Source organism: Thermobia domestica, chromosome 7 (assembly GCF_964235325.1).
Source record: "Thermobia domestica chromosome 7, izTheDome1.hap1.1, whole genome shotgun sequence".
In the NCBI taxonomy this organism is placed as follows: domain Eukaryota; kingdom Metazoa; phylum Arthropoda; class Insecta; order Zygentoma; family Lepismatidae; genus Thermobia; species Thermobia domestica.
The window spans coordinates 153,443,096-153,587,274 of record NC_137460.1 but is presented as its reverse complement, the minus strand read 5'-3'; the positions used below and the strand labels follow the sequence as shown (position 1 = coordinate 153,587,274).

The following is a 144,179-nucleotide window of genomic DNA, read 5'->3' as shown; positions in this document are numbered from 1 at the left end:
TTTTGTACCGTTTTGTACGCCTATTTTCACTTTAGTGCGACAACAAAAATGGGTCAAAATGGCCTACAAGTATAGCGGATTAACTTAATGCTGTTCCGTTACCATCGAATGTCGAGGTCGTTTCCTTCACATTTTTGTTCGTGATTTGTGTCGCTTTGTGCATCAGTGGAAGTTGGTCAAAATGGTCCTTGAAAGTTGAATGAATATGTCTTTCTCTGACATATTTGTAGTTCTTCTTTGATCCACTTTCGATGGCGCACAAAACGTGAAAATATGCGCAGAAACGGTACAAAACATGCACTAAACATTGCGAAAGAAGCGACCTCGAAATTCGATACTGGTGGGACAGTGGCTCATTTTTCTTCCCACATTGAATGCTCATTTTGACCCATTGCCATTGACTCACAAAACGTGGAAATAGGCTTACAAAACGGTAAAAAAATACGGACGAAACCATGTGAAGGAAACGACCTCGAAATCGTTCCTGACGGAACAGCATTAACTTGTTCCGCCATATTTGTTGGATGACATCGACCCATTTCCAGTGACGCACAAAACTTGGAAATAGGCACACAAAACGACACAAAAATGGTACTAAACGTTGCGAAACAAACGACCTCGAAATTCGATAGTGGCGCAACAGTGGGTAATTTTCGTCCCACCTTGGAGGCCCATTTTGACTCTCTTCCAATAACTCACAAAACGGCACAAAACAAGCATGAAAGGATGTGAAATTAACGATCACGAAACTCGAAAGTGGCGGAACTCTTGGTCATTTTCGTCCCATCTTGAAAGCTTATTTTGACCCTCTTCCGGTAACGCACAAAACATGGGAATAGGCGCACGAAACGGCAGAAAGCACGCACAAAACGATGCGATAAAATGCACCACAAAATTCGTTGGTGGCAGAACAGTGGATCATTATTGTTCCACCATGGTGGCCCATTTTGATCCACTTCAGATGACACACGAAACGTGGAAATAGGCGCACAAAACAGCACAAAACACGCACAAAACGATGCGAAGGAAACGACCTCGAAATTCGTTGGTGGAGGAAGAGCATTAACTTGTTTCGTTACATTCGTAGGCCCATTTTGACCCACTTCCAGTAACGCACAAAACGTACAAAACAGGCACTAAACGATGCGAAAAAACGACCTCGAAAATCGATAGTGGCGGAACAGTAAGTCATTTAAATCCTACTTTGAAAGCTCGGTTAACTCAATTCCGGTGACGCACAAGATGAGGAAATATGCACATAAAACTTAAAAAAAAATAGACACTAAACGATACGAAAGAAACGACCTAGAAATTCGATAGTGTCGGAACGGTGGGTCATTTTCCTCACACTTTGGAGGCCTATTTTCACACACGGTAACGCACAAAACGTCGAAATAGAGGCACGAAACGGTACAAAACAGGTACAACTCGATGCGTAAGGAACGACCTCGAAATTCGGTAGTGGCGGAGCAGTGCTGCCGTGTCATGACAAAACGCTGTAACTTTGGCGAAGAAGTTTTGCGAAAATGAGCCTTAAAGTTTTCATCCGAAAATGTGATCTGTATCGTGTAGAACCAGTGTAACTAGGCAATAATGGTCAACCAATCAATTTTCACCAAATTTAATCACACAACATGCATTTACGTAACATTACATGTAACCACGTGTTTCCAAAGTCAAGATACACTATTTCTACACGATACAGATCACATTTTCGGATGAAAACTTTAAGGCTCATTTTCGCAAAACTTCTTCGCCAAAGTTACAGCGTTTTGTCACGACACGGCAGAGTGGGTCATTTTCGTCCCACCTTCGAGGCCCATTTTGACACTTCCAGTAATGCATAAAACATGAAAATACGCCCTGAAAACGGCAAGAAACTGGTACTAAACTATGCGAAAGAAGCGACCTCAAAATTCGTTGGTGGCGGAACAGTGGGTTATTTTCGTCCCACCTTGGAGACCCATTTTAACCCACTTCCCATGACACACAAAACGTGGAAGTACGCGCACAAAACAGTACAAAACGATGTGAAGGAAACGACCTCGAAATTCGTTGGTAGCGGAACAGCAATAACTTATTCCGCCATATTTGTAGACCCATTTTGACCCACTATTGACGCACAAAAAGTGAGAATAGGCGTACAAAATAGCACAAAACAATGCAAAAGGAACCATCTCGAAATTCGCTGGTGGCGGAACAAGTTAATGACGCCGGTTCTCACGGCATTTGACGCTGTCTCGTTATAAAAATCTACAGTGTTTTCTCTATCGAGACGAGACGAGATGCACTAAAAGTACCCCCCGAGATAAACTAAAAGTACGAGACAAAATGAAACCCTGTCGTGAGCACCATTAAAAGTATTCCACATTGCTGGTTACATTTATCATGGCTTTCCCTTTCCAGTATAATCAGATCATGATTTCAAAACGAGTTAAAACGAGCTGAACGAGGGAGCTATTTGTCAAACTCGGCTCCACATTAATTTATGGAGGTAAAAATAAACAGAATGTCCTTGCATTTTTTAAAAATCTATTTTATGGAAGGGGGACTTTCTACGTATGGGAAATTGATAGTGGGTTGATTTGTAAAAAATAATCGAAAACGATCGATATTAGTTGAGAAACAAAGTGAGAAACCAAAAATACAGTGCTTCGCATTATATATCCATTGCTTTCTATTATAATAATTGCTGAAGCGTGTGTTTAGCGTTCAGAGCTCAAGGAAATCAAGTTGTGAGAAAAAGAGACATAAAATTTGTGCTGTAAGCTTTATTATATGGAAATTTTAAGTTTGTACGGCACACTTAATTATATGGAAAATTTTATACTTTTTTTTTCCTTTACGTTGGTCTACTTTACCTTGATTTTGGATTTTCAAATTTTATTCTTTTTTCCACTAAAAAGTGTCTACAATGCCGGCAAAAAATCTTTACATTGTGAAATAAATCAGAAATCATTACAAATTCATAATATTAAAGTATTTTATTGTGGCTAATACTTTACAATTAGTATTTTGTCATATCGCCTTTACATTTTGTCACCATCTGCAGTCGTTTAGGCATTGATTCAGCCAGACTGGCGAAGTATGTAGAGTCCATGGTTATCCACAGTGTTTTGATCGTTTCCCTTAGATCCTTGATGTTGTTTGGTCGTGTCTCTTGAATCTTGTTTTTCATGACGTTCCAGGCGTTTTCGATTGGATTAATGTCAGGAGAATTACCTGGCCACTCTAACAGAGGAATATTATGGTCACTGAGAAACTTTTGCACGGCCTTGGACATGTGGGCCGGGGCCCCATCATGCATAAAATAATTACACTCATGAATGTCCCAAAAAGGAACTAAATGTTCTTCCAAAACATTAATATAATTGCTTGCTTTCATGATTTCATTCTTGGGAAGAAAGTACAATCCTCCTCTGTCCTTGTTACCACTGAATGCCCCCCACACCATCACACTATCAGGGTATTTAACGGTCTTAACTGTAAATTTCGGGTCATACCGTGAAGCAGTACTCGGACGGCGCACCATCTTAGATCCATCCCGGATCAACCTAAAAGTGCTCTCATCACTAAACATCACTTTTTTCCAGTCTTCAGGTGTCCAATCTTGATATTTCTTACAGAAGTCGAGCCTTTTTCTCTTCATTGCTGCTGTGATAAGGGTTTTCTTCGCAGCACGGCGTCTTGACAAGCCCAGATCCTTTTGCAGACGGTGACGAACTGTCCTAGTTGCGACATTCTGGAGGAGCTCAGGATACTTGTTTTTCAATTCTACAGCTGTTATGAAGGGATTTGAGATTACCTCACGCTTTAGAAATTATCAGTCCTTGGTGAAGTCTTTCTAGGTGCACCGGAGCCGGACTTCCTACATGGTACAGTTTCAGGAGGAAATGACGCCGCTGAACGCTTTAGCTGGTAAACTGTCTCTCTTGACACTCCAAGATCCCTGGATACAGCGATTACCGAATCACCTTTTTCCAGAAGAGTTAAGGCCCGGAATTTCTCTGCCATTGTCAGCTTTTTATGACCGATTGTGTGTAATCAGAACAAAGTTATAAGACCACTTACTTTCAAGAACTTAAACAAAAAATCTAGCTGCACAGAGCAAAGAAAGAACTATCTCGCCGTACAACGCTACGAGGCACACTGAGCTTCTGATGGGTGAGGGAAGATTGCAAGTGGCGCGCTAATCGCTGACGTCATCAGGCTCCTCTCATATTTTTATTTCGGGAACGGCGCTTGACCCCGTTAAATGGATTTTGCGTGTAAGTTTTTTTAGCCACACAATGTAAAGATTTTTAGCCGGCACTGTATAATTCAACAAAGAAATAATTATCAATGATAATTATAATAACTATCTATATAATTGAATTCATTGTAATTTGGTCCATGACAAACACTTCACCATTACGTACTAGCTGTTATGCCCGTTCATCGCACGGATCAGATAAAATATCAATGTAAACAAATTGAACAACGGGAGATCAATTAAGAAACATTTCTAAAATTGGATATATTTTGTGTGAATATATATCCAACAATGTACTCCCATGCGCAAAAAATATTGCGCGTATACTGTAACTCACAATTTTTCGCAATTATTCCATTTTCCATATGCTTATTTGTAAAATTCAGTTATTAGTACGTGGAAATAATAGAAAGCAATCCATCTAAGGAGATATTTCCAAAAAATATAATAAAATAATACAAATATAAGCAAAAACCAAATTATGTTCGGTTTTGTGTATACTGGCAATAATGTTTTCGAGGGAATTTTTGGAGTAGCACAGCACGATTGCAGAGGGAATAACAAGATTAGTATGAGAAGAGCTGAATCAAGGAACTGGAAATTGGAGTAAAATATTGCATTTATTGGCTTAAATCTAGGGTGTAAATTGTCTGCCAAAAAGAAATTAGCTTCTGTAATCAAGATGTTATACGGAAATATATAAACAAAGAGAAAACCTGTTGTCTTAAGTTTGGAAGTGACATGCTCTATAGCAATGAGCATTTATTTCTTAAGAAAAAGATAGGCAACAAAAGAAAATCTGTGTGGGCAAGTGGGTAGAGAGACGGACTAGTAATTTTTATACTGTTTTGACACCAGATCGAATCCCATCCGGTCCTGTTCAATTTTTTTTCTTTACAAAACATTGTAGAAAGTGTATAATTTTTATGTTAATAAGAAACGAAATAATATAATAATGAAATAACTTTTTGTTTTTCTGATGACGTATTTATTCAGAATTAGCTTACTATTTATTACTAATAGCGATTGTTTTTAGTTTATGGTATGGTATGCTTAACCGTTCCCTCTCCGTTTTTACACAGCTTCAACTCATTGCGAATGTCTGTGAGTCAGGAACAGGAAAAAACAAAACAAGAGCAACCTGCAGCTTTACACACAGCGTGAGGAACACAGTCACAGCGATAGCTCGTTGTCATGAAGAAAAAAACTGTTCTAGTGTTTCTGTGTGTGTGTTTCTTTTTAAAGTATTGACTCTCTCTCTCTCTCCTTTTGTTTCATATCCACAAGTGCAACAAATGCAAGTCTGTGTGAAAAAAAATCAAGAGTGCTTTCTTTAAACAAAACTAAATTTTACAGCTCTCTTTGTGAGGAACGCGAATGCTTCCAAAAGATGCCATGAATATTAACTATAATCGTACCGAATTATACAGTAGCGTGAAAAACTGATAATAAAATGATGTAACATGCATAAGCTTTTTTTTCTAGAGTAACCACACATTAAACATAACAAATTAAATTTTTGGGATTACAAATTATCACATTACGTGTCGGTGTAGGCCTATTCGTTTTCACATTCGAGCGACGAAAGAAGAAAGTGTGGTGATAGTTATAAAAACCGAATACCAGATTTCAATAAATTCAAGTTACGTCTCCTACATATCGAAAAAAATGATTTTTCCATGTCTGTCCATCTATTTGTCTCTCGGTTCGTCACGCTTTTACACGCACTTAAATAGAGGCCATACTGTTCAACGTGTCTGCACCGAATTCTAGACATAACGCTTTAATAGCATAATATCTTTCGAATTTTATGTCCTTCAACACCTAAAAGCAAGGGTAATTTACTGAAGGATTAAAATTTAAAATAATTCAATTTTCTCAAATAAAAAAAAGCTGTGACGATTTTATTTACTTTTGATAAATATATATTTTATTAACAAATCTCCACCACATATGAATAATTTTTCTGAAAAAATATATATGGTGTAATTTACTGTACGGTATGCGTTCTTTTTGCACAATTTTCTCAACCACATTTCATAAATAAACGTATCATTAATTACCTAACAATATGACAACTCGTTCGAAGGAGTAGCTTAATCTTAGGGTGAGCTTTCCCCCGATGGTTTTCCCATTAACGCCTCAGGCAATTTTGTTCATATTTCGTAAAGAAATATTTCATTAATAAACTAACATAGAGCATAAATAGTTTATTCCGATAACATACAGAAGAAGTGGTTTTCTCAAGGGTTGATTTTTTTTGGACAATTGTCTCAGTATTTTCTGTAATAATCTTACAATATGGTATAACTCGCTTGTTCCGAAAAGAAAAATCCAAAAGAGATAGTTTACTTTGACAGTGAAATTTTTCCCGACGATTTGCTTAAAAATTACTCGATGTACTGTCAAAATTACAGATAGAAGAGTTTACCTTTGGGGGTAAGCTTTTCCCGCTGACCTTCCTAAAAACAACTCAGGAGATGTTTGTTGTTCATATTTTATAAATACGTGTTACATAAATAACCTAGCTATATGGTATAATTCCCTCATCCGGAAAATCTAGAAATGGTATATTACTTTTGACAGTAAGTTTTACCCTGCGATTTTCTCAAGAACAACTCAGGCGATTGTGTTCGTATTTCATAAATAAATGTTTTATGAAAACACTAACAATATAGCATAGCTCGTTTGTACTGAAAAGATCCACAAGGGATAATTTATTCTTGGGGGTGACTTTTTGCATAATTTTCTCAGAAATTACTCAGACGCTTTTGCTTATAGTTCACATACAATTATATCCTTTACAATTCTAATATATGGATCAAGTTATTTCTAACGGAAATATGACCAATGGGTACTTTACTTTTGGGCCTGAAGTTTCTTCTAGCAAAGTTTTCCAAAACATTATTTTATTCGCAATTTCCCAAATAAATGTTTCAATAACAGTTGCAGCCTAACATAAGTCAGTGTAAAAAATTCGAGCGAGAATGTACAGTGCGTTTACTCCGTACCCTTTCTTAAATATATTTTTAAATGTTACACCTAATCACAATTTTCCGAACAAAATCGAAACTTCTTTTTAAATGTGCCTTGTTATGGTAAAATGGTTCAAGTGCATTGGTTCTGGATTAGATTTCCAGTGAGAGCTAGTGTATCTTCATCCAAGAGATTTGACACGTCGGTGCAAAGAAGAAAGTGTTTAAATAAGCCTAATCAAGCTAATCAACAAAAGAAATAATACAATGTTACGAAATTATCGTAGAAACGTTGTTAATATTAGGTAGGTTCGACTGGAATGTCCAAACAATTGTCAATTCCAAAGGTCTTTGTTTTCGTCCGGCGGGTTTCACGTTAATCAGTAGGTCCACGTCTCATATAGCCTCGCTGCTGAAAGGGACGATAAACTCAAAATCACATCACACATCTTTGTTTTCGCCTTTGTTTTAGCTCATAAATGTCTCTGTTCATAAGCTCCTTAGTGGTTAGCGTACTCGCCTTTGGCGTGGAAGACCCGGCTTCGATTCCCGGCGAGAACTCACGTGGTTCGGAGTCCACGTTAATTAGTAGGCCGACGTCTCATATAGCTTCGTTGCTGAACGAGACGTTAAACTCAAACTCAATGTCTTTGTTCATAAATGTCCTTGTCTATGGTTTTGCATATACGTGGCATGGACATTAAATTTTGATTTCTACGCCATATGTATCTAATTACATACACACCTATAGAACGAACACAACAAACTTGGAATATCTACATTGTTTGCGTATGGAAAATAATCACGCTCTACTGTACAGGACAGCCGTGTGTATGGAATTCCATACACATGGCAATCGACGTATTAAGAAATGTATAATAATAAGAATTATTATTATTATTATTATTATTATTATTAATAATAATAATAATAATAATAATAATAATAATAATAATAATAATAATAATAATAAACAGAAAACGATACGATCACTTACATAATTTATAAATATAAGTTAACATTTAATAAGCATATAGCTGCAATGGAATTAAGTTGTTTCTCTCTCTCTCCCTGAACGCTACAGCCCTTGTTGTTCTAAGGCTTAGAAGAGAACTTGTGGCACCCACGATTTAGGGCGGAGTGTGGTCACAACTTGGTATCCCTTTGTTGTTAGTCCTAGCTTTCTAGACGGATGCAGTTATTACCGGTAGAATATACAAGCAAATAGACTTTTGTATTACTATTAAAGTAAATAATTACACTCATTCCTTCAATGTGATACTTGTGGTTGCTTAACCGTATACAGACAGCTGATCCATGGAAAAATCGTTAATAATAATAATAATAATAATAATAATAATAATAATAATAATAATAATAATAATAATAATAATAATAATAATAATAATAATAATAATAATAATAATAAAATAACAGTAACTCGACAAATATTCTTGCAAATAATAGGAAAAAGTTTGCGTCACACTGTTCACTTTGCTGGACACACCAGTGTGGCGCGTTATACCGATTGTGGCACACTGGAATATAGGGTACGTTTATATATATATATATATATATTTCCAACTATTCCAACTGCTTCAATTGAAATGGATCTATAATAATAAGAGAATGAATTTAGTCTTCTTACCCTTCAATTTAGAAATAAGGTTCGCGAGAATTTCATAAAAGAATAATATACTCAGAATTGTATATAGTAGTCTGTTTTATTCGAAATTACATACTTCCTGCAACTGTTGTTTGATTGAAATGATTTGAAATGAAATTTTTAAGTTTTACGTCCGGCGATTATGCCGGATAGGCTAAAGGAGACAGTGATGATAAGAAATGAATGAAATGGTGGAATGAAAAAAGTGGGATAAAACGGGAGAACCTCGAGAAAACCCACGCACACAGTGTTTGTCCAGCACAAGGTTCACTTGGCGCGAGCATAGATCGAACCAAGGACTCCATGCACCAAAGGTGAACGCTCTACCACTGAAACACCGTGGTCTCTGAAATTACTTATGGAACTACCGAGAACTATGCTGTAATATTTGAATATGCTCCAAGTTTACAATAATTAGTTTAGTTAAATTCATTATTAACAAATAAATAATTGCATTCATTATTAATAGGCAAATGCTGCTGATGCAAAGACTTAAATCTAGCGATACCGCGAGCGTAAGTATTAAACAGAGGGATTTTAAAGAGCCCCCTGAGCTGGGGGCCCTGGGCTCCATTGGCTCCGCCCTTAATCCGCTAATGCCTATAGATTATAAATTAAAGGGGACGGGCCGGGTCCGTTCTAAAAATTCCGGCCTGTGCAGACCTCTAGCTCCTGTGTATATGCTATCTGAAAATACAGTAGAGTTTCGCTTATCCGACATAAAACAGGCAGGCAGAACGCCGGATAATATGGATGTGTTAAGGAAAGACCTATAAAAAGTCAAACTATGATATAATTTTACACATTACGCATCTAATTATCATCTTTGCAAGAAACAAATATGATGCATTGACTCAGTGACGTATCCAGCGTGAGGTCCTGGAAGCTGTCCCTTACCAAACCTCAAGCACTTTTTAATAAACCTACTTTTTCCCTTTTGAGGTTTTTTTATGTCATATTACTTTGAGTCAGTGTCCAAACTGTGGAGAATGCGTTGTTGTTATAATTCTAACAAGTAACACTTCCCAAGTGTAACACTCCGATTTTTATAAAATTTGGCAGGTAGATACTATACATAAAATAAATAAATAAGTGCTTTTTTATTTTTATTTTTTGCTGAAAAGCGGTTTTAGGGGGCAAAAGCCCTCACCCAAAATTTGAAAGTTGACGCTCGAAAGGCAAAAACAAGTGGACCAAAGTGAACGAAATTGTGAACAGATATTGCGGACATAAAATTAGGGAATACGTGTTTTGTATTTTCCTGGAAAAAACGGTTAGGTGGGGCACAGATCCCTCCAAACCTTTGATTATGAAATATCAAAAGTGCTAATAACAGTATGTCAGAAGTGCCTAAATTTACATGAAGAATTGGAACAAAACTTTGTGTTAGGACAATAAGCAAAAAATAAACAAATTCGGCTTTTTTATTTCCTGCGAAAAAACGGTTTTAGAGGACAAAAGGTCCCCCCCATGAATTTTGAAATTTGACGCAAGAAAGGCAAGAAAAAATGTACCGAACTGAATGAAATTGTTCACAAATGTTGTAGAGGTAAGATGAGGAAATACGTGCTTCGTATTTTCCTGAAAAGAGAAAAAACCTTTTGAGTGGACCGAGGCGTTGAGTGTCGGAAGGAGAGGACCGAAGCGAATGAAATTGTCTGTAGATATTGGATATGACAAATAAAGCCTCTCGTGTTTCACAAGTGTCTCCATCAGATTTCTTCAAATTTGGCAGATCAACAACAAGCACAAACAGTATAGCGTATTTTGTAGTATCTCACGAGGCAACTTTAACCCTTACAATGTTTTTCCGCATAAACAAAAACATGTGCCGATTAATTTCCTGTTTGCTGTTGATTTGCCAAAATTGATAGGGACGTCTTTAAAACACGAAAGTCCTTATTTTACATACAGTCTATACAATATCTACACACAATTTCATTTGCTTCGGTCCATTCCTTCCTGCACTTTTACGGTAATATTAACTTTTTTTTGGAGGGGCTCTAGGCCCCAACACTGTTTTTTCATACAAAATAAAATGCATTTCATTTATTGTTTTGCAAATTGTCCCTATACGAAGTTTCGTTGCAATTCTCCATGCTCTTTAGGAACTTCTAACGTATACATACTTATTTGCACTTTTGATATTTCCTAATCAACAGCTTAGAAGGTCCGTGCCTCACTCAATCGCTTTTTTCCAGGAAAATACGAAACACAATTACCTCAATTTACGTCTAGAATATCTGTGCACGATTTCAAAATTTTGGGTGGGGAATTCTAACCCCTGAAACCAATTTTTCACAGAAAATAAACCTTTTTTTTTTTTTTTTGTATTGTCCCTACACAATGTGTCGTTCCAATTCTTCATGTCCTTTAAGCACTTCTGACATACTGTTATTAGCACTTTTGATATTTCACGATCAAAGTTTTGGAGTGGTCTGTGTCCCACCGAAACGTTTTTCTTTTTTTCAGGAAAATACGGAACCCATATTCCCTCATTTTTCGTCTACAATATCTGTGCACAATTTCATTCATTTCGGTTCACTTCTTCTTGCCTTTCGGGCGTCAACTTTCATCATTTTGGATGGGGGATTTTGTCCCCTAAAACAGGCATTCGTTTAGTTTTTGCGTATTGTCCATACACAAAGTGTCATCGGAATTCTTCGTTCTTTACACATACAAGACATATTGTTACTAGCACTTTTGATATTTCATGATCAAAGGTTTGGAGGGGTCTGCGTCCCACCTAACCGTTTTTTCCAGGAAAATACAAAACACGTATTCCTTCATTTTACGTCTGTCATATCTGTGTACAATTTCGTACACTTTGGTCCACTTGTTTTTCTCTTTCGGGCGTCAACTTTCAAAATTTTGGGTGAGTGCTTTTGCCCCCGTAAAACAGTTTTTCCGCAGAAAATAAAAAACATGTATTCGTTTATTTTATGTGTAGTATCTGCCTGTCAAATTTTATCAAAATCGGAGTGTTACACTTGGGAAGTGTTACTTGTAAGAATATACCGTAATGCCATTGATACCAGGTGGAATTAAAGAACACTTTAAATGGGATTACAATATCGTTTCCGGTCTGTTTATAACATTACTGTATTAGAACGATACACTCATTGCCATTTGCTATTTTTGTTATGTGATATACGTAGCAGACAGTTTTCCTTACATGTCTCTAGAAAATATTTTTTGATTTCGTGTGAGTTAGAATTAAGTTTGACCGGTTCATAAATGACAAGTAAGAAACGTTTCAGAGAAATACAGAACTGTTGCATTATTATTATTATTATTATTATTATTATTATTATTATTATTATTATTATTATTATTATTATTATTATTATTATTATTATTATTGATATTTTTGAAACATTAGAATTACGTGCTTACGAGGATTCGTGTCGGGTCCCCTCCGAAAAGAAAAGCTGGATATGTGCCTGCACTGAATGATAGACGTATGAGTCAAGGTATAGACGAGCGTGCTAGGCGATCGAGTCCGGAGCATCAAAAACAGACTAAGACCACAACTTGCAGTTCTTCTTGCCGATTGATGCTGCTTTTTACCTGCTATGATATGTCGGATAATAATGTGAAATAAACGAAGGTCAAGACCATGGCGTATTGGTGTTTCATGCACCTAAACCTGTAAAATATTTGTGCCGAAAACATCTTTCACTCACTAGCTAAATTTGAGGGTATGATCGCTCATCTTGCCTTATAAAGTATAGTCTTATAAAGAATATATATAGCACTAGCAGCGTTCACCCCGCTTCGCTGCGGTCACCCCGGAACGCAATAAACCTTGTTAATTAGATAATTTTTACTTTTTCGCTTTCAAGTGATATGATAAAAACCATAGTAGATTCCAGTAAATGTAAACATTATATCGCCTGTCATTTATGTTAACCCGCCGAGTCACATGGTCATGCGGGTTGCATATAAATACGTTTATTTTTACCTATGATGAACTAATAACAAAGGATTTGTACGTATGGACACTTGAATGGTCAATTATCTCAAGACACTGGTAATTAAAAATTAAAGTGATATGATAAAAACCATCTAGGGTCCAAATCCTAATAACCCCCCAAAAATGAAAGAAATTGGTTCAGCCGTATTAGCGTGATGAGTTCACAAAGGATTTGTGCGTTCTCTTTTATATATATAGATAATAAAAACCTTAAGACCAAATTCAATGATTTTCTATAGTTTTCTTTTTTAATAACGGGAAACTTGTTTATTTCATCACGATAAATCACGTTTGATACTAAGATGTCTGTTTCTGACTATATATATTTTTCATACTTTATTGGAGACAATTTTTTTCAAGAAAAGAGGATGATAAAGGAAGCTATACAACACCATAAACTGAAAGCAATCGGTATTACTAATAGTACACTAATTCTAAATAAATACGTCATCAGAGGAAACAAAAAGTTATTTCCTAATTGTATTGTTTCAGTTTTATTAACATAAAAATTATACACTTTCTACAATGTTTTGTAAAGAAAAAAAATTGAACAGGACCGGATGGGATTCGATCTGGTGTCAAAACAGTATAAGAATTACTAGTCCGTCACTCTACCCACTTGACCACACAGATTTTCTTTCGTTGTCTATCTTTTTCTTAAAAAATAAATGCTCATGGCTATAGAGCATGTCACTTCCAAACTTAAGACAACAGTTTTTCTCTTTGTTTATATATTTCCGTATAACATCTTGATTACAGAAGCTAATTTATATTTGGCAGACAATTTACACCCTAGATTTAAGCCAATAAATGCAATATTTTACTCCAGTTTCCTGTTCCTTGATTCAACTCTCCCCCTGTTCTGTTACCAATTCTGTAATTCCCTCTACAATTGTGCTGTGCTACTCCAAAAATTCCCTCGAAAACATTATTGCCAGTATACACAAAACCGAACATAATTTTGTTTTTTTCTTATATTTTTATTATTTTATTATATTTTTTGGAAATATCTCCTTAGATGGATTGCTTTCTATTATCTCCACTTACTAATAACTAAATTTTACCCATAAACATATGGAAAATGAAATAATTGCGAAAAATCGTGAGTTACAGTATACGCGCAATTTTTTTGCGCATGGGAGTACATGTTTCATTGGGAAGGCCGATAGGGGCTGAATTTGAACGTAAACACTAACGGGAGTGTCACTATACATCTGAGCAACCCCGATAACTATGGATTCGACACAAATATAAGTCATTTTCTACTACTTTTACATGTCCCGGTAAACGCCTCCTGAGACCCCCTTGGTTCAAATTGTGAAAAAGTCGCCTCTGGCCCCCAGCCGATAACACGAAAACTATAAATGTGACACTAACATCTGCCATTTTCTACTACTTTTTACATATCTCGGTAAAAGCTCCTATGATCCTCTGGTTCCAATTTTGAAAAAACAATGCCTCTGGTCCGCAGCTGATGGGGGCTGTATTTGGAAGTCAACGCCTGTGGAAGTACCACCATTCACCTCAGCGACAGCAAAAACTATGGATTTTATACTAATATCGGTCATTTTCCATTATTTTTACATGCCTCGCAATTCTCCAACCCCGGTGACTCCCGGCCCGCATACAATGGTGGCTAAATTTGAAAATCATCGCTAATGAAACTATCACCATTGATCTTAGCGACCGCGAAAACAATGAATTTGACACTAATATCGGTCATTGTGGATTATTTTTACATGACTCGTGATCTCCTTTATAATGATCCCGTGCCTTAGCTGGTGGGAGCTAAATGTGAAAGTAAACGCGGTTTTGAGTTTCACCATTGAGCTCAGCGACTCCGAGAACTATTGATTTGACATTAATATCGGCCATTTTCGATTATTTTTACATGTCTCGGAATTCCCCTCTCTGGTGACCCAAGGCCCACGTACAACGGTGGATGAATTTGAAAGTCATCGCTAATGTTAATGTCACCATTGATCTCAGCGACCGCGAAAACTATGGATTTGACACTAATATCGGTCATTGTGGATTACTTTTACATTTTAGTATCTTCCTGTTGACCCCCGGTCCGCAGACGAATAGGATGAATTTGGAAGTTAATGCGATCAGAGTTTCACCATTGATCTCAGCGACAGCGAAAACTATGAAATCGACACTAATATCGGTTATTTTTTTACTACTTTTACATGTCCTGGTAAACGCCCCCCTGAGACCCCTGGTTCGAATTTTGTCAAAAACGCTTCGCCTTGGTGTGGGACCTGGCCCAAGGTATCCGTGACCAAACTTTGGTAACTCTCGATCAATTTGGTCGGTCCCCAGGCCGGTCCCGGTAAACGTCCCTCTGAGACCCCCCAGTTAAAAATTTTTAAAAAAATCTTGGTCTTGATCTGTGGCCTAGACCAAGCTACCCGTGACCAAATTTTGAAAACTTTCGGTCCACTCGTCTGGTCCACAGGCCGCATAAAGATAAACAGACAGACACAAACAAACTCTTTATTTTATTTATATTAGACAGGTCAGATCCACCGTTATAGTAATAGAGCGGTGCTTGAGCGATTGATTGTAGAAATTTAAACTCCGATGAGTGATAATTTCATAGGCTTGTTTTATTAGAAAGTTTAAACTCTTTAGTCAGTAGAGAAGAGGGCGTGAATCATGAGTCAGAGTTGATGACAATGGGTTTTGGTGGGTATGTGGGTCACAGCGGGTGAGAGTGATTCATGGTGGTGGTGGGTCAGAGTGGGTCACGGTGGTCCGTGGGTCAATTGGTATAATTTGTTGCTGTATAATTTTCCTCTACAGGAATTGAATTTTATATCTCAATGTGCAGCTAATTTTAGTGGAAAATTTTCCATCTAACATCACTATACATAACATCCAAAACTGTCCGGCTTATGAAAGTTTTTCCACTTGTTTCTACATCGCAATGAAAATTTTCCGATCCACGAAAATTCCTTTCACTTTTTTCTACAGAGCAATGTTGTTTCACTTCTTGTTTCAAAATGATGAAAGTTTTTCGACTCATAAATAGTTCTTCAATTTTTCCATAGAAGACAGAAAATATTTCGATTCATGAAAAATTGTTTCACTTGTTCCTACATAGTACTGAAAATTGTCTGAGCCATGAAAATTTTCAGATTCTTTAAACGATCTTTAACTTTTTAACAATTTGTTTAGAACGGAAAATTTTCCGGAAAAATATAGAAGAAAACTTTCCACCTCACATCACGGCTAAACAACGATGTGGGAATATAGGAGACGGGGGCAAATGTCCGCAGAGGGTAAAAGTCCGCGGAGGGAATTTTGTCAAGATGATATGAGTTGGCAACGTTATCGTGTCACTGGAAAGATGTCATGGTCGTTAGTCATCGTCAAATGCACGGAACTCCTCAGCACGGAAATTATCTAAAATAATGAGGTAAGATATTTTTGATAGTTTTGCTACTAATTTCAATATCAGTGGAAAACAGTGATATGTTTGTTATTAATTGCTACCAGAAAATTGCGAAAATTACGACGGTTTGATCATTAGTAGCCAATTTGAAGTGAGACATATTGTGTTGAAAATTCCGTGGGTAGAAGACAGAAAAAAAATGAGAATGTCGTAATCCGTTTTTGGGGCAAAAGTCCGAAGCTTATTTTCAAGAAAGATATGGACTAGAAGCGCTTCTAGAAGATGATGTTTCTCGTAAAGAAGCTGGTGTTTCTAGAAAAGGTGGTCGTATAGAGTTATATAATTGTCCTTTTTCTGAAGAGGTTTACAAAGATCCTCCCTATGAAGATTGTATACAGCGTAGCAAATGCAACAAGTGGTGGCACGAAAAATGTACCTTTTATGAAGGAGAGGGTACTTTTGTGTGTGATTTGTGTTAGAATATATTGGTAATTCCAAATATCTAAAATTTTCACAGTCCTAATTTGAAAGCAAATCTTTACATGAATAATCCAAGAACTTATTTTCAAAAGAAATATCTCGTTGGTCACTCAGTGAGCATGTTGCTGTTTTCTGGTTTATTTGTCAAAGGCTTCTAGATATGCATTGAGGCCCGAAGTAGAACAAACACTTCCTTTTGAAAATAAACTTCTTAAGTTTGCAAGCACGAGACATTAAGAAGTTTATGATCACAGCATGTTATGTGTTGTTTTCAAAAATTTATAGCTCCAAAATTATACCTTTGTAGAAATAAAAACAATAGCACATACCTCTATGTTCTAAGCGTTAAAATTCTTATTTTTAAAATTTAAACACAAACACAATTTATATTTAATACAAACCATATAACTGTGAAATAAAAAGTTTATCAACGTAAACTTCTCTTCTGTATATTCGTCCTTTTACCTCTTAACTGAAGAACTTTTACCCCCTATGTGGGGTAAAAGACATGCATTGAGTTTGTTATATCGCCGTCTAGAACATACATTATGAAATCCAGTTGTCATCTATTCAGTCTGTTTTAAAAGCAAAAGAATAAGGTTTGTTAACTGGTATGTATCATCTCAATATTCTTTTTGGTATAGCAGCAATAGCATGCTGAACATTAAGTGCAGACTTTTGCCCCGCTTTACTCTAAGTGGAGCATGTTTTTATGAATCGGAAAATTTTCATCACTGATTACAGGTGTCAATATTTCCTCCACCCATCTCTCACGTGCTGGAAATTTGAGAGTAAGTTATATTCTTTGTGGTGACATTAGGTGACTACGCAAACATAGTCATCCAGCTTTGAACATGAGAGAGCCCTTTACATGTGGCTTATCCAGAGTGATGCTCTTAATACAGTCATGAGTTTCTACCCGCGAAACACAAAACTAACATCTAGTAGGGATATCCGTTTGTTCGATATGGGCGCTATTTTCATGGGCCCAGTATTCGCAGAATTCATACTGCACCAGATTTTGTTGAATGTTTGTGAGAACAAATTGTGCATACATTGGTGCTGTCGTGTCAGTTTGGACATATTTGCTTTCTTTCTTTGTCACAAGCAATCTGTTGATAGGCCATACATCCTTACCACGATGGTTCTTGTTTAAGTCACTTGTATTTCACCTCTCTCCTTATATGCTGAAGATATTAGTATTTCACTCATTTCTGTTCATCTTCTCGACGCCAAGCGTCTCTTGAGATCAACTGGAAATAATGATAATTTTTCAATAGTAGAGCGTCTCTTAAGATCAACTGGAAATAATGATAATTTTTCAAATAGTAGAGCGTCTCTTAAGATCAACTGGAAATAATGATAATTTTTCAAATAGTAGAGCGTCTCTTAAGATCAACTGGAAATAATGATAATTTTTCAAATAGTAGAGCGTCTCTTAAGATCAACTGGAAATAATGATAATTTTTCAAATAGTAGAGCGTCTCTTAAGATCAACTGAAAATAATGATAATTTTTCAAATAGTAGAGCGTCTCTTAAGATCAACTGGAAATAATGATAATTTTTCAAATACACGTGTAGTAGAGCGTCTTTTAAGATCAACTGGAAATAATGATAATTTTTCAAATAGTAGAGCGTCTCTTAAGATCAGCTGGAAATAATGATACTTTTTCAATAGTAGAGCGTCTCTTAAGATCAACTGGAAATAATGATAATTTTTCAAATAGTAGAGCGTCTCTTAAGATCAGCTGGAAATAATTATACTTTTTCAATAGTAGAGCGTCTCTTAAGATCAACTGGAAATAATGATAATTTTTCAAATAGTAGAGCGTCTCTTAAGATCAGCTGGAAATAATGATACTTTTTCAATAGTAGAGCGTCTCTTAAGATCCACTGGAAATAATGATACTTTTTCAATAGTAGAGCGTCTCTTAAGATCAACTGGAAATAATGATAATTTTTCAAATAGTAGAGCGTCTCTTATGATCAACTGAAAACAATGATAATTTTTCAAACAGTAGAGCGTCTCTTAAGATTAACTGGAAATAATGATAATTTTTCAAATAGTAGAGCGTCTCTTAAGATCAGCTGGAAATAATGATAATTTTTCAAATAGTAGAGCGTCTCTTTAGATCAACTGGAAATAATGATACTTTTTCAATAGTAGAGCGTCTCTTAAGATCAACTGGAAATAATAATAATTTTTCAATAGTAGAGACACTTTTAACTAGGCGATGATTGAGGAGGAGATTCAGATTTTTCTGTGACATACTAGATTTGCTGCAGAGGAAAGGAATTTTTCTCCATCGCGAGTGTTCAGAAATTTGCGAAGAACTATTCTATTTGTTCATTAGGGGCTGCGATGGCTGCGATGGCGATGGTTCATTAGGGGCTGCGATGGCGATTAGAGGCTGCGATGCCGATGGTTCATTAAGGGCGTTCACTTCTGATGTGTGGTGTCCCTGATTCGATCTTTGCTCGCGCCAAGTGAACTTTGTGGTGGGCAAACACCATGTACGTGGGCTTTCTCGTTTCCTCCCACTTTCTTCATTCCATCATTTCTTTCATTTCTCATCATCACAGTCTCCTTTAGCCTAGCCGGCATAGCCATGGGACGTAAAACTTAAAGATTTCATTTCATTTCATTTCTATTTGTTCATTATTAAAACCTATTATTCTCATTACACTCGTAAACTCAGGCGTCCTAAGGGATAAATCGGGATGTCGCTTCATAAGCTCATAATAAAATTATTTCCCAGAACTGTGTTTTTCTTTGTTGAATCTGAGGTTAATTTGTAGTTCTACAGCTAAGTGAAACACAATTTAAGAAATTATATCCAAAACAATGACATTAATTGATCCAGCTACATGCTACACATAGAGCTACAACTCTTCTTCTACCTATCAAAAATCATTTCCAATCTACCTAATATAGATGAAGCACAAAATTCCACCCCTTAATTTCGTTTTGAAATTCTGTTTTGCAGAGCACTTTTAGGGATACCAAATCTACTCGCAGCAATTTTCAAACGCACTAGGTTTCTCAGTAACATCACATTCAATTACTATTTTCTTGTTCTTTTCTGTCCAAGATACGCGAATTTTTTGCTTTATTTTATTGAAAATTTGGGCATATTTTCAAAGTAGCCACTGTTACGTGTAACCAAGAAAGGAAGTCTGCCCGGAATACTCCGTCCCATGATAGTAAAGAACTGCAACAACTTATCTGGTGTTTCCCTTAAATAACCGTCGGGGCTAGACCTGTACAATTCGGAAATAACATGCCTCACACGCAAACACAGTCAAATATATAAGTGACATATCATACAAGATTTGTTCAAACTCCAATCAATATCGTTGACTTCTATTTATATTTCTTTTATTTACCATAATAAGAGAAATCTCCTTCAGAAAATTACTTCTGCTGGAATATCGAGTGTAGAAAAACACAAAGACTAGCAGAACGTTCACACTTGTTATCAGACAAACTCCTACTACTTGCACGTCCACTGAAGAAGAAAGTGTTTTGCTTCTCTGCTAATAACAATTGCTCTAACTCATACGACTAGTTCGAAACTAACATCGTCCAATGCTATCCGATGTCCGGGGCTACCCCATTTTCCCCTAAGCCATATTCTGGGTCTCGGTCATACTTGTGTAAAGAGTTCGTATGACTAACAACCCTTTGTCAATTGGATTATGTTTAGAAATATTCTATAGGAGTTTTATCTCGTTTTATTTCAATTGCAGACTGTAAAAGTTCTTTAACTACATCTTATTTCTGTTCGACTAATGTAGCTCCAATGAAAAGAGAGAAGTTATAAATTCTACAGACTTACAGAACAAAGCAAATAAGTTGTTACAAATTACAACCATTATCAAGTAAACCTCTTCAATAAAATGGGAGGATCAGTAAAAATCACCCTCGAACTTAGATCATCACTCTCGGAGAATCCGATCATGGAGGGTAAACACCATTTCGGATCTGGAACGAGACCATAAAATAAAATTAAACGTCCTTAATTCTTCATTAAAGGTTACTATCTTAATAACGAATACACTTATGCCAAAATAAATCTCACTAAAGCGTTTTTCTGTCAAATTATAGCCTTTGTTGACATATCACATGACCACCGTCCCATTCGAAATTCTCGATCCAGGTTCAAGATGGTCCCCATTTGGTACGTCCCTTTCGGGGAAGGACTGAGCAGATATTAATAGATTGATTGTTTCATTTTAGAGATTACGTGTCTTCTAGTAATTTGCTACTTACTTCACGAGTCGTTTAAAGTGTTAGAAGTAGAAAGCTCTAATTTCGTATGGGAAGGAATGGTATAGGACAAGAGTATTTTGAAAAACAAATATCGATAATATTACTTGTTATTTTAAAAAATCGTAAACACAAAGCATAAGAGAAAGTTAACACATGCGCAAAACTTTTAAACTGAGTTCAAAAATTCTGTTTTTCAGTTTGACTTCTATATCTATTATGTTGGCGCGAACGAAATGTCCACATTGACTTCTCATGGGAAACTTATCTGAACAGCATAACACGGGGACACTATGGCCATGCGTCTACGATCACAAACTTAGTATATGTCAGCAAATAGGCTGAGATACCTAGACAGCCGGGAGATAGTTTGCTATTGAGAAGCGTAGTATGAAAGTTCACCACCGAAAACATAGAATTACGAGTGATCTTTCTTTATGAATTCAATTCGTGGGCACTGACCAACATCATGTTTGGATGAGGTGCTCGGCAACACCATGGAAACAAGCCTTCGGAAAAGTGCTCGTGTCTTTGCAGACGAGTTAGGTATACTACTACACTGTAGTTCGACGGCTCCGTGCAAATAGTAAGATGAAAAAGTTGGACTCATGCCTGCGACATGGGTTGACACTAATCAACATGAACCGTCGGTAGGTATGCAGTTCTCTGAGTGTATAGAATAACTGCATGAGTTGCAATATGAAACCTTTCTTTACCCGCCGTATTTCCCTAATATCTCTTCTGCTGACTATCTTGATCACTTTTTGGGATGGAAGAACTTCCTTGACGATTGAGCGGTGCAACGTGCAGTTGAGTCCAATTTTGGCTGAGTGATACTATGAGTTTCGCACACAGTAATATTCATTTTTTGACCTTTGTAAGTAGGACCTGGGGCGTATATTTGGTTCGCATCAACCTAATATAGGATGAATCCGAGGTGTCCGATGTAAATTTCATCAGGATCTGGTGATACTTATCGTATCTAGACCATGAAACTCATCAAAGGCCTACACTATTAATACCAAAATTGTATGTCTGTTCAGGTACTATAATTCCGTAAGATGTAGCCCGATTTTTTTAATGTTCAAATATGTTACGTAAGTTCACTTATTATACAGGTAAGTCCTACACGTAAATTTGGGAGGTTTATGGAGGGGGAAGTAGAACAGGGGTTTAAGGGTTTCTGATATTTCCTAGTGGATTAATAGTGATGTGCTAATGTGAAATAAAAGCAAGAATAGAAATGACGAAAACAGTATTTAGAAGAACAAAAATATATTTTGTGGTCCTTTGAATGTAGGCCTACAGTTAGCGTTAAGAATAGACAAAATATTTCATGAGGAGTATTTTAGTCTATGGGGCACAAATATAAACTAAACACTGCTGGAAATCGACAAAAAAAAAAAAAAAAAACTTAAAGCTTTTGAAAGGTAGATGTGGGAATGGAATGGAAAGAATAAGTTGGCTCAAACGGAAAATCGTGAATAAGTTCTGGAAATAGTAGGGAAGAAAGAATATTATGAGAAAGAATAAGAATATTACAAGAAATAATTGGTTGGAAGGTGACTGAGAAGCAGTCGTATCCTGAGGAACGTGATAGAAAGAAAAATAATTTTTGGTTTGTGTTTTTTACTTCCTTATGCAACACTTAGGTTATAAAGGATAGACCCTATTTTTAACATGAGCACGCAATCTCGGCTTGAATGCGATGGTTCCCAGAATATCGTGCATGATCAATCCTCACAGTATGGACGATCTTCACCGTAGTATTTATCCTACAAGAAAGTTGGATTACAGAAGAACGCCACCGGTTCTGAGGAGGAGCGAAATCAGCTTAAATTGATAGACAATACAGTGTTAAGCTGTGGCACCTCGAAGCGAAGAAGTTAGCTGATGACCGTGGAAACTTCTCAGTTTGCGCCAAAAAATCTTCCAGTATACTTTTAATGATGTTGATATCCGAAGTTGGTTATAACAGACCAGACAAAGGGAAAACCGGAGTATTCGCGAACACGGAGGTAATGCAGAACACCGAAGCTTACACCCAGGGGAGCTTGTTAGAAAACAGACGATTTTGCTGCACGCTAGCGGAGAGACGTGGAAAAGCGTAGCATAAATTTGGTGGCAGTCAGTTCAATGGATTGCGAGGAAGACGTTTTGTTGTTTTTGTCGATTCACTGATAACGTTGATTCAACAATATGTGCACGGCAGGCCCGTGCTGGCCCACCGGGACGTGTCCCGGTGCGCCTTCCGAAATATTACAGTATAAATGAAGTTTTAGTAATACATTCTTACAGTTTTATTGGTAAAGAACCCGTGAAAGGTGCAGTGCGCCCTTTACATTAAGCGCCCTTGCGAGACTATATCAAAGATGAACGATTTTATCTACTCTTCTGTATAGCACAGTTCTGTACAATAAATACATACAGTTACTGTTGGTAAAGAACCCGTGAAAGGTACAGTGATCCCTTTACATAAGGCGCAATACGAAACATCACATTATAGATATGCTGTATACCAGCTTTGTATAATAAATTCAAATACTGACTAGTAGTACAGAACCTGTGAAGAACACAAGGCGCCCTTTACATAAGATGCCCTGCGAAATATCACTTATATTTTTTATTGTGTTCTTCTGTATTGCAGTTTGTATTATAAATTCATACAGTTGTTATTGGCAGAAAACAGGTAAAGAGTATATTCTAATCACTTATAAAAATATTATAAAGTTATATAGCTATAAAAGGAAACAATGTGATTCATCAAGAATAGTTCGGATAGTCAAACGTACGATGCATTTATGTAATACTACGCTGACACTAGTCTCTAATTTACGACTTTCACGGCATCGAAGCTTTCATAGTCTTAATATGCATCCATATATCCGAACATATTCATTTTTCCTGAATGTTTTAAAGCAGTGTTTGGATAATCAGTAACTATTATATTTCTGAAATATAGCTATATTACTTTCCGTAAAATGTGGTTTTCCTGTCACCACTGCACGGCGCGTCCTCAGGTTGTGGATTGAGGAGAAGGCCTCTGGGATATAGAGGTTAGCTGCGAATATACTGAAAAAGCAGTCGCGGACAGACAAGGGCTGATCCTCCAACTTGGGAATTTGGTGTGGGGCTAACAACATCCTGTGAAAAAAAATGTTTAGATAAGTTCGCAGAATCTCGGATCAGAACTGATAACTTGGCACGAACTTAGCAAAGTAAAATCGACATAAGATTTGGAACATGGAATATAAGATGTTTCTATAGGGCAGACGCGTTAAAATTTTTAAAGAATGATTTTAGAAATAGAGGATGGACCTAGTGGGATATCAGGAAGTTAGATAAGAAGGAAATGGAGGAGTCAAGTCGGGAAATTTTACATTCTTTTACGGGGAACTAATTAAAAATTACTAACTAGGAACAGGGCTTTTTATAAACGAATACGTAATATCAGCAATTGCATGGGTTGAATTTGTTAATGATAGATTTTCTTTTACTTCTCTTAAGGGTCTGTGGTGTAATATTATTGTTTTAAATGCACATGCCCCAACAGAAAACAAGGATGGCGATAAAAAAAAATACAGTTTTTACGAAAGAATAGAACGGGTATTTATCATTACCTGCAATACCATATGAAAATTCTGTTAGGCGGTTTCAATGTGAAGGTAGGACGAGAGGATATTTTCAAACCGATTATAGGGAATAAATGTTTGCATAAGGAAGGTTGTGACAACGGCGTTAGACTCGTGAACTGTGCAATATCCAGAAACTATATCGTGAAGATTACAAAATTCGAACATCGCTACATTCATAAATATACTTGGACTTCATCAGATGGAAAAACACATATTCAAACTGATCATGATTTAGTAGACAGAAAAGAACAGTCTAGCGCAACTGATGTTCCGTCGTTCAGAGGAGTTGATTGTGATAGTAAGAGAGAGAATATCGTTGAATAAAGGAAATATTCAATATCTGAAAACGGAGCGGTTTATTTATTTATTTTTTTTTTTAATAGAAAAGAGTCAGGTGAGAGGGGAGCCAGATTGAAGTGTCGAATAGATTCTAGGTTTTAGAAGGTTCGGAGTGCACTAGTGTTTAGGATACTTGGTTGAAATTTTAGTAAAAGAAATATTGGGCCACCCTAAATACGTAGGAACAAACCATGGTTCAACCAGGAATGCACTAAAGTAGCAGAGAAGAGAAAACAGAAGAAACAGTTTTGGCTACAAAATCCGAACGAAATAACTACATAAAATTTCATTGTCATCTGGCAGAAAACTTCCAAAACTTTTAGAACAAAGAAACGCGACTTTTGAAAGTTACAATTAATTAACCTGAAGATAATAGTAAAAACAAAAACATTTGGGACATGTATAAATGCATCAACGAACTTAAGAAAGGCTATCAACCTCGTGCTTGTATATTAAAGAAAGTTAACGGAACAGTTCTCACTGATCAGGATAGCATCTTAAATAGAAGGATAGCTTTCTTTGACGATTTGCTTAACACATAGCCAAAAACTAATGCGCGTGGAGAAAGTGAAATGCATACAGTATAACCGTATATTCGAGAACCTAACCAGACAGAAATAGAAATCGCTATTAAAAAATTAAAGAAACACACATCTCCGGGTGTAGACGAAATTCTGGTTGACTTAATTTTAGCTGAAGGTGAAAAATTGTAGAGCAAGACACACAAACTCATTCTCCTTATCTGGAACAAGGAGGAATTACCACAAGAGTGAAAAGAATCAATCGTTGTTCCAGTTCAGAAGAAAAGCAACAAAACAGATTTAATGATTATTGAGACATTTCTCTTCTGTCAAGATCCAATAAATTATCTTAAACATTCTATTAGCAAGATTGACTCCATACGCAGATAAAATTATTGGAGATTATCAGAGTGGATGTAGGTAAAATCGATCAACTATCGACCAGATATGTACCATTTGACTAATACTTGAAGAAAAATGAAAATACAATATCCTGGCACATCAATTATTGATTTTAGACTCGAGTAGGAGGGAAACATTGTACAACATGCTTACAGAATTTGCAATACCGAAAAAGGTAGACTAATTAAGATATGTTTAAATGAATCCCAAAATAAGGTTCGAGTAGAGAAATTCTTGTTCACGAGCTTTCACGTTGAGAATGGCCTGAAACAAGGAGATGCGTTTTCGCCATTATTATTTAATTTTGTTCTGGAGAATACTATAAGGAAAATCAAAGACAGCATCAGGTACTAGAGCTGAATTATATTTGCCAGGTTATGGAGTATGCTGATGATGTAAATTTAATGGGGAATGATAGAACAATAGAAAGAAATGCAGAAATCTTAATTAACACTTGCAGGAATATAGCTTTAAAAGTAAATGCAGAGAAAACTAAATAAATGGATGTACCAAAACTATAATCACTAAAAAATTTGATGTCAACTGAAACCATGGATTTTGTGTTATTATTCAGTTAAAAATCTTTTGTTGTCGCTAATTCTGTTTGTAGCTCAAAACATAAAACGATAATCATGCCTATTGCACTGTATGGTTGCGAAACATGGTCACTGACTCTGAGGGAAAATCGCAGACTAAAGGTATACCTATTTGAAAACACGATTCTTAAACCAATATTCGAACTAAACGAGGAACGGGAATGGGGAAAGGCGGAAACTTCATAAGGAGGAACTGTATAATTTTATAACGTTTACCAAACATTGTTAAGTGTCATCAAGTTTAGGAGGCTCAAATGGGCAGGTTATGTAGCCAGAATGTAAGAAATTAGAAACGATTTCAAAGTTGTAACTGGAAACCCAAATAGGAAAACGACCATTAGGAAGATCGAGGCGCAGATGAGAGAACAATATTAAAATGGTTCTCGCAGAAATCGAAATATAAAGTACAAACTGGGTCCAGTTGACTAAGGACAGAAATCAATGAAGAGCTTTTGTAAACGCGGCACTGAACCTCCTGAGTCCATAGGCCATAGAGCTATATTAAGTATTTGGTACATTTAGCTTCTTTTTATTTGACAGAAATGTTATTACAGGAAATAAAAAGTTTTTCTGTAGTAAAGAGGATTTCGATTCGAGGTTAGCTATTTACGTTAATACTAAAACAAATTTGGTGGTGATTTTGATATAAAATGGCACCCATACTTTGTTTTTAACTCTCTCTCTCTCTCTTTGTCTCTTTCGCTCTCTCTCTCTCTCTCTCTCTCTCTCTCTATATATATATATATATATATATATATATATATATATATATATATACCGTATATTCCGTTTGTATGGGCGCCCTTTTAGAAGACTTGTCCACCGCCCTCATTAGTATCCCAGCACGGCCCTGGTGCACGGTATGTTGGCTCTTATCTATATTGTTACAGATAAGGCTATATATTCCCCTATATTTGAGCATTAGGCCTTTGTAATCTTACTAGCCTGTATACAGTCAACAGTTAGTTTCAACCATAACAATAAAATGGCGTCTCATGGAGAAATGCCAGACAGAATGTTTGCCATTACCCTGGAGGTTCGGGATTATCCCATGGTGTGAAATAAATTACAAAAAAAATTTTAATAGTTTTCTTTTTATTGAGAAGTAAGTAATAGGTTAATGAAATTGGTTTGGGAAATAGACCATATCTTGGCAATAACCGTTATTAGCTTTATTAATTAGAATAGCTTGCTATATTTATTATTTGCTATATTTATTAGTTATGTCTGTAATTATAATTCTTATTAAAGATTTAAATATTAAATTACGGTATATTTTTAGTTAGTTTAATGCATTTCGCTTGTTTCGTAAAGGAAAGTTTAAAGTAAACAGTATGTTGGGGATTACCCCGAACACTGGGGCAGTCCCGAACATAGGTGCATTTTTAAAACATCTCACTGTTTTGTTGAAAAATGTTACTTTTGATTTTCTTCTGCACTTCAGTAAACAGGAAAAACTCCAAGCTTTCTATACATAAGAAATCTTAATTTTATCTACATAAACAGAAGAGTTATTTATAATCAAAGCTTAAGTGTTCGTGAATACCCTGGTCTCCCCTATGTGCAAGTTTTTGTCTCGCTAAAGACATTCTTGCTAGGAGGCTTTATTAGCCCATTTCATATCACGACAGCGATAAGTAATTTCCAGTTTGTAATAAGCTTTTTGATTATTGGCGCTTATCGCTTATAGATGTATATATATGTGTGTCGCTTTTTGATTATTGCTGCATATCGCTTATAGATGTGTGTCTTACTCATATATGCAACTCTACAAAGAACGAAACTAGTCCCTTTGCAATTGTAGACGAAATCATTTCTTCTTTATGGGGGCCGCGGTGGCTCAGTGGTAGAGCGTTCACCTCTGGTGCCCCAGCCCCCGCCAAGTGAACCTTGTGGTGGACAAACACCGCGTGTGTGGGTTTTCTCGGGGTTCTCCCGTTTCCTCCCACTTTCTTCATTCCACTATTTCATTCATTACTCATCATCACCGTCTCCTTTAGCCTAACTGGCATAACCACGTAAAACTCAAAGATTTCATTTTTTTTTTCATTTCTTCTTTTCTGATTTATCGACACAGTACAGCTATTGGAAATTGGTACTTAGCAAGGGCGCCCATCAGTTGGAGCAAGGTGGGACGCTGGTCTCCCTAGAGGAAATTGTACTTCAGAATATCAAAAACCCAATAGAATTTTTAAAATAGTTACAGCAAAATTTGAAACTATATTTGAAATGTCGCTTTTTCTTGACCCCTTGGAAACCATAACATGGAGGCCCTTGGTACTTAGCCTTTTTTTCCCTTCACAATACCCTGTCCCGAACCTCTTCGGGGTCCTGACCCCAAAATTGAGAAGCCCCGCTATACGTTATGTTTGTCCTCAGATGCTATTTTGTATGAATTGGGATGTTTCAAAACAATGCCTTGTCTTGTCTTCTTCACCATTAACGGTGGTTTAATAGGTGCATCAGCTTTATTAGCCAAGTATGCTATAAATGTGTGTAACTTGAATTACTTATTCGAAAATTGAATTATTTGGATTTAAAATTATATAGAAGTTTAAAAATGGCGGATTCCGCCATTTACATTTTTTGGCCGACTTTCAGGTCGAATTGCCCGTCATATATAGTAAAGGAAATATAGTAGAGTAAACATTGTAATTGTGCAAATTTAAGATCAGGAAAAACAGTTTGTCAAAGTCAGGTAAAGAAATGTATAGTCACAATAGGGTGTATTAATAGTCAAAATCGTGAAGGAGTTCCAACGGGAAGAGAGCCATTTACCCTTGTAACTAATTCCAAAACAATGATGGACACGCGAATTCTGAAATCACAATGTATATTAGAGAAAAAGAGTCATTCAAAACTTTCTTCTCTGATTTTCATTGGTTCCTCACTTTGCAAGTAACTAAACTGATTAATTACTTCATTATATTTTGAGTGAATAAATCTGTATTTTATTTTTATATAAAATTCACTTTTAGAAGCAACTACAAGTTACCATTTAATTTATGTATAGGAAAGTTTTTCAAGATGCCCTTGCCATCTTGCAGTTTGCCCTTGAAAAGAGAGAAGAAAAGTTGTTGTTGCTTGTTATTTCTTACGCTCTGGCAATAACTCGTTCCATTTACATATCGCTAAGAAATTCTGTTGCAACACAATTGCCCCATTAATAATATAAAATCCCATTTGGCTTTTATTAGTAGCATATCATAAAGTAGGAATTACACTTAATTCATGTTCGCAAATTACGATATTTCTATGATGTGGTCTATATTAATAACTCAAAATACCGGGGGCGAAGGAGACTACAATTAATGGATGATATAAAAACAGAAATATCATACGTGAAGACGAAGAGGTTAGTGGAGTACCGTGGAGCATGGAAGCTTCTCAGCTGCGACAAGTGACCTGTCAATAATGGCAGAATGCCTATGATGATGATGATGATTTTGTCGTCCCATTTTTAGTTGTTAAAATTATGGTCACCCTAAGTTTGGTTGCACATTTCTCAGTGACAAATTTCTGAAGGTTGTCTATCGAAGTCTGTTGTTGCCAGTAATATTAATGAGTGCGTGAAAGGATTGCGACAGATTAATGTGTGACATACCGTGAGATTCAGGTATTCTTGAACATTGATATAAAAGCTTTACGTATGATTTTTTATGGTCACCGTAATACACGGAAACTTTTAAGCCGTTTGATCCATCACAACTTGAACAAAGCTCAAAAACAGACTCGTGTCAATTGGTATAAAGAAATATTTTAAAAATTCAACGGAGATAAATCAAATTTGATGTACTACATCGTTACAGGGCGAAACTTGGATCTATCCATACAAACCCGAAATTAAACAACAATCCACTGTTTGGGTGTTCCAAAGCGAGCCGAAACCAACTAAAGTAGTTCGTTCGAGAAGTGCTGTCAAGCAAATGATTTCTTGTTTCTTCGGTTATACCGGACTTGTGGCAGCCATAGTTTTAAAAGACCTAAGGACTCTAAATGCTGAATTATATATAACAATTTGTTTTCCAGATATCATGCATAAATTGCGTAAATCAAGTCCAAATTTTAGCACCATTCTTCACCTCAGCAACGCCAGTTCCCACTCAATACACCAAACTGTTGACTTTTTATCCACTAACTAACTCTATGGCTATGGCCTATGGAACCCGGAGGTTCAATACCGCGTTCATAAAAGCTCTCCACTGACTTCTGTTCTTATCCAACTGGATCCAGTTCTTACTTTGTATTCCTATTTCTGCGAGATCCATCTTCATATTACTCTCCAATCTGCGGCTAGATCTTCCTATTGGTCGTTTTCCGATTGGATTTCCAGTTAAAATTTTAAAAAGTGTTCCTACTTCCTTTGATTGTGGGTACATGATCTGGTCATCTGAGCCTCCTAGGCTTGATGACTCTAACAATGTTTAGTAAACGGTATAAATTATGCAATTCCTTATTATGAAGTTTTCACCATTCCCCATTCTCTTTCCTATTGAATCCGAATATTTGCCTTACGATTCTGTTCTCAAATACTTTGTTTACGTTTTCTCCCAAATTAAGCGACCATATTTCGCAACCACACGGCATAACAGCCATAATTATCGTTTCATATATTTTAAAATTCAAATTCCTCGGCAGATTTTGCAAAAAGAAAAGATTTTGAACTGAATGAAAACACGAATTCCCAGCTTTCAGTCAACATTTAATTTCTTTGTGGATATGTTTTGGTCTGTTAATGTTGATCCTACATATTTAAAAGTATACTTTGTTAAAAATATTCTTTGATATTTTGACGTATTCATAATTTGCAGTATTACGATGCCGGTGAATTTCTATCTAGATTAATTTTCTTTGCATTTACTTCTAAACCCATATCAATAAAATCTCTGCATTTCTTTCTATTGATCTTCTATCATCCCCTATTAAATTTACACCATAACCTACTGAATACCGTTCAGTTCTAGGTCCTGGTTGCTATCTTTGATTTTCCTTACAGAGTACTCAGAACAGTGGCGTCAGAAGTATTTTTCAGCTGGGGGGGGCAAACTGCTGTCTTAAAAATAGACGTGGGAATGTAACATAGGTAAGATGTGTATAATGTAACATTAATTTGATTTAATTGGTTAATAATAATAATAATAATAATAATAATAATAATAATAATAATAATAATAATAATAATAATAATAATAATAATATAATGAAGCTGTAAACAATTTCGTGAGAGTGGAATTCCCATCTATGAGAGGCATCTTAGTTTACATCTTTAGATTAATCCTGTGTCAGTTTTGTGCTGGATTTTGGTCTGGTGAAGAAATTTTCAACCACTGAAATCAGAATTAAAAACATATACAATTGTAAAATTTGTACAGCTCACAATGACTATTTGTAAGTACAATTTTTACCATTTTATATACTGGTACATATTTTTAACTGTATTGGACATGGTCACACGGACACTATTAAAGAATCTTAAAGCTACTTAAATCACTTGGAAATGAGGAAATTAAAATTATATTTTTAAAAATCCAGCTCTAGTGTTGCAGTACACTGTAATAATAGAAATTGCTATTTAGAACTACAAACTTTGTAGCACTTTGTAGTAGAAAGTAACTTGAACATTATAATCAAGTAAAAAATAAGATAATATATTTTTCTACTTACTTGACTAAGTGCCAGAAACGGAAAAAGGGAATTTTCACTAAAGACTTCATAAAATTTATATAGAAAATTCAATTTATATAGAAAATTCAATCCAGAATTATTTGTATTTTTTACTACACTTACTTCAGTATATCCAGTTTGTTATTACATTCACCTCTCTTCCTAACCTCATTATATTCACTTCACTTCACACTAATAAAGTACGACACAATTAATAAGGAATAATTCAAGTTTATATTGAATTTTATGTGATATTTTATAATTTAAATAATTGGTTATACAACGCATAACATTTTCACTTACGCAATTCTACATTTATTTCTTTTCAAAATTGACCAAAAGTATCTTTTCTTTCCCTTGCTTTTGATATGAATTCTCTTGCAATGGTGTTTAAGTCTGGTCAATACAAATATGCAACAACAGCAGATGAGCCAATCTTTCCTGCGTCATGGACATTCTCAAATATGTCTTTAGACAACACAAATAGCTGAATGATCTTTCGCAAATGCTCAAGAAGCTGGCATAGTGAGAACGCAAGTCCTTAGACGAACAACTTGGTCGAGAAGACTGCGAACAGTTGGGGTTTCAGCACTAAATAGTTTTTAATATTCTGGTAGTCGTCAGCGACTCAGTCGTCATCAAAATAGGTGGAAGCAGCCTGAGCTGAGCTCATAATCTATCCAGGTTAAAATCGGGCGCATGAACTCCCAATTCCTGCTTCAAATAATCTCTGGGGAGAGGCCTACCAGCACATATAGCTCCTTCACAAAGTATCTTCTAGAGTTTTATGAGTTGTTTGAGGTCTGGCTGATTGAAACGACGCTGCACTTCATTCAACAAATAGTCAATGATTTCGAAGTACATTTTTGGAAGATCTGATACAGATTCTAGGGTAGGTGCTACAGAAGGATTATCAGTCTGCTGCAACCTAATTGGTGTTCTGTTTGATCGTGATGAAGTGGGAAATTTTAAGTGTAGTCTGTCTGCATTTCCCTTTGCTTTCTTATAGATGTTTTCAAATAAACTGTCCGTTCGTAGGTTTCTCAGAGTATCCTCTAGATAGAATTGGTGCTGCTCTTTTAGCTCCAGAAGCAGAAACTTTAGAATTTTGAAGCACTTTCGCTAGTTGTCCGCAAGGTACAAAAGCACGTATACTGAGTATCAGAAAAATATTCCGAATTAGTTCATTCTTTTCAAATACCCTTTTAGAATTACTTTCTGATCATCATTTGGACCACTTGTATTACTGGTGATTTTTTTCAACGTGATTTGAATTCGTTTGTAGTAGATTACAGATCTGATTACAGATTATCGTCTAACACAGCAGCGAGTAGGACAAAAAGGCAGGAAATGTTTAGGATTACTTTCGTTGATAGTTTTACAGGGTTCAAGAACAATGTCGGCGTATGTTGTCTATCGTTTTGCAGAATCCAGGTTGATGTTTCAAACGTCTTTCACTATGGCCCGTACGTCACACAAAGATTCGCATTTTCGTACTACTATGGAAGATCTAATGCATGATTATTGCAATGAATGTATACAGCTTTCGGATGTTGAGTCGAAATTATCTTCTGCACACCATTCACTCGTCCTGACATAATAGCTGCACCATCATTATACTATTCGCGTATATTTTCTGCATTCAGGTTAAGTTTCGTTAGAATAGCTTTGATCTTGAATTCTGTTTGTGCCATGTAGGGTGATCATTCCTATAAATATTTTGTTGGGTTTGATGAATCAGAGTCAATACAGCGATCACAGAGACAATAGTTCTTTCTTTGAAATATCAGTCGTGGAATCGGCTATGATTGCATAAAATGGAGACTTTTTAACTTCTGCTACCAAGTCTCTCTATATTGCATGTCCCATAATCTTTAAAATTTCATTCCTTCAATCTACACTAAGCCAGTTATCTCGTCGATTAATCCATTGATTGAGAACAGGCACATACATTTTTCTTTCAGCCAGGAGTTACATCAAATCATCGGTTTGGGTACAAAACCTCGCGGCCAGAACCTCGCGGACCAAAACCTCGCCTGGCCAAAACCTCGCCTCCCAAAACCTCGCGGCCCAAAATCTCGCCAGGCCGAAACCTCGCCTGGCCAAAACCTCGCCGCCCAAAACCTCGCGGGACAAAATCTCGCCGGGCCAAAACCCCGCCTGGCCAAAACCTCGCCGCCCAAAACGTCGCGGGCCAAAACCTCGCCTGGCCAAAACCTCGCCACCCAAAACCTCGCCACCCAAAACCTCGCGGGCCAAAATCTCGCCGGGCCAAAACCTCGCGTCCCAAAATATCGCCATATCCAAAATCTCGCCTGACCAAAATGTAAATGTTCCAACAGATGATTAGGATGACGGTATAAAAGACGCTGTTTCAGAAGAAGTATCACGTGTATTTGACCAAGTCCCGCAATACCATATGAAAATTCTATTTCTGTATTAGAGGATTTCAATGTGAAGGTAGGGCGACAGGATGTTTTTAAACTGGTTATAGGAAAAGAAAGTCTGCATAAGGAAAGTAAAGACAACTAACGAGGTTAGTTTCGTGAACTTTGGAACATCCAAAAACTTAAAATTTTAACAAAAATCTAATAATATTTATGAAAATATGAAACAATATATGAGTTTTTACGACGTCCCTTGATTATGTCCTATAGGTTAAAGGAGACGTAGATGAGCAGGATGAAGGAAATGATCGAATAAAGAAAGTGGGAGGAAACGGGAATAACCCGAGAAAGCCCACGCACACGATGTTTTGTATATTATTATTATTATTATTATTATTATTATTATTATTATTATTATTATTATTATTATTATTATTATTATTATTATTATTATTATTATTATTATTTGTAATGTGGAATTGCATATTAGGAAACACATTGGGTACATTTTAAAGAAAAGTTTCATTCGCGGCGAGGTTTTGGCACGGCGAGATTTTGGGCGGCGATGTTTCGGCCGCGAGATTTTGTCCGTATACCCAAATCATCCGTACTATGCAAATGTCCACTGATTGCTTGACCACTGCGAGCTATCTAAGACTACTATTTATTATAAGCAGTGACTGTCTTCCTTATTCTTGTTTACGAACTTGGTCTGAAAGAAGATTTGAAACAGGTGTTCTGTTTCTCTACTCATATCTTAATCCTTTCACTACCACTGGGACATACCTGTCCCACGATACATTCTCAGAGGACCCATGGTAATTTACCGCATGTTACTGCTATGAATCGATGTTCCACTAGTAAAGAGAAGCCTGCTAGTGATTCACAGAATTGTTATGAACATTATCAAATAGACAGTAATGGAAGTGAACGTGAACAATGAAATTGAGGAACAATGTGCTAGTGATAAAGCAGTGGTTGCATGTACTGTCATTTGGAAAAGAATGCCGAAATGAAAATATTTGTAATCATAAACACGTCCCAATTGTTTTTTTTTTAAATATACGTATCATAATTGAAAATACAAGATGATAATTCATGTGGGTGCACCGACATTGCGCAAATTTTCCCACGCTTATCTGTTGACACAGATAAAGCCTTAATGAGCAGGCAACAAAATTGGAAATTGCGAAAAAAATCTTGTGCAACGTTGCCATCATTACCATAAGTATATCGACTAATAAAAACAGTCACCAAAATGCAAGTCGTTTTAACAAAAAAAAAAAAAAATACAAAGTAATGGATAACAATAGCATTTTCAGTCATCTATATTATATGTGTGCAATGGCGTCGTTAGAGAGGGTGACTGGGGAATGTGTCCCAGTCATTCATTTTCCGTATCATATCTAACTGTAAGATTAAAACTGTAAGAATATAGTTATTGAAAGCAAATAGTTTTGAAATACTGTAAGGAAAACAAACATATATAAAATAAACAATATATATAAATATTTCTAGAAGTTCTCTTGAAATATCGTGAACAGACTTTCGACCAATCAGAAATAAAGATTTGTCTATATCTTCCAGTTTTGGCCAATCAGAAACAAGCACTTGTATACATATTTCAGGTGTGTCTACCACATATCTTAATAACTATCCTTTCACCTTTCTATAAATGATACTTAGATTTGCATTTGCGTCTTAGTTGTTCTTAGGTGCTGTGAGAAACATTTGTTATATATTACCTAGGTATTATCGTATAAATTGTTACAAGAATGAGTGGTCAGTGTATTAGAGATAAATAGGGCCCCTTGGCAAGAAAGCTCGCCCCCTTGAGTGATGCAGCAACTTATATCTACGTGTACCTCCTACATGCAGTTAGAATTCTAAAGCAGCATGTCGAATGTTGTGTCTCGCCGCGGTTTTCAACGAACTTAAAGAGTTCTGGTTTGGCCAATGGCCACCAATTAATATTGCTACCAAAGTGTTTACCATCCTCTTAGGTATTGATTAAGACCAATATCGTCTCTCTATGAATTACCGTTCCCATGATATTGGCCAAAAATGGCCGATTTCCAGAGATTTAAGGAGCATTATTTGAGGAACCGTAAGTCATAGAGAGGTCATATTGGTGTTGGTCAATATCTAAAAGGGTGGTAAATATTTTGGTAGCAAATAGTAACCGGTGGCCACTGTGCAACTGGCCATCAATTAATATCAGTACGAAAATGTTTAATGTTCTATTAGGGATTAACACTGATATCATCTCTCTATGACTTACCGTTCCCGTGATACTGACTAAAAAAGTTCGAATTTCTAGATATTTAAGCAGTCATATCTCGAGAACTATAAGTCATAAAGAGATGATATTTTGTTAATTTTTGCGAGAAAGAGAAGAGGGTGCGGATAAAAAGATTTACCTTTACATCTAGGAACAATTACAGCTATCCTTCCCGCTAGATCTCTCCATTCTTTTAAAGTTCGTTCTGGCAATGCTCTTAGAGCATTTTCAACTGTTTTATCCTGAAGATATTTACCGGACAGTGTACATTAGAAAGGTTTTGGACCTGAAATTGGTTTGTGGGCCTGAAAAGGGCCTCAGTTCTTTAATTACTGTGTATTTGCTTCACTCCCAGAGAGATAACAAAGCGTTTCCGTTAGCCGACTGTCGGCAAAGCGTGTTCAACGTATATGGCCAGAGCAAATGTTGAAAACATTCTCAAGATGGGTGCTGGTCCCTCCTTTGTTTGGACACGAATGAGGTTCGTGAACTGTACGTTTTGCTGTTTTAATGCATCTCTGATGTTATCTATGTTGGTTGTGGTTGGAACACCTTCTTCAGGAAAGCAATGCATCTCAGCAATTCTTCTCTGCAAAGCTTATTCTTCTCCGTTGTGCACTCTCCCAAATGTCACCAGCAACTCTATGTCAGACCTCCTCAGGTTCTGTTAAAACCCCGAACGAATTGCGGATATAATAAACCAATAATAGAACAAGCCAATGAGGAACGAGAATCACAACGAGCCAATCAGGATCGAGAATTAATCGCAAGTTTTAGTGAGGAGGGTAATATAAACAGGAAGCAATAAACTGGAGAAACATAAGTGAAACTTTCAGAATGGAGTTTACATTGACGAAAACAGAAAAAGGTGTACCTTGTGTATTAATGGGAGGCTTTAAGTATCGTTTCTTTCGCCAAGGAAAAAAAGGCTCAAATTGGAGGTAAGTTAATGTAGTACATAATTTTTGCATGTATATAAGCCTATAGCTTGCTAAGTTATGCAAAGCCTACATTAGTATTTTCAGTAGTCAGCTTGACCTATATTTTAGTAAGTTCTGTAAGCCTATATTAGTATTTATGCTAGTCAATAGGATCCATATATACTTTGTTAAAAGATGTAACACACTATTAGTATTAATGTCGGGAAGTTGGACCTATATTTTGTTAAGTGATGTAACCTATATTAATATTTATGCCATTCAGTTGCTTCTATACTTTGTTAAGTAATGGAAAGTTACATTAATATCCATGTCAGTCAGTTGGGTCTATATTTTGTTAAAATATGTGTCTAGTCCCTATTTTAATATTTATGCCAGGCAATTTGTCCTATACTTTCGTAAGTGAATAAGTAAGCCTGCATTAGTATTTATGTCAGTCAATTGGACCTATACTTTGTTAAAAGGTGATGGAAGATATAACATTTTTGCCAGTGAAATAGTGAATACATTTTTCTTTAAATAGTAAGTTTAGAACACGTGATACGATTTAATTATTATTTCCTTTCTTTCAGATGTACTAAGAAAAGCTGTAATGCTAGTATAACAATGGATGAAAATACAAGTGAAGTTTTAGAAAGGAAAGATATTCATAATCATTGTGAAGATGAAGATGGTGTTCAACGGCATTTTCTTAGAGAGAATTGTAAGCGACGAGCCACTGAACAATTGAACGAGAAGCCAAATAAAATTATAAGGCAGGAAGTTTCAAAATTGGAACATCATGACACACTTGATCATAAAGAAATTAAAAGATGCCGAGACGTTATTTATAAAAATCGAAGAAAGGTGACTCCTCGTCTACCCAGAAACACCGTAGAGGCTATACAGCAAATGGTTCAGAAGCAGGATGATATAGCAATTGACGGAGAAAGATTCATCTTTGTTGATGATGAAGCTAATATAATTCTTTTCACGTGTAAGAAAAATATCGAGTAAGTATAATTTCATTTATAACCATTAACTTTGAAATGAGTTTCATTTACAGCATCAAGAAGTAGAATAGGAAGTAGTTGCTTGAACAGAAAAGTTCCTTTTTCCGTCTTATTTCCAAATTATAGTAAAATAGTTTTTTTTTTTTTTTTTTTGATTCTCACAAAATATATCGTAACATAGCATTTCACCTAACGATATGACACTACAGTCTTGTTTACTATTTTCTTTTCTGACACTAATCTTATTTTCTTTTCAGTTTTCTGTGTGAGTTCAGCGGGTTAGAAGTATTTGCAGATGGAACTTTCACTTATGCTCCTAAGCATTTCACACAGTTATATACAATACATGCATATAAAAATGGATATTATCTACCTCTATGTTTTGCATTTTTGCCGAAGAAAGACAAGAATACGTATGTGGCCATGTGGAAGATGATAAGAAACTTAGACAGTAGATTCGACTTGAAAATCATTTACGTTGATTTTGAAACAGCTGCTCACGAAGCCATCAAGAATGTGTTTCCAAATTGTGACATTCGTGGCTGCAGATTCCATTTGGGACAAACATGGTGGCGGAGGATTCAAGCCGACAATGATCTGCGACAAGCATATATGGATCCAAAATCTGAACTAGGTATTATTGATATTATTATGGTCTATTATTCTTTATTATTAATTTAATAATACCATGTGGACTTTGTTTTGTTATATATTAATACAGAATACAGTTGAAAATAGAATCTTATTCTGTTTGACTGAAGAATCTTAATTCAGTCACCATTCTTAAAAGCAAATAAACTGCTGTTCTAATAATGTACGAAATGAAGAAATTATAAAGCCAACAGTAAGATCCATCAATTTCACTACTTTCCCAATGCTTGCTTATTCTAACAAATTATTATTATTATTATTATTATTATTATTATTATTATTATTATTATTATTATTATTATTATTATTATTATTATTATTATTATTATTATTATTGCTTTTCTTACAGGTTCATGGATAAAGGCATTTTTTGGGTTGCCATATTTACATCCAACAGAAGTATCAGATGCCTTTACTCAACTAATATCAATGACGCCGGATGATACAGGGCATAAATTTTCCGATTACGTCCTAGAAAACTACATAGAAGACGGTTGCAAGTAAGTAGCTTCCTTTTGAATTTCATCTATAGTAGCACATGCTTCAATAACTCTTAATACTGCAAAAACTGTTGTCCTAGTTTGAACACAACATTAATGGTTGTGCTGATATGGTATTTTCTCTCAATGCAACTTAATTATAGTGAAATTTTCTTCTGTCTTCATGTAAGACGTAGATTAAAATGCAGGTTTTGATAGTTGTAAACAAATTACGGACCAAGACTATAAATATTTCTTGAATCTAGTGTTATAAATGTTTTAGTGTTTTATATAAATTGTCAATAATTGTGTGCATGAACTAAGGATCTTTTTATTTTATTAATTTTAGGTATCCACCTGTCATGTGGGCGTCTATACCATCCACGATGCGTCGGACGACAAATGGACCAGAAGCTTTTCACAGACATTATAATAGTCAATTTTACTTCCCTGCTCCTGATATTCATACGGTGATTTCTGCTTTGTTAGAGATCCAAACGGAAACTGCCATGAAAATAACGTCCATATTAAAAGGAATTTCAAAGGCCCAAAGACCAGCAGAAGTCAAAAGGAGCGAGTTTGTCATGAGGAAGTATGCTGAGTTCAGGAATTCGCAGAGAAACTATGAGAAGGCACGTATGACATTTTTAAAAGCTGTAGGATTTAAATTTCAAGCATTCAAACTGTAAAATGAAATTTTCTGTAAATAAGTATGTTGCTTTGTAAATATTAGAATGCAATAAAATATATCTCATAAAGGAATAGCTTTATACATTTCATTTCGATGCAAAATTTCACACAATTCCTTAAATCCTGTTGTTGGCAACGTCGCGGCGGAAATTTGCGCAATTTCAGCACTTTCTGCTCCTCGTTAATAAGACATAAATTACTTAGATTATCAACGATCTAATCTTTAGAAAAATTTGCGCAATGTCGTTGCACCGATTCATGTCACTACCACTGGGACATATAGGTTCCACGTAAAAATATCAGTGGGATACATAATGTCACACCCTTCCCACGTCGAAAAACGAAACGGCGAAAAATGTTTTATATATATATATATATATATATATATATATATATATATATATATATATATATATATATATATATATATGTTTGAAAACAACTTAGAGTAGCCATAATAATGTTTCTCACTCCGAAAAAATGGTAGTGAAAGGGTTAAACGAACGGAATGACAATGGTGTTCACATTTTTCATGTGCTCTGAATTATTAATCCTACCTTATACATTTTCCTCCTCACTATAAAACTTACTGCACTCTGCATATTGTTTGTAAAAACATTAATTTAACTTTATGGAAAATGTATTTAGTTTCTAAATGTCCTGTAACTCATTTAAACTGTTATATTTTTTAAATTTTAAAATCTCGCTCGACGATTCGTTTCATATTGCAGACTTACGACTACTTAAACAACAATGTTTTTTAAAGAATTTACAGTGTTTTGAGAATGTACACCAATGGAAATAAAGAGAATTTTCAATTCTTTTTCCTAACTCTTTCTGTCTAACATGTGAGCAGAAAAAGCGCCCGTTCCCTTGTTTCAAAGAGAAAGATGAATCTGGAATAGAGAATTTTTTCACATTATCATAAAAAGCAAAATTTAGTTCTTACAATCAGTGTTGTGTGATGTTTTTACAGTCTAAAAGTGAGGGGGCAAAACGAGTATCTTGCCCCCTCTGAAAATTTCAGGAGGGGCAACTGCCCTCCTTGCTCCCCCGGTTCCGGCGCCCCTGACTCAGAACAGAATTGAATGATAGTGACAACAATGCATCTCCTTGTTTTAGACCATTCTCGACGTGAAAGCTCGTGGACAATTATTTTCCTATTTGGACTTTACTTTGGGATTCACATAAACAATCTTAACAAATCTAACTAGCTTTTCAGGTTTTCTAATTTCTCTAAGAATGTTGTACAATGTTTACCTCCTAACTGAGTCATAGGCCTGTCTAAAATCAATAAACATGTGCCGGAGTATTATCCAGCAAAAAGTCGAATTAATGATTCATTGTCCGTGCTCACCTGATTTCACACCTAATGACTTCTTTTTGTTCTAATACATGAAAACTAAGATGCGTGGTGAGCTGTTTGTGTCGCCTGAAGCAGCTGTTGATGCATTCCGAACAGTCGGTCTAAGGAAACGGCTTCAGAATGAAAACATAAAATAAAATAAATAGGGTTTGAGCGATTGCAAAAGTGTATCGATCTGAAAGATGAATACTTTAAAAAAACAATAATACCTTTCCAGAATTTTAAATGTCTTTTTCATATGAATTGCAGAAATTTTCCAACAATTTTGCGCATTCTATTAAGTGTTCTAAGAATATATTCAATTCCACCCTAATTTCTCTACTAAAATTGGAAGTGTTGCAAATTCGCTACAACTTCAAGTTACAATATATCAGCATTGAGGTAAAATGGTAAGAAATAGCGAGAAGCAGTCTTTGGGATCGTATAGGTGTCCCAAGAATAGGTTCTGTGATTTCCCTTAAATCCGTATTTTAAAACTGGAAGTGATTTAAATAAGTCAATATTTGTTGCCATAGAGCGAAACGGTAATAGGTGTCGAGAAGCGGGTTTCTGCAGTCAAATAAGTATCCCAAGAATACGTAATATGTTCTATCCTCACCCTAATCTATCTACTAAAACTGGAAGTAGTATAACTTTACTATCATTTTCCGTTTTTCACCATTAATTTTCATAGTGCAGAAACTGCAAGAAATAGGGAAAAATGCCTTTTTTTGATATAGCTTCAATGTGTTCCAAGAATAAGATCTCCATCACTGACCTTATCCCTGTATTACAGCTGAAAATTATAGATTTATTACGTTCGTTTCACTGCTGAGTTCGCATAGGTTAGAAGTTTACATCAGTTTTACAATTCCAAACGAAATTCCCTTCTTTCACATACATTTTTGAAAGATACACAAATAGTCTTATGCTGGATAGCGAATTTCATTTTCACTCAAACTAGTTTAGCACTTCAAAAACAAAAGTAACTTTGAGGCTTTTTAAAAAATAGGTGATTGCACAGCTATTCAGACTATTGCAGCAGCCGCACCTGAGATACCTGACATTAAAAAAAAAAAATCAAACTCTTCAATTATATGCACTTAGTAATTTCATAAGTCAACAGCATTGTAATCTTATCATCTGCTAATTGAAAGTTAGATTTCCTCTGCTACAAATAAAGAAAATAACAGCGTTGGTATAAGTATGTTATCATGAGTGCAAGAAAGAAAGAAAAAACAATTGGCAATGAGCTGTACCCATAGAACTGGATGATTTCTTTGCTGAGTCTTCTACATTGTCTATAGTGGCATTGCCTATAAGTGCAAAGAAGGTTGTAGGTATTTGTTTTTGTATATGACTGTACTCACGTTCATTTGTGACTATATTCTAATAGCTATTGCTATACAGATCTATTGTATATTCTAGTGTCTATACATCTTATGAGTTATGATCTTGCTTTCGGTACATTTCATTTAGAACTCTTCCATGATTATTTCTTACAGAATGTCAGTCTCATTACACAAGGATCATTCTCTCTGCAATCAAAATACATGATTTGTAATATATGTGTAAAATGTAAATGACTCTCTAATCAGAATCATTTCGTACCATTCGTGTTAAAAGTGGATTGGAGTCACAGTAATATCTTGTGATACTACTCTGCTAATGTTCATATAGTGCATGAAACCAAGATTTATAACACCGTTGTATGATATGTTTTCGTTTAATTTATTTACAGACGAGGAGTTGGTTTAATTTAATATCCATTTTCAGAACCGACATTTATATGCGATTAAGATGTAGAGTTATAGTTTCATGTGAAACTCAAATGTGTGCCTTCACCGACAATTGAATCAAGATTTCCATTTCAAAGGTATTTTTCTTCTTCCTTTTTTGACCCTATTGATCTTTAAGAAAACAATGCAAATATTAATACATTAATTACATTAAGCATTTCTATTAAGCATAAAAATAGTAGAAACTAACACAAATTCATTAAATTCGTTGCATCTTATATACTAGACCTATATTGTAATTCTCATTTACTAAAGTAGAAGGAAGTAGGACTCATACTGTTCAATAATGAATGTATCAGAAGGAAAGTTGTACTTTTGAATCATGTATCCATTTCAGAAGGGAATGTAGCACATAAACAAGAGAAGCATTGTGTATATAACCATACATACTATATTTAATTTATAACCTTCTTATACCTATGTCGTGAGCTGCAGCAAAAATCCCCAGCTCTTTGATGCTATGGTATCAATTATTTCACATTATACTTAGTTTCAATACATTTTAGTCGCAGTATAAACTTTTCAATGTGTAATTTTGTCTTTTATGATACACTTTCCTACATTACAGTTTATATAAAAAATATTTCTGCTTAGCTACCACAGTCGTGTGTCATGTCTTCAGTTGGCGAACTTTCGTTCCTTAGAACCGGCTAGACCAATATTGGCATCAAGGTAATTAGATGACTAGTTACGACGGTCACCTACAATACTGTCGCCGAACTCAACGCAAAATTTACTAAGGCTGGGACTGTGGGAGATTAATTCCGTGTGGATAGCCTACGGAATGCTATCGTCATGGAAGCGTCAACAGATTTGCTTGCAAAACTTGAGGAGCTCCCCATTCGAAGCGATGCAGATTTTTAGTATATAGTTATCATTTTTAGTACGAGAGCTCAATGGTTCGTTCCTAGTCATGAGTTTATGATACACAACATCATGTCCGTGAGTTTTCACGGAGTCTACCTTTTCTCCCATATTTTGGATTATTTGTTATAAGAATTTGTTCAATTGAATCTTCTAGTAGGAAAATGCGCTCCCCATACGACCAGAGTAACCCACTATGCTCTAGTTGGTACGTCTTCTACCTTGCCTATTAGATCTCCAGACCTAAGCTCTATCGAGCATGGTGGAACGACACCTGAGCACCAGCAGTGCTTCTGCAACGATTATCGTCTAGTCATCGAACGTGAGAGACAATACCTAGACAGATAATCAGAATCTATGGACCAGCTACCTTCCCGAACAGTTTTTCGTGTGGACACTTGTGGGTAGTTTTACATGCTATTTAAGATATATATACACTGCATGTATGTATACTGCATGTTTTCGAATATTCTATATATAAAGTTCGTACATACTCAGTACTTCAAGGGATTACCCCTTAGCCTTATTACCAGGTTGAGTTCCGGTGTCCTGACAAAATTTTTCGAAACGCAAAATTGTCTCGTAATTTGTGAATTTGTGTTTACGTTCTCCTTAAATTTTAAACTTTTAATTGTCAAGAAATCGATTGCTATCGTCATAAAAATGTCATACCAATTTGCATTTCTCGTATGTTGCGAAATTAGTGCTGCGGTGAAAATAATAACTAAGCAAGACTTACTTAGTATGACACTGTTCTGTTATGAATAAAAATTAGTTTTATTATTTCACGTAACTGCAAGATCCCGAAGATAATGTGTGTTCTCACAGAAAATCTAAGGACTAAATAAAATCCTTTTATTATATCATGTAGTTGTAGTTGAGAAGTCTCCCGTATTATTCAAACCGAAACTGTCCCATACTTTTTTTAAAAAATATAGAACCCTCTCTCTGTAAGGAGTTCTACGGATGCCTCGTATTACTATAATATACCGTCGCCTTTTCTTGCGCCAAATTGGGACCAGATCCGGGAATTACTATTGGATGATTTAAAAGCGTTTCCGCCAGTGTAATTTATTATTATTATTATTATTATTATTATTATTATTATTATTATTATTATTATTATTTTATTGTTGTTGTTGTTGTTATTCGAAATGAATTACCCACTTCAAACACAAAGATGCCTTTGGAAAATTAACTGAGTCGGTTTTCTGATCACTCGGTTACATGTGAGACGATTTATGATTCGCCACGAAACAGAATGCAAATTAGAAAATAACTTTCATCATATTTACATTGAGGTTTGAAGTCTTACAACTTAATACTGAGAAGTCCTGATAGCGTATATTATTTATTTATTTATTTTAGTTTCAATTAACATTATCCTAATCGTTTCTAGAATTAACTTCATCATAAATATTGCTAATTATTGATCCAGTATATAAGCTAATTAACATATGCTTTCTTGGAATTATGATTGATAAATTAGAACTACATCCTGATTGCAACTACGATAAAAGTTATTTCTAAAACGTTGATCACTTAGAGGTTATCACCATTTCTTTTTCCGAATATGTATGTGTTGGCCATGTTCCCATTAAGCGTGCCATTAAAAAAATGAAATAAAGGGAGAAAACGGATTCTCCATAAACTTTACTTTCATTCATGCTAAAGAGTCCATATCAAAGTACAGGACGCTACATCACCCGTTATATTCACTTCCCTTGCTGGTGCCTTCAGATAAATGAAAAGATAAACAACCCATGTTTTTATTTATAATATAGTAAGTATCTGTCAGTTGTCCACTTTTGTTCTGTTAAAGTAAACGTTATTATGTAAAGTAGAAGGGAGCATGCTCTCTTCCAGATAGTTTTGACTGTGGGACAAAATTAAAACGTGAGAGGACTGCACTTGGACATTATTTCCCAAATAGCATACCGTGCACTAAAGTGATATGAAACCGAAATACTGTTTCATATTAAATCTGGAGGGATGGTTAGGTTGATCCTCCTCCCCCCGGAAATGTAATTGCTTGAAAGAAACACTGGAAGGAAGAGGCATTCATATTTAGAAGTACATAAGGTTTAAATACAAGCAAGCATATTATTGTTCAAGCGAGCATTACCGAGTTTCTACCATTTAACTATATCGGCCTTTGTGTGTGTCTGTCAGTTTCATGATAAGTCTCGTACGTGGTATCATCAGCATGGTATTATGATAAATGGTATCATCAGTAAATTATAGTGCATTAGTGGAGACTGAGGTTGAGGCACGTCGGCTAGATAAATAATATTAGTAGAGGTGACAGAACAGATCCTTGTGGCACACCGGCACTGAGTTGAAAGGTGTGACTTTGCCATGTTGATCCGAACGAAACAACAGAAACAACGAAACTGCTCACGGCGCTGATAAAGAAAATTGGCAATTAATCAGACGTAGGAATAAGAAATTAGACATTTTAGTTTAAAAACTAAACCCTCATGCCAAAAAATCAAATGCTCGTTTAATATGAAAGGATATCAAAACGGAAAGTAAATGCTTATTAAAATGGTTGACCAAGAAGACTAGAAAGTTTGAGTAAATGGTCAGCAGTGCTACAAGATGGAAGGAATACAGCTTGAATAGTTGACAGTTTGTTCTTCACTTGCAGATAGTGATCAAACTGTTTTACTAAAAGGCATTCTAGCATCTTGCTAAACAAGTTAGTAAGGCTAATAGGTCAGTAAGAGGACACAGTTGGATCTTTGTGAGGTTTTAGAAAGACCACAAGTTTTGCAATATTCCATTGTTTATTAAAACGGGTTGTAGATAAAAATAATAGTGTATAAAGAAGCAAGTAAAACTAGAAACGTCAGAGACGCATTAAGAAGGCGATAAGTAATAGAATCTGCTCCCGGAGCTGTGTTGCGGCCGTGTTGAAGAACAGCTATAATATCGTCTGATGAGATCGGAGCATTAAGTTGATTGGTGGGATCAAACTAGTAGGCAAAATCAGGATGACTGATGGCTGTGTAAGTTTGGAATACAAGTGTATGTAGGACAAGTGAACAACGGTATAGTGTGTTGATTGAAAACTGTTTCGAGCTATTTGGTAAAAGCAGTTGCCTTTTCTGCATCCATCGTTGGTACTTGGCCAGCACTTACATTAGGATATTGTGGGCCCTGTTTCTGAAAAGTGAGCGCTTAGAAGTATCCCAAAATTTAGTTGAGTTTGTTTCTTGGCGTAAGGTATTATAGGAGGTACGCCAGTCGAGGCGTTTCCGGGTTACGTTGTAATTCTGAAACATACGCTGGAATTGGTGATGTAAAAGAAGAAATCGGCAGTCATTTGTGCGACGAAATTCAGTTAAGTACTCGTGTGAGCTGCTAAGAAGAGCAAGAGCGTATGCTGGTAAACGGAGTCTAGATATTTGGTTGACACATTTGGAAACTGCATAATCCGTAGCTTGGGACACTGTGTCAGAGTATGAGAAAGGGTTTCAATAGATGCAACTCTTGTGAAAGTTGGGGTAGTAGCTGGCAATTGTTCGGTGATGTAAGTACTGTTCTGATCCCAGCGAGCTTTACTGAAATCATATCTTGATTTACGTGACGACGACGATGCGTTGGATTTGAGACGTGGAGTTATAGGGGGAGTATTGGGAGATGATTACTATCTATGGAGCCAAGGACATCTATAGTAGTAAGTGGTAACAGATTGTTGGAGGTAATTGCCACATCAGGACTAGTGCCACTTTCCGGACGGGTAGGATATGATAAAAACAGTAAGGAACTATGAATGGTTTGGAGAAAATCTTGAAGGGTTGTTTCTGAACTGCAACACAAGAATGGTAGGTGATGTTCGCTAAGAAGATACGTGTTCCAAAGTTGAGATCTAAGTAGGTCAGAAAGTGTACATCGAACATAAATGGTGGCGATGGTAATAATATTAGCTGGAAAGTAGAGTGTCAGTATGACGTGTTCGGGATATTGCACGGGAGAGGATGGCATGACATGGGAGAGAGTGTTTAACAACTATTCCTGCACCAACACATGCGATGTTTTGAGGCTGGTCAGAACGTATTAGAAGATAATAAGTAAGATAGAAATGGTTAGATCGTTTGAAACAAGTTTCATTAAAGATGGTTCTATCTTCATTGCGCTGTGTCCCGAAGATTTCTAAGAGAACACGGTTGATGAGTAGCGAACGAACATTACAAAATAGTACTGAAATAAACTTCCTCCTCTGTTATGTATTCTTATTTTTTTTTTTTACCGGCCTACCATCGGTGAGCAACTACCCGAAGAGGGTTACGCCCTCTGTAGGGGAAGAGTTGTGAGCTGAACATGAATGGGTTGTAAACATTTGTTGCTGGGAGCTTAGGGGTTTATACATATTTACATTTACCATCGGCTTTATTAAGTATATTACATCATTTGGTCATTATGATCTTTTGATCATAATCATGAGGAAGGGTAGAATTAAAGGAATGAGAATGAAGTGCACTTTCACATCACATCACAGGGGTAAGTGTTAGATAGACAGATGCAGGTTAGCTTCTCGCCTAGGGGCGACACTAGGCATTGATGAGAGACAGTGGGAGCCCTGTTAGATACAATAGGTGTCACTGTGCATGTGATGGCCAAATGTAAGGAAGAATTTCATTGGAGCAATATGGCTGGTAGTAAGCAAAATCTGGGTGGTCTGGAGGAAGAGTAAAGCGATAAAGAGTGAACAGCAGAGCGAGAGGAGTAGGAATAGCCGGTGTAAGCAATGGAGGGGGACTGCGAGCATGTGCTTCAAAAGTATCCTGGAGAAGGGGTTGATTGAGCGCAAGGCGGCGGCAGATATATTTGGTGCGAAGGTCTTCAAGATGGTATAAGATGTGGGGAAAACTGAGTCGCTCATAGAGTTCTCGGGTGGGACTGGGAAGCTTAACTCGATAGGCAATTCGCAAGGCATGGCGTTCAAGAACTTTTGAGTTTTTCGTAATACTGAGAGGAAGCAGACAGCCAGGCACTGAAACCAAATGTGAGGATTGGACGAAGGAAAACTTTATACGTTTTCAGAAGCGTGTCGGCGCTAAGTCCCCAAGTAGTGCCTGTCAGACGCTTCAGTAAGTTGAGGCGAATATACGCTTTTAGTAATGTCTTTTAAGTGAGGCTTCCAGGTGAGGTGATGATCAAATGTAATTCCAAGATATTTAACTGTTTTTGTAGGTACTAAGGGTGTGTCGTCAACTGAAAGATGGAGAAGTGTGGGGTTGCGTTGGATACGGGAGCGAGCGTGAGGTGGAAGGAAGACTATGGTTTGAGTTTTAGACGCATTAATTTTCAAGCGCCAGCGATGACACCACGTGACGAATGTATCGATGGCTTGTTGCATATAGATATTGAGCTGATGAACAGTTTTATATGTGGCCAGTAGGGCAGTATCGTCGGCGTACTGGAACAAGTGGACATTTGTTGGAAGAGGGGGAAAATCAGCGACAAATAGAATATAAAGAAGGGGAGAGAGTGCAGAGCCCTGAGGAACACCAGAGTGGATGAATATAGGAAAAGACAAGGTGGAGTTAATGCAAACGTAGGCCAGGCGACAGGTAATAAAGTTAAAGATGAATCGGATGTAAGATATGGGAAGTTTAAGCTTATTGAGTTTGTAGATCAGTGCAGGATGCCATACCTTATCGAATGCCTTTTCGAGATCAAAGAGAACTAAACAGGAAGGGCGTGAAGTATTGTAGTGATTGGTAATGTAATTACTGAGCCTGAGAAGTTGATCGTTGATACTATAATATGGACGAGAGCCAGCTTGTTGAAAGGGGAGTATGTTTCTAGACGACAGAAAGATATGCAAGCGTTTAACCCTTTGGGAATCTTATGGTACATTTTGTACCATACGCGTTTTTCATGGTACATTGCGTTATTTCTCTTCTATTTGAGCTTTTTCGTCCGGGTTTTGTTTTGTTTTTCAAGTCCAGAGACACCGTAGAAGACATTACGTATGGTTTCAGACCGTCCTGCGTCCAGACATGGGAGGTGATGACGTCATAATCTTAAAATGTATTTTTTCCTTTTTTAAGCCTATGTTCATTATTTTTTGGCGGGCTTATTTTTGAACGTAGAAGATTGAAATTTTGCACAAACATTCAGTCCACCGAGTAGTATTTACCAGATCTTTTGTTCCGATGTCAGTGATAAAACAGGGGGGAAACCAGAGGGGCAAAGGGGTAAAAAAGGGATATTTTTACCCCAAAAATCCCGTTTGTCTTCATTTTCCCGCCTCACATACATGATAGGACCACGTGAGTCATACCGTCTGAAGGGCCGTTCCATTCTGAAGAGAACGACGGTCGAATTATTATTCTAGGGTAATTAGGGCCGTCTCAGTGAATTTTTATCCAAATATACTTCTGTATAGGGTAAAAGTGGGACATGGTAGGGAAATTTTTTCTGGCGGGCCTATTTTTTCTCGTAGAAGATTGAAATTTTGCACAAACATTCAGTCCACCGAGTAGTATTTACCAGAAGTTATTTTCCGATTTCTGCGTAAAAACAGGGGGGTCCAGAGGGGCAAAAGTTGAAAAAAGGGAAATTTTGCCTCAAAAAATCCCTTTTTCCAGGAATTTCCCGCCTTAGATACATGATGGAGACATGTGAATGGTACCGCCTGAAAGACAGTTCTATTCTGAAGAGAATGATGGCGGATTATAGTCCTAGGGTAATTAGGGATGTCTCAGGATTTTTTCCCTGAGATCATAGTGTTTTGTGGTGATTTGGGCATTGTGGGAATTTTTAATAAAAATTCTCCCGCCCTTACTATTCAAGATAGAAACTTGAAATTTGGCACACACATTCAGTATACCACGTACTATTTATCAGAGTTTTTTAGATGGCTACGATCACACAAGGGGGTCCAGGGGGGGCCAAAGTTCGAGAAAAAATTTTTCCCTCCGAAATTTTCACTTTGACAATTTTTTTCCCGCTTCTGGTATATGGTATGAGCATGCAAGTGGTACCATTTGAAAGCCAGCTCTATTCTGAAGAGAATGAGGTATGAACCATGATCCTAGGATAAATAGTGACGATGCAGTAGTTGCTTGACTGAAAGTCTAAAAAATAGCCCAAAAAGCCAAGATCCCCAAAGGGTTAACTATGATGCGTTCGAGTATTTTACTAAATGTAGATGTGAGTTGGATTGGACGGTATGACTTGGTGTCGGCAAAAACATGAGCGTCTTGGAGGTTTTCCATTGAGCGGGAAAATAACCAGTACGTAGGGTGAACGTATAGATGGCCGACAAAAGGTATAGAAGAGAGAACGGACTCTCTTTGATCTGGCGATATGTAATGCTGTCCAGTCCAGGAGTAGTTTTGCGTTTGTTTGCGAGAACGGAGGTGATGTCTGGAACTGTGATTGGTGCTGTTAAAGGAGTGTCAGGAAGTGTGTGATCTATATGGGGTTGAAGATTAGGTGAGCTTAGGTTCAGACGATGAGCTGGATGTGGGCGATGTGGGTTTGTAGACGGCAGAGGAGTAAAGATATTCTGCAGATAATTAGCAAAGGTATTGGCTTTGTCGAGATCAGTATGTAGAGGTTGATTTTGGTCTATGAGAGGATAGGTGATACGAGTGTTCTGCCCAGTAAGAGTCTTAAAGCGCTTCCAGTACTGACTGGGATGTGCTGTAGTGCCTAATTGATTACAAGTTTTGATCCAAGAGCGTAACTTGTATGCCTTAAGGTAATTGCGGACTGTGCGAAGAAGTTGACGATGATGGTGAAGGGACTCGACATTGCCAGTATTTAAGTAATCTCTGTATAACTGACGGGAGCGTTTAATGAGAGGAATATATTGTGGAGGAAGAGGAGGGCGAGAGAAAGAACATTTAGATGAAGGGATATGTTGGGTTGTGGCAGAGGTGATAGCATTTGTGATAGTATCTACACAAGAATAAAGTTCAAACTCTGAAGTAGGAGGCAAAACAGTATTTACGGTTTCCTGTATACATAGTCTGTATTTTGCCCAGTCGGCTCGATCAAAACGCAGCCTAGTACAAGTAGAGGGGTTGGATCGATCAACGGTAGCTGGTCTGGAATGAAGTTGTAGCTTGTTAGGAGCGTGGTCACTGCCTATGAGATCTAGAACATCGATCGTAAACTGAGATGCAAGATTAGAGGAGAGTATGACAACGTCTGGGGTAGTTCGACTATCTGGGCGAGTAGGTTTCGGTAGAGGAAGTATTATGCCAGTCATATGACTGGTAATGAAGTTATGAAAGCGGTTTCGTTGTGCTTCGGAACCGCTATGAAGATTAATATCTGCCATTATAAGATAAGTACGAAAGGTGTTAGATATATATTGAAAGAATGGTAATGGAATGTTATGGCCGGGCCGCATGTATATTGTAGCTAAGGTTATGTAGAAGTTCTTATAGTAAACAGTTGTGAGAAGGTGTTCAGGAAGGTTGAGGACAGGCGAAAAATGCTGACGATACGGAATGGTAGGCGAAAAGCCAATAGCAACACCACCACTGGCACGGCGTAAGACATGTGGATTGTCATGGCGGATAAGCTGGTACCCAGGAAGACGACAATGGAGTTTGGAAGTAAGGCAGGTTTCATTCAGAATGAATGTATCAACATGTTCTTCTTGGAGTAAGGCGTGAAACAGTAGTTTATGCTGTTGCAAAGAACGAATATTTAGAAATAAAAATGTAAGCCCCATAGTGAAAAAGAACATGTATTGGATAATGAAAGAATTAAACTGCTGTTTCCTGAGTGCGGGAGTAGAAGTAAACATACGGTCCAGTGTATGTGGCATGGAGATTGGCATGAAAAACATATTTGGCAGCTAACTGTATATGATGTAAGATATGAGGTCGCATAAACGGATGGATGTTCTGTAGTGATAAGGCGATGAAAGAAAGCAATTGGGAAATGGTGACAGGTGCGTCCAATGAAGGTGGTGGTGCTGGTTGTGCTTGTTCTGGGAGACGTAATGGGACAACATTCTCTGGTTTGGACTGATCTGGTGATGGTTTAGACTGACATTTATAGCTATAGGTTGGATGTTTTTCTGGGCAGAGAGAGCACTGAAGGGGTTGCTGCATATTGGAGCATGTACGGGTCAGATGCGGTCCTGCACAGTAGCCGCACTTTGGTTGATTATGGCACCAGTCTTCAGAAGATACTGTCTACAATGTAGTGAGCAGTGAGAGTCGGTAGATCATACTGAGTCGGTGATTCGCAGTGGGTCACGGTGGGTGGTGGTTCGCAGTGGGTCATGGTGGGTGGTGGTTCGCAGTGGGTCATGGTGGGTGGTGGGTCACAGTGGGTCACGGTGGGTGGTGGGTCACAGTGGGTCACAGTGAGTGGTGGGTCACAGTGGGTCACATGTTGTTGACCCACGACCCACTGACCCACTCAGAAAACTTGACCCACTTGACCCACTCCATCTCTGTATCTGTGGTATGAATGAGTAAATGCTATGTGTCTGTTCGGTGAATCTTTTTCTTTCAGTTTCTAGAAAATTGACTTCTAGAAAGTATCGATTTTACAAAACTTCACTTTGTTTTAAGCCAAACGCAATCAGAAAGTTTCGGAGTGTTGCTATTTTCACTGCTAGCTTTTCGCTTCAGATAGTGTATATTTATAAAGAAGGGGGTGCACATGCATCTTTGCACCTCCCTAAATCCGGCCCTGAGCACAAACGTAGTACGATTGTCTTGAAAGAACTGAACTCTGATTTTTGCTTGTCGTCAAGTCAGCATCGCCATATAATATTTTTTTGGCATTCTGATTATTGGTAAGAAACATGACAATCTCAATACCAGAATTAAGCACAACTGATTAAATTTAGAAATATTTTGATTGGTGACGACTTTCACTTAAGTAACTATCAACTCAGCATTTCTACTTCATTTTATCTGTATTCTTGTTGACAAAACAAATGAAAATTCGAACAGCACAATCCAACATTAACGATTGAGACTATTTTCGATAATAATTATTAGAGTGGAAATTTTGTCTTGACATAGGTCAACTTCTTACCGATTTCGATTCCTTATCTCGATTTGAACAATATTTTTCACCATAGTAACTAATTTTTATGTATATAATCATTTTATAAAGTTAGATGTTATATAAAGTTAGTTTTATAAATCTAGCATGCAACTACTTTTGTTCGGAGGTGTGAAACGTGGAACATTTTTTTTTATTACTGCCTCATTCCGTAACGATTTAAACAGAATTTGCGAATCACAACTAGTGATGTGAGGTGGAAAATTTTCCGCTATGTTTTTCCGGAAAATTTTCCGTTCTAATAAAATATCAGTAATGAAGTAACAATTCCTCAGCAATCATAAAATTGTTTGAATTCATGTATAGAAATGTTAAAAAGTGAAAGATCGTTTAAAGAATCTGAAAATTTTCATGGCTCAGACAATTTTCAGTACTATGTAAGAACAAATGAAACAGTTTTTCATGAATCGAAATATTTTCTCTTATATGGAAAAATTGAATAACTTCGGTTTTTATGTCGGAAAATTTTCATCATTTTGAAGCAAAAAGTAAAACAGCTTTTTGTGAATCGGAAAGTTTTTTTGCTCTGTAGAAACAAGTGAAAGGAATTTTTATGAATCGGAAAATTTTCATCACGATGTAGAAACAAGTGTGGAAAAAAAAAAAACTTTTCATAATCCGGAGAATTATGGATATTGTGTATAGTGATGTTAGGTGGAAAATTTTCCACTATATTTAACTGCACATAGAGTTACAAAATTGAATTATTGAAGTAAGTTAGTCAGCAACAAATTATAATTTTTCAATTAGCTTTCGGGAACGGGAAAATTTTCTAATATTTCAAGTTGAGAAGTAAAATTTTACACAGTGCTTCTCTCTCTCTCTTCCTCTGCGAGCTCCTTCGTTGCTAAGCGGTTAGCATACGCGCCTTTGGCATGCAAGACCTCTCTTTGATTCCCAGCGGGAGCTCATGTAGTTCGGATTCCACGTTAATTAGTTGGTCCCGTCTTATATGGTCTCGCTGCTGAGAAGGACGTTAAACTCAAAATCAACTCAATTCAACTTCTCTCTCTCTCTCTCACACACACACACAGAGAGAGAGAGAGAGAGAGAGAGAGAAAGAGAGAGAGAAACACTGTATATTTTTACTTTCCAACTTAAAATAGAAAATTTTCTGGTTTCCGAAAGCTAACTGGAAAATTATAATTTGTTGCTGTCTAACTTTCCTCTACAGGAGTTGAATTTTATAGCTGAATGTGCAGTTAAATATCGTGGAAAATTTTCCACCAAATATCACTATACATAATATTCAAAATTCTCCGGAATATGAAAAGTTTTTTTCACTTGTTTCTACATCATGATGAAAATTCCTTTCACTTGTTTCTGCAGAGAAATAAAATTTTCCAATTCGCAAAAAGTTGATTTAATTTTTGCTTCAAAATTATGAAAATTTTCCGACTCATGAAGAGTTCTTTAATTTTTCCATACAAGACAGAAAATATTTCGATTCATGAAAAATTGTTTCACTTGTTCTTACATAGTACTGAAAATTGTCTGAGCCATGAAAATTTTCAGATTCTTTAAACGATCTTTCACTTTTTAACATTTCTATACATGAATTCAATCAATTTTATGAATACTGAGGAATTGTTACTTGATCACTGATATTTGTTAAGAAGGGAAAATTTTCCAGAAAAATATAGAAGAAAATTTTCCACCTCACATCACGGCTAAACAACGATGTAGGAATAAGTGGAGTATGTTTTTATGAATCGGAAAATTTTCCGTTTGAAAATTTTCCGGAAAATTTTCATCACTGTATAGGATAGTCAATTTTTCGATTCATGAAAAATTGTTTCACTTGTTCCTACATAGTACTGAAAATTGTCTGAGCCATGAAAATTTTCAGATTCTTTAAACGATCTTTCACTTTTTAACATTTCTATACATGAAGTTGATTGATTTTATGAATACTGAGGAATTGTTACTTGATCACTGATATTTGTTAAGAACGGAAAATTTTCCAGAAAAATATAGAAGAAAATTTTCCTCTTCACACCACGGCTAAATAACGATGTAGGAATAAGTGGAGTATGTTTTTATGAATCGGAAAATTTTCCCGGAAAATTTTCTGGAAAATTTTCCGGAAAATTTTCCGTTTCAAAATTTTCCGGAAAATTTTCATCACTGATCACAACGCAAACCAAATAATACAACTAGTATTTACAATATAGGTGTGATTCCGTACCAGCGTTTACAAAAATTGCATAACTCTACTATCATAAAGTAATGATGAGCAGATTTTGTGTTCTGTTGTCGCAAATCGTTACGGAATGGTGTCCTATAACTGCTATGCCGCCTATTGCAAGCGTAGGGGTCAAATAATATGGAAAGAATGGTACAAAATTGTATGTGATAAATGTTACATCTGGTAATACTGAGACAGCTGATAAAAATAGCGGGATTTGTGACGATATAATAAATTCCTGAAGCTGTGGTAAATTTGTATACAAATGGAAGAAATTAAAGATTCCTTAATCAAACATTCATACCAGAAGTGTAGATATAAATTAAAATCATGGGAAGAAGATTTCAGAAAGTGTAATGGACGTACTCCTCTCAAAGTAAGTATACTTTAAAGAGTAATACAATTAGTCTCTCACCTTTTATGTGCATGTGAATTCATACTAAGGAAATACTTTGTGAAAATATACGAGTGTAAACAGAGGTGAACATAATGTATTAAGTAAAATCCAAATTTATAAATATTAACATAAAAAAAGTACAAGGGGAACTTTGCGATGTTTGTAAACCTATACAGGACATTTAATAATTAGGGGGTATGTTTAGTACAAGGGGTCCAGAAGCACGTAAAAAACACAAAATTTACAGGAGAAATGAGTGATACAAGTACTTAGACGTAACATAACGTAACCAAATCTAACCTAACCTAACATAAACTATTGTAAGCTAACCTGAACTAACCTAAACTAACGTAATATTAGTAGAAATAAGCGAAATTCTATCATTTTTTTGGAAAATTATGCGGGACTCCTACACTAATATAACATAAACTAAACTAACCTACCGTAACCTAAACTAAACTAACCTACCGTAACCTAAACTAGCCTAACCTAACTTAAACTAACTAACCCTACCATAAACTAAGAGAATGTGAACAGAAATTACCAAAATTGTGAGATTTTTTAGAGAAAAGAGCTGGACCCCTTCTGCTAAACATAGGCCATAATTAGTTGTATAAAACAGCGAGATGCATTTCATGATTCTCAATCTTCAGGGATAATAATATATTTATTCTAGAATAGATTTAGCAATTCTATTGATGAAATTCCGGCAGAGTTAATTTTAGCTGGAGGCGAACAATTGTGGAACAAGATACGGCATTTATTCCAAAGTTGGGCGTCCGCTTTCGCCACGTTTTTTCGCTGTTATCTCCTTTCCACACTTTCTGCAATTTGTTATTAGGTTCATTAATACGTGTTCTTCACAAACTTTTAAAAAGATTTTGCTCGTTATCAACGTATTGCTTCACAAATGTTAAAACTGTTAGTTCATTGCCCTTGTACATTCGCCATGTTGATAACAAAAATGTTCGTTCCTTTCCCACAATGCAACTGTTCGGTTACCTTGCGCCAAGTAGTTCCCTCCGCTCGCCGTATAGTCCCATGTTTATAACCGCTTATATATAACAAACAAACAGGTATTTCGAGAGTCTTATATATTATCAAGAATACAAACGATCAAATTATTCACATCTTTCCTGTAAATTTTAAAAATTTTGCTGGAAACGGACGCCCAACTTTGGAATTTAACCCCAAGATACACAAACTCATTATCCTTATCATGTGGACTTTGTGGTGGACAAACACCGTGCTTGTGGGTTTTCCCGGTGTTCTCCCGTTTCCTCCCACTTCCTTCAATCCACCATTTCACTCATCATCACCGTCTCCTTTGCCTAACCGGCATAATCGTGAGACGTAAAACTTAAAGATTTCATTTCATTTTCATTCTTCTTATCTGGAACAAGGAAGAATTGCCACAAGAGTGGAAAGAATCAATCATTCCAATTCAGAAGAAAGGCGACAAAACTGACTGTAATAATTATCGAGGCATTTCTCTTCTGTCAACATCCTATAAAATCCTTTCAAATATTCTATTAGCAAGGTTGACCCCATACGCAGATGAAATTATTGGAGATTATCAGTGCGGATTTAGACGAAATTGATCAACTGTCGAACATATATTTACCATTCGCCAAATACTCGAAAAAAAGTGGGAATACAATACCCCGATACATCAATTATTTATTGATTTTAGAAAGACGTACGACTCGGTTAGGAGAGAAACGTTATACAACGTTCTTACAGAACTTGGAATACCGAGAAAGCTAATTAGATTAATTAAGAAATGTTTAAATAAATCCCAAAGTAAAGTCCGGGTAGGAAAATTTTTGTCCACGAGCTTTCACGTCGAAAATGGCCTGAAACAAGGAGATGCGTTGTCATCATTATTATTTAACTTTGTGCTGGAATACGCTGTAAGGAAAATCAAAGATAGCAACCAGCGCTAGAGTTGAACGGTATTCACCAGGTTACGGCATATGCTGATGATGTAAATTTAATAGGGGATGATAGTAGAACAATAGAAAGAAATGCAGAGATCTTATTAAACGCTTGAAGGGACATGGGTTTAGAAGTAAATGCAGAGAAAAGTAAATACATGGAAGTGCGTCGGGACCGTAATACGGGAAATTGTGGATGCGTTAAAATATTAAATAATACTTTTGATAAAGTGAATACTTTCAAATATTTAGGATCAATATTAACAGACGAAAATCATATTCACGAAGAAATTAAATGTCGACTAAAAGCAGGGAATTCGTGTTACTATTCGGTTCAAAATCTCTTGTCGTGAATTCTGTCGAGGAATTTGATGCTTAAAATATATAAAACGATAATTATGCCTGTTGTTCTGTATGGTTGCGAAACATGGTCGCTTACTCTGAGGGAAGAACATAGACTGAAAGTATTTGAGAACAAGATCCTTAGACGAATATTCGGACCCAAGAGGAACGGGAATGGGGAATGGCGGAAACTTCATAACGAGGAAGTACATAATTTGTACGGTTTACCCAACATTGTTAGGGTCGTCAAGTCTGGAAGGCGTAGGTGGGCAGGTCATGTAGCTAGAATGGAAGAAAGTAGAAACCTTTCAAAGTCTTGACTGGAAGACCAATCGGAAAACGACCAATAGGAAGACCTAGGCGCAGATGGGAGGACAATATTAAGATGGATCTCGCAGAGATAGGAATACAAAGTAGAAACTGGATCCAATTGGCTAAGGATAGTAGTCAGTGGAGAGCTTTTGGGAACGCGGAACCTCCGGTTTCCATAGGCCATAGAGTTAGTTCGTTAGTTAATTCTATTGATCCGAATCGAACTCATAGGATGTAATTGTTAAACACTTAAGTTTGTCGAGCTTCTGATTGAAACTTTCCAGTTCTTTGCGAAAGTTATGTAGTACTACCACAGAGAAAATAACATGATCATAATTTTATCTGTAGTACTACTTAAATCACTTTACGTCCTGATATGTTCACAATACATAAACGTGGTATTATCCATCATTAACTTTGTAATTGAACATATTACGTTTATTATGCAAAAAGAGCAACTCAAAGAATTCAGGATAAAAAGAGAGGTTAATTCGTTAATTCGATATGTGCGGAACGTTGAAAATGCACATATGTTTCGCAAGAAACCTCAAACTTGTCGTTTCAGAGCCAGAAATCACGTTTATATTATCATGAATGTTTGCGAAATTCTACATTACTTGCGATAAATGCGAATGAAAACGAAAATGTTGAATTCTTGTTAATTACTGCTAATAATAACTAAAAGCGCATTTCTAATATTACTTAACTTGAAAAACGTTGCATTTACGAATAAGCTCTGCGAGTTTTTTCATCTAAAAACTGTTTCACTTCATAAAAGATATAGACATCAACAAAACTAAACCGTTGTTTAAATCCTTGACTGTGTTTTGTGGTGAAAATGCTCATGATTTGTTGTTTGCTTACCGTGAATTTAAAAGTAAGATTATTGAAGTTCTCGACAGTGAGGATAAGGAAGTTGATATTGTGTCATTGTTAAACAGTTAAAAGTTAACCATAGGACTTTTGCTGTCAGCTCGTTTCGTTAAGTATGGTTGCCAGTCTCGAGTGTTGATGTGGAGAGATTCTTTTCCAAGTATAATATGATTTTTACTGACAGCAGAACAAACTTAAAAGAAGAATTGGTAATGTTTTGCTGCAAGTTGTCCTTTAACTCAGGATGGCGTTAGAGGAAGTGTTTAAATGTTTGCATTAATTTCTATAGTATTTCAGTGAATACATTAATTAGACTATACACCTAAGCAAGGTATAACCTCACTTTATATTAGATATACACCTTATACTAAAAAATATAGTGTTTACAAGTTCCATAATTTAAAAAAAGACGTGCTACATTTAAAAAAAATAATGCGAATATTGTGATAATTAATTATACAAAATATCAAAGGTGTTGCGAAAAAATTTCGACTCTAATAATAGCTAATGCTGTTTATGCAACAAGGAACTGAAAGTTTTTTATGGACTAGGCTAATATGCGCGGCTTCGTATTGTGTAGTTACTAACGCTCTCGCCTTTGGTGCGAGCGGTCCCGGGTTCCATTCGCGCTGGGGACACTTGATCGATAAAATGTAAAAGCTTTTTCAGGCCAGCCATCTTGAGTGAGGTTATTCCTGAGTTTCTCTCATTCACACCAGGCAAATGCCGGGTTGGTAGCTAACATGATGGTTACAGGCCGCTTCCTTTCCTTTCATCAGATAGTGTGCTTGCCGAGGGACGTCAGGCAAGGTTCTAGAACACAGGTCCCCCTCCCGTATAGTTGTAATAAAGACAGAAAACAACGTGCCCTGCGGGGCTCTAACCCGCCATCGCTCGGTGACGCTCAGTCGGCAGTACTATGTAATTTAAATATTACACTTTGGTATAGAAAGGAACCAACCTAGCTACTAATCTACATGGGGAGGGGGGGAAACCTGTGTTCTAGAATCTTCCCGGGACGTCATCCCTCATATACGTGACGAGCTAAATGACCTTCGATGCCGACTGCCCAGAAATCGAATGAGGTGCTAATCCCTAGGCTGATGTGCTTACAGGGCTCATAGCAAGTCACTTTAAAAAAAAAAAAATAAAAAAAAAAGTTTCTTTTTTTTAAGTTGGTCGCTAAAAGTTACTTTTTTCCAAGTTTGTTACTAAAATTTACTTTTTTTTCATGTTTGTTACTCTTGGGGGGTAAAGTCATTTTTTCGTGTGATTTATGTTTTGCGTTGGCAGTTTTCTAAGAAAAATAATATGAAAATAAGTGGAAAAAGGCAGAAACTTGTTACTAATTATTCTTCTGAAAACTTCAATATTGCTATCATGTGCAGTGGTGTTGCCACATGTGAACCAAGTCAGCTTTATTCTCACTTCAGCCTTTCTTTATTCTTTCTAAAGCACAATGGGTGGTTGGTGGATGCTTAAGCTCTCCAGATGGGTTTTTCATCCATTAGTAGTATTTTTGCAAGGGTTGGCCATAATTGCCAGTAAGTTAGAACTGCCTAAGCATAGATTTATGAAACATGTGAGTTCAAGGTGGCTTACGTTTGAAAAATCATGTGAAAGGGTTCTTGAACTCCTCAGTACTCTGTAGGAGTATTTCCTCAAGTTTCTTACCCTAAAGAAATAAAATGCAAGTCAATTTATAAAATTTTGAAAAACCCATCAAGGAAAGCGCAGTTTTGTCATCTCAAGTGCAAAAGTTTTCAAAGATATCACAGAACCTTTTCAGAAGGAGGAGCCCCTTAAACTTCAAACTGTTACCAGATTTTGTTGTTGCGATTTGTGAAGGAAGAAGTTGTTACATCTTTCACTGAACTGGGTGAAAGTGCTGTAAGTAAAGAAAATCTGTTACTTGTTGAAGTGGAGTGGGGAGAAGAAGCAAGGTTAGCATGTGATTTGTCGAAAAAAAAAAAAAAATTATGCCCAAGTTTGGCATCAAGGTTTCAAAGTTACTTTTTGATGAGATTTTGGTCATTTTTTCACATGCTTTTGGTTACTTTTCAACTATTTTGAAGAGACCAGACCACTATGAGCCCTGTACTTAGTAACGTGGCAACTATGAAATAGTTTGTTTATGCTTGGGGCAGTATCATAGTTGATTTATTGATTGTAGTTTAACGTCCTCATTCAACATTGAGGCTACTATATGAGGCAGATCAACTGCTTCGAATTAGCGGTATTGAGCTCTTTGATTCACTGTTTCTATTAGTAGTAATGTAAAATTGATATGCTAACCTAGTTTAATCTACTTATATTTACAGTTATTCTGAAAAAGCGTTTTCAATTCTTAACTTTTATTGTTGTTCAAGGAATCGTAATCTAGATGCCTTCGGTTGCATAAATCAACATCATTGTATCCCGTTCTGTACAATTAACTCTGGTTCACTCGAACAGACGGTTCTACCAAATAGAAAATTTATAAGTAAAATACGATTTGAAGCATTTTTCATGAAGGAATAAGAGTATGAATATAAGTAATTATTGTCAGTGCACAGCGTATTGAAATAAATTTTGAGTGATAGTGAAAGTATTGTATGTGTATGTGTGCTCTTTCACTATCCTCGTTTATGCATATACCTCTGTCGATGATACGCCTGCTCCTTACGGACGCACACCCTCGCTACCACTCGGGCCACCTTGCTGCGCTCCTTCCCTGACTCGGTTAGATAGCATTCGTGCTTTTTAGTGGCCAAAGTTGGTTCGTGTTTATGTACTGTAGTTTTTATGCCATACGTCCACACTGTATTTATACTTAGCCCTTCTAAGGTCAATTCGCAAGCAGTAATGGAGCTCCTCATTTAGTGCATGCTCTGCTACAAAAATGCAAAGCTCTAACCTAACCTGAAGATGTAACAAATGTGTAAAAATTTGATAGAACCGTCTGCTCGGCTAATGCGATTAACTCAACGTTTTCTTTCCTATAATTTCGAAAGTCACAAGTGCTGGCAATGAAACGGAGGTATTTCTTCTTTTTGACTTATAAATCTTTATTGGTTATAAATCGTATTGAGGCAGCACATTGCGTCAAGTCCTCTACATCACTGATTTTGTTTAGAATTGTATTGGATAAAGTGAATTACAGTATATTCTGTAGCCAAACTGTCACATACATAAATCTCAATATACCTGTTAGGAAGTAGTAGATTAAATTTCCTTAACTCTTAGTAACAAATGTCAAAGCAGCAGTGGATATAACTGTTAACTACCAACAAGAATTACTTGAATATTTCCAACAATTTACGCTTACTCTCATCATCAGTTAAATCCTGCTGCCATTATTGCCCTATTAATTCATTCCTTATTAAGCTCATTCAGTGGCTATATACAAGGCCACTCGAAGTAATTACACGTTAAAAATGACCAGGGTTGGCTGGTTTAAACCAACTGGTTTAAACCAAAAAACAAAAAATGTTCACAAAAGTGTAAGTGTTTGTAAAATCTTGATGATCACACATTTGTGGGTTATCACGTTTCACTTCCGTATATTATTCGCATTATATTCAGACCTAAATTCCCCATTCATTACTCAAAAAGATTATACTACAAAAGCAACTTTTTTTAAAAAAGTTTATAAATGTTTATTTTGTGATTTTTTGTAGTTATTATTGTTATGTAATTGCAATCGAAGAAAAAATCTAAATATTGTTTCGTTTCAATGTTTACTGTTGATAAAATTCATCGAAATACCGTACTTGGGGGGGGGGGGGGTCATACAAACCCCACGAGAGGCATTTAGTGAAATAAGTATCTTTGGTATCTATATTTATGTATAAATGGGTCTGAGCCAAAGTGGACTCAAATAATTCCTATCTTTATTCACTTTTCTTATTGATATGCAGATTAAGTCGGTGTATTTCTTTAATTTGGACCAATAAAAGTCGTTGTTAACTAACTTAAACTAAATTAGTTCTTCTGTACTCCGTAGTACTTTGAAATTGTTCATATGTAATTCTGTGTAATAGTTTCACTTGTGCAAATGTTTATCTTTTTGTCCTTCTGAAATGACTCTTGACAGTTATATTAAAAAGCATGTAAAGATCAGTACAACCTATTTTTATCAGGATTCCTTCGTGAGTTAGTCGGCAGACGTATCGCATTTGTGACCAATTAGTCCTGGTTCCGAGTTCAAATGGAGGACAATTTCTCTCGGATGTAACTCGAGAAGCGGTTTTTATTCCGCTTTAAGCTTATGTGACCCCTTCCAGCATAACCGAGTTGTTGCATAATAACATTAAGGCGAAACAAACTTATTTCTGTCCATATATGATATGAATATATAGAGCAAATTATTTAAAGCATAAAAACCTGGTTTAAACCAAAAAAACCTGGTTTAAACCACAAAAAAACGTTTTTTTTTTTTTGTTTTTTTAATAAAAACCATGGTTTTTGCCAACCCTGAAAATGACTTTGATGAAGCTAGTTTATCACGCTTGTCAACATGCGTTCCGATTCAAAATTTAAAAACTGCAAAAAGTAATGAATGCATTATATTTCACCTTGTAATATATACCGAACTATTTACGAGCTTAAACCTTCCGTTGTAGATTAACATTTCACATCATAGATAAACCGATGGTCAATGTCTCTTATTGTTCTATAGGGTTTCCGATACTTACACATAGCGTAGTTTTAAAGTCTAATAATAATAAAACTCCATCTCCAGAGCACGAAATCTTGAAGGGCTTAAGCTAACCTGCTGGCGATTTTAAGTGACTATGTTTGTGATTTCGTATTTGTTGAACCACCCGACCGATCTCGATCAAATTTTCAACATAGATGAGGTTCGGGATCATTTCACTTTGACGGTGCAACTTAGGAGAGAGGAAGGGTAGATATTTAAAAATGATCCATATTGTGTCGAATCCAGTTTTTTGGGTCGCTGAGATGAACAGTGAAACTTCCGATGCCGGTTAAATCCAAATTGAGACCCGCAACTTCGGGAAGGGGGAGGTTTGTAAAAATGATCGAAAATGAGTATTAATATCGAATCCAAAGGTTTCGGGGTCGCTGAGACGAACAGTGACATTTCCAATGCAGTTTAAATCCAAATTTAGCCCTTTATGTCCAAAATGAAACGTATTCTTCTCGTGCGAAGAACAGGTATTCTGTTAGTTATATCGTAAAGAATTTAACTAACTTTCTTTCGGATACTTCTGTCTAGTATCCATCGTATGGGATAAAACTGAGTTAAAAACACTGTAGAAGTTAGCCAAACTAAGAGCTATTTCGTAGAAGAAAACTCGTTAAATGGCACTTATTAAATTCTTTACTCGTCCCGAGACACGTAGGTATGACAGATCGAAAGAGCCCTTAAGGGAGTCTGGAGAAGACAAGAAAGCCAGACGGGTAAGACAAAAAAAAAAAAAAAAAAAAAAAAAAAAGTAAACATACAATATAAGATGTTGTTTTACACAATGCTTCATTTTCAACCGAAAGATATATTTTCAGGGTATATTATATTAGGACAAAAAATTCAAAAGTCATACTTATAAAGAGAATGAGGAACATTGTTACGAATTTCATCTACAAAAATTTAAAAAATCACTATTATAGCTTAATAACTTTATTTCTCCTTATGTATTTTACTTAATTTTATTACAAATTAAAGATTACCATAATAACTGTATTACTCCGAACTACTTTTCAGTACAAGTTTTATGGTATGCAGATCACAACAAAAGGCACCAATACAATACCGTATCGCTACACTGAAATTCGCAGTGCTTCCAAAGGTGACTTCTGTGCGCTGAAGTGAACATTACAAAACCATCAAGAAACAGCTATTATTATCGAGAAAAAATATTATTATTCAGATATTATTATTATTTGTTTGTTTGTTTGTTTGTGTGTTCGTTTAACGTCCCACAGTATGCACTGTGGCTAGGGAGATGTTATGATGAGAATGAATGAAGGAAGTGGGAGGAAACGGATCAACATAGGTACGTAATTGTGAGGTTGTCGAATTGGAGTATGATGCCCTCACTATAACTGGTGGTTTGTGATCACTACTTCGCATTTGATACATCAATTTATATAATCTCATTATTTCACTGACGGTGCTGCAACTAAGCATGTGACAAACTTAATAATATAAAGTGTGATTTAAGACTATTTTGGCCCAGATGATGGATACTGGAGGTACTTATCTGAAATATCGACCTTGGAAGCAATATGATCTACATAGAAATATTTAAAACGTAAAAATTCTTTATTGTGGAGTGTGTGTGGTTAGCTCATTGCTAATCCCATAATCGTTATTTCTGTTTTTCTAGAACGGTGTTCGCTACTTTATTCAAGTAGTTACCCAAACCCCAATTGCATTATGATGCTAGGCCAACTCGCAAATACATCCTCCCTCTCAAGAGATCGAATTCGAGGTCTCACGCATCAAAGGTACGCATGCTTATCACTGAACCATGCGAGATGCATTACTATTATAATTATTATTAAGCTTATAATTTGACCATTTGGCGTCTATTTTTCTCCAGGTTTTGCATTTTGGTTATGATTTAGCGGGATTTTAAAACCTCTTAGTAATTTTTACATTACTACTTTGGTACCCCTATTCAGTGGTAGTGTCTCAGTTTGATAGAGCGTTTGCTTGAAATTCGAATGACCATGGATTGAAAGTCAGCGGCCAGCTATTTTTTCAAAAATAAGATCTCAACTCCACCGGGTAAGTAAAGTTGATTTCTTCTATACATGGTCAGTTCGGTAAGTTTTTTGAATTTCCCGTGCTGGATTTTACAACAGTATCTCTCTCCCCCCCCCCCCCCCCGTCGCTCTTTTGACCGCATTTGCGGGGTTGAACAGCAATCTTCTAATCACTGACTGAAAGGACAGCGTTTGGAACTGTGGCAACTAAGTAGTCCACTGGAGTTGACGATCAGTTGTCAAATGCTGGAAATGTGGGTTCTGGTTGGCCATTTAGTTATCGGGGGTGTTTTCCACAAGTTCCCGCGGACGATCACTTATTTATGGCACTAGCCCCACACGTAGAAAGCGGCATCCTTTATATATAAACAGCACATGTATAGGGTGAATCAACTATACCAGGACTCCAGTCAATACCTTCAAATGAGTTCCTTGCAAACTTCTTTTCGAATTCCTGACCTCCTTCCATTCGACCTGAACGAGCTGTTTAAGTCATAAGTACATGAATAAATATCGATAAAAATGAGTAAAAATTTATTCAGACAGAAAATTAGGTACGATCAACCTCTATTTGAAAATTATCCATTAAAAGAGGGTAATTTACATTAAAATTCTACTTTTCAGTTATTATTAAACAGTTACGAAAGAAGAAATGACTGATTTAATTTTTAAAAAATCATTCTTCCACCTCTACTGCCACGTAATCATATACGAAAGAAATGTCCAAAATAGGGTAGAAATTGATAGAAATTGAAGGTATGAGAAAACAATTAGTAGTAAGCTTAATAGTCACACACATGTTTCTTAATATTGGAAGTAAAATTTTATGTAAAATCCTAAAAGAGAATCAGTTGACTAAATTTGAAGCGTACGCTTCTTAAAGTGCAAAAATCAATACTTTGTCAGCAAACACAATAAGAAAGACTCAGTGAACAAACTACACACAAAAAAATGAAACTGTATTGGTGTTATTTGACTATATCAAATATTTGAGGTGCCAATAATAAATATTTTTGAATGCTTAGTCATAAGAATGCGTGATAGTACTAAAAAAAAGAAAGAAAATGAAACTAGGACTTTTGCTTTGTAGTTGAGCTGAGAAATCGTAATGAATTAGGCAATATAAAAGTGTTACTATGAAGGGCCATTCCATGACAAATCACCAAATTTTAAAACATGACCATGCTTCAATCTCAGATTCTCTTCAGAATTTTTTCATGCATAAATACCAATGAAATGCTATACTAAATGTTATGCTAAATTAATGTTTTCCCAATTTTTTGAACGAGAAATGGGCCGGGGAGAAATTTTTGAAAAATGTGAATTTTTCGCCAATTTCACTTTCCTGCACATAGCATCTTGGAACTAAAATTACCTTTTTAACCATATCATGTATGTGCTAAGATGATTCTATTAAAAAAAAAAAAAAATCATAGTTGTAACTTACGAGCAATGGCAGAATTTGTAACAAAACCTAAAACTGTATATTTCCGTGCATGTAAAATACAAAAAACTAATAATTACAAAAACATCCTTTTTATTTTTTAACCATACCATGTACATGTTAAGATGAATGTGCAAAAAAAAAAAAAAAAAAAAAAAAAGTTTCATAGTTGTAACTTTTGAGCAATGGCACAATTTGTAAAGAACCCTAAAATTTGCTTTGTATATCCATTAGTGATTGACATTGTAATATTTTGCAAAGTTTCTTAGTATCTTCTGAAAGAGCGAAAATTAAGCTTTCATTTGACTCCTGGATGAGCCCAAAAACTTGAAAAATAAGGAAGTTATGGTAATTTAGTTCCCTGATGCTGAGTGCCGGAAAGTGAAATTGGCGCCAAATTCACATTTTCAAAAATTTCTCCCTGGTCCATTTCTCATCCAAAAAATCGGAAAAAATAATTTAGCATAATTTCATTGGTATTTATGTATGGAAAAATTTTGAAGGGAATCTAAGACATTGAAGCGCATTGCTCTGGGAGAGTTGACATGGAATGACCCTAAAATATGTACAGTATATACTAGTGTAGCCAGTGTTTCTCAAACTTTTTTTTTTTTTAAGTGGACATTTTTATTAGTTAGAATGTCTACGGACCATGGATATCGGATGGGTGTGTAAAGTGAAGCAACTCCAGAAAGTTGATCTTAAGATAAATGAAATTTAAAGTAGTGGTCTCCGTATGATCGCAGTTACCGCGAGACACAAAGTCAAGTTCCTTCGCAATCAGTGGCGATATGAGATGCTATTCTATACACGCCAGTGCGGAAGAATATGAGCTGTCTTTGTAGCTAAATTACTCAATTTTCAGAATTTCTTATATACAGGGTGCAACATTTATCTTGATACACCTTTGAAACGTTTAAACTAATAGAAAAAATGCTGTAAATTTATACCTCTGATACCACCTGATTAACAATGTTATCAATTCAACATAAAGGTTTTTTATAAATAGCACTACGTCAGATTATTTCATATTTCAGACCTACATGTTAAACAAAAATTTACATTGTCAGATTTGTTGCAAACTAATGATGCTACAGTGTTTTTTTTTTTTTTTTTTTAAAAAAAAAAAGTGTGTGGACTCAATAGCAGTGTGAATGCACTTGAAATGGACAGGACAATGCATATCCAAAGTACTTTAGTGTCTAATACTATGATCATGATACGATGGATTTTGTATTAATAGAAACAAAGATAACAAGGGATTGAAACTTCGATTTTTCAAAAACCTTTATTTCGAAATACTGCTTAGGTAATAGATAACAATTACAGAGATGACTGTCAATAGATATGAAAGTCATAATGCCATTGATATCTCAAACCGTTCTGGAAATGATAAATACTGGTAAAGTTTGGAACATTGTTTATGTAATTTCGAGAACTTGTTGTAATTACATTTATCAAAACGTATTGTAATACTATAGAAGCAAAGTAAATCAAAAAGTGTTTTGAAGTTTCCACAAGTACGTCATGTAACATAATATATCAACTTTTATTTTTTTTTTCATATCTCCGGAAATATCAAATATCAAATTGCTGTAAACAGCATTATAATTCTTATTCTATTGAAAGCCGTCTATGTAATTGGATGTGATATTTTAATTTTCTTAAACACTTCTTCGAAATGAAGTCCTTTGAAAAATAAAGTTTCCAATTCCTTGTAACTTTGTTTTTGTTTATCTTTACCGTAGTATTCGACACTAAGGTACTTTGTATTTACTTTATCCCGTCCGTGTCTCTTCCGTAATTACTGTTGTAGAGCCCTTCAAAATTTTGTTGATTTTCAATGTTTGTGATATTGTAGCGTCCTTAGTTTGCAACATTGCATGATAAGTGTGGAATTGTAAGTTTTTGTTTTACATGTAAATTTTAAGTGAGTAATAACCTGACGTAGTGCCGTGAAATAATACAACTTTGTTAGGTTGACAACACTATTAGAGTAAGGCCGCGCTAAGAAGAGCTCTGACAACTCTCACGTGCGATCAAGCGCGGTTGCCACGTTTATCTTCTGTAACAATACAATATAACAAGGAGCACATTTTGTGGGAAAAGAATCACCTATGTATTACAACAAAAATATTATTTAACATTATGTTTGACGAAAGTATTAGTCAAAAGAAACAAACAAATTAGTTTGCGTTAAGATAGTTTACAAAATCGTAAAGAAAACAACCGTTACTTCTAAACACATAAGCCTTATGCAGAATCATTTTGACGTATGATTAGCGTCATACTAAATGTCTGACTACTGCATGGAAACATATGTTAGTCGAACTCTTTAGTATGATATCGAGCTTCTTCGTGGCTAAGAGGTTAGCGTACGCCTTTGGCATGGGAGACCCGGTTCGATTCCCGGCGGGAGCTCATGTGGTATGGATTCCACGTTAATCAGTAGGTTCACGTCTCATATGGCCTCGCTGCTGAAAGAGACATTAAACTCAAAGTCAACTCAACTCTTTAGTATGACACTAAACACGCGCCAGAACGACTCTCCGTAAGACCCATATCTTTTTTTTTTTTTTTTAAATTGAAAACTACTTACGTTAGAGAATGGCTTTCAATTGTAGACAATTTAATTCCATTTACTGTAGAAATCCTACGCTTTTTTCCTAGGATGGATAAAGTTTCCGTCGGTTCAGCGAGGTCTTTCGGCACTTCTCTTTTGTGATTCTTTTCACAGTTGTAGGGCTAATGTATAAAGCTGAATCTACTCTTTCAATCACTTTGTTCATTGGCAATAAGGGACCGTCGTTACGTTCTTTTTCCAAATATTCCCTAAGATTAAACACAAATTCCCGTGCCTGAGTTGTCAAGGACACCTCCTTTCCGCACTTCAGGCATTGTGTTCATAAACACAAACACACACACATACACATACTAAATTTATTAGGTCTATGTGAATAATACGATTACAAACTACGTTCCACTGATGAATGAAAATAACAACGATTACACCACAATATTCACACCAATGCACTGAGATGATAGCACAAAAAATCAAAACAACCTGTCAAAACAAAAACTTGCACAGTAATGAGTAGGTATAAATGCGACAACACTGTTCTGTTACCATGGAAACAACCTAGTGTTTCCAAATGTATTTTTGTGGGTCTAAACCTATCCTCCCCTTCACATATGGGTGAAAGAATGTCTTCTACGAAAAGACAAACATAGCTGGATCATGTTCGTTACTTTCTAACTACTCAATTTCTCAATCAATCCTTATGAAAAGCTCATTATAACGGTCTCTGTAATATATAGACTATGCACATTTTTTCGATGTCAACAAATTTCCTACAAAGACCATTAGAAATTCTTCTAATTTCAGCCTGACATTCCAAATCACGGTTCATTGCCCTTGAACTTTAGAAGAGTCGTACAGACTCGCTACCCTCTTCGCTTTCAATTCCACGAAAACCTACTCCCTGCGGCGACAGGGAGGTGGACCGGTTGTTGTTCCATGTAAGCCCACTTCTATTTTCGTAGCAAACTTGTCAAAAGAACAGAGTTGTGCCAATAAGTGGAAAAACAAAACAAAAAAATCATTATTGTGGCACTAACGTTAGGCCTAGTGGAACTACGTTCTGCTGGAATGTTGAGGAGTAAAGTGAAGTACGATTATTTTTTAAATATCTAGTTTGTAAATATTTCAACTTATAATCTGATTCAATCAGTGATAAAGTAATTCGATTCCTTTATCGTTCTGTCAAGTGGTCGCTTTGATTCTTCTTGCTATGACAGTTCGCAACACTGTCATCATCTTGCACGATGTTAGATCTGTCAGAGCTCAGGTTACGGTGGCCTTAGTCTAATTTCGTAGTATTGAATAGAGCTGTGCGATATGTAGATATCGATATCGATTTCCGATATCGTCAATAACGATATTTAATATTGATATCAATGTTATCGATATTGTCGATATTCGATACTGGTGTTTGACACTGCCTCGAAAAAACCGCGGCGGGTTTTGCTTTATATGTATAACGCTTTTTGGCTCGCGATAGCAGCTGCATTTGCATTTCTTAACCGAATGAAACCAAACTGCACGATACGTGAGGCAAAAAAAAAAAAAGTCCCGTTTCATGAGTTAAATTAATGTAAGGCTTGGGGACTATGCCCTCCAACATTCCATGTTAATATTTAATTTTCTTTGTTAACTTCATTTCTTAACAGAATTAAACCAAATTTACACAGGATTATATGGGTTAAAAATTTGGTTCCTTTTGAAGATAGTCCAAATCAGCGGTGGGGTAGGGATGTTTCTACGTCTACTTAATCCACCTAAATATTTTATATTGAACTTACATTATCGGCTGCACTTCTTCACCGAATCAAACCAAACTTGTGCAAAAATTGTATTGGGCAGAAATGATGTTCCTTTCAAAGATAAAGCCAAAACCAGTGCAGAGCCGGGGAGCTATGCTCTCCAAAATATTTTTCATCATTAACATGGCTGCATTCCTTAACCGAGTCAACTTGATATGCTCAGTACAATTAATGTTTGTGCTGTATTGCCATTGCGAGTGAAGAATCAAATACCAGTGCTAATATTTGCTTAAATCTAAACAGACAAGGTAACAAGAATTTACTCGTTTTCTGTGCAAAGCAGTAATTTTCCGTTTATTTGTATGTGGTTACTAGATGTAAGTTGAGCCACATAACTCAGCCCACTAAAACAAACAAAAGCCTCTATTCTGTCATTTCACTACCCAGACCTACATATTCTGTTTAGGTAGTATCAACACTTCTCTATTTCTTTGGATTTACTTAAGTATTAGAATATGCATTATTAGGTGCACTATTATTAGGAATGACTTAGAACCTTTCTAAATTGATTTCATAAGCAAAACTGAATAATGGTATAAGACGTAAGCTTTAGCCTAAATTTAATGAAAACATCAACACTTTTAGATATGAGTTTGCACAAAACCAATAACAAGAAACCTCACCAGTTCATATGGGAGATGTCACGTCTTTGCGTAAAGCTCTTTAATACAAAAGATTATCAATTTAATAATAACATGAAAGATCTCGATTGATTTTTTTTTTTTTTTTTTTTTAATTGAACATGAAAATAGAAACTACAAAAGAATAAGTCCAAGTGTTAAATTTGTAAAGCCAACGGATTAACTTAGAACAACACAAACACACACATCACACATACAGATAAAAATTAACAATAACTGTCTTGTTTAGAAATATGCCTATTAGCACTGGGTTTTCAACTAGAAATGTATGATGCATTGAAGCTCATGACACTGCTATTTAGGAACGAGCTTTTTTATTCATGGAAAGAAAATCAATTGTTTCGCATGTTCTGCACTAAGTGGAGTATGAGCATCAGTTACGATATTGCATCCTAGACAAAAGCAAATTTTTCACTGGATGCCACAAGTGACAAGTAGAGACCTACACAGCAACCTAATATAAGGTGTTGTGACGAAATTAGGTAGCACTGTGAATATCTTGGAAACGAATTATCCAAAATAGATGTTTGTCAAGAAGTATTGGAAACACCATAACCTAGCAATGGATCAACAATTGTTGATAATGGTATGTATGCGTTTCAAATGTAAATAACCCTCACCACTGGACTGATGTGATCCCAGTTTTTATTCTTGATATCTAACAAGCCCATTTGAAATAAGAAAAAATCGCTTATACCTATTTCTGAGAGATCATATATCTAAACCTGTAGCTGTAAGAATTTCTAAGAACAAAACTAAACAAACTGAAGCTTGCTCGTTCTTTGGTATAACGGTGAAATTTACTGTTATGTCTGGGTATAACTAACGTTTTAGCGAACTCGAAATATATATTAACAAGCGGTTCTAGTGAACCGGTGCGAACCGGTTGAATAGGATTACTGTCTAGATAGTACTGAAAGATATGCATCGATTTCCTGTTGCAGTAAGGCATCAAATGATTGGCACAAAAGAGAAGCGGGGATTTCCCGATTTTGTTTTTGTTGATCGGGTACGTCATTCCTCCATCTCTGAAATGAAATTTTTTTTTTAGTTTTACGTCCCACGGTTATGCCGGTTAGGCTAAAGGAGACGGTGATAATGAGAAATGAATGAAAATGGTGGAATGAAGAAAGTGAGAGGAAACGGGAGAACCCCAAGGAAACGCACGCAACGCTTTTGTCCACCACAAAGTTCATTTGGCGGGAGTAGGGTTTGAACCCGGGACTTCATGCACCAGAGGTGAACGCTCTACCACTGAGCCACCGCGGCCCCTATCGTCCATATCTGGATCAAGTATTGTTTGTGCGTGAGCTTAAAATACAACACACGCACGTGTTATTTATAGAAAGAACTTCTCTCTCTCTCTCTCTCTCTGAAACTCATACCGCCACATGTGCACATTCACAAATGCACATACATGTTATAAACACCTACACACAAATAAAGCACGCATATTCTGTTACCCTGTTTCACTCTCATTATTTCCGCAATGATGACCAATATGATAGCTGAGAAAGAAATTAAATGACTATTTTTATTAACTTTTTTGAGGAAAGAGTAGTGGATTAGAAGGAACACAAGTCTGTTTTCTGTTACTAACAAGTATTCTGATATATCCCCCATTGAAACGTTTTGAGACCAGATTGTCTATATCAACATGAATATTCAAGACCAATCAATATGTTGAATATCCATATTGGATGTTGTCGATATCGCACAGCCCTAGTATTGAAGAACTATGTCAAATAATGTTCCCTGTTGATATTTGCGTGGTACAAACTTTCACCTTTTGTATCTGTTGCTCTATCATATGTGCAACACGTGCATTTGCATGGGGTGGCAAAATCTGTCATAACTATATTATTTAAAATAAATATTTCTTGCTGGAAACACTTCATGATGATGGTAATTAAATTTAATAAACAGGCCTTCTATATAAATACTACGTTCATAAATCATGTTTAGGCCGCATTAATTTAAGGTCACATGGTCAGTGCAAAAGTAAATGATCAAAGAAATCTCAGCATGAATTTGCTTGATTGTAGTCAAATGCAAGAAGTCAGTTCTCGAACAGTAGCAAACACATGCCCCATGTGGTTAGCTATTACAGTTTTGATATGAAAACTAGTCTGTCTTTGTCACAAACAAGTTCCTTGTCCTTGTCATTGTTTTCCTCATTTACACCAGCCAAATGCCGAAGTGACACCTCACTTATAGATCCTAGGCTGCTTCCTTCCTTCCTCAATTCTTTCTTACTCCCCTTTCCCCGGATAGTGCTCTCGCCGAAGAACGTCATCCCTCCAACGTGACGGGCTAAATGGCCGTAGATGGCAAACGCCCAGAACTCTAAAACCTAAAAAATCCTAAATCCTAGCATACTTAAAATCTGGTGTTTAGGATTTGTTCTTTCTAGAGAAAGGGGGGCGGGGCGGCAAATAATGCCATTGCACGAGGCTGAAAATACAAGAACGTCATAATCCACACACCATATATATATATATATATATATATATTTCTTCCAACAAAAGGATTTGCCGCTTGAATATGTAAGTTCTAAAACTTGATATAAAATTCCCAACTATAGTGTGTTATACGCAATTAACTTGAATTTTATTTTTCTGTCTTTTGGACTAATGTTCAGCCGAAGAGAACCACAAGGTCAGGCCTCGGACCACAGTTCAAGAAGCCTGGTGTAGGCAATTTTGATAAATGCTTATGTCTTTACAACACTTTCTGTTTCATCATTAGTAATATTACATAAATCCTAATAAATATCTATTTCTTCCCACTTAATATTCCTACATATCAAACTTTCTCAGACAAATTGGCGTTGAAGATATAAATGTTATTTTCTAAAATAAAATTTAGTCTTTTTAAATTGTGTTCTTCCCTAAGTTTCTATTTGTTTATTATTATTATTATTTATAGGATGACATCAAAGCTGCTCCGGAGCAAATTAAGGAACTATACAAAAAGTATTGGAAACTTAAATACAAACTTCAAAAGGAAGGGAAGCTGGGAAAAAGTGGGTTGGAAGACCAGGAAAATTCCGATGTTGTGCGTAATGCGATGAATGAAATTAGAAATACAGTAAAATGTGTGGATTCAAGTGAAAATACCTTCACAAAAGAGAAAGACGATGCTTTAGAAAAACCAAGAAGAATCTTGGGTGATATTCAGAATAACAAGTGCAATGATGACAAGGGCAGTAAGAATGTTAGCCCATTGAAGGCGAAGCAAATGCAGTTGACAAATAATCATGAAAATGTTAATTTGCTTAATGAGCAAAGTAAGGCTGATTTGCGAAACAATGACGTTCCGTTACCGACAAAAAAGGTCATCAAACGATCTTCTTCGTTTCCTTTTTCCGAGAAACTTTTCCTGGGCTCAAAGTTTAGTATGAAAAGAAACCCTCGCAAATCGCTTCCATTTCCCCAGAGGAAGTCAGATGTTTCTTTGAATAAACCGGAAGATGACAGTAGTGTGCTTTCTGACAACACAAGCAGCAATACTTCCATTCTTCAATCATCTCCATGCCCAATAAATGGACAAGAATCCTCGACAGTGGTTCCTGTTATTGAGACAGATAGGGACGATCTTGTTTCTTCATATTTCACAGAGAATACTACGAAACCCAAAATAACTCAAACAACACCTATAGTAAGTCACCAAGCTTTAAGTATTATTCACAGTGCGGTTATGACAAGCAGTGATAATACGAAGATGACACCAAATAGAAAATTGGACAAAGGTTGGGTAGAAAGGTGTACTCGAGTAAATAGCTTAGATCGTACTACCAACAGTGTTGACGATATTAATAATAAGTCAACGGAAAATGATTCTTCTGAACATTTGTATGGTCAGTGTTCTGCCGAGCTCTCTAGTTCTGCCTCCCAAACACATAATCAATTGGATGAGAAAGATGCTGATTACAAGCCTAACAATGATCACTCAGAGGACAGTGACAGCGAGAATTCTGTTATAAGTGATTCTGATACTGAAAACAGCCCAGCTCTAGAGCGAATATTACCATTGACTCTGAAAAGAAAATCGAGTAGCTTCTCTGAATTGACAGGTTATAACTTAACAGGGAAAAGGTTAAGGCCAGAAGACACAAATGTTGAGAATAATACACCTGTTTCCTCTACGGTTTGCAAAGATACCTCTATGACAAAGAAGTCTTCAACAACAGCTTCTGATCTGATAGTAGAGACGCCACCAGAAGTTCTGAAGAAGAAAAAGTACACTCCAAAATTAACAAAGAAGGAAATTTTTGAAAAGTGAGTATTTTTTATTTATTTGTATTTCATTAAAATTCTTCACTAGTTGTTTCTTTTTACTTCATGAATTGTCGTCTAGTTAATAATGACTCAAGTGTCACTGGTTTGATTTCCAAATATGCCTGTTTTCTAATAGCTATTTAAAAAAAAAAAAAAATGTCAACTACTTTGTTCGATATGCTTACTACACTTTTTGTAGGCTATGTGCTTTAGTGTTAGGGTGGAATATTAAAATGTTCATTATTTATCTTTTATCTAATTGAGGTAGAATATACCTATGTAACCATAATTCTACAATGTAAAACTATTTAAATAAGGACGTTTCCGAATAAATTCAGACCACTTGCGCTGGTCCTATTTTATTTTCATTATTGTGAGTTGCTATTTTTTTAACATTATATAGGCGTTTGTTTATTATTTTATGTACTTAGTTTCAGAAATTGTGATGTGGTTTTTTTTCTATTATGGAAGCAGCTGCTTTTCTTATGAAAATTAAACTTCGAACAACAGCGTCCTCAAGCTAGAAAGGAGTAAGAAATACAATGTAGATTTTTCTTAATAATGTTTACAACTGAGAAATACGTTACGATCATGTTCCTTCAATACTAGAATTTCTTAAGTTTCCAGAAAATTTTACCTCATGGTGTAGTTCAAATTATTCGAGAAATAGACTTTTGGATGTCATAATCTTAATTACGTTTTGGATTTTTAAAGTTTTCTGAATCTGCTTGACTGTGGGGATATACCAAAATCACATTTGTTTCTTAAATTATCCTATCATTGAACCAAATTAGTGTTGTCAATCATCCTTCACTTGATCTTTCAACAACAAAAATCGTAAGGGTAGTATATATTCGTACACAATCGATAACACACATCTGATGTAAATGAACAAACCCCGTATAGTGCTAGATTTAGCTGAACTTAGTAGGCATATATGGCATGCAACTCTTCAACTCCCGAGTTATAGACCATGAAAGTCGAGGTTTGAACTTAGTAAAATTTTCGAGAAAAAAAATCTCGTAATTGGTATCTAAAACAAAAGTGCAAGGAACAGGAAAAAAAATCTCGTAATTGGTATCTAAAACAAAAGTGCAAGGAACAGCTTGCTATTAAAACATTAATTGGAAGCATAAGAAAGTAAATAATGAGGCGGTTGATTAGCTATGTTGTAGTGCAATATGTACTTGTAATAAATATTTGCTTTAAGAAGAAAAAAAAAACATTTTTTCCGCAAAAAAAGGAACTTAGTAGTTTCGTAATTAAAATATAGTAACCTGTTTCTCAGCTGTAAACATCATCTGAAAGTATCTTACCATTGTACTTAAAAAAAAAAGTACTTTTGAGTTGTAGGACGCAGTATTGTCCATATTTGAATTTCACGTGTTACTAGCAAAATTATAGTATTGACCATTATGAACAAGTTAAATTGACGATCATCGTAATGTATATTTCAAACATGATTGAAAATAGTTAATTCGATAGTAAATAACTATTGAAAGTAATTCATTGAATAGTAAATAACTTGATAATAGTTCATTGGATAGTAAATAATTATTGAAAATAGATCATTGGATAGTAAGTAACTATTGAAAATAGTTCCTTGGATAGTAAATAACTATGAAATACCTAAAAGAAATACAGAGGACATTTTGAAAATACATTTCAGTTCCCACTCCACCATGCAAAATCAATTTGCTGACTTTTCGACATTCAGTACTGTCTCCGTTCGTCGAAACGTGTGGAGGGAACGGTTTCTTGTTCTTATAAAAGGTAATTAAATTCTTATCTTGGACAATCTACAGATAAAAATATCACTTTAAATCATCTCTTTTACATATGCTTCTAATACGCTTATATGGTTTTTTTCTGATAAAGTTTCGTCTTTGAACAGTTAAAGGCAAGTATTTAATTACCTGCTCTAAAAACTTCGTGTAAAATAAACTTCCTCTTTTACCTTGTCAAATTCTACCAAGAAATGTACTCGTAAGCGCCGACGAATTAAATTGTTGAATTGGTTTTACTCTGCAATAACGCAAATAACTGGAATATATTATTTTCAGTTATTAAGTGAAATGAAGCTTGTCTACTTTGGGCACTATCGATTCCATTGGAAAATGGTCAATTTAGATATGTGCCTGTTACAAAAAGTTAGTATATTTTAAAGTAAAAACTACGGTATAAATAATACAATGACTCATCTCTAATGGTCCTTCAAATGCATGTTTTTCAGGCTATATTTCAGTTGTTGAACTCGCGGTCAATTCTCTTCAAGGCGGAGAGTTTAAATTATTTTCCTGTGCACATCTTTACATAATTTATGCAACTACCAGTAACTTTTTTTTTTTAACAACGTATCACTGTTAGTTGCAATTCCATTTTAAATTGTTGGTCTACGTTGTCGGTGCAGAAAAGGAACACGAGCAAACAAATGGGCAACTCAAATCACTGTAATACGTTCAATAATAGATCCAGCAGTCAGTCGCAGCCATAGTCTCATTGTTCAATACATGGTTGTATAGAGGATCACTCGGAAAAGGAAAATCATATAATCTGTAATGCAAAAACGCCCACTTTGGAAATTTCTGGTATAATAAATTAATGCATATTGTAATATATACAAGGAGGGGGAGAGGAAGTCAGATATTTAACCCAGGTTCCAACCTACTCAGCCTAGGCACTAATCCGGGCCTGGTAGGTTTTACATAAAGGGGTCGGGATTAGGTCGGGGTCGGGGTCTGTAAGTTGTTAACTTACAGAGGTACTAAAGTTACTAGAGTTTTACTGTATTTGGTATATTGTAAATATGCTGCTGTTCTCAAAAAGAAATAATTGAGACAGTTATCCCTCCAAGTTTCTTGGATTTTGCCTTAGGTATATAATAATGCGGCATCAAAGCAATTTAACAAGCATGATAATTTTGACATTGTTATTTTGTGGATCATTGTAGATCAGTGAATTAACAACAAAAGTTCTTACTAACTCAATCGAATTCGATAGGTTATATGAGATCCTGATATTTCTTTTTTCGATTGAGTGGAAAAATGATATAAAAAATAAATGCAATTTTCTTTGTTTCAACAGGAAAATCCAATCTGGTAAGGCTAATGAAAATTTCGTGAGAATTAACTTGAAGAAAAAGGTGTATGTAAGAGGACGGAAGAACAGTTCTTATTCTAAGTATAAGAAGATGATGTGGAAGAAAAGACAGAATTGCGGTGGAGACGATCAAGTGAACAATGGACGATTGCTGACATGTTTCAAATGTGGAGATATTGGACATTATGCCAAGAATTGTTTAAAAAGTAAGTATGTGGTGAGAACAAAAAGCTTAAATATAAGTTTTCAAGAAAATCGAAGTGAATTATTCTCACGAATAAGAATATAACGAAAGAAAAGTGGCATCATCTGTGACATTTATAATTATGTTTTGTTCCTTTCGGAACGCAATATTGTTTTAACAAAAATAAAAAATAAGTGGCTTTTCAACAAACTTAATTTAAATAATTTTAAAGACGTATATTTATCTCATTAGCATAATATTTTTTACGTTTATAGACTTATACCTAGGGTCGCGTGCTGGGGGTTCATTATGCATTTAAATGCAGTTCTTTTTTTTTTTTATTATTTATTTATTTATTTATAGGTACCAAGTATTATCTTTGATTTCAAGAAGTGTGGGGCATCACTTTTTAATTTGCGTCAACTAGGGAAGTATTAAATATAGATTAGTTACGTAAACATCGTTTTATGTTCATAAAGATCTTTATATCTAATGGTATTTATAAGAAAAAAATAATAATTTATTTTATATGAAACTTAACGATTTAAAATTTCTTTGTATTTAAACCAGAAAACCGAGAAAAGTTAAACAGTGAACATACGAGGGCTGTCTAAAAAGTATCCGACCTTTGGCCAGAAAAATAGTTGCGAATACCTGACAGATTTGGGACCCTAAACCCCTTCAAAGTAGGCCCCTTGTGCTTCTACACACTTAGCCCACCGATCCTTCCACTGCTGGAAACACCGCTGGAAGTCTTCTTTTGGAATGTTGTTCAGCTCCGTCGTCGTGTTCCGCATTATGTCTTCTCTACTCTCAAAACGGGATCCCTTCAGAGGCGTCTTCAATTTTGGAAACAACCAGAAGTCACAAGGAGCCAGGTCTGGAGAGTAGGGAGGTTGGCGAACGGTTGTAATTCCATGTTTGGTAAGAACGTGTGGATCAATTGGGATGAATGTGCTGGGGCGTTGTCATGATGGACGTGCCAGTTCTTCGCTGTCCACATGTCTGGTCTTTTGCGCCGGACTGCGCCACGGAGTCGCCTGAGAACATCTTGATAGTACTCCTTTGTCACTGTTTGTCCTTCCGGTGCGTACTCGTGATGCACAATTCCACGGGCATCGAAGAAAACAGTCAGAAACACCTTGATTTTGCTTCGCACCTGCCGCGCTTTCTTCGGCCTTGGAGAATCGGGATGCTTCCATTGAGACGATTGTTGTTTTGTTTCTGGGTCGTACCCGTACACCCATGACTCATCTCCAGTTATTACGGAATTCAGATACCCAGGATCAGTGTTGGTGGTGTCCAGAAGGTCCTGTGCAACGTCAAAACGGGTGTCTTTTTGTTCCTGAGACAACAATTTGGGTACAAATTTAGCAGCCACTCGTTTCATGTTCAAATCGTCACGCAAAATTGCATGTGCAGAATCTTTACTCACTCCAACATCTTCTGCAATCTCCCGCACTGTCAAACGGCGATCTGCCATCACCAAATTTCGCACCCGCTCAACAACAGCTGCATTCCGAGCAGTTTGGGGCCTGCCGCTACGCTGCTCACTCTCGACTGATGTGCGGCCATCTTTGAATCGGTTGAACCATTGTTTAATTTGTGTTACACCCATCGCATCTTCTCCAAACACCTGCTGAATCTTACGAATTGTTTGGCTTTGAGAATCACCCAGCCTTTGACAGAATTTGATGCAGTATCTTTGCTCAATTCGTTCAGTCATCTTGCGAGAAACACTAAATCCGACGAACACTACCAACAGCACCTCACTTCGCGACCACCAGCTCACGACTGGCACACGCGAACGCGGTGAAAAAATTCAAGCATGCGCATTAAGGTTCCTCCTTCCACCGTGCACGGTGGCGCCGCCTGAGAATCACTACTTTGCGTGGAAAAAATTAAGGTCGGATACTTTTTAGACAGGCCTCGTATACTTAAAGTTTAGTCTTGTAAAGGTAAATACTGCTAAAGATAAAAATAAATGTATGCAGTAGAATGAGTACTGAGGTGGAATATGGAGCAGAAGGTCAGTCCGTGGGTGAGATGGTAAATGAGACATGAAAGTATCTGAGAGAAAGATTGTGAGGATGCATAACGCATAAATTGTAAAATGTATTGTTGAGAAACTGTATTTTCTGAGCAGGGTAGATATGGAATTTTAATGCTAGAGAAATATTGGTGATTCTTGATGAGGATCTAAAGAGTAGTCCCATTTATTGGAATCCGTAGACATAATACTTCAGCGACCCATGTCTTCAGTGCATTCCCGAATACACACTCAAAATCCAATTCTTAATCCTCCAAACCAAGAACAATTTACATTTGAAAATAACCATTATCTTCAGCTCATGTGAGTATTTTGATATTGAGTAATGAATTTCTGTTACAGTTGACAAACAGAAGTTGGAGACTGAGGAAGAAGAGGAAGCCTTCTTTCCCACGTTAGAAGAAGCTGCTATGATGGCGAATAGTGCTTCAGAGGAAGCTCACAGAAGGAAGAGACAGAGGGAGGAAGCTATTGTGAGCACTCAGGTAGAGTTCATACAACAGGATTGTCTTGGAATTAATTTCCACAACACCAATTTAGCAGTGGTTTTTTCGTGTGTTTTTAAACTCGTTCCGTACATACTGATAATATTTGAAAGTAATTTTAAGCGAATTTGTTCAGTGTTCTATAGTGACAGTGTTCTGCATTCTGTATGGAAAGCTACGTATGATGTCATCACCAGTTACTCCCTGTTGCTATTTCTTCTGAATTTAAACGTTCTTTTCAAATTTCTGAATGAACCTATTCTTTATTTTTCACTTCTCTAGAGCCTTAACTTCTTGCACCCTATCTCTCTCCTCGCGGAATATTAATCTCAGACAGCATTAGACTGTGATTTAAGATGGTGTCTGCTCAATAGAGAACTTCGGCGTTATTTAAATATCTCGAAACCACTGTGAATGATTTCTTTGTTCATCTATTGGATGACTTCTAGGTGTACGATCATTTCTTGCCTAGTTGAACCAAGTGTTTCCTAATACTAATGAATTGTGACTATAAAAACTTATCAATTTTTTCCCCTCTTATTCTTATCTTCTAAATCATATTCACGTGCTATAGTGCACCACCCTCCTGTCCTATAAAATAACAAAATTCTCCAGTGCAGTTATGCATTCATTTTTTTTAATATCTAGGATATATATATATATATATATGAAGTGAAGTGATATTGAGTTTAACGTCCCGTTCAGCAGCGAGGCTATATGAGACGTTGACCTACTGATTAACGTGGAATCCTAACCACATGAGCTCCCGCCGGGAATCGAACCCAGGTCTCCCACGCCAAAGGCGCGTACGCTAACCGCTTAGCCACGAAGGAGCTCGTATATATATATATATATATATATATATATATATATATATATATATATATAAATGATTTTTCTACTTCTTCCATGCGCAGTCATCAGGACATATATCTATATTGCGTGAAATATTTTACTTTTCCCTTAATTCTATCCATCATAATCTATCATCTGCAAACTACTTTCACAATCTTTTCTTTCGGTCACTTTCCCAGAACAACTTGTACGTCAATATGCTCGATTTTATTATTATTATCCGAATAGAACATCTGAGTTTCCCCTTCTTTACATCTCCTGTACTTTACCATTTAATTATCGTTCATCTTCATCTCTGTGCATTTTCTGATTTCCTTCTGTAACGTGATACGTACATTCTGTATTCGTAAAGCTTTTATCCTTCTTAATATCCTTCGGAGGAAGTAATTTATAGTTACTCTATTGCGCTGTCGACTATAGTCTCACCCAAGACATCTCTTTACGAAGATCCGAATGAGGAGTTACATTAGCACCGTTATATTTTGCATGTGCATAGTTTTTCGCTTACGGCAGACTACGAAAAATAATGTAATTTGCTGTTGGTATCCAGTCCGTTTCCAATGTGAAATTAATGTGAATTCACGGTGATTTACGTAAACTTTCATTACTGGAGGAACTACTGCCTTTCTCCAGGACATACTTATCTGGCTACTCCATTTAGACCAGTTTGGTACGGATGACCATTCTGATAGTTACTTACCGCGACTTTTCTAATCTTCATTGTAGCATCCAATCCTTTGCAACCAAAACACGTAAAAATATTCGTAAATATGGTGTCTGTAGGGGATATGTTAACGGCAGAAGTTCTTTTAATTTCATATACTAATACGGAAAATAAAATATAATAATATAAAAAACTGGAAAAATGTAACGGTATAATTTTCAGTATGGCTTTAGAAATGTTGAACATAATGCAGTGAAAGAATTCTTTTAGCTGTTTTGGAGCGTATGCCATCTGAAAGTTGTAAGGTAGAATCTCAGACTTGCATTATTTTAAATGTTTATGAATGAATCCATATGGGTGATCATCGTGATTTTTAAGTGAATCGTTCTTTGTTGCTTAGGATATATATTCAAAATATCAAGAATCATTATTGGAATTTTGGTTTGGTTTGTCAAGAAATGGCGAAGAAAAAGAAAACTATTATCTAACATTTCTCCTTACGAGTGAAAAGAGAATCAGAAATTGAGTACCAAACTTTATAGGAAACTAGTTTTTGGATACATATTTATTGTAAGAGGAAGTAACGTTTTTTATTTAAAAATGTCTTTTATGTCGTTTCTTTTTCATATTTTCAACTACACTCAAATTGATTACCCTTCGTGGAGGCGCAGTAAGAATTTCAAAATGAGAAATCCTACCGAGGAATATCCCTTTATAGAATATTCTTATAACAACACTGTAATAAATAGTAAGAATTGAAGTTTTGTTTTCAAGGTAGTTCTTAAAAATAACATTTTTAAAAATAAACCTGGAATATAGATATTAATGAAAGAAAAAACAGCCGATTTTTCAACACACCATATCCTTTATAAATATGATTTCTATAACGTACAAAGAATAAAAAAGTTACTGACTGGACCGAGACTCGAACTCGGGACCTCCGGCATACCGTGCCGAGATGTCGATATGAAATCACAGCCGTCATAGATAATGTATGGACACAGGGATTGTCCAAGCACAGCAGGGTTCTGTGGTACAACCCACGTGGTCCGAGTGGAGAGCACCGACCTCGAGAATGAGAGGCTGTTCTGGAGAGCTGACTGCGGTTCGTAGTGGTTAACGCATCGGCACGGTATGCCGGAAGTCACGGTCCAGTCAGTCACTTTTTCACACTTTGTACGTTATAAAACCTGAAATAATTTAACACATCAAAAACATTTAAAAAATCTGACTATTTGGCTGGCGGAAACTTTAATTCCAGTTTCTAGTTTGCCACCGAAATACTAACAAGATTAGCACAATCTATTTGTTACAGGTTCAGGTAACCGAGTAGTATCATTTAATTTGCAAAGGCACTTCCGTGTTATGTAAATAATATAAGTAAGAATTTTTCTTTTCTTCAAACTTTTAAATCTTTTACAATACCAATATGCTTGGTTCCTCAATAGTACAGCTTACTGAAGGCTGGTGTTTGATTCCTCAGAATTCATTTGTTATTACTATTATTTATTTATTTTTAATAATTCTAATTCTGTTTCATGCAACTGGCACAGTGAAAATAAACTACTTTGGAACCATAAATATTCCTTGGTTTGTAGAAAATAAAAGATTCCTTTCTTTTCTAAGTTCAAAAGTGTGATATATATATATGTGTATTTTAGGTTCCAAGAAGTAGTAATACTGAAGTTCAAGAAGACAACATGAACGAAATAATTCATCAGGAGATTAGCGGGCATACACGAAGAATTGAACCATTGTATAGTTTAAACGAGGACCAGTCAGTAATTGGTAAGCTTTTTTTTTTCTTTTGTTTATTGTGTGCTTATTTAATAATGTGAATAAAATGATGTAAACTAACGAAGTAAATGTATTACGTAAACTAGCTTGCAAAGAGCCAAAGTAGGTTAAAGACGTTTATCAACCTTGTCTTCACCTTTTTAAAAATAGTTCAAAAATCAATGAACTGAATAAACTACTCAGTGTTTTTGAGATGGTATTAATTCTAGTTAAGTTCATAACAGGGTTATGAAAACCCATTTAAAAAAAAAAAAAAATCTTTGTGGAGTTTATTGAGCGAAATCGGCTTTTATAAGGAAAAATTGAGTTTTATTAAGTTTTGTACGTACATTTAAAGCTGTATTTCTAGTTAAAATTCGATTTAACCATTCATGTTCTGTTGTACACATGAAACTACGGAATACACTTGTCTCACAATGGAAATCCGTGAAGTCCTATCCGCTTTTCGAGCAACACACTTTACACCGTTGGCACTCGCTTATATTTCGATTTCTAGAAAGAATGAAGTAGACAGTTTTGTAGTGTGACAAAGAGATGCTTAATTCTATATAATATAGAATAGGGATAAAATCTATTAAACGCAGATTCCCTCAAAACTCATCAGTCAAATATTAGAAAAATATCTCAAGGTTGGGACCCAGAGATAAAATAATAATATAAAAAGTGCATTATTAAATGGACATTAATTAGTATGTATATGGAAAGAACCGAATTGTTGGAATTTATTTTTTTTTAATAAAAAAAAAAGTTTCATTTCCAGTTGCAAATTCGCTTTCTTACTTTAGATTTTATGATTAAAGGCTCTTGATAATATACTATAATCGTACTGTATGTCACACACTCCATCAGATATACAAGAAGAATTCGGAAGTTTTCCGATCTCCTTTTGTATACGACGACCTAACAATAGTTTATTGTTTTGCGCATTTAATTAAACAGATAATGAGTTACTGAAAACAATAACAATTTATTTTGAATCTGGAATTTTGGACTGTATAAATTTGTATAGTTGATGGAATCAATAAGTATTAGAATAAGCAAATACTACACACAAACACTGAAGATCCCGCACACGAGGCTTTTGCAGGAAAGCACAACACAACACTGACAAAAGATGCGGGAGGCGGCCTAACGGTATTTTTGAAAAGAAAGACAAGAGACCGCCAGAGTAAGATACTACAAATAGAAACCATATTGACCTGCAGAGACATCTCTACAGCAAAACTGACACTACATAAAACATATATTTTGTTCCAAGTTTTGGAAATGCTCACAATAGGCTCAAACACTGAAAAAACATAAGCCTTCTTTTTCTTCTTAATTTTATGACATACACAGAGGGCAGAATGGCCCGAACATAGCCCCCACCTTGAAACGCTCTAGTTTCAAATAACACACGCACACAACGAATGATCGAGTTTCACAAGGAAATACACTACAAACGAAATAATAATAATAATGCGTAATAATTAAAAACAAACAAACAAACAAACACAAGACAAATATTCATATGCAATGATAAGACATGCTTGATGAGCGAGGTTGTAGCGTTTTGCATGACTTCACTTTACTTTGAAGGGTTGAAAGGCAATGGAACCAGCTTCGCAATGGGCAGCTTCAACTCCCCGAAGGCAGTCTTTACAGTAATTGCTCGCACTAAGCCATCATTTCCTGGAAATATGCACTGAACACGCCCTAATCTCCATTGCTGGGGAGGCAGATGGGATTCCTTCAAAATAACCATGTCACCAATCTTGATATTGTCTCGGTTTTTCCGCCACTTCGTTCTTGACTGGAGACTGAACAAATATTCTTGGGACCAACGGCGCCAAAAATGCTGCGACAACTGCTGCACCAATTGCCACCTTTTCAGATGAGAAAGCTGGGATGAAGTGAAATCCTTATCCGGGACAGAAAGTAATGATTCTCCCACAAGGAAATGAGCTGGTGTAAGAGCGGCCAGATCGTTGGGGTCATCCGAGAGAGGAGTGAGTTCAGAATTGCTTCAATTTGAACTAGCGTGGTATACATTTCCTCAAAGCTCAACGCCACCTCTCCCACGATGCGCTTGAAATGATGCTTTACTCTACGTATATTTGCTTCCCAAATCCCACCAAAATGAGGTGCGGACGGGGGGTTAAAATGCCAAGATATTCCTTGTTTGCTGAGATAGGCAGCAGTTTCTTCATTTTTGGCCGTGTGAACACTCACTCTTAACAATTCCTTTATCTCTTTGCTAGCTCCTACAAAGTTACGCCCACAATCGCTGTAGATGTCACTAGGTACGCCCCGACGAGCCACAAAACTCGTTAGGGCAGCGAGAAAGGAAGTAGTGCTTGCGTCCGCTTCTAATTCTAGGTGTATAGCCTTAGTGGAAAAACACACAAAAAGACAGGTGTATGCCTTAAACCTCAAACGGCTGCGCCCCCGGCTGGCTTTGAGTAGCACCGGCCCTGCATAATCCACACCTGTGTGGGAAAAGCATCGGCTTGGGTTTACGCGAGAGGGGGGCAGGGAACCCATTAGTTGCGTCTCTGTTCTTCCTTCAAACCGACAACATTTTACACACTTCCGGATTATCTTGCTCACTAGATTTCTCGCATCCACAATCCAGAAATGTTGCCGTAGCGTAGATAACACTAATTGAGGGCCACCGTGGAAAGTGTTTAAATGCTCGTGATTGATCAGAAGTTCCGTTAATTTATGCTTATTGGGCAACAGCTCGGGATGCTTTCTATCCACAGAAATGTCGGCGTTTTGTAATCTCCCACCCACACGCAAGATGCCATTATCGTCAATGAAGGGAGACAAGCATAAAATATTATTCTTATTGGGAATGGGCTCTTCATCCACTAAGCACTGGATTTCGGTGTGAAATTCTCTTTTCTGCACCTCCTTTACCAAACACAAAAGGCTCTCTTCCATTTCTTTCGATGTAAGTGCCCCCTGGCGTTTCTGCACCGGATTCCTGCAGTTGTAAACAAACCTGCGACACCAACCCACTACACGCTTCAATCTCACTAGGGAGGAGAAACGGTTCACAATGTCATTTTCAGACTGCACACACATAACGGTGATACATTTTTTCTTTTCTTCCACTTCTGTAGTAAAGTCAGCGAGAGGATATGGAGGCTCTGGCAACATTGCTTCGCGCAACCACTCTGGACCGCTCCACCACAGGGGATGTTCTAAGAGCTCGCTGGGCTTTAACCCCCTTGACGCACAATCAGCTGCATTATCTTCATTCTTGGTATGTGACCATTGTGACGAAGGCAAAATTCCTTGTATTTTCGCTACCCGATTTGAAACGAAAGTTTTCCACTTGTCAGGTGACTGGGCTAACCAGGCCAACACAACAGTGGAGTCAGTGAAAGCCCTTGTATCCTGGACGTTTACACTGATGGCACTTGCAACTGTTTTTAACAATTTGGCCAGCAACAATGCGGCGCACAGTTCCAATCGGGGTAGGGAAACTGTTTTGATGGGAGCAACTTTGGTTTTTGCAGCGATGAATCTCATGTCGACATGACCGTTAAGACGTTCTGCTCGTAAATAGGCGACTGCAGAATAGGCCCGCTCACTAGCATCAGAGAAGCCTATTAATTGACAGCTGACGGCGTCAAAGGGCACAATGCATCGTTCGACTTTCACTTCACGGAGCACAAACAACTCATCGCAGTACTCTCGCCAAGCTGCACTTGTTTCAAAGGGGAGGGGGTCGTCCCAACCGAGGCTTTCCTTCCACAATGATTGTAACATCATCTTGGCCCTGATGGTTACTGGGGAGAGAAGGCCAAGGGGATCGAAAATCTTGGCAATCTCTGACAACACTTTTCGTTTTGCCCACACTTCTGGGGGAGAGGGAGGCACTACGTTGAACCCAAACTCGTCGCTAACAGGTGACCACTGTACTCCGAGGGTCTTGATGTTGTTATCGGTGTCAAAGTTGAATTGTAGGTCAATTTCACGCATATGGGGAGGAACAGCCTGGAGCACTTCCGGTTCGCTAGATAGCCTCTTCACTGTGATTTCACGTGATCTGCCTAATGGGGCTGTGTTACCCCTGAAAGGTAGTCTCACCACATAACTTCCGTACTCGTCACGGTGGTGTGTAGCTACGAAGTGTTCTTCACAGCTCCTTTCTTCTTTGGACAGATGTTTTGTAAGTGGGAGCTCTTCTAACTCCCAAAACTGGCGAAGAGCTTCATCGATCTCGCAGGAAACTCGATGTGACGTCACCGTTAGCTTCCCACTTGTCGGACCTATATTGCCAGATAGCACCCAGCCGAGACTAGTTTCTAATGCGACAGGCGTCCCGGGTGGCCCCATACGCTTCCCGCTCAACATAAGTGATGGAAACACGTCCGCTCCCAACAGAATGTCAATGGGGCCCACTACGTTGAAAGTGGGATCTGCTAATCTTAGGCCCTCTAAATGAGACCAGTTTGTAGCACTAGGACACTTTTGTTTGGGTAGATCAGATGTAATTTTCTGAACTACCACAGCACGAGTTTCAAAAGTTTCACTTGTTCCCCCGAATGACTGAAACTCTAAGTCCACCATTGCACTCGCTGTCGCCACTCCTGCTCCTGTAATCCCGGAAATCACAATACTGGATTTCTTTTTCTTGAGACCCAGCTTTTGTACAGAGTTCTCGGTGACGAAACTAGATTCACTCGCGCAATCTAGCATCGCTCTGAAGGGGTAATACACACCATTATTTCCTCTTACTTTCACGACGGCAGTACATAATAACACCTGTGGTACACTTGCGTCCGCTGCAACATGGGCCGTGATATTTGATTCACGCACTGGTGACTCAGCTCTCTCGTAGTGCAAGAGAGTATGATGTTTTTTAGCGCACTTGCGACACGTACTAGATGCGCACGTATCCTTTCTACACGATTTCCGAAGACAATTAAAACACAGTTTTTTCTCTTTCACTAGGGTGACACGATCAGACACTTTGAGTTTTGTGAACTCAGCACATTTGTAGAGGGGGTGGATTGCACTGCATACGTCACATAATGTTTGACCACGTTCACTGGTGGTAACATGGGAGGAAGTTTGTTTTTTGTCGCGATTCTTCACTTGCTCACTACTTCCGGCGACGCGCGATTTCCCGCCGGCAGACACTGCGAGCGCGCGGGCTCTGTTATCGAGGAATTCTGCGAGCTGCTCAAATGATGGCTGTTCATTTGTTTTCAATGAAAGTTCCCACTGTCTACGACTTTCACTGTCCAGTTTATCCGTGATATGATAAACCAAGATAACATCCCAGTGTTCGACTGGTTGCTCGAACACCTTGAGGGACCGCGTGCACTCCATTGTGGTATCAATTAACTTACGTAGGGCGGCTGGCGATTCTTGTTGTATTACGGGTTGCGTAACTAAGCGCTTAATTGTCGCGTTCACTATTTCCCTCTTATTGTGATACCGTGCATTTAAAATGTCCCACGCCTCTTTGTAGTTGCTGTCCGTGGTTTGCATCGCTTGAAGGAGTTGTGCTGGTTCCCCTTTCAAGGATGTTTTGAGGTACTGCAACTTTTGAGCACCTGAGAGATTTTTGTTATTGTGAACTGAAGCCACAAATAAATCGTGAAACGATAACCACTCATGGAGGTTTCCCGAAAACACTGGCAACTGAAACTGCGGTAGTCTTACGTCACTAGCAGGTTGCCTTTCAGACGAAGACGCAGGCTGAGCTCCTTTACTTCCCTCCAATTGAAAATCCATCAATTGAACACACATCTGAACTATTCTCTTGTCCATTTCCGCTAACTCTTCCTCTTCTTTTTCGAACTCCTCGTCTCCTGCCACCGCCGAAATATCATCCAGCAGCTTTGAACACTCCTGCTGGAGTTCACTGACCTTCGCCTGATGCACCAAGATGGCTGCCGCTGCGGTAGCGTCCAACTCTGTTATGGCTTTTTCTTCGCGCGTAATTTTTGACTTTAATGTTCTTTTCTTAATTTTTAGCGGCTCCATCTTTAAAACACTCACTATGTTCGTGAGAAAAAAACACTCAATCACTAGTCTATTATTGTTCACAGCAACAGTTCACATAAGCACTAGTAATCCGGTTCGGAGGACCATGTATACGACGACCTAACAATAGTTTATTGTTTTGCGCATTTAATTAAACAGAGTTACTGAAAACAATAACAATTTATTTTGAATCTGGAATTTTGGACTGTATAAATTTGTATAGTTGATGGAATCAATAAGTATTAGAATAAGCAAATACTACACACAAACACTGAAGATCCCGCACACGAGGCTTTTGCAGGAAAGCACAACACAACACTGACAAAAGATGCGGGAGGCGGCCTAACGGTATTTTTGAAAAGAAAGACAAGAGACCGCCAGAGTAAGATACTACAAATAGAAACCATATTGACCTGCAGAGACATCTCTACAGCAAAACTGACACTACATAAAACATATATTTTGTTCCAAGTTTTGGAAATGCTCACAATAGGCTCAAACACTGAAAAAACATAAGCCTTCTTTTTCTTCTTAATTTTATGACATACACAGAGGGCAGAATGGCCCGAACACCTTTTTAATGCAACTGTTTTCGTTTTGTTGTGTGTAACTATCCTAATGTAGTAATGAGAAAATATAGGTGTATATACAGTGAAATCTCTCAATAACGGACATCAATGAGACATTTTATTTGCCCGCAAGTGGGAGGTGTCTGTTACAGAGAAATGGCTAAATTTCGATTACTCACAGTTCATTTGGTGATTGTATGAAGTGTGTAGTAAATACATTAGTTATAAAAATAAATATAGACTAATATCGAAATATTGTGCTTTGTGTTCGAATTACTGGGAGAATGAGAGAGAAATCTCCCTGTAAAGGGAAAGCAAAAGTATATCTAGAGAATGAGTTTATATGAGCTTGTACTGCAAAATATAATGGTTGTGTGATGTACAAGTTATACCTATTGACTGTACTAAAAGTAAAAGTAACCAAATAAAAATACGCAACATTATTATTAAATACTGGAAATGTAGACAGAACTAAGTAATCATAGAGTTGATAAATTTCTTGGGGGAAAAATTTGCAAAAGCTGTGTCATATGATCTTGCGGACAGAGTTTCTGATCGAAATTCACTTGTAAGTGTTGAATTAGTTGGATGTATCAATTGAAGATTTATTTTCGAATTGCAGAAATTATTTTCTGTGCTAAGTAAGTATGAACTGTGAATAATTTCTGTTCGTTATGAGGAGATTACTCAATCGTTGAGGCTAAAGAGAGAATGTCTGTGTCCGTATCTGAATGTATCCGTACACGTAAGGATTTGTCCTATAATAATACAAATATGTTTGCTGAGACAAAAATGCTTTATTTGTTTGTACTAGTACAAGAATGTGCACTATAAAAACAAACGTAGTATAGTCAAATTGTTGTTTTGTTCCGGATTACAGTTTGAACCTGTTTCAGCAAATTTGATCGAGCGCGAACAAAATTAAGTATGGATGTTTCCCAAACACACTGACGTCATTAGCCTTTAAATATAGGGTGGGACATGGTACAGTTCACATACGAAAGTTACGTTTTAACTGCACACTATGATGTAGTTTGGTTTAATTTGACAGAAGAATTTTAGTGATTTATCGTATATCATGTAGCTTATCATCTGTCATCAGCTATTGTGGAACTAAGACATTCGTTGAAAACGGTCAAGTAATTGTTGTACGTATTAACCATGTGTGATTTGTGCGGTGGTTGTGAAAATTATTTCTATGCAAAATGTACTACATTAAAATCAGCGAAAAACATTCTTAAATTGGGAGCTAGAAGAGAACAGTGGAAGTGCAATACTTGCAAAGTAGGAAATAGTGACACGATACTAAACCAAGAAAGAGGCTTGAGAAAACTAGTTCAGCAAGTAAGTGAAAGACATGCAAAACTCCCGAAAATTAAGAAACTTACCATCCATTTCATAAAGATAAGCCCCTGATTGGCGGTGCTGCCGTGACGTCCAGTCAAAACTTATATTACATTGTCGTACCTCGTTGGAATTGTTGAAATGTTGTCTTTTCAATACTTAAGACATACAAATTTTCTTTGTACTATGTAGTGAGAAAAAATTAGAAATTAATGAAAAAGTGGCGTATTTTTTCGTACTTTTTTGGTAAATCAATGTTTATAGGACTATATCTCGGAAAGGAGATAACATGAAATAATTTGCTGTGCACGATATGTAGATGCATATATTACCTGTAAGTTCTGAAAATTTCATTACTCAACACGTAGTAATTTTCTTGTTATTCACTAAAAAGTAAGACATCTCTGAATTGCTGCGGTGTATTTACAATCTGAAAAAAACTTTAGAAAGATCTTAAAGTAGCTTTTTCAACCAAACTGTTTTGACTTGTTTTAAAAGATAAACAATCACAAATATGACATTATGATTTTCTCAGCTTTGCGCCCTTTCCTATCTCAGTTTATACGAAGTGCTACGTTGCCACATTTTCCTGGCGCTATACACTCTCAGCCGGACGGGTATTTAAACTTGTCATGCACACTGTCCGGCACTTTTTAGATATATTTTAAAATTTTATGTCTCCACAGATTTTGAACCAATTTCTTAGAAATTAACAGGATATATAGTAAATGTGCCAAGTGTTCAAAATTAGAAAAGCGAACTCTTATTTTGTTTGGATTTGCATGTGATGGTCCCACGCAAAGTCCAACTTTATATATCAGGCAATAAACCAGGGATGCAAATAAACAACAAAAGTTTACTCGCCCAAGAAAAAAGTTACTAGCCCACATCATATAATAAAAATAATTTACTTAACTTCCATATGATATTAAATACTCGCCCGCACCGATGAACCACACGCCCCGGGCGAGTGGTTATTTGCATTCCTGCAATAAACGCTAATATTTATTAAAAACTTCCTTTCACCTTGCGGATGCTACGTACTTGTAGTTTGGATTCCACGTTTATCAGTAGATCCACGTCTCATATAGCCTCACTGCTGAACAGGACGTTCAATTCAAAATCAACTCAACTCTTTTTTTATTTATTTATTTATTTATTTTTATTACTATAAAACTTCATCGGTAAAAACAGCTGAAACACTTTATATGCGGAATACTCTGTAGATAGCCCAGCATTTTGATCAATTCCCGGGACACCACTAAACAGGGGTTTTGCGTTTACTTGAATTTTATCGCTCCAAGCTACATCAGAATCTGTCTTTGAATAGGAACGACACGTTTTTTCTCTCTTTCCCGGCGCAGCTTCAGGTTCACTTGAAACCGAGTTAATACCTTGTTCACTCCCGAATACGCCACTGAGCACAGAATAATCAGTGTCATTACTATTCATTACTAACTCATAACCGTCTGAGTCGGAGTCATTCATCAGTTCTGCAATTTCATTATCGCTAAAAGTTTTGCCTCTTCTTTTCGTAATACCGCCGCCGCTCGTAAAGGAATATCCATATAGGCTATATATGCGTGTGTAAGTTTTTGACGCCTACGAACCGAAGGGAAGTGTTGAAAGACGTAATCAGTGCGACGTGATTAGATGCAAATACAGCCCTCGTCAGCTACTCATTGCATTGTTTTCTTTCGTTGAAAGAAAACAAAGGACCCGTGTTACCGTATATTCGGCAGGGGAATTGATCGCAGAAGTTGAGTGAACACGTGATTGCCAAGGCTACATTTCTTTTTAACCTTTAACATGTTCCTAAGCTGGAAAGTGTGTATACTGATAGATCTTGAGGTAGAAATGGAGCCATTGTTAATAAGTGTTCAGGAAGATAGCAGGAGCAGTGATGAGTCAACAAACCCATTACGAAAGTGAATGAAGTAAATAAATTAAGAGATGAGGTTTTGGATGTTTTACTTCAACGTTTTATTTTGATTACATTGAGATGTGTAATGCATTATTATTATTTTTATGATGTTGTGAAAGATTATAATAAATATTTTTTCCTATTACATTCCTTATGAAGTAGGCTTCGCGCTACAGGCTTCCTGAACGCGACAACACTGTACGACAGCGGTGCCGCACTTCCACTTACTGTATGCTGTATCTTCATATAAGCGCGGGGAATTTAAAGATTGGGCTGCAACATGGCTCACCGCTTAACGCAGAGAATATGTTGAAGTAAAAATTTTTTTAAAAAAATAAATACTCTACCAATTAAACCTTTTTTGTTAATAGTTTCAAATATTTGGAACACTAGACTTCCAAATTTTCGAACAGTGTTTTGTACGTTTCTCTACCTACCATGGTAAAGGAGATCAGAGCGTCGTACATTTGTTTTAATTACACAAAAAGTATCAAGTGATGAAAATTGAATTTTTCACAACTTACAGTTAATGGATGCATCTACATATTGTACACAGGAAATTATTTCATGTGATTTCTTTTCTGAGATATAGTCCTATAAACATTGATCTACCAAAAAAGTACGAAAAAATACGCACTTTTTCATTAATTTTTATTTTTTCTCACTACATAGTACAAAGAAAATTTTTATGTCTTAAGTATTGAAAAGACAACATTCCAGCAATTCCAACGAGGTACGACAATGCAATATAAGTTTTGACTGAACGTCATGGCAGCACCACGAAGTCAGGGGCCTATCTTTATGAAATGGATAGTAGTAATACTATCACTGAACTGAAGCGAAATTTTACATTTATGATTACCAAATTTGATGAATTTCAGAAAGCATAGCGGATTAGTAATTTGCTAAGCCCTTAGTGCCCATTCACTTCATTTTCGCTCAGATGATTACTCTCTTAGGGATATCGCACCTGTCTTATAACAGGCATACACCACAAACATACAAGAATCCATACAATTTTACCGTGCCTCATAAATGGTTTCAATCTGGGAGATTCATTTCATGTCTACATGGTCACTTCACCTCTGTGGTTATGCAATCATGTATAACATTTAAACTTTTTCGTGAGGTTGAATTCAATTGCAATATCGACTTGCCAACAATGAAATCCTGTTTTCCAGCAATGTGTTCTTCCATTCATGCTTATTGCGACTCACCTTTACTTAAGACATTTGGGAAATTTTCATGTAATTTCGGGAATCCCTTGAGTAGTCATTGTACATGCTTACTGTCTGCGGCTTTGGATAGAACAGGATTAATTTCTGTGATGAACTCTTAGACCATCAGGCTTACGTTAATTGCTTATCGAAGAAACGCACCGCTCTAAAGTTCATTTTTCCCTGTTTTGGCAGCCTCTTGCTCAGAAACTATTCGGATTTCGACATATTTAGAAGAATCCTTAATTTGATATGCAGAATGAACTTCCAAAATTATGACACGGTGTACATTAACACCTATATATATATTGAAGGTTAAATTCCACAGTTATATTACTTTTGTTGATTTGTTTTTTGTTCACATCGTTGAACATAATGATACACGCATTTCCTTTTTCCTTATACGTTGTAAGTGTTGCGTACCACGTTTTCGTGCGATTCATATCGGCGCTTCTTTCATAACAGAAGAAGTTTTTATAGATTGTTTACTTCCGTTTTAGAATATGAAATACGGTAAAATTTGTCAAGTCCTTTCTTATTTTGCGCCTGGTTATCTTGATTTCTAATTTGTTGTTTGTTTAATGTTCATTTTTCAGTCTGACTCTCTTTTTCGTATTGCTGTGAATATAATTGCGTTCATTGGTGCCTGTTTTGTGGAAGTTATGATTTGTGGGTCATTCCCTCCAGAAGTAAAGCTGTCAAAAAATTAGGTGATGTGCAGTTATTTGGCCTTAATTTTTTTTTTCTTTTTTAAATCAGGATTAAAAAGAAATAAGCAATTTTATTTAAAGCCAATATTAATTTCTATATTATCTTTGAGATATAAATTTGATCAGTCTACAGCGAAATGTTGTAAAGAGAAAAATCACGTGTGATAATTCCATCTTAACCACATTCGAAAGAAAAACACCATTCTTGATCATTATTCTCTATGATTGAGGCCTTGGTCTACTCAGGTATTGACTATATCATGTTTTCTTTTAACTTGACTAGAAGAAAATCAGCTTGATATTTTAATTAATCTCCCTTGCGTAAGTGCATTACAGAGTAATTTATTACTTATATTACTGACAATTTTGTAAGCAGCGTCATTTTTGTTGTTAACATTTATTCTTTCTTTATTTTTAATGTTTTGTTCCGCTTTGCAGACACACCTAGTGAAGTTTATGAAGTGTTAAATATGTTTGGGCATAGCAGCTTCAGACCTGGACAAGAAGAAGCTATCATGAGAGTTTTGTGTGGACTACCTACGTTGGTGATATTATCCACTGGTGCTGGGAAGAGCTTATGTTACCAATTGCCAGCCTACATGTATGCACAGAGAAATAAATGTGTTACGTTAGTTGTGTCACCTTTAGTATCACTAATGGAGGATCAGGTTAGTCCCAGGAAAGTAGGTTATAAGTATTATTATTTAATATTCAAATGCACTATTACCATAGACTCCGAACAGTGATGGAATAAATTTGTAGAAATAAAAATGTACAACCATTTTCTGGTTAGAATCTCTTTACACTGGAAAACTTCAATGTTAAATTAGAAGTAGTGTTTAAATCCCGTATTGTCTCTACTTAATCAGGGTTGTTTTTGTACACTTCAAAATATAAATGCGCGCGTGAATTTTTCGAAGTCCTTTGAAATAGTAAGTTTGGCAACAACTATTTGAAGGGGTAAGAGTCGGAGTAGTGACTTACTCCAAACATACCTCACTGTTTGCTGTTTAAAATATTCAGCTCCTATTTTGTTAATCATTGCAATGTCACAGAACAGAATACTACCTTGGTAAATGCAGAACCTGTGTTGTAGTTAAAGAAAACACATGCTTTTCGACCAAAAATAAAACACTCGTAGAAAACAAGAAGGGTTGTTTAGGAGTTCTTTACATACCAGTACAATTGAAAGGTAACTCTATAGTTGTTTCGATAGCCGTACATGTTATTTTTCTTTTTGTTGGGTTTCAGTACTTTTGATTTTGGTTCGAATCCCATTGGGTGATTTTTATTTATTCCTTTTTTTTTTAAAGTTTTCCGCTGTTCTTGGTTTACAGTTTCTGATTTTATTCATTTCCTTTATTTCTTCAGGAGAAGTCACTTTTACACTAACTGATCACTCTTTGCATCCGACGATATATCTGTATTTCAATAAAGACGGAGAGCTTGTTGAGGATTAGATACAAGTTAGTTCCCTGTATTTTCGTGTTCTTGGAAATTAGAACGAAATGGCACGTAGTTTTGATGTGCACCTCGTATGTATTTTTAAAAAATGGCAGATGTCGTTACGAGACAGTGCTAGGTTTGGTTGGTAGAATTAAAGTTTAGCGTCCCTTTAAGCGGTGAGACTATATGAAACTTGGACTTATAGCTTAACGTGGGATTCGAACCACATAAGCTCCCATCAGGAACAGAGTCCGAGTCTCTCACATGAAAGGCACGTACACTAACCATATAACCGCATGGGCTCTCATAGTGCCTATAGTGCTGAGCTATCATAAGAATCATCATCATAGTTATTCTGCCATTATTGGCAGAACTCACGTGGCTTTATGATTAGCGTATGCACCTTCGGCGCGGAAGACTCGGGATCGACACCCGGTGAGAGCTCATGTCGTCCAGATCCCACGTTAAGCTCTAGATTTACGTCTCATATAGCCTCGGTATTGAAGAGGACAAACTCCATTATTGGCAGGTCACTGGCCAAAAACTAAATTATCTTTGGAAAATGATCTCCAATAACCAATTTGTAAGGTACTATTATAGAATGGAAGTTTTGAAACGAAATTCGTCTGCTAAATGGGAGATCGGACCTTTCCTGCCTTTCACCAAATCTCTGAAATTCTATTTGTAGAAGTCGGAATTTAGCAGATATTTTTCACAAATCTAGGCTACAGGTAAGACAAGATTTTGCGATATTTGATATATAAGGGAGATTGAACCTTTCGTCGGCACTCACCCGACGAAATTTTGTAGGATTGAATTCTCATAATTCATTTCTCTTGAAAAGACAATTTTACAAGTTTTCGAAGTACTTAAATTACTGACTTCTTGCACTAATATGTGTATATTACCATTTCTGGTCAATAAAATTGTGTTCCGTTTGATTTCTTTTTCTTTCTTCACTTTTTAAAAGTAAGTTATTGTTAAGTTGACTCAGTCTTTTCTCTCAGTTTCTCTTTTTATCTTTGCGTATTGAATAAAGGCGCTTATTCCTTATAAGTAATGAGATAAAGATAATAAGATCTAAAATTAATTGATCGTATTACCAACTTGGCAATTTTCTTGTTACAGATATTGAGAGAAATTTATGCAACTACGCATTTTGAGGTTTAAGGTTATTAGTATTTAAAGTTAGAAATTATTTTTGAAATCATAGTTGTTATAGAAAAAATAAGGTGCATGTATATCGTATCTCATTATCGGCTAATGGACGTGTGGATGAGAATTAAGGTGTTATGAACGCGGGTGCGAATGCGGATAGAGATGTTGCGAATATTGTTCAGATTCGGATGCTACTTTTTGTATCCGCACATACCTCTAACCATTGAAGGTGTAAAAACATCAGGACTGTATCTTAACATTGTGGAATTTATTTAGGGTCGCTTGTGTGAGGGTTTATAACTCCAAACCGTTACTTCTTTTATTTTGCTTACTTTCTAGCTTTCAGTACCGGGGAAATACCTCACTCAATCGAACGAGAATAGCTACAACTTCGAAATATCAGCGAGATCTATCTCACTCAAACGGGCCTGCTTGCGTACTTCCAGTTTATGACACGGGAGCAAGAAACTCGCTATTCTGCCCAACGTATTCAATCGGGCAAGAATAGCTACAACATTCAAATCTCTGTGAAATCCACCTCACACAAACGGGATCACTTACGTGGGCTGTGATTGTCTTGCTCTTCAGCTTATAATACCGGGGAGATAAGAACAAATCCACATTGAATAAGTCTCCTTTTTCAGTTGCTTTCTACAGACAATAATAGGGGATTAGATTCCCAAGGCATGCCAGAAATTATACAGAAGTATACAAAAAAAAAAAAAAAGTATTATTAATGCTGTAATAAGTATTCGTTACAGTAAGTAGCGTAAAATAGCAACCAATTTGATAACATTGCTTTAGTTTTGTTTCAGTTTTTGGTACATTACGCCTATGTCATAGCTTTAGACGATAGTAAAACCATTTTCCAAAATAAATTACGTGGGTTATTAAAGTAAAACTCCTCAACGTTACAGGCCATAAAGGACTGTGCCACGTAATAGTGCACGTTGCGACAAATGGTGCATTGTCATTGTATCAAATCCGAATGCCACCATTCCTGACCTTCTAGTATATTTACATTTACGTCGTCAATTGTGTACTATGGTTTGCATATCGTCGCATGAGAACCAGAGGAACGTAACCGCAAAACCGAAATTTGCTGTTTTCGTTTTCATGTTTGGACATAATTTTGAAAGCCCCACTTGGTGTAAATGGAACGTATCGCCATCTGCTCTCCTTGTCGATCATCTGTTGTAATGTAGCTCATTTACCATCTTATTAAAAACACATCTTTCTAAGAAAATAATATTTTTGTAGTCTCGCCTGTAAATCTACAAAAATGGAGTTACGTTCTTCTGGTTCTCATGTGACGATATGATTAATACGTATCCTTGTATTCCATCTGCTAGTGTTGGTGCTAGTGCTAGTGTTCCTTAGGCATCTATTCTTCATTATATGATCAGATACCTTATTTTATTTACTTTATTTTATGCTTTTCTGTTTCCAAACCAACTGTTAAGTTCAATATCTCAACTTGCTTTTAGTACACTACTTTATTTGTTAATAGTGTTTTCATTGAATAATGATTTTAAATTTCTTACAGGTGACTGGTTTACCTTCATTTCTCCGAGCTGCTTGCTTGCACACTAATCAAACCCAGAAACAACGTGATAAAGTGGTAGACCTTGTGAAGAAGGGAGATATTCATATTCTGCTTGTATCACCTGAAGCTGTTGCTGGTAGTGAAAACAACTCGACATTTGGTAGTTTGCTTAAAGACCTACCACCAATAGCGTTTGCATGTATAGACGAAGCACATTGTGTATCTCAGTGGTCTCACAATTTTAGACCATCATATTTAAGAGTATGCAAGGTATGTGTATCGTTAATTTGTGCTATGGAACGAAGACTGTGTAGATTAAAGATAAGTTTTTATTTATAGCATAACAGTGTATCTCTTTATTTGAGCTAATAATGTTTCTCAAAAATGTTTGCATGGTGGCTTTGTGAGTGATGTTATAAGTAACTTACAGGACCATAACTTCTCCGTCCCAGTTCAAAGCAGTTATAGCATTTGAATTCTTCTTTCGAAGTGCAATTAAAATAGAAAAGAAATAATAGGATTTTCATGTAAGATGAAAAAGTGGTATACAGCTTACCTGAAAGCCTCTGTACCTCGTTCTTCTAGTAGTAGTCATAGTGTGACCTCAAGATATTTTTGTAACAAAATGAAGAGAACTGAAGGCTCTTCCGCACATCATGGCGGTTGGGAATACGCTTAAGATCAGAGTGGTAGCTATAGCATGTTTTTTTTTTTTTTTTTTCTGCAAATCTGAATTTTGATACATGGTGCACGAAATATTTGCAGAGAATTATATTCATTAAGAACAATTTTCATTTGCTTATCTCGTCGGAGTTGTATCGTTCCTATGTCTTTCTCATAAACTGAGAAATGTCACTGTATAGCGTATGACTTTACTTGTAACATTTTTTCTTACATATCACAGAGAAAGTAACGTAGTTTTAGCGCCACCATCAATTTGCTTAGGTACTTTTTTCTCCGCCTTCCCCCCCCCCCCCCCTTTCGACTAAGGTCAATGTCGTTTCGTAATACATTCTGATATCAAAGTGTTCTGCTATTCATGGTTGTCCATACACCACATAGATTCTAATAATAATAATTGGTATTTACAAACTGAGCATACTTTCATTATTACACAATTTAAAAGCTCTGATTTATCGTTGAAATTTTGAAGAAAAAGTATCTATAATTTCACATACAGTTATTTCTAATGCATTTCACACAATCGTTTAGTCAACAGATCGAAAATAAATAAAAGCGTTACTTTCTTTCCCTTTAATCAGTGTATTTGAATGGTGACTAAAACTCTTTAATATGTTTGATTCCTAATGCAAAACAAATCACTATTTGTCAGCATGCTCATAGAAACACACGAAAACGTTTATCAAATTTCACTTTTTTTAAATTTTATTTATTTATTTATTTATTCGTTTCCAACGCGATTTCTTAGTAAGCGCAAACCGTCATGTGCATTTATGGAATATATTCAATATGAAAAGTGTTGCTGCTGTGATAATTACTTATCTAGTTATATGTTTCTGTCTATAGCTCGTAGTCTTTTAACGTAACGTTTATCAAGTTAGGTTCAAGTTGTTTTAATGATAAAATTTTTGTTCGGTATTTGTACTTTGTCATCCTCAGTGACAGTAGTAACATTTACGCTCAGACTGTAGGTATAGCATATGTCACATATTAAATCGTTAGTTGTATTTATGACTGAAACAGATGTACTAATCCCATAGTATCCTTTGCAGATATTACGAGATAAATTAGGTGTCTCCACGATTCTTGGACTAACTGCAACCGCGACTAAGAATACAGCCAGCAATATTGCTGAACATATTGGAATCAACAAAGAAGAAATGGGTGGTATTATAAAAGGTGTTGTTATTCCAGATAATCTCTGCTTATCTGTTTCCTGTGACGAAGCAAAAGATAGAGCTTTAATTGCAATGTTGAGAGGAGAAAGATTCAACAAATGTGAATCTATTATTATATATTGTACAAGGCGGGAAGAATGTGTTCGATTGGCAACATTGATTCGTACTAGTTTGCAGGTTTGTATTATTATTATTTGTCATTATTATTGAAACAGTATATTTGAATGTAAACCTAACCATAATTTGTTTTCTAAATATTTTGTAGTGCAAGATGCCCAGTACCATTCTCGGTGGGATTTTATGCAATTCGAATTTCACTTTTAAGTGTAGGTCTTGTCTCTTGTGGTGAAAAGGGAGTTAAACACCAAACAAACATTATGATTTACACAAAAAAATAAATAATAGCAGAAATTATTGTTCACTTCGCAATTCAACTACCTACTGTACTGTTTATTCTGAAATTGGTCAGTGCCCCACAACCTCAAATTCATGCGTCATTGTTTGGAATGTGGCTGTCCGATCCGACATAGCAATGTACTCAACAAATCCGTTCTCGGTCTGCGGTACGATGCGGTCGGGGGATTCTGCAAGTCGTTGTGTATTGTTCTGTATTACTTTCCTGGATTCATCAATTCTGTATTCACATCACTATGGTTGTATTCCGTCCAATATGTGCATCAGTTTCACGGAAGGATAAACCACAGTCACGATATATTACAAGTTTTTTTTCTCGATCGTCTATAGATACGTGACGGCAACACGGCCACTCCTGAACCGCGGCTCTGACCTGCCTTCGGTTGCTGTTTCAAAGCACACAAGATGCGTCATAGAACTGCACTGTTAATCATTTAACTGTTCTTCGACCCTCCATACATTCTGCAGATGTTGGATTAATCCGAGTTCTTCTTGATGTTACATTTCTAATATCCAGTAGTGTATTGTCGATCTCGGAAGCAAGAATACTTTACAGTTCGGTCCAGAAAAATATCCCTACTTTGAATTTTAATTGAAAATTATCTTTCAATCAGATTTTCGTTCAAGTTTGCGTTTCTACATGGACTGTTTTTTTTTTTAATTCGGTAATGGTGTTTTATTCTTAAATCGTTTATAGGAGTTTTTACTGATATCTGGTATAATCGACTAATTTTCTCTATCGTGTGTTTGTTTAGGGGGAAAATATACTTAATCAATATTTTTTTTTCGATGCTCGGAAATATTCTTTAAATAAAAAATTGAAGCGGATTAAAGACATGCCATTTAGTGTACTTTGTAGGTACTGAATGGCAAAAATATGTTTGCAGTTCTAAAATACTTGCCCTAGATGGCGCAGTTGTTCGGTTCCCGCCATTTTTCAGTCAGGTGTTTTCAGGGAGGCAGAGCAGCGGGAAAACAGTGCATATTGCCAAGTTTGAAGATTGCTGGTGCTATATTCTAAATTACAAAACTGGGTTCTGCAAATACAAAGCTGTGTTTGTGTTAATACCCGTTACTTCCACTGATTTGGTCATATATTTTCAGTTTCTGCATCATGGGAAAGAAAAAGGACCTATCTCCAAGAAAACAGGGTATGATTTTGTTCCTGAATTTGCAAGAAATTTCAAATAGAGAAATCGCAAGTAAATTAGACATTGATCACAAAACAATGGGTAATGTTTTAAAACGTCAAACGGAAACTGGAATGTTAAATCTACGGCTTCAGTGTGGACGTAAAAAAAAAAAAAGACAAATCCGAGATTGTGCAAGGCAGTCAAAAGGATTGTGAAGCAAGAGAGAAAATTAAGTGCAAGGCAGGTTCCTACGAAGATAAAGAACTTAGGTAAGAATATTTCAAACCAAACAGTGTTAAGACGTCTGTCGGATATGAATATTAAGAAGAAACCGCCTGTAAGGATGTTTCGTTTGATACAGAAGTACATTAAGGACAGAAAAAGATTCATGTATATGTTTGGAAAGTGGACAGTTGACGATTGGAAAACAATTTTCTCAGATCAGAAATTCAATGTTTTCAGTAATGATAGTGATGTAAAAACTGTGGATGGAGCTGGGAAAAGAATTAAAGCAAGATTGTATCACGGAGACAAAAAAGTTCAGTGAAAGTGAAATGCTATGGGGAGCAATGTGTTCCGAAGGTGTAGGAAGAATTAAAGTTTGAACAGGTCCAATCGATGATTTATCATACTGTAAGATACTAAAGAAGGAGCGTTTGAATACAGCTAGGGACCATTTCAGTGGTTAAAACCTTGGACCATTCATTTTTCAAGATAATAATGCATCGTGCCACCGATCGAGGGTTGTCCAACAGTGTGAATCAGAATTAGGAATTGGCGATGGACCAATTCACCTGATATGAACCCCATCGAAAATTTGTGGGCTATTATGTCTTACAAATCGAGCAAATGTTATTTTAGTAACAATAGAATTAATGGGAAAAAAATATTCATGTTTGGTTCCATGAAATCGAGCCTGGTACATGTGAGAAACTTGTTGCATCAATGCCAAAAAAAGTTCAGGCTCTTAAAAAAGCTAATGGATAACATACAAAATATTGAAACACTGTTCATATGTATGTTCAGTAATGTAAACTGTATTGTAAAGCAATAACATGAAGATATATTACATAATATAAGTAAATTGCCTCTCTCTAAAGTCATGAACAAAGCATTTCCAGAAAAGATACGAGTGGGGATATTTCTTGACCGAACTGTAGATACCAATTTTCTTGGTTTTATGTGTAACTATTCAAAAGAAAAATAAGGTAATTTTTTTTAGGTAATGATATATATATTTTTAAATATTTGTGCCACCGTTACGCTTTTGCTGACTTCCATGAAGTCAGCACGTGATAATAAATAATCTCTTAAAATTCTGAGTTTCCATTACAGGAATTGGTGAATCCATCCAATAGTTTTCGAGTCCATCCATCCAGCGACGATACATGCATACATACATACGAGACATATATACATAGATACGAGATGTACATATATATCATACCCATTAGTTACGTTGTATTTGTATAGACAAGATATTAGTAGTTGCTGACTGTTTCTTTCGCCATTTAGGTTGTAAAAAATTCCACCTCAGTTGTAGCCCTACCTTCTTCCTCTTTATCTGTATTCTTGGCCCTTCATTATTTTCTTTTTCTCTCTTCGTGTTCGTGTATTTGGTATGTAATACACGTTTATGTTGATTGTTTCTTGCTTAGCATTAAAATACGTTTCACTTGCACTAATCAGGACGCGTTTATCGCTGTGCAGAGCAGTATATGGCTTTGCACACACACTGTGTCAGTGTTAAATCAGTTTGTTTGCTTTCGTGCACGCCATCTCCAAGTGTTTCCATGATAATACGATGAATATCTTTTTGAGTATTTTATTTTAATTCAATATCTAATGAATGTGTGTTCCTGTTTTCTACATCTGCTATCATTTGCTTTCCCTCAAGATTAAATGTACATATCTTGACTCAGGTAATACCTACTTATTATTGGAAATTGTATACTATCAATTCCTTACATCAGTTTTTCTGTCTCACCATCCACGTGTCACGGGTCGAGGTTCTAATCTTCCTTTAACGTACAAAAATCGGAACACATACCACGTCATACCATAAGAAATATTGTATTTTTGCACCGTGAGGAAGCACTACCGTTAGTCAGGAAAATAGTCCTTATCATACTCCAAATCATCAACACTTTGCCACCTGTCAGCCAATTGTTGAATCCCCCGCTGAAAGAAGTCACCGGCTTTGGAGTTAAATGACGTCTTTCTCATTTTGCAGTGTTTTTCTGGAAAGGTGGTTTTGCAGGTTGCGAAAAAGATTGTAGTCCGTTGGTGCAAGACTGTTCAAAACTACGGGTTTGCATTGAATATTCTCTCAGCCACATTCCCACTTTTTATTCCCTGTCACTATTCTGTTCAGAAGTACTCACATCTGTGAAGGGTAAACGGGGAGCTGCAGATTCCACTTGCTGTTGCCTCTGTTGAGACGTTGAGCTCCTTCGTGGCTAAGAGGTTAGCGTACGCGCCTTTGGCGTAGGAGGCTCGGGTTCGATTCCCGGCAGAGCTCATGTTTTGGATTCCACGTTAATCAGTGGGTCCCGTCTCATATAGCCTCGCTGCTGAAAGGGACGTTAAACTCACTCAACTCTACTCAACTCTGTTGAGACGTTAACGCATGAGGTACCGATTTTCTCAAGGTTCCGCAGATGACGATGAACAGTCGAATGGGTAACAATGGAATTTGCTATCCAGTTCTTCAACAGTTTGCATTGGATTTAGCTCTACTGCTGCTCGTAGGGCATCGTTGTTCAGCTGCGCAGGTCTCCCTTCTCTGACTTATCGGTGAGGCTAGTATCCCCAGACCAAAACCTTTGTCACTTCAGCACATCACAGCACTTTGACCATATAGGTATGGTTGATGTTCCGTGTCTCTGGGCTGACTAAACGTCCCTGGTAAAATTCATATAGCATGACATGCCATATGTGGTCCTCCGATACTGCCATGATCAAACACAAGCCACAATTCCAAAACGTGAATTAGACTTTTCTCCTTCTACACTGCTGCACAATGAAGTAGCCTATATGACACAACTATGCCACGTGCCGGCTCTTTACTATTCACTCGTCGGATGGCATCGTTACAGCGGTAATCGAAAAAACATTACTCATAGTACGAACTGATACTTCAAATTAATCATTTTTATGTTTAGTTTCTTGCAGAATTAAACTTGAAACCTAATACTATTATATATGTTTTCATTTACCTCATTTTAGGATGTTAATAAGCCAGAAAGCAATACCAAAAATGGTTTATGCAGATTATCATGGAATGCAGAAGCATACCATGCTGGCTTGAGTGCTACTCGACGGAAGCAAGTGCAAGATTTTTTTATGGCAGGTTTGTGTTCTCTCTTCTTTTCTACACTATGATAAACTTATCATATCAACACATTATTATTTAATAGAAACCTAAAAAAGAATATTGGTAAGTGCGTACTGTTTATCTTAAGCTGAAACTTAGAGTTAAACTAAGACCAACTAATATAATTACAATTGCAGTTAATGTGATCTTTATATGTAAATTTTGTATAATCTGCTGTATAAATCTTTCAGATATCAAAATTCTGAATGTTGTATCATTACATAAAGGTTAATGAATAGATCACAATTATTTCGTGTAATTGGCAGCTCAACACCAGGAAGGATGTTTTTATTATACCTAATTTCGGTAGTTAAAATCCGAAGGTTAGGAGGGACGTACCATTACCACTGTTTCTTTTCAATTGTTGGATATAAAAGGACGAAATTGGTACATGAAAACTTTCTAATATTGATAATATGAATATACTGTTCAGTTGCACAAATTTAATATAGACCCTCCTCGCTGGTCTAGTGCTACGCGCGCGTCTTTGATGCACGGGGTCCCGAGTTCAATTCCCAGTAAGAACTTTTATTTTTTAATATATTACTGTGTTTCAGATTGAGTCTTAATGTGTAAAGTGTAAACTCCTAACAACTAACCAACCAAATTCAGTATGGTTGGCGTAGCGAAAAAGAAGGAACTTTTGGTTTCTTAAGGTAGACCATTTATTGGGACAATTATTTATATTTTTCTCTCTCTCTCTCTCTTTCTTTCTTGAATTAACCTCAAAGATAGAAGGGAGAAATAAACATCGTACTATTATCACATATTTCATTTCAACAGTTGATCATGAAGGTACATTTTGTTTGTTTATTTATTGAAATTCAGCAACAAAGCTATACCAGACGTGGATCTACAGTTTAAGGAGGAATACTTTTCCACCAAGAATCGAAGCCGGGATCATATTCGCTGAAAGGTACTTGCTAACCTCTAGACCAGGGGTGAGGTCTACGGTATCTTGCGTATGATTTTTTTTAAATAGGAATAGTAGGCCGAAAAGACCTAGGCATGTCTTTCCTTTGCACGAATTCAGGAGGAGGGAAGTCAGAAAAGCAAAGTGAAAAACAGAGGGTGTTTAAAGTAGCATCCGATTTCAATATGCTATAGCTGTAAAACTGCTAATTGTATTTGTATGAAACGCATATAGTTCGGAAGAGGCATGTTCCGTTTGGTTGGCGGAGTATGCAGCAGTGATGCACACTAGTGCATCTCCCGCCAAATTTCATCAACTAAAAAGCTCTATTATACAAAGCATTAGAAGATGGTATATTACTTACAAAGACTGCATGCTTGTGTACAGAAAATAGACGGAAATCATGTTACACACTTAGAATAGATTTGCACGCATGGAACTGGGGAACACGGAAAGTTTTCTGTGGCTGACTCTCCATCTCAAACAATACTGACGGTAGTTTTCATGTTGACTAATTGTTAGCAGGAGATGTCACTAGCTTGCGTCGCTCCTGTACATGCTAGTAACATCTGCAAACGAAACAACTTGAACACTCCTTCTGTCGACTGTAAACGTTTCATTCAAATAGTTAGCCGTTTTCAAACTTCAAGACTTTGAAATTGGGTAACTACTTTAAAAACCACCCTGTATTTCCTACAGTGATATGCAGGTACGTGTATATTTACTCTGTATAATAATCCTAATTCTGAAATTGACAGGCACAGTCTCAGTCTCAATCACAACTCCTTCGTACAAATCTGAAAGACTGAAGGATTATATCCTTTCGTACTGTCTGGAGTGAAGATCTGTTCTTACCTGACAGCAAGACTAAAGTACCACAGGTTCTTCTTATTTATTTGGTCTAGGAATTAATTCGTGCGGTTTTACAAAAGATGGCGTAACTAGCTTATTGTCCCATAGTTTCGTTGATCCAAACATGCGTTGAAAACTACTGTCCTTGAGCATCTTGTTTAGTATATGTCAGTTGCTTGAAGCGGAAACAACAACATTTTTTCTTCAACTGAAAATGGCGCATTTTGTGCCTGATAAAGTGTTTTTGCGGGGAGTTATTCTTCATTGCTTTAACATGAAGAAAAGTGCTACCGCAAGTCATCATATTTTAGTGGAAGTGTTTGGCGACCATGCTCTAGCTGAGCGAACGTGTCAGAAGTGGTTTGCACGGTTTAAAGGTGGTGATTTCAGCTTGGAAGACCAAAAGCAATTTGGACAGCCAAAAGAATTTGAAGATGAAGAATTGAGAGCATTGCTTGATCAGGATTCGTGTCAAACGCAGGACGAACTTGCAGAAGCATTTGGAGTTGAGCAAACAACAGTTTCCAAACGTCTCAAAGCCATAGGAATGATTCAAAAGATGTCTTATTGGGTTTCACATGAATTGAAAAGAAAGACGTTGAAAGAAGAAAAACAGTTTGCGAATTGCTGCTTCAAAGACAGAAAAGGAAGGGATATTTGCATCGAATTGTAACTGGTGATGAGAAGTGGATTCATTACGAGAATCCTAAACGAAAAAAGGCCTGGGTGAAGCAAGGTGAACCAGGTCCTTCACAACCGAAACGAGATATTCATTGTGCAAAGGTTATGCTGTATATATGGTGGGATTTGAAACGTGTGGTGTACTATGAACTTCTGAAACTTGGTGAAACTATTAATGGACACCGCTATCGACAACAATTAATGCGTTTGAAGCAAGCTCTGGCCTGAAAACGACCAGAATGGAATAACAGGCATAATAAACTTATTTATCAAGATGATAACGCTCGACCACATGTCGCAAAACCGGTCAAAACCTATTTGGAAAATATCGGATGGAAAGTGTTACTCCACCCGCGATATTCACCAGACACTGCTCCGTCTGACTACTACTTGATCGATTGCATGAATAACGATTTGATTGGACAGCGGTTCACTTCTTCAGAAAATATCGAAAAATGGATCTTTGATTAGATTGCGTCAAAAGATGAGGAATTCTTTCGACACGGAATCCGTAAATTGCCTGAAAGATGGGAGAAAGTAGTGGCTAGCGATGGACAATATTTTTGTTAACGTATTCATTTACTTTGTTTTTGAAATAAAGCTTCAATTTTTATTAAAAACCGCACGAATTAATTCCTAGACCAAAATACAAACGTAAAAATATCTTATTATAAATTTGCAGTTTAATTATTTCAAAATAGGACAGAGACCATATCTAGATTTTGTAACATTATTTCTCAGTACTAGAATTTGAATCCGCATTCTTGTGATGAAGCTTTATGCTATACAAGACAATTTATTTCCAAAACCATCAGCACCAGAACATTATTCAGTAGGGTGAGAAATAATTTATATTAATGAAAAAGTAAAGAAACTAATATAAGGAAATTAAGCATTGATCAAATATGAAAGCCACATCAGTCGTGTATAATTTATGGGCGCATCCCACAACATGTAAGAACGGCAGCGCGTGGGAACCAAGAACAGGAATGTTTGCAACAAAATCAAACACCTTTAACTTTAATTGAGTATTGACCACATGTACAAATATGTGTTACGGACAAACTATAAGATATTTGTTAATATGATCACATTATGAAAAATCTATCACACTATTCAATACAACAATGAGGAAGATAGTTCATATTAATTGTCTCGAAGCCGAAAGCATATAAAAGCACGCGGGAATCTGGCGGAGCACGTGAGACGACGAAGTTCGTGGCCTCTCGGCCTTTGTCGCGGCCAAGTTGACGAAAGCAGAGACCTCAGAGATTGGCTGAAGCACAAATACAGGGATGAAAGGAACGTGGGAGCTAAGAAGAGAGAACTTTTTCACGGAATGATTAGATAACTGAGCAGAGATTAATATAAATATTCAATGAAGTTAAGAATATATCCTAACTTGCTGCTTACCTTCTGAAATTGTCCGTGAATAAGTTATGCAAAATAATCACAATTTGAAAACTAATATTTGTGCATTTCTATTGTGTAATATATTGTGGCTATTGAATTGCAGTTTAAATTGTATTGTTTTAATTCAGTTATTTCAAAAGAGATAGTGATCATACTGAACATGAATGTGCTTTGCTGTTTGTTATCATATTTAGATTTGAGCATTAATATTTCTGTAACTGTATCTTAGTTGATTGACGAAACTTCATCATCATCATAGCTATTCTTCCGTGCTGCGAAGCTTCCATGCACCACGGCCTTTAGCTAATTCTTCGTTTTCACGCAAGATTTTTGTTTTAATACCGTCCATGAATTGTGGGTTGTACTATACCCTCTAGCACGTTCCTCATGATACAGTTCCTTCTTAGTCAATGTCCCAGCTAATTTCTCTTCCTCTTTTCAGTTATATCTAAACTTGTTCTTTTCTCCTCTACTATTCGTAATACTTCCTCTTTTGTTTTCCTTTCGACCTAGCTAATTTTCGTCATTCTTCTCCACACACACATTTCGAAGGCTTCCAGCCGTTTTTCATCGCTTTTAAAATTTTCTTAAATTTTACATTTTCAAGCGTTCTTTAAGAATAGTATATGAAATTATATCTTTCTAAACTGAGCAAACTAAAAAAAATACGTTAAATATAAATATAAATAAAAAGAACGCGGCTTTTTCAGAACGGAGGTTCCCTCCCCCCCCTCCTCTTTGTGGATTTCTTATGACTTTCTTGTTCAAGTACTCTTCTGTTTCCCTATAGTGGCTTGTGAGTCCTATGTTCAGTCCGGGGCTGGGTTGTTTTGATTGGATTTTATGTTGGTATTGCAGTTGTTGCAAGCAAGTATGCGTTATGTAACCACCATATTCCAAATGCCGTTTTGATTGCATAACAACTATTTTATCCTGGAGATTTTGTATCTTGATATATGTGCTTTATTGGTTGCCTATATATTTTTAACATTTATAAATGAATAAACCTCAATTTGTTTTATTACCCTGTTTGTATGTTTTAGGTAAATTACGAATCGTAGTTGCTACAGTTGCTTTTGGAATGGGTATCAACAAGCAAAATATTAGAGGAATAATTCACTACAACATGCCACAAAATTTCGAAAGTTATGTTCAGGAAATTGGTCGAGCTGGGCGAGATGGATTACCTGCACAATGCCACGTTTTCTTGGATGTTCAGGCGAGTAATATTTATTTATTAATTATTGGTTTCAAAAATTGCATTTTAGCTATCAAATAAATATACCTAAATTTACATATGTAATGAGTTGTATTAACTGGAGTCAATAAAACACTTTGGAAATACCAATTACTGAACTTGTTCTAAGAAACTATTGTTATTCATTCATTGGGCTCATGTGGTACTTATTATTTATGTAGTAATCACAGCATTAAAATGATTATTCTCATGTGGTGAAAATAAAGCGTTAGTAGTTTATTGTCCCGCTGCTTGAAACAATATGAGTTTTAGGGTTGTTGCAGAATTCTTGAGAACACAGATAAGATTTATCAAAAAGATTATATAATATGAAAAAAGATAGATAGGTAGATTCTATCTAATTTAATAGAACTTTCATCTTGTGAGAGTACAAAATAATGTTAATTTTACAGAGCATTTCTCCATTTATTTCTAGTTTAGTTACGTCTGTTCCTATATATCCATTTCTTTGTATGAAGTTGAATCTCTCCCAAATTTGTCTCAAATGTGATGTTCTTAACTATCTCCTTTAATTGATGATTGTAAGTTTGAGAAAGTAATTGTACTAGTTTTTAGTATTGCTCAATATACTCATTTAGTAATAAGTTACTTTGTAACAGAAGTTCTGAAGTATGAATCATGAAAATTATTTAGCTAACTTTACTTAATCATTTTAACATTTTAACCTCATTTATATGAAATCTCCTATAGCCTTTTTAATGTAGTGTTGAATTTATGGTAAACGGTATCTAGTCTGACGATTTTCTTAGTTTCTCTTGTTTTTCTCCTACTCAAACTGAACCAGTTTTTTCAGTGTTATTTTGAATTTATCGTCCTTCTTTAGTCCAAAGCATAACGGCGGGAAATCAAGCTGAAGGCTTCATTTGAGTGTGTTGTCTTACGCTTTCATACCAAATTGGTATTGTTATATTCAATGTTAGGATTACTAATGAAAATTCGTGTTGAGTATATAGTACCAGGTGTCACTGATGAATAACTCTGGAGTCGAATATAGACTAAGCTGAATGCTTCACAGGTACTTCTTTAATTTATCCTTTCTTCAAACTTGTTTCCTTTTCCTATCTAGTAAAGTGTTTAGCAAAAGTGTTTATAGTGTTCTCTTCAGTGTTATGTGATATTTTTATTTCATTATTTTCTGGTGAGTAATTTGCTTTTCATGCTTGCTTCGAAATTCCTTTGTTCTACCTCAGAACACTCATATACTCCATTTGATTCGAACGAAATTTCCACCACAGAATTGTGTGTAGAGAGCATCCTCATCTTAGTTTGAAGGTCCGGTCACCGTAGAGAGCTGGTTTATCGTAATTTTTGTAAAGGGCTTACTGCTAGTAGATTAAAAGTTGTCGGAGAACGCGACGAATGTCGATGAGGATTAGTGTGCCTCTTATGCTACTAGGACGCCAGGGAACGTTTATTATGCAATTAAACTGCTTCGAAGTTGTCCGTATAGTGGGATTGAGAGAGTTTGGATAGTCATTCCGCAAAATTGCTGCTACACAACAGACTGCTACTAGTGCCCCAGCAATGTATTGGAAAGCGCATACACAGAAGGTTCATTTGAGCCACCAATGGACTGCCAGAGCTATTGTCCCTCATGTGAGCGCATAAACAATAAACAATCGATAATTGTAGGCAGGTCTGTGCTTAAGTGGTCATCTAGCGCGATTACCCCTGATATTGTTCATCGTCGAGAACGTCTTCAGTGTTATTGACAGAGATCGCAATGGCGAGGCGAACAGAGAGTCGCTTTTGTCGTGCTCGTATGTCTGTCGCTGTCTGTAGACGCACGTGAGCGAGATCCAGCATATATTCACAGTCTTACAGGATCTGGTATTCATTACACTCACCTCTGGTATTCATTCAGGAAAATATAATTAACCCAGCTGCTGTCGACGAACCTGTCTTCTGATCTTATCTAGACACTTTGCAGGACTCCGTCTTCTAGCAGATAACGTCAAGGTAACCAGTTTGTTTTACTCGGTAAATACTTTCTATCCTGGTCTGCTAGTTCTTCGGATCTTAGTCCTATCAAGCACGTATAGGAGAACGCCTAATCTCCAGTCGGGCTCTAGTAACGATCATCGTATCACGTCCACCAATAATTATAATACCCATGGGATACTATACTTCAGATAGACAATCAGAATTTGTACTATTGGCTTCGTGCCCGAACAGCTGCGTGTGTGGCCGCTCACTGAAGATTTTATGTCTTCCAAACACTGTAACGTGTTGGAGATGTCCCAGCGGCCATATTGGGATCACTGCGTCCACCATCATCGTTTTCTTTTTGTGAACTAACTTTTGCCCCGGTCAGTGAATTCATATTGATTATTCTTAAATTGGGTATTGCGTTCCCACCAATACATGTACATGAAGGTATACTATAAACTTTGCTAAACGCTTTATCAGATTGGGCGAGGAAGACAAAGTAAACCAATGTTCTACCTTAAATGTAATTTTTACTGTATTACTCAACAGAAGCCATATGATTCCATACTATTGAATATGCTGTTGTAAGTAGTCATTAGTTTAAATCTTTTCATAAGGATTTCAAATTTTTTATATATTTCATAACTTGATATCGGTGAGTGGTATTTTAAATGAAATTGGAACACCAAAGATTTCTAACATTTTTAACAGCTGTCTAATATCTTATTCATTTATTTCATGAAGTAAGTAAAAATAATAAAAGTTACTTTATATTTACTCTATAGGGAAGAGATCTGAATGAACTTAAAAGACATATTTATGCAAATTCCATGGACCGCCATACAATACGAAAACTTCTCCAAAGAGTATTTGTACCATGCAAATGCAACAAATTGGCAGAAATGTTAGGAAAAGATTCTGCAGCAGAAGACAGTGTAGTGCCCAGTGAATCACAAGAGATACAACCAAGTGATTCGTCAGAAATCGAAGAAGAGAGTCCAAGTACTTCCCACGAACCATGTAACAAAAGTCAGCATGAAGAGTTTAGCTCTCAAAATAGTGAAGAAAATGTGTGTCCGGGACATGAAGTTGGATTTCCTATTTATGACACAATAATGGCTTTAGATTTACCGGAAGAAAATATTTCTACGTTGCTTTGTTACTTGGAACTACATCCTAAGAAATGGATTAAAGTTCTGTCTACTGTGTACCTCATGTGCAAAATTCAGTGTTATGGTGGATCGAAGCAATTAAAAACTGCAGCAAAAAAGGTTGGTATTTATCTAATTAAGTGTGAGTTACTTGTATAAAGAGGTAACATGTTCGTGTATAGGACAGAATTTATGATAATTGGAGCAATGTGCTGATTACACATCACCCAAATAAAGGACCCCTAGCGTCTATACTCTTTCATCGGAATAACGCCAATACACTTCCACAATCGCTATTTGATACCACATATTCTAAACAAAATCAAATTCCCTGTAGCTGCTAACATCTATAGATGGTGAAACGGTGTACATGTGGTGGATACCATATGATCAACACTTCGGATTTGCTGTTATCCTACCAGATATACTAGATACTGTGGTTATCTATATAAAATACGAATAACGGGCCCCATTAAATGAGAATGTAGTATTATCTCGTACGTAATATCAGATGTAGCCTGTAACCAAAGGAGATAAAGGAAAACATTAAAATGATTTTTATATATAGAGTTTGCTGACGTCCCGATTAAATCTTAACCATCATAGTTGAGTTCTTTCAAATAATAATAATAATAAAATGTTAGTTGAAAAAATTGAAATTAAAGATTTAGATTTTCTTATATATTTTTTAAAATATATATACAGCATTTGAAAGAAAAATTAATTTTTCAACTCATAAATTACAGTTTATTCGTTTAGAAATTAATTTTTCATGTAGTTTTAATTTTTTTATAATATTGTCATAATTTGTTACAAATTTCGTGCAATATTTATTCAATCTTTTGGAAGGATTCTCCAAAAGTACGTAGACATTACTTGCCAGGTTATAGGGGATCATACATTCCTTTGGAAAATCCCTCACACACATCTTGCGCAGGTTTGAAACATACATTTTTCAATCGAGTAGTTTTGACTTCGAGTGTCATGTTCTAAACCGCACTCTCTACGTATCGTTGTTTTAGAATTACAGCCCTCTGAAGTTCATTTTCCCACGCTTTCGGCACCTTATATCGCCGAAACTATCCCTCACCGACCAAAATTCCAAAGGATTTTTTTTTTTTCTTGTTTCGGTGCCAGCAATCAGCTCCCGAAGTTTGTTCAAATAGTTTCTTACCACCCTGTATATATCTTGCTGTGAATAAAGATTAATCAGTATACAATTATATATCTGAACTTAGCTAGGTAATCTCTTTGCATTTTAAGTCTTTTCATAAGAATTCTTCAATGTATTTTCCATTCAGATTTTTTTTTCTTTTTTAATATTATTAGTGATAGCAGTAGAGGTCTTAAGTATTCAAAGATGAGCGTGGAATATATCTTCTAAATTACAATTTTCACAGAAGTCAGATTGCCGTTGCAAAAGATGAGTAAAATTTTGTTTTTAGCATTTGTACCTCGAGTATTCTCGTGGCTAAGCGCTTAGAGTACGCGCCGGTTACGTGGGAGAATTGGGTTCGATTCCGGTGGGAGCTCATGAGGTTCAGATTCCACGTTAAACTGTAGATCCACGTCTCATATAGCCTCCCTGTTGGAAGGAATGCTAAACTCAAAAATTAAATCATTTGATACTTTATCCACCCATCTAATTTTCGACATTTTTCTATAGCACAACATTTGGAAGGTTTCCATTCTCCGTTTTCCCTCTTCTAGAGTCCAAGCCTCAGATGCATAAAATGCCACACACTATACATCTTCGCGTAAGCTTGTTATTTTACTCTCCAAGTAACACAATTTCTGCACAGAGCAGGACGTTTGGGCGCAGACATTTAGGCGTGGCAATTGGCAATTTGGGCGCAAAGCAGTATATCTCAATAGGTTAATCTACTTAAATGGGTTATAATGGATTTCATAATTAGAACCCGGATGTTTGTATAATGCAGAAAGAAAAAACATGGGTCTAATTATTTTGTTTCTAGAATGGTATATCCTAATTTCAGGAAAATCTGAGACCATGACCTGCAGGTTTTTTTTTTTTTTTTTTTTTTTTTTTTCAGCATGAATCCGTATTGGACTTAAATAAAATTTACTGTAGTATCCTATGACACCGCAAAATAAAATTCTGCGAAGTTATCTCTATATCATCTCTAACGTAAAGGAATAGGCATTTTTGATATTCGTAACTTCATAGCTATTCATAACATTGTATTACTGCTTATTGAAAAAACAATAATTGGAAAGGAAACAATAATAAGATATTAAATAATTTATTTTTGTCTTATGTTACATGATGTTATCGTTCCATGATGGAATTATGGGCCAAACCCCGCAAGTATTCTACAATGTCAACAATTTCAAAATTCTGTACAATACGGCGAATTCTTTCATCTGCCTGAATATATTATTTTTTCTTGGGCGACTCTTGTCCTCCAAGCATTGCCTCGTATACTAAGCCCCGCTTATCTTTTGTGTCCTCCGAAGAGCATCAATAAAGCACCAAATTGAAGGATGGTTTATTTGAAGACCGACTGCAATCCACGATGAGCAGCTTCGGCTTGATGTTCTTTATTGATTATGGTCATTGAGAACTCTGTCATACAGATACCATATTCTTACTGGAAACGATGCTCTTCTTCTTGTACCATACATTTTAATAATTTATTATAGAAAAACAAAATGCAAAAATGTACAGTATTGTGCACATCTTAAGATAAATTCTGTAATGTCTGGCAAAAAATCAAATACACAGGCAGTATGAATATATAGTCACATCTTTAAAATAACTATATATTAACAAAAAGTGCGTTTTTTTAAATACAAATTGCGTTTCTTTATTACATATGACTTATTTTATTAAAAGAATTACTCTTTTAAAACTAAGTCACATAGTACGGCGTACGGATATCGCGACCCGGATAGTCGAGAGTCTGCTGCAGTTCCTTCTTGTTTCTTTTCAGCTGGTAGAGACAAATTGTGCATGATGTGCAGAAATTTTACCGTGTTCAAGATGTTATTTTTTTTTATTTTACTTTATTTATTTATTTATTTATTTTTTGTTTTGTTTTGCAAAACTATTTGTGGAAGTGTTTCGAATTTTGAAGTGTCTAAACATCCAGGCTCTAGTTACGACATACACTATCATATATATATATATATATATATATATAGGTAGGTAGGTAAACGTATTTGAATAAAAGGTTTTGCGCCCAAACGGCCGCGCCCAAATGTCATGGACCAATTTCTGCACTTCTCCCACCAGGTGATCTACTTTGATCTCCATTTTTCTTGTTTCTTTTATTTCACATCTCATAACTTTTCGTTTTGCTCTTGTTAATTTCATGTCGAATTTGCTACAGATGTTGCATTCCTTTCGGACCTGCCTCTTTTTCTCACTGTCTGCCAATAGGCGAGGGTGCTGAAAAAAGACAAACTACAATTAATCAGTGCATTCAAATGTGAATGTTTCGTAGTTGAAATCCTATAGAAGTTTATAGGTTTTTACGTTTGGACCTATCTTTACCTTTTTGACATACTCTTGTGAAAAGTAATTTTAATAAGAACTTTTGTTTTCCAGTACTCTTGACAATGGTTAGGATTAGGATTTAGATTTCTGAGCTTTCGGAATCTGCGACCAGGACTGAAAACCTTTTACACTTTCTCGATCGAGTGTCCCCATCGGAAATCGAACCCGGGATCACTCATACCGAAAGCAACTACACTACACGGGGCCACAGTCCTGGCAATGAGTCGAGGATTTATTTAGACCTGAAAATGACAAAATTATAAATTTCCACAGAAATTGCTAAAATAAGTAATTGTATTGGTAAATGCTAGAACAATGTATGTCAAAAAAGTTCAGTTGTGTTTTGAACTCAATTTTATTTTGAAAACAATAAATATCTAAATAGCAGAGTATCATACAAAAGTAATAATAAACTCTTGACTTTTGAACTCATAAGGGACTCTAGTGGCTAAATGGTGCACTGTAAGAGGATTGACTATTTCCCGATCATAGAACAGTACTTGAAATCGAACTACTTCGCAATAGGTGAGATATATTTTAGCATAATTTCGGAACCTACTGCTAATTTATTTGTTGTAGTCAAAAGATATTGCTTATAAAGCAAAATGAAATATTGTACTTTTGTAGTGTTACTGTATTTGTAACAGTTCTATTATTATTATTATTATTATTATTATTATTATTATTATTATTATTATTATTATTATTATTGAAAGTGTATTTAGCAAAGGCTAAATACCAGAAAGAGAAAGATATCTTCATGAAACAGAATTATTGTACATATACCTACAGATAATTTATTATGAAACTAGCAATTCTTTCCTCTACTTCTTTATATGTATTTGTAACAGTTCTATTATTATTATTATTATTATTATTATTATTATTATGAAACTAGCAATTCTTTCCTCTACTTCTTTATATGTATTTGTAACAGTTCTATTATTATTATTATTATTATTATTATTATTATTATTATTATTATTATTATACCAGAAAGAGAAAGATATCTTCATGAAACAGAATTATTGTACATATACCTACAGATAATTTATTATGAAACTAGCAATTCTTTCCTCTACTTCTTTATATTTATTATTATTATTATTATTATTATTATTATTATTATTATTATTATTATTATTATTATTATTATTATTGAAAGTGTATTTAGCAAAGGCTAAATACCAGAAAGAGAAAGATATCTTCATGAAACAGAATTATTGTACATATACCTACAGATAATTTATTATGAAACTAGCAATTCTTTCCTCTACTTCTTTATATGTATAATATTTTTTTCTTTCTTAACAACTTATGTGAATGTAAGAAACTATATTTTTGAACCTTTAAAACAATTATTCATTGTTGCTTTTCCAGTGTCCTCCATTAGCTGTAGCCATAGCTCTTAATTTAAAGAAAGGTATTACTCATGAAGATAGTACAAAGTTGGAGTTTCCTGTTGTGGAAGTGGCTTCCTCTATTGGATGGGATAGTGGCATTGTAAAGAAGCATTTGAAGTCATTAGAATGGATTAAAGGTATGGGATACTCACGTATACTTTGTGTATAAACTAATATAATTTGATTAGGAATCAACTGTTATTAGAAAATAATAGTTAGCATAATCAATTGTTGTGTCGTTGTGTAATCTCCGCATTAATAATTTTCCAGCATAATGAATATCTGTGTTTTTTGGGCTACTTTTCTAGTTCATACTGTAGATTGAAGTGACCTTATTGTCATAATTCCTCTTTCTACAGCAAACGGTCGACACCGTTCATAAATTTTAGTAGTACGTGGTCTGTCCAATAAATACGCGAATTAAGCTAGTACGGTAACCTTGAGTTGAAGTTAGGCCATGCGCACTTGCTGCTCTGTTGGTAGGGGACCCACTGAGCGGCAGTAACCGCCAGACTGTCGAAGCGAGCGTACAGCTCAAGATGGCATTGGTTTTGTGGTGTCCTGTTTTTGTTCGTGTCAACGATGAATATTAATGAATAGATGGAACAGCGAATCAACATCAAATTTTTGGTGAATCCAGGAAGAAGTTCTCAAGAAATTCATGAAATGTTGAGGGTTGTTTATGGAAATAACGCACTGAAGAAAATAGCTCTTTTCAAGTTTATCAAACGTTTTCGCGAGGGTCGTGAGGACTGCTAGGATGGGGAAAGCCAGGACGACCGTCGACCTCCTGTGTTGAAGACATCATTGAACGTGTGCGGTCTCTTATGCTTTCTGATCGTCGACTAACTGTCCGGATGATTGCTGATTAACTGAATTTAGGAAAATCATCTGTGCACACGATTTTAAGAGAACATTTGAAGGGTAAAGGGAAAAAACAAGGAATGCCCATGTGTGTGCTTTAACGAGTGCTTTGGCCTATCTGTTGGTGATTCTTGGTACTATTTCACTGCGTACAATAACGAATGAATAATGGCCTTCAACTTTATTAAGTGATCGTTCGTGTAATTCAACCCTATTCATTTTGTACACGATTTTCAATATTAAAAAGTCGTTTTGTCGAAATTGTAGATTTGTGACATTCCTTCCTTTTTCCCCTTACCCTTCATTTGTAGTTGAGAAAATTGTGTGCAAAAATTGTCCCAAAGCGTCCGCGAGTTTCTGACCTGTAATTCGATCACAACGCTAGATCACTCTCCCTACTTACCAAACTTAGCTCCCTGCGATTTCTTTTTGTTTTTGAAATGCAAAATGGTCATGCGGGAGCGGCACTAGAACGACGTGGAGACGATAAAACGTTGAACAAGGCACTTGGAGAGCTTGGCTTTTGAAGACTTCCCAGGATGTTTTCAACAATGGACCCGGAGGTAGGACAAATGTATTGCTACATATGGGAAGTATTTTGAAGGGGATAAGATTGACGTACCGTAGTTTTGTAAAATGCAGTGTTCATGACATCAGTTCGCGTATTTATTGGGCAGACCACGTATTCTAAATACAAGGAATGTCAAAGGTTTTTCAGTTGTGGGAAAATAATTTTACATTTTGCAATTGAGTATAATGGCAGAGGTATTTTATTAGATATTCGAACTGTGTTGAACGTACTCAGCTGAGGAATGATTGTCCACTATTACTTATCTTCTTGAGTTTAATAATTTTATAATATATCGAAATATTTACGTCAATGTAACAGTCTTCAATACAATTTACAGGGTGTCTCATTTACAACGCAACCTGGAAGGGGGGATTATATAAATTTTGAACCAGAATTAGTACATGTATAATCCACATACAAACTTTAAACCTTGTTAGTGCTAATATTTTTGAACCCAGAAAGAGCGAATGGAGTTCATTATTGTACATGCAATGTTGCCGGATATAACTTTTTTTTTTTTTTAAAAAAAAAAGGATTAAAAAAATGTACGTAACACGCATGTAAGGACATGTAAGGGTAATTTTCACTTTGGGTTTTCATTTGGGTAGATGGAGTAGCTAATCAGTTAATCAGTAAATGCCCGTGTAACGGCGAACTAATGAAAGCTTTGTGTTTTAAATTTACGCTGTGCATTGATAATAATGCTAGTACACTTGTGCAACATCGTGCATTTTATTACTGTCCATCACATGCAGTTACTGAAATCAAGATAAAGAAACGTTGAAAAATTTAGTGAAGATAGGGTTACTTACATAAGCCTGGCAACCATACAATGTAAAACGAAAGGAAAATTCAGCTTTACAGCACATTTTAAAAAATTCCCGTCGGTTTCGTCCAAACACAGGTTCACTCGTTTCACCATATTGGCTGCAACTGCATGAAGAGTTAAGAGATTAATTATCTCAGTGGCTGTGCGAATATTGGTTTCCAGATCTTATATGGTCGCGAATTATCTTTGTAAACTTCTTGTTTTAAGTAACCAATTAAAAAAAAAAAAAAAAAAAAAGTTCAGAGATTTCGTGTCAAGGAAACGACAGGGCCATAAGTTTTTGCTTATAACACGGTCGTAAAAAAAAATAGCTTTAAACATGCCTAATGTTTCATTAGACGTATGGCATGTTTGAAATAAGAACTGAAGCTTTCCTCGTGTCGTGATGAATATACTTGTTCTCTGGCAATCAGCCAAGTGAATTCCACGTCGTCTAATGTTTCGAAAACTCACAACATTGCTTTCATCTTCAGGGTAAAGAGTGAGACTATGTGAGACATGGAACTACAGTTTCAAGTGGAAGCCGAACCACCGTAATGCGGTTAAATATCAATGCTCTCCCACCGGAAATCGAACCTGGGACCACATGCGCCAAAGGTGTACCTCTAGCTACTACACCAGTGATCTTTTTTAAAATAGCTGTTTCAACCTCTATAGAAGTTTATTTTTGAGTTAGAGCAGAAAAACCTATAAATTTAAAACTAACTTATACTTCGAATTGTTTCTCATCCGTAATTATGAGGTATCAAATTGATAGAGTAAAACATAAATTGTACGGTAAACATTACCAAGTACCGCATAGTTCCAAAAAATTGCAAGGAAATTGTCGTCATTTTACTTTCATGAGGCTTTCTTTTTACCATGCTGCAGTAGAACAGTAGATGTTATGAGTGAAACCAAATTTTTATTTCCAGAATTAGACATGTTTCTTTATATCTTTATTTTTGATCAACAAGCTTACAATTTGTTGCCATCTTTTGTCAAGGCGTCCATTGTCCAAGTGTAACTGTTTTTGTTTTTTGTTTTAGAGTTCCTACATACAGGCCTCAAGTTCTCGTTCTAAATTGCTAATAATCTTTTATAAAATTTATAACGTCCTTGATATCGTGTGAGGAATCATTTTAGATGTTGGGAAAAGTCAGAAATCAAGCATTCGTTGTTAGCTCGTGTAAAGATTTTTTCATCATTCACGTAACGTGTGAAGGTTACCCTGACTTTTCATAGTGTTGTATTATATGTGTTTTTATTTACAGTTGGAGAAAAGTGGCGGAAATCTGGGATTGTTGTAGAGTTTTCTGTTCCTGGTTTTCATGTTAAATCTCCAGGGAATTTAAGTGCTTCTGAACTGGATGAAGCCCTGGAAACCCTACATGAGAGGGTAATCCTGCAAGAGAAGACTTCTCTAATGCAGTTACAAACTATCTTCAGAGCTTTAACAAGGTAAGTTGCGATGTATTACTGTAGACAGAAATCCACCTTTCTTTCTTTTTCTTTGAATATTTTCTTTAAATTGGGTGGTTAAATTATTGTAATAGAATGGCCAAATTTGTACTTTAGAAGAGTAAGAATTTAGATAAACAGAGGTGGCTGCGCTAAATGAACTTAAGGGGGTTGCACCCTCCATTACATGAGTGTGAATAATTTGTTTTTGTGGGTTTTCTTTTGTTTGGAGTTTTAACGTGGCTACAATATCAAGACTATGTGGAACATGAACCTACAATATAATTTTTAATCTGAACAGATACCAAAAAATGCTCCCAAATCGTATAAACAGAAAGTATGTTCGATATCTGCTAACGACTTGTGCCTTTCAAAGTAACGTCAATGGCTTACCGATGTATAAAATAAGTATTTCTACCAATATTGTACATTCTTTGTTCAACATGATAAGATTCTAATGTCTCTAAACGAAATATGAAATCAGAAATTAATAGCGTTGGTGTGGGGAAATTGCCCATTTAAACAATATTTTGTGTGGATTTTCTCAAGTGCTGCTATTTCCATCTACCTTGTTTGTCTGTTTCTTCAGACGTAAAATGCCGTAAAAGATTTATCAAATTATTCAAGCAACACAAATCAAGAACCTAGTTGAATTATTAGAAAGAAAAGAAAACATTATTAGTGTTATTTGTATTGTGGCTTCATGAATTCGGAATAATGAAACCCAGTAGTTTATTCGTGTCATTTATTCAGAAATGATCTATTTATTTAAGGATTATATATATATATACTGGCTGGGCCAAACTTAGGCAGTTTTAATCACTAATAACCAATTAATACAACAACACACGGAAAAATGAGAAAGTACCTTTTGTTATCGATAGATGACATCATCATACGGTATGCTGGGAAGGGAGCCAATCTGTCAAGCAGTGTATAAAATGTGTGCGCTTTTTCTCTGTTATTAACAATGTTACTCAAAAGTTCAATGTGTGATGTTAGAACAGTTTGGACCGCCAACAATTCACAGGGACACACTCATTCGAACAAACAACCAGTTTGATGGAACTGCAAGTACCTTGAATCTCAAGCACCCTGGTCAATCCAGAACTGTGCAAACAGCGGAGGTACAACTATATATTGCTGCGGAATCTTTATCATCTCACAAATCGAAGTCTGGCCGCCGCCTGCTGAACATTTCGAGAACAAGTTTTCGTAGAGTTTTGAGTGAGTCGCCCAGAACTTCAAAGGCGACAGAACTTTCAAGAACTGTTGTGGCAGCAAGATGAAGCCCCACCACACTACGTCAAAACTTTTCAGGCGTTCTTGCAAGAAGTTTTCCCTCAACGCTAGATTGACCTGTGAAGTGGTAAGCCAGATCACCCGACATAACCTCACATAACTTTTCCTTTAGGGTCACCTCAAAAACAAAGTGTACGCTAATTGTTTTGACAGTGAGCAACACCTATGTGAAGTGATTGTTCAGGATATCACTATATATTGCGAGCGGTGATTATATTTAAGAACAACTATAATTAAAAATCTTAGTAGTCACCGTAGACCAAATGTCCATCTAAGAAGTACTTTCTGAAATTATTTCCATCTTCAACCAAGCATTTCAAAAACGGTTTATATATATATATATATATATATATATATATATATATATATATATATATATATATATATATATATATGTGTGTGTGTGTGTGTGTGTGTGTGCGTGCGCGTGTGTGTGTGTGTGCAAGTAACATGAATGGGTAAAAAGCCAGGTTAAAAGGAATAAAAGAAAAAAAATATGAAGTAACCCACTTCTCGTCATTGGAAAGTTGTACGCATGTTCACCACTCACTGTTCTTGTTCACTGTTTTAGTGTTTCTTTCCATCCGGCGGTAATACGTGCTGAAAAGATCGCTCCAAGTTGTATTTATATCACCTCTGTCCAAATTAAGTGTAAGTCTCTCTACAGACATAATAAGCTTCTTTACTTCTACGTCCTGTCATTGTTTTTGTTTTTTCCAACAAAGTGAATTGGCAATATTATGATTGTTTTCTCTGAGATGTGCTACAAGTCCGGAACCATTTTTATTATTTGTATTTTAATTATTAAATTTCTAAATTCTAATTCACATTGGCAATTCTTTATTATAATAATTACAATGTAAAAGTATGAATACATTGAATATGTAATTATTACATATAGAACGTTACTATGAAAGAAGAAATTTACAATAACAAAAAACAACGTCTGTTACTCGGAAACTTACAGAAGTAATGGCTGTTGTTCACGTCGTAACTAGGCAATTAGATATCCCAGAAAGAAATATTCGTCAACTGAATAGAAGAATTTCGTTGTTCATAACATACGCAAGTGTATTTGTTAACATATAAAATAGTAACCATTCATTCGTTCATAAAACATAGTTGATCTGTGGTTCTCTGGAAGGTTTCTTTTTAACTCTTGTTAATTACTATGAGTGTTGTATTGTTAGTTATTACTGCTGCACTTATAACATTCAACACTATACGTAACATATCCGTTTGAAATAAGTAGCAACGTGCAGAGCTACTGCCTGTGCTATCTCATGAATTTGACGTCAGTAAATACATAAGATTGATCCATTAATATGTGTCCGATTTTGACGTCTCGCCTACCTTAGGAAAAACCACGAGAACACCATCGGTTGCCCTTGGTAGCACCATGTCTTGGCATAACTCTGCATCGTAACTTCCATTGTAGGAGGCTCCGTTAAAGTACAGGAAAGGGAATCTTGAGCCACTCCTAGCAGGCTTTCCAGAGGTTACCGACAGTGGTGGCACAATGAGATGGAAGTGTTCTTTTCAAAACTTCAATCCTTTAAAAAAAATCCATAGGATTGGCATCACTGATATATCCTGGAAGGGAATAACCTGGATGCCGGTGTCTGCCGCCGTTTGTGTAGAACGAGATGTATGTGATGAGGTGAGGCCTTACCCATATGCACACGGACCTGATTTATTGCAGTTTCATACAAACAATTCAGACCTTCTTCATAAATTGGTGTGAGGATATGTTGCTGGTAAATGCGGAGTTGATTTTGCAATTTTTAGACACTCGTCGAATCGGTGACTTGCCTTCATAGCAGTATCCCGCAACAACCAGGGAATGATGGATGAAAACAGGATGGGTTTTTGCACCTCGTGGAGTGTATGTTATGGCTCAAATTTTGCCACAATCTAATAGATAATAAGTCCATGCTTGAGTATAGTAGATCAATATATATTCCAGTGTAACTCTGGAACACCTGAAGCAATTTCAACTAAATTCGCAATCTGGAAAAAAATACTCTGAAAGTAAGACTTCACAAGGGCGGACTTGTAAAAATTCAAAACAACCGATATTGGTGTTCAATCCATAGTTTTTCAGGGTCGCTAAAATGAATAGTGACTCTCCCAATGCCATTTAAGTCTAAGTTCAGCTTCATCTGAGAAGGGGGGAGGGGGGGGGGCGAATAAGATTTGAAAAATGAAATGCCAAAAATGATTGAGAATAGTGTAAAATTTATAGTTTTCGAAGTCGGAAAACGGCTGACTCGTTTGAAATTATTTTTGGATTATTCAAGCTGGGTTTTATAATCATACACAGTTTGATTAAATGGCGTATTCAAGGGTGTAGGGTGTTTCAAACTTTACGACAATGGTAGAGTATCTTCTGTAATTTTATCATCATACTTTCATTCAAATTTGTATTATAAGAGGGAATGGAGTTCAAATATTTCCCATAAGCCTACTCTTTCGTACGAAGAACGGGCATCAGCTAGTATACTATAAAAATGATTTTTCTTGATTCTTTTACAGTGTTTCATATTCAAAGTGTTTCGATTGTCGTGACTCGGCAGACGAAGGGAGAAGCGAATCCCTGAAGAAACAAATACGTGAATACTTTGAAGAGGATAAACTACTAGATGTTGATGTAAACTTCAAGGTACCATATTTATTTATTAATTATTTCTAATCATTCTGCATAGAGATCTTGATACCTTTATGTTAATGTTATTATTTGTGTTTTTGTGAAGTTAGCAAATATGACTAACTTTTTTCGTTTTAATAAATGTGGGATGGCAAAATCTATTCATTAAAAAAAATCTTAAAGGATAATGATTTTAAAGCTTAGAATACTATTTAAAAAACACATACACCAAGAAACTCTAACTGACGTTTCTACATTTATGTAAAATAGAATAGAATTCCAATTTACTTAGCGTTTTGAATATGAAGCATACAGAATGTGAAAGAATTTTGATATTGACAAAACTAAGTGAATATAACATCCTGCCTGAGATACATATATATATATATATATATATATATATATATATATATATATACTGCCTTGTTTCAGATCTATATTCCCTGCCTAAAGAGGGGCCACAGTGGCTCAATGGCGTTCATCTCTGGTGTGGTTCTTGGTTCGATGCCAGTTCGCGCCAAGTGAACTTTGTTGCAGACAAACGCCGTGTGCGTAGGTTTTCTCGGGGTTCTCCCGTTTCCTCCCACTTTCTTCATTCCACCGTTTCATTTATTTCTCATCGCCGTCTCCTTTAGCCTGGCCAGCATAACAGTAGGACGTAAAACTTAGACTAAAGAGATTTCTAAAGCCATCGCAAATAAGCCGTTTATTTAGTGTTTGTATGGGAATATGGAATTTCTGTTATTAGAAAGTATATGAGAAATATTTGGTCGCTGTAGTAGCTTATCCGATTGAACTCAACTATAAATTATATAAACCCTATGCATACTATAACTTTCACAAAACCTACTTTTTGCCTAATGAAATTCCTTCATTTATTACATAATGCTTTTTGTGCAGAGAAATAATGACATTAAGGAAAATGAATGAGATTGTTTTATGAAAGTAAAGTTATTTGAGCCCTATTCGAGAAAATCACCTAACAAAACTCACTCCTGAGTTCCTTTGCAGGTGTTGTCTCCCTTGGTGCGAAAGAATTCGGTCCCATCTTAAACTGTTCCTTAGTATAGCAAATGCCATTTGATTAAACTAAACATATTGGAGAATCATTATTAACACACTAGTTAATGAAATAGAGTAACATCGTCACAAACGTTTTCGAGAATATTAATCGAATAACTACCTTTACCAGTATATAATTCTTTCAAGTTTCTTTTCTAGAGAAATAAATAATCGTATATTGTATTTTCATAAATGACAAATTGATATATGATGTTGGGACATGGAATATAAGAAGGATAAGAATAGGGTATATAAGAATAAAAAAAAGTAAAATAGTAAAAATTTGTTTTATTCTTCCGATATAAGCTTTTTGATGCAGGCCTGACAACCTATCTATATATATCTGATAAGAGGTGTTTTACGCTGAGAATTAATTAATACTTTTTTACAACTTAAATTCTTCTATATTAGGTTATGGGATTTTTAGACTAGTAGCAATCGAGAACTTAGTTTAGTTCTCGTCTAGATAATAAATTGATCACTGTCACCAATTATTGATGGAGAGGGCGTTCCGTTTAGTTGCCCTATACTTCATCTTAACAAACTTCCTTTTAATTTCATGGGGAACTGTGGAAATACAGAAGTCGGTATTTTCTACTATGACTCTCTATTCCTTCCTTTCAAAGATTGCTCCTTTGACCTCGGGAACAGTCTGACCTAACAGTGTTTGAAATCTCTGAACTCAGAGAATTTCATCATCGGAAAACTAACTAAAAACCGGTCATTAGGATAGGTAAAAACAGCCCTCTCTACTGGACTAATTCATCAAAAAACCTTGCATTCAGGGCTAAAGAATAATAAGTAAAAAATAACACTCTAAACTTCCCTTCATAGAAGTTGAAGTGTGAAAATCCTAAATAACCAATAGACTCGCATCTGCCTATGCAGACGGCTTGTATAGGAATCGAAACCCAGTCGTAGCTGGATTCAAAAATCTTCCTTCTCGAAGGACAGATTCAAACAATTTGGGACAGACCGAGTTCTCTCAGTTCCTGGCCGACCCTAGAACTAGATCTATAACTGCTATACTAACAAATAAGTAGATCTATTTGCCGCCAGAATAGACATAAGATACATGCTTCTAAAATATTCCTCTATTTCCTAGTTGTATCTAGGGATATTGCCTAACTTACGGTTGAGTTGAGTTGATGTTAGTTTAGCGTCCCTTTCAACAGCGAGGCTATATGAGATGTGGACCTACTGATTAACGTGGAATCCGAACCACATGAGCTCCCGCCGGGAATCGAACCCGGGTCTCGCACACCAAAGGCGCGTATGCTATTCGCTTAGCCACGAGGGAGCTCTGCCTAACTTACGGCTAGAGCTCTTTCATCTCTAGTGGAGAATGGACATGTTCCAAACCTAAATATCCAAGAAACATTCCATGGAAAATTCTAATGAGAATCTCTTGCAACAAACCTCTCTGAGGTCATTGTTTCAAGAAACTGGCCTGTCTACTTTCCTAATGAGACGACCAAGTTACAATTATCAGTCTCCCCAACAACAGACTAGGCGAGCTTTCAAGGGCTGTCTTTTATACTCGCAGATTATAAGTACATATATATGAGACTCAGAACAAAAGAACGAAAATTCCATTCCTCGCCTCTCAGCAGGCCTAGCAAAATTCTTTAAAAAATTGAACAGTGAATAAAGCTGAAATTTATAGTTAATGTAAGAGAGAAAATAAATATTAACGTTGGGTTTATATATAAGATAGTACATTTCACTTATTAATTTAAATTTCTTAAAACTAGAAAATAAAACATACCTTAAATTATATATGTATCAGACCTGGTTTTCAAAAGTTATGAATAAAACATAATATTAGCACAGTTATATATATTTATAGTAAATTGATTTGACTAACCACTTTAAATTAGCAAAGTGACGAAAGATACCTCCTTGCATGTACCCCTTCTTTTAAAAAAATGAAGAAAAACTCGACATATTTTGCACTAACTGAAATATCCATTCTTCGCATGGGGGCTGTATTTGGAAGTGAACGCTTGTGGGTGTATCACCATTCATCTCAGCGACCGCGAAAACTATGGATTTGACACTAATATCGATCATTTTGGATTATTTTTACATATTTCGGTATTTCCACTACCTCGGTGACCCCCGATCCGCACCCAAATGGGGTGAATTTGGAAGTTAATGCAATCAGTTTCACCATTCATCTCAGCGACTGCGGAAACTATGAATTCGACACTAATAACGGCCATTTTCTACTACTTTTACGTGTCCCGCACCTCCGGAGACCCTCTGATTCGAAATTAAAAAAAAAAAAAAAAAAAAAAAAAGAACGCTTCGTCTTGGTCTGGGGCCTGGACCAAGGTAACCGTGACCCAAATTTGGTAACACTCGGGTCACCCGTCTGATCCTCAGGCCACACACACTGACAAAATATCATATTTCACTTCTATAGCCCGCTCCAGTCTATAAGGAGATTTTTTTTTTTTTTTTTTTTTTTTTTTTTTTTTTTTTTTGTATATACACAAACACTGAACTTTTAAAACAAAACAAAGCAAGAAAAATTTGAATTAAGATAAAATCCCTTATCATCTACTGATCTCTCACTTTATCACTGAAAAACGTGCTATTTTGAATTTTTAACTATTTTCGAAACAAAAAAAAAAAAAAAAAATCCAGTTAAGGACAGAAGTTGGAGGAGAGTTTTCGTGAATGCAGCAACGAACCTCACAGTTCCATAGGCGGTAGAGGAGTTAGTTAAGTTGTTATTATATGTGTAGCAAAGATACTTTTAGAGTAAGATTGATTTTATCAGGTTTTACAGTTCCTGAAGTGAGTTTCTGTTACTTATGCCTCAGTATGTTGTTAATCGGCCTATTCTTTCCGAAGATGAAGTAAACACCTTATACGGCAGAAGAAAACTCATGTATCATTCGTAATTTGTTGTAATTATCCTATCCGTTTGAATTAAGTTCGAGTGACAGAAAATGCAATGGGGACGCAGTGGCTCAGTGATGGAGCGTTCACCTCTGGTGCATGGGGTCCCTGGTTCGATCCCAGCTCGCGCCAAGTGAACTTTATGTTGGACAAACACCGCGTGCGTGGGCTTCCTCGGGTTTTTCCCATTTCCTCCTACTTTATTCATTCCATCATTCCGTTCATTTCTCATCATCATAGTCTCCTTTAGCCTAGCCAGCATAACCCTGGGACGTAAAACTCAAAGATTTCCATAATGACCAAAAAAATTTTATAGTAAGTCATAGTTTACATCTGAATGTGATTTTATCTGTGGAATTCAGAAGTGCTGGAAAATAATTCAGTTTACACTAAGGTCCTTTAAAACTTATGAAAATCACACTGAAATTGAACACAGCTACTTTTCAGTTCGTTAGATGCCTTTCTTTTACAATAAATATGTGCATGTATTCAATTGCCATTCGATTTCCTTCTACCAACTTGTAAGTTTACGATACCTTTTCCGTAGAACTCCCGCGGTTGATTGAACGGCACGAATGCACCTCATGTTCTATTTTGAAAGTATAACATTTTTAATGTCCTTAAATTTTCCAGTTCTCGTAACTGTGAAATTATATATTCAGTCTTATATGTATATTTTTTTCTAGGTTGATACCTCGAACACAGAGCAACTTGAGGCGGATATCCGAAGTTTGGTGTATAGCTTCAAGGATAATAACTTCACGTCTCGTGCAATTGCACGCATTTTCCATGGCATTGGTAGTCCGTGCTATCCTCCTCATGTGTGGGGTAAATGTAGATTTTGGCGAATGCACCTCGGAATGGATTTTAACCATATACTGCACACCGCAACACAGGAACTTTTAAAATTGAGATAGCGTTGCATACTTCTGTTTGTAATTTATGTACATGAGTGATAAGATTATGCAATACAAATATTCGTATAAGTTCAAACATCAGCTTTAAAGATCAATTTTAACAAGAAACCATGTATTTTTCTAGAGTACATTGACAGGTGTATTTTTGTTGGAATGTTATATACAACATTATTGCATGTAGAATACAAGGTATTTTAAAACTGAAGTTCTGGTTGAGACGTGGATAATACGAGTACTGTTGAATTAGAAATAATGTAACTTTTATCATAGTCAGACTATGGTGTTGAATTAGTGGTTGTGGCTGTATCTAGCTTTATAATTAATGATCAATTTTAAATTTATCTTCAAGGCTGATTTGGTAAGTAACTTGGTTTGATTTTTTTTTAATGTGTTTTTGTACTTTATTTCTCGACATGTCCCCTCGAAGTTCAAGGAAGCATTCAGAATACTCATTTACTTCTTGTATGACCCCTTCATTTGACTCAATTTTTTTCCTGTCAGGAAAGTTTTCAGTTTCAGGAATAGATGTAGTCCGAGAGGACTAAATCTGATGAATAGGCTGGATCCGAAAGCAGTTCAAATCGCAACCCGGCCTGTTTTTGCTCAGCGATACGGCTTTTTTGTCTGCTCTGGAATGAGTAAACGCGGCACCCATTTTGCGCAAAGTTCTTAATTTGCAATCATTATGCAAAATAAAGTGAACCTGTTCAATTAAGATAATTGTGGCTTCTACTCACACACTTTCGCTTGTCCGTCGGCTAAAACAAAATCATAGACTTTATCGATGATTTCGTGTATCATGGCTGATTTCGGGGCTCCAGAACAAAGTGCATCTTCAATGCTTCTTCTGCCAGATATCGATTTTACTCTTTATTTCTCGAGCAGTGTCCTATCCATTTTTTAAAGTTGTGCTTCTTAATATTTTCTTCTTTCCCCACATTTTACAACGTTTCCTCATTGCTTTCCGTTCCATTCAGCTAATTTCCTTCTTCATCTTCATACTAACATTTCGAATAATAATATGTATACCCAACAGTTTAATAGGAAGAACGGGAGTCACCCAATGTAGGTAAATCCTCTCATGAATTTCCTTTGGTGTTTTCCTTTCCTAATAAAAGAATAGAATTACACCATGAATTCCAATTTTGTCTATATTTCATTGTTACTGGAAACACTTCTGTTTAAGCACTGTCAGAATGACTTGAGACCACAGATTACTTACTCATAGGAAGGAAGCTTTATGACTGCATATACAGATGACGTTAGCACCATCTAGTAATATGCGAACCAAGTTATTTATCGAACTACCGTCGTATTTATTCATATATGTATTTGAAACTTTGATTATATATGTATATAACATGCTTTCTTTGTTCCTTTGAATTTTTTAGAAGTGATTTTCTGTTTTCTTACACATTGTAATGTAATGAAGTGTTCTGGTGTTACTGCTAGGTCACTTGCGGTGATCTGAAAAGTTTCCACATAAACTACAGTTTGCTACTAACAACTTCGTCATGATGTTGAAATTCCTACTTTTCAACATTATCCATTAATTGCGTTTCTTTTCTTTTCCTCTTTTTAATCTTTTAGATATCGATTTTACTCTTTATTTCTCGAGCAGTGTCCTATCCATTTTTTAAAGTTGTGCTTCTTAATATTTTCTTCTTTCCCCACATTTTACAACGTTTCCTCATTGCTTTCCGTTCCATTCAGCTAATTTCCTTCTTCATCTTCATACTAACATTTCGAATAATAATATGTATACTTTTCAACACTACGTAGGTCCATTGCTATACTGCATGCTGTACAAGGCTGAATTCGAGAATCCTCAATACCTCTGAATGAATCTGAACTCATTGTTCATCAACTTCCTAAATATGCTTTTGCATTTTTCTTTTCTGTTTTGGAATGTATTTGCCGTTCACTCATATCTTCACTAATAATACCATCCAAGTACCGAAAACTAGTCTGTATGGTGGTTTTCCTCACAGTTTGTAACACAGTGTTAGTTATCGATACAGATTCCGCAGATAGCACCAGATCGTCTAATACGTTTTGTAATGCCCCAGTATTCTTAATTAGTACATGCATTACAAATATTAATAATGTTTTGTAATTCGGTGATTATTTTATTGTATTAAGTTCAATTTACACTATGGAGAAACTTTTTTATTTAAAATAGTATCTGTGGTTAAACATATTTAAGTTTGGAACGTCAAAATAAATGAGAAGTAAATATATTAAGGCAGTTTTCAAGAATTTTTAGTTATGCTTTATATCTGCAAAACAATAGAATAAAATCGTTCCTGAAGAAGGAGCTTTAACAAGTAACGTGGTAATTGCTGTATGAAACAAGTTACTGTGTATTTTGAAGGTGGAAAATAGAAGAACCATGGCTATGAACTAAGTAATCTTTGCTGGGAACCTAATCTTTCCGTAAGTTCCTGTTCCACCTGATAATGTGTATTATTGATATATTATTGACAAAGTAATTAACGATTGACAAAACAGTTCAAAATTCCTGATATTTATTGAATGTGGATGTGGAACTTAAATTTACATAGGTTGTTCTGATAACATATTCTAATAGCAATACATTCATATAATGAAGCGATGTGTTCGTAAATGTAGTAATGGTTTGGCACCTGTTCTGACATTTCAAGAATATTATATTTATCTAACGGTATTTGTGTAAAGCTGTACAGCAAAATGTTTATTAACCTGTAGGAAGACGTCATTAACTCAAGCGGATAACTGATACGCAATTGACAGTTTCAGTCCTTATAAAGAAAAAGATAAATAATATATGTGAAAATAAAATGAATATAAGAAGCTACGTAAGAAAAAAATAGTAAAATAATAATAATAATAATAATAATAAAGAATAAAATACATTAATAAGAATTAAGATGGTGCAATGCTATATAAATATAAGTAAAGTTAACTAAATGATTTTTCGATATGGGGAAGGAGAATTAACATGATATTCATCAGATTTGTTCTGTTAATGTTGATATTTTCTGCGACGTCTGCTACGTTGGATAATCTGAAAAGAAGCAAAAGGGAATATTAATAACAACTAAAATGCATGTGAAAATAAAACAATTATATAAAACGAATAAATAAAAACTAAGTTTACAACCTACCTAATAAAAAAGACTAACCTAAAGTTACCCGAAGCAATTGCTCAAATACGTAATCAAACATATAGTTTCCAAGATATATATATATATATATATATATATATATATACACGTATAGAACTAATTCTAGTATATCTACCTGCAAATCTAGTGGATACTTACCTGTAGGAACTTACGTGGATTTCTACTAAGTACTCTTACGCTTGTGCATTCGGTAGGAATGCTTTCGTCGTCGTTTTGAAGAAAGAAAGGAAACTATTATCGTTAACTTGGGAAATATAGCTCACTGGTAGAATTGAGAGGTAACTGAGAAGACGACGAGCGTTTTAGTTTATAGGGCATGTGGGTAGAAATAAATAAAAACAAATATTTAAAAAAAAAAAGAGAGTCGAGAGTTTGTTTAGGAAGAAAGAAAAGGAAGGTTGTTTGGGCGTTTAGGACCTTGGATGTGTATTCCGTACCTCCGTTCCTGGTCGTCGACTGGTGGTCTCCATGTCTCGGCTTCTGTGTCGAATTGGCGAGGAACTTGGTATAGGTCTCTCCTGTCGTTGCTCACACTCGCTCCTCGTGAACTTTACCGCTCCTCGTGTACTTCACCGCTTCTCGAGTGCTACTCCCTCTTCCGGGTCCTGGGACGTTTTTATATGAAACAAAGTAGGAAGATGGCCGACGAAATTACGGAAAAACATCCAAAGTACGCACGTGTAGGATTCAGGAAAGTGCAAGGTAAATGGAATTCTCGACTTATTTAATAATTTGTCAACAGTTACAGAACGCTTTGGTTACATCAGATTACATAAGTTACATAAATTTACCAAGAATGAAGAATGAGGAATCGTCTACTAAAGAGAATTTTGAAATGTTTGCTGACTGTCTTATTATTCCAAGTTGTGTCTGTCTCTCATCATCCACAGAAAATAAAGAAAGAAAAAAAATAAAAAATAATATCGTTTTTAAATCTTGATTTGTTTATATACTGAATATTAAAAATATTAGGGAAATCCAATATCTCTACAGTACTTTCTCTATATACTTACCTTTAGAATAAACCTAACCTAATAAAAACATTACTACTATTTGGAACTAGTAATACTTACCTGAAATTTCAAATCTAAATTCTGTAAGCATGATAGCTCAGTGGTAGAGCGTTCACCTCTGGTGCATGGTGTCCTTGGTTCGATCCTAGCTCGAACCGAGTGAGATTTGTGGTGAACAAACACCGTGTGCATGGGTTTTCTCGGGGTTCTCCCGTTTCCTCCCACTTTCTTCATTCCAGCATTTCATTCATTTCTCATCATCACTATCCTCTTTAGCCTAGCCGGCATAATCGTAGGACGTAAAATTTACAGATTTCATTATTTTCTGTCAGCATGATAATAATTTGTAACAACATTCATTTATGAAAGTGTAGAACATAGTGATTCGAAAGTTCACCCAAAGATTTAAACATCACTGTATAAAACATTTGTAATATAATTAATCAGTTGCAAGTTTTTGATAGTATAATATTAATTTACGGTAAATTAAATGTACGCATGTCAGTTCTGTCATTTATAGAAATAACAACTTTTAGCACTAAGTTGTGTTATGTCTCTTATAATATCTACATGACATTGTAAATGCGTTGTTGCTGAAATAAAATAAACAAAACGGAATTACAAAATATTACTAATATTTGTAATGCACGGTATTAATTGAGAATACTGGAGCAGTACAGCTTTAACGTTCTACTCCCTACCAAAATAGTCTTCCCAGTGCAGACCTTTCTTTTCTTACATTGTACTTAATTCCCACATGGAACATACAGTAATTAGAAATTACCACTTAAAACTCCTATACAATTCAGTTTCATAACAATAAGTAAAGTTAGGGCTCAGTAGAAGAGACTCATCACTTGTTCGAAGAGAGCCTAGTTTAATCTCAAGTCATATGATTTTGTAGACACTCTTTTAAGGTTCTTTTGTTCCTTACCACATGTTATTTCATCGGTTATAAATTTGCTGCCTTTTTCATGTCTCTTTTAGCCTACAGGATGTTAACTATTTCTCTCTCTCTCTCTCTCTCTCTCTCTCTATATATATATATATATATATATATATATATATATATATATATATATATATATATATATATATATATTTCATGAGAGCTCTTCTTTTGACTACTATCTTCGATAAGAATTATTATTTCGAGTGTCTGTTTTTTCATTAGATGTCATTTTATCAGAGTCTTTAGTGAGTAGCATTGGAAGCTGTCTCATGGATGCTGGATTCCATGCGTAACTTTTCACTTCTTCAAGTAGAGCGGTTTTGAGATCTGGCTCGAAGAGACCTTTTGCTATCAAATGTAACTTAATGTGAAATACTTTTGTGCTAATCAAAGTTAAAATTTTGAGGATATTCAATATTGTAGTTATGCTACTTAAAAGAAAAATATTCATAGCTTTAGAATTTGAAGGGATTGCGTTGATAACCTAGTATTGATTGATGTTTTACTGAAGTTGTATATCCTTATAAAACTCTTCTTTTGAAAGTGAATTATCTACTGTACGTGTTCATGAAAACTGGAAATAGTTTAACATTCTGTCTGGAAAACATCCCTTTCGTATCAATATCGAACTGCCATCATTAACGTTTCCTCTAAATTTGCTGAATTTCTAAGTTGACATAATGCAGAATTGTTGAAAGCGCTTTAACTCAGAACTTTGTCTTGTAATGTGCATAAAAGTGAAACGGCTTAATAGTAGTAACTCGTAAATGACAGAAAATAAAAAAATGCCAATGTCAACCGTAATTTTGAGATTTTACAACGAGGGTTTGCAGTTTTGAAATGCATTGTGAGAAAGACTGAAGTGAGGAAAGACGATATTTTTTTCCTACGTAGCTTATATAGTTTCTATACAAAATAGCGTATTTCAAATAATTTAAACTCTGCTATATGATCTTGAATTTGATATTCTTAAGAAGAAAAAAAAACTGCTACGACGAGAGATTAAACGATTGCGGTAGAGTTTTGTTTTTTAGTTCTCAATATATTGGATATGTTGCCTTTTGTTGTATATATTCTCTCAATTACAAATCAAATCTATCAACAAATTTTGTACTGTAAATTGCACAGTTTGTACGGCATGAGTTTAAGGAGCTCATTTTCAACATGTAGCTTGCCTACTTACACAAATTTTGCAAGACGTGAAAAATTAGTACTAAAGTGAAAAGCATGTCTCTCACCATTGAAATTGTCTGTCATTACAAGCAAAGCATAATAGTAGATAATAGAGGAGGTTTCAACACCTTTAAGTAATCCTTTTGTTTCAGAATAAATTCCTAACATCTACTCAGAAGGTTGTATGAATGGGCAAGTTACCTGTTAAAAGTAAACTCATTTCATTTGTATCTGCAAAAGTAAGCTCCTTTTATTTATGTCTGGAGTCATCCAAAAATACTTTGCTATAAACAACACTCTTGAGTTTGTTTTCAAAATTTATTCTCGGTTTGTAAGCCGAATTCTTGCTCCGTTTTTCAAAGCAGGCTTAGCAATTGCGTATGATGTTAACTAGAGAAACAAATTTTTAGAAAACTAAATGAGAACTATTGTAAGCTCTAAAACTAAATAACTAATAAATAATAATAATAATGTGTAAAATCTTCCATAGAATAATTTTAGGTATCCGATAATGTACAGGCTAGTGCATTAAGTAAAAGTAGATATAACATGTAAAAGTATATTGGAAGTGCATTCTCTAAGAAACAGGATCAATATAATATTTCTTACATACCTTAATAGTTCTCAAGTTGAAACCCTTTATTGCGACTAAAGTATTTTCATCTGATCCCCTGCAGATTTTGTCAGTAGCAGGAAAATAATTTAAAATATAACAACAGATGAATAAACAAATGAAAAGAGTAACAAATTGAAATCGAAGAAATTATATATATATATATATATATATATATATATATATATATATATATATATATATAGTAATACTTCATGTCGTTTTTACTTTAAATTACCTTCCTGCTCCTGGTGACATCTGTAGCTCTGTAAATTGTGCTAGAACTTACGTTACTGAGAGTACATTAAAAGACTCGGTATCAATTTTTGGAAAGAGTATCATGATGATGCCTTTACATTCAGACCTAATAACTTCTTATACGTCTCAACAAATGTTCGCAAAGATTTTTTTTTTTTTTTTTTTCCTAGAAAAGTGCCCTATTATTTGAAGCCTTTTATGTTTGATGGTAACTATTTAGTTTATAAATTTGTGGTATTTTAAATAATGCAAGAAAATTGAACTAGAAATTTCTGTATTATTGTGCAAACTAAAATTGTGTAATTTTCTGAACCTAAACAACAGAGGTGCAATATATCTATGTCAAAGCAAATTAAAACTTAGTGTTATTAAATCCTATGCTCAAATTCAGGATTTATTCATGAATGACGTGCCATTTAATGAATATTTGATGCGTTATGACAATGTCACTTATTCGCTTTCTATTTCATTTAAGCCCGTTTCTTTAATTTCGAAACATAGAAGTGTGTGAGAATTAAAATCAATTAATTGTGATGACGAACAGTAGTGAGTTTGATTAGTAATTCCATCTGTTTTATTTAGTTCTCATATAAAGGTATCACTTCCATTAGTTTGTTTGTGTTGAATTATAACACATGCTTATAGACACACATTCCAGTTGTAATACATTTATTTTATAACTTCAAGTGTTAAATCCTACCATCGACTCAATTAAACATAGAAAACCGATTGTTTGTTGTATTTCAACGGTCCTGGAAACAATTTTCGATAGTTTATTTGGTATAGTTAAGTGATGATGCCTCGTCGAATTTTCTATTATTTCTACTTTGCCTTAGCAAGGTTAGCTTTCATTAGTAACCTTAACTTTGAAAACAGCAAAATGTCGCATAAAAATTAGTGAGAACGGAGATGAGCGTGTGATTTGAGAGTATGATATTTTGGTCAAAAATTTTAGTTGAGGTTCACAGAATTAGAGGAGTGCTTGAATATTTCAACCTGGGGACCAACCTGGCGGCCACTTTCGTCACAGTAAAATTGACTGCACTGAACCAACGTACACGTTCCTTTTACAATCTCTTAAACTGCTGTATGATAGGTTTTCAAATGGTAGGCAACTATGTTGTCATTATTTTGAATTTTCCTTATTAACAGCAATTATGACTTTAATAATGTTTGGGAGATTTGAAAACAGTAGTAATATTATTTAATTGTAGTAACCTCACTTATTTAACCCAGGAAACACGTTACATTTCAAAGATTTTCTCCATCGGGCATGCTCAAAATCATGTCAAAACTTTGATGCTATATCGTTACTTCAAACGTTATCATGTATTTAATTAGTCATTTGCG

At 35.8% G+C, this 144,179-nt stretch overlaps 2 protein-coding genes across 2 annotated transcripts; one reads left to right on the top strand and one right to left on the bottom strand.

The window, feature by feature from the left end:
- Window positions 1-51,735: 51,735 nt before the first annotated feature.
- LOC145689370 (uncharacterized) lies at window positions 51,736-52,908 on the bottom strand. Its single transcript, XM_081763524.1, has one exon. The coding sequence runs from the start codon at window positions 52,906-52,908 to the stop codon at window positions 51,736-51,738; it is 1,173 nt and encodes a 390-aa protein (XP_081619650.1).
- Window positions 52,909-57,005: 4,097 nt separating this feature from the next.
- RecQ4 (RecQ4 helicase) lies at window positions 57,006-143,864 on the top strand. Its single transcript, XM_081765450.1, has 15 exons — window positions 57,006-57,226; window positions 76,822-78,173; window positions 81,258-81,478; window positions 83,849-83,991; window positions 87,172-87,298; window positions 99,498-99,727; window positions 103,210-103,479; window positions 104,943-105,245; window positions 109,844-109,967; window positions 114,894-115,069; window positions 117,823-118,308; window positions 123,089-123,248; window positions 126,629-126,815; window positions 130,653-130,779; window positions 135,423-143,864. Exons 1-15 carry the CDS (start codon window positions 57,116-57,118, stop codon window positions 135,651-135,653), a joined length of 4,248 nt encoding a protein of 1,415 aa, XP_081621576.1. The 5' UTR covers window positions 57,006-57,115; the 3' UTR covers window positions 135,654-143,864.
- The last annotated feature ends 315 nt before the right edge of the window (window positions 143,865-144,179 follow it).

Coding starts and splice junctions, on each gene's coding strand:
- RecQ4 (XM_081765450.1), top strand. CDS start 57,116: ATGGAAGAAATTAAAGATTCCTTAATCAAACATTCATACCAGAAGTGT. Junction 57,227..76,821: donor ATGGACGTACTCCTCTCAAA/GTAAGTATACTT, acceptor TATTATTTATAG/GATGACATCAAAGCTGCTCC. Junction 83,992..87,171: donor AAGCTATTGTGAGCACTCAG/GTAGAGTTCATA, acceptor TGTGTATTTTAG/GTTCCAAGAAGTAGTAATAC.
- LOC145689370 (XM_081763524.1), bottom strand. CDS start 52,908: ATGGCAGATATTAATCTTCATAGCGGTTCCGAAGCACAACGAAACCGC.